Source organism: Sapajus apella, unplaced genomic scaffold (assembly GCF_009761245.1).
Source record: "Sapajus apella isolate SASKATOON/1434 unplaced genomic scaffold, GSC_monkey_1.0 scaffold20, whole genome shotgun sequence".
Lineage (NCBI taxonomy): Eukaryota > Metazoa > Chordata > Mammalia > Primates > Cebidae > Sapajus > Sapajus apella.
Genome location: NW_022436960.1, coordinates 10,012,471 through 10,140,396, shown reverse-complemented (window position 1 = coordinate 10,140,396; position 127,926 = coordinate 10,012,471). Strand labels below are relative to the sequence as shown.

The window sequence follows — 127,926 nt, the reverse complement described above, 5'->3', positions numbered from 1 at the left end:
AGGCTGGGCTAGGTGCAGTAGCTCACGGCTGTAATCCCAACACTTTGGGCGGCCAAGGTGGGAGAATTGCTTGAGTCCAGGAGTTCAAGACCAGCCTGAGCAACATGGCAAAACCCTGTGTCTGCAAAAAATACAAAAATTAGCTGGGTGTGGTGGTGCACACCTGTAGTCCCAGCTATTTGGAAGGCTGAGGTGGGAGGATCACATGCACCTGGGAGGTTAAGGCTGCAATGAGCTGTCATCATGTCACTGCACTGCACTCCAGCCTGGGTGACAGAGTGAGACCCTGTTTAAAAAACAAAAAATAGACTAGGTGATTATATTATAAAGAAGAGGTTTATTTTGGCTCAAGGTTCTACAGGCTGCATGGCACTGGCATCTGCTTTCCCGCAGGTGGAGGCTTTTTCATAGGAAAGACATAGGGAGCAACAAATGGTTTTGTCGAGGCACAGGCTAGGGTAGGGGAGAATGCAGGGGTGCTGAGTGGCTGGGAGCTGCCTGCTGGGCATTTCAAAGGGTTGCTGTGTAAATGGGTGTGATGTCCAGGAGCAAAGGCTGGGGATGAGCTTTGGGAGTGATCAGCAGCCACGGTCACTGGCACCATGGAAATGAATGAGCCCTTCTCCAGGGAGATAAAGGAAAAGTGAGGAGGAAAGGGAGCCTTGGGCAGGTGCCAGGGACACCAGCACTGAAAGGCAGGCCATGAAGGCCAAGGCCAAGGTTGAGAAGAGCAGCCTGAGGGTGGGGGATGCCAGAAGCCCATGTTACAGAAGTCTGGGCGCCTCTGCAGCAAAGTCAACTTAGAGCAAAAGGGTCCGTTGAGATTTTAGGTTCTAAGCCAACTTAGAAATAAGACAGACACCCACCCTCGTCTTATTCCTGGTAAAGCTGATTTGGGGTAACGTGGCCTTGTCTGTGGTTGCTTGGGCCCCTTGGCCTATACTCCAGGAGGTAGGCTGGCCCAAGGGCAGGCACTGTCCACACAGCAAGCAGGGTCCTTCATGCTAAGCCCCCAACGTGGGTTGATGACACTCCAAAGCTAACGTCCTGGTTGAGCAGTTGGTTCCCAAGGAGAGAGGAAGGGGAAGGACCAAGACAGGACAGAGCCTCGGCATCGGGCAGGCCAGAGGAGAGTGAAGGGATGGGGGGCAGCAGTGCTCCCGGGTAGAAGGAAAATGAGGGGTTCTCCAGGGGCCCTGACAGCATCCACTGAGTTTAGTGATGAAGGTCGCCAGCAGGTGACCTTGGCTAGAGCAGTTTCCATTAGTGGCCGGTGGAGGCCAGATTGCAGAGGGCAGGGTGTGGGCTACAAGAACAGGCCACAGTTGGCACCACTGTGGGGGGACGAGGAGAGGGCACGGCTGCAGGCCAGTCCAGGGAGTTGCTTGTTGAAGTTCAGAGCACGGGGGTGGGGGGTGAGTGGGCTGCAGGTGAGGGTGTTGGAATGAGGCCTCCAAATTGAGGGAGTTCTATCGGCAGCCTCCATTTTCCTGAGAGGTGGGAGGATGACTCAGGTGAGAGGAGGAGGGGGCTGGAAAGCGGCTTGAGGAGAACAGGTGGAGGGGGACCCGCAGGACCCAGATACACAGGCACACCGGAACCATGAGAGGCTGGGGACCTCGGACGCCATGGGGGCATGGCGCTCTTCAGGCTCCCAAAGCTGGAGATGGACACATTGTGTATGGGTTTGAGTTGGGCAGAGAGGAAGGGTCACAACTGGCCACGGTGAGATGGCTGCCACCTATGGAAGCTGGGCCATCCTGGAGGGGGAGCAAGGAGGCCACAGTTGAGAGGAGGACCAGGGAGAGGCTCTGGATAGGAGGTGATCTGGCCTGAGAGCAGGGAGTGAGGTTAGCATTTCAAAGGTGAAGCCCTTCTGGGGATGGGAGAGCTGTGTCTTGGACAGGTGGCTGGAGACGGTCTAGGCTACTACCAGGATGACACCAGGGCTTGGAGGGAGAGGATGATAGTAAGGATGGACCCAAAGTCTCAGGATAGGAAAGGAGTGACTGGGAGTGGCAGCTGCAAGGGTGGGAGCCAGACACTGGACAGTGGGGGGTGGAGAGGTGCTGGGGTGTTAGAGAGACGTCACCCGCAGTCCTTCCTGACCCAGAGTCTGTGGAAAGATCGAGGAGGAGCCCACATCCTAGGAGAGGGCTCAGTGGGTGAGGAGGATCTAGAAGCGCAGCCAGGGCAGGAGGCAGGAGGGGAGAGGTAAGAGCATAAGGACATTGTCACTAGGGGGCAGGGAGGACACCTGAGCAGGGTAAGGAGCAAACCTGGGTGCAATTAGGGGACTTCTGTAGGAAGAGGGCTGGCGAATGACTGGAGAGCAGAAGCGGCAGGCACAAGGGCCACCTGACTGCAAAGAACCCAGTCCCTGCAGCCCTGCGAATGGTGGGATGTTGGGGGCACTGAGGTCTGTTGGGGTCACTTACAGTTGGACTTCCCAGGGATTTCAGTGGGTCCGTTGGAACATGGAGAGGTGGGAAGAGCAATTGCTTTTAGTTCAGTCCCAGAGGGCAGGGAGGTATTTATGATGCATCTGCTGGAACAGGGGTCCCACGGTACTGTCCGTGGCCAGTTAGGATCTGCACCACACAGCAGGAGCTGCACAGCCAGTGAGTGTTACACCTGAGCTCCGCCTCCTGTTAGATTTGCGGCAGCATTAGATTCTCACAGGAGGACTACTGTGAAGTCTGCACGCCAGGGATCCAGGTTGCTGCTCCTTGTGAGAACTAACGCTAAAAGTAATGCACTTGGCCGGGCACAGTGGCTCACGTCTGTAATTCCAGCACTTTGGTAGGCCGAGGCGGGCGGATCACGAGGTCAGGAGTTCCAGACCAGTCTGGCCAACATGGTGAAACCCCATCTCTACTAAAAACACAAAAATTAGCCAGGCGTGGTGGCAGGCGCCTGTAATCCCAGCTACTCAGGAGGGTGAGGCAGGAGAATCACTTGAACCCGGGAGGTTGCTGTGAGCCAAGATATCGCCACTGCACTCCAGCCTGGGAACAGAGTGAGACTTTATATCAAAAAAAAAAAAAAAAAAAGTAATGCCCTTGAATCATCCCCAAACCATCCCCCATCCCATCCATGGAAAAATTGTCTTCCATGAAACCGGTGCCTGGTACCAAAAGGGTTGGTCACAGCTGTACTAGAAGATTCCAGAGATGGAGAATATTTGTGGAGCTAGCTAGATTAAGGGCGAGGAATTCCAGGAGAATGCAAGCTCACCAGGTGCCCACAGGACCCCGCAGCAGCTCTGCAAGGCGGGTATTAAGGAGGAGTTTCTTCACCTGAGCCTGAGGATAGGCACTATTGGCCAGGCCCGGGAACTCGTTATCCTTTGGGAGGCTGAGGCGGGCTGATCACGAGGTCAGGAGTTTGAGACCAGCCTGGCCAACATGATGAAACCCCATCTCTACTAAAAATACAAAAATTAGCTGGGTGTGGTGGCACGTGCCGGTAATCTCAGCTACTCAGGAGGCCGAGGCAGGGGAATCGCTTGAACCCAGGAGGCGGAGGCTGCAGTGAGCCGAGATCGTACCACTACACTTCAGCCTGGGTGACAGAGCGAGACTCCGTCTCAAAAGAAAAAAAAAAAACAAAAAACTATTGCACAGGGTGACTGACTGGAGGATGGCGAGTCAGACATGGGAAGTCTGCGGCCAGCGCTCAAGAAGTGCCCTCGCCTCATCTCCAGTTTAAGGATAAGGAGACAGGGGTAGGCGCTTTGCCCCAGGTTCCACAGCCAGGAAGTGGCAGAGGTAGGCCCAGCCCCCATCCAGCGCTCCCGCGGATCCCCCAGCTCAGGAAGGCCTTCCTCTGCCTTCCTCCCCCTCCTCGGAGGCAGGCTTTCCTGGCTGTGCCTCCTCACCCTCTCCGGAGGCCCGCCACAGGCCAGCGGCGGGCACAAGAACAGTCCCCAAAGCTTGGAGACAAGGCCTGACGACCCGAATCCGAGGCTCTGCGAGATGACGCTCAAGGCAGCGGCGAGCTGTCTCCCGGGAGCACACCTTAGTCCCGGCCGCGGGAAAGGCACCGGCTGGCGCCGGCGGAAATGAAACTGGTGAGCTCTGGGTTTCAGAGACAGAATAAAAAAGCGTCCGCGGGCAAGAGGCTTGGAGACAGATGGACCTGTTGGGTGGGCCATGGAGCTAAACTCCAGACTGGGGTGACGCCCGTGAGAAACCTCAGCACCGTTAGTGCCCTGTGTAAAGCCAGGTGTGGAGCAAGGACAGTTAGTGCCGGGTCAGCTGATGACAGGGAGCTGGAAACACGTGACTCGCTTCCACCCTTTTCCTGAGAAGACAGCCTGGAACCAGACAAGCCGGAGAGCATGGCCAGCCAGACGCAGCCGGGAGGCCCTGCGGGCGTGACCCGGGAGCAATTCATAGCAGGCTGCGGGAAATCTAGGCCGGACCGCGGAGAAAGGGGTAGGGGCCCAAACGTCCAAATGTCTCAATTCATTGGCTTTTGTACTTTTAGGTGGGGGATGGTAGATTCTGGAAACTATGGACTGGTGACCTGACGGGTGTCCTCCAAAGGCTTCTAAAACAAACTAGCAGCTACATGGAATGATTTCTGAACACCCGGAGAGAGGAGCTACAAGTAGGAAGTGAGGCGTCCTTAAGAACAAATGATGTGACCCAAATGCCCATCAATGATAGACCGGATAAAGAAAATGTGGTACATATACAGCATGAAATACTATGCAGCCATAAAAAAGTTCATGTCCTTTGCAGGGACATGGATGAAGGTGGAAATCATCATTCTCAGCAAACTAACACAGGAACAGAAAACCAAACACTGCATGTTCTCACTCATAAGTGGGAGTTGAACAATGAGAACATATGGACACAGGGGGAGAACATCACAGGGGCCTCTTGCGGGGTGGAGGGCTGGGGGAGGGATAACAGTAGGAGAAATATCTAATGTAGATGATGGGTTGATGCGTGCAGCAAACCACCATGGTATGTGTATACCTATGTAACAAATCTGCACGTTCTGCACATGTACCCCAGAACTTAAAAAATATATATATATATATATAAAAGAACAAACGATGTAGGGCCGACCTCCTTCTGTTGTTGACAAGTCAACCAGCTTCCCGGGGGATGAGGGAAGTCTACGTATGTGACAGGGTCTCTCATGACTGGCCCACAAGATGACAGTAATGATGACCCCACCCTGCTTCCAGCCACAGCTTGGTCATCTTGGTGTGAACTTTACAACCCCTTCAATTTCCCTCCTCTTTACAAAAGGCTGTCTACACAGATCACCTCCACCTTCTCACCTCCCACTCAGACTCGCACCTGCCCCACCTGGCTTCTCTCTCCAGCTGCCACCAATCCGCTCTTCCAATCCCATGCCTCCTTGTGGCTGACCAAACACACCTTAGGGGCCTGATCATCCAAAACCTATGAACAGCAGCCTCAGGGTTAACTTTTGCGGAGGGGTGGAATTGAGCCTTAATCTCTTATCTTTAATTAACTTGAAAAAGTAATACCTGCATATCATCATTTAAACACTCAGCCAGTACAAAAAGGAGACCATTAACCGGTAGTTGCAAGTATTGCCAACGTCTCTTTCCAGAGGCAGACCTATGCACATTCTTGTAGATTCTTGCAGAAATATTTTTGTTTGTTTGTTTGTTTTGAGACAGAGTCTCACTCTATTACCCAGGCTGGAGTGCAGTGGCGCTATCTCAGCATCTCAGCTCACTGCAGTCTCCACCTCCTGAGTTCAAGTGATTCTCCTCCTTCAGCCTCTGGAGTAGCTGGGATTACAGGCCTGCCACTACGCCTGGCTAATTTTTGTATTTTTAGTAGAGATGGGTTTTCACCATGTTGGCCAGGCTGGTCTCGAACTCCTGACCTCAAATGATCCGCCTGCTTTGGCCTCCCAAAGTACTGGGGTTGCAGGCATGAGCCATGGCGCCCGGCCGCAGAAATGTTTATGCATCTGCATTCATTTCCTTCTCCTTGTCTTCTCTCCGAATGGGAGCATATGGATGCAGTCTTTTGTATATTCCTTCTTTCACTTCACTTATTCTAAAGATCACATTCCCTCTCTTCTCAAGTTGTCCCAGCTTGGTCTTCTAAGCAGCACACCCTGCTGGTTTTCTTTCTGTCTGCTAGGCTGCCCTTGGCCAGCAACTCCCTCCAGCTGGCTTGGAAAGGTTGGAGTTCCCCCTAGTTCATCATCCAAGCCCTCTTTCATCTTCCTTCAAACATTTCCCCTAATCACTCATCCACTCCCAAGGCTGTGCCACCCATATACGTGGACGACCTCCACACAGCCTCCAGCTGGAATCCTTTCCTCTGACTCCCAGCTGGCACCTCGTCGTCACCTTGTAATTGGCTGCCTGGCAATCATTCCCAAGTCAACATGACCAACGCTAACTCCGTCTTCCCCCCAGATCTGGCTCCCCCTCCTTTCCACACTGAGCAGGCACCAAGTCATGCAGATTCTGAATCCATTCTCTTCATTGGCTGCTGGCAGCTCTTCCCTGGCCGGCTACGCCAGCCTCCTGCCTGGATCTCTCAATCTACTCCTGCTTCTCTGCAACCACTTCTCACACGATAGCCGGAGTGATTTGGAACATGCAAACCTAGTGAACCATGCCCCAGCGTACGATACCCTAGTAGCTTTCCTGTTGCCATTAGAACCAACTTCAGAAGCCTCACCCTGCCGGAGGGTCCCACACCCCCCTCACTCGGCTGTGCTGAGCCCAGGCTCTGTCTCTCCATGGAGCCCTCCCTCCCCACTCCTTGCCCTTTTGCCCTGACTCGTCTTTCACCTGCACCTTCAAGGTCACTCCCACGTGAAGTCTCCCCACCCCTGGGACCAGTTAGACATCAAGCTTTACCTCTGTAGTTCTTCAACGTCTTTTCTTCTTGGAAACTCACAAATATTTCGAGGGGGACTGTGACTGTTTTGTGCATGACTGCTGCATCAGCATCTAGCAATGTCCGGAAAAACAGACTGGATGAACAAATGAATGGTGTCCTGGAACCTGCGCCCAGCTTCTGCACATTAGATTCCCCCGCCTGCACCACTGGACTTCCCGGTGCACAGAACAGCATGATGGATGAGGACTTGGGTTCTGGAGCCAGACTGCCCAGGTTTGAGCCCAAGCTTGGCCAACTTTCTAGCTGTGTGACCTTGGACAAGGTGCTCAGTATCTCTGGGCTTTTCTCTTTTGTAAAATGGCACAAATAATAGTACTTAATTCACAGAGGATCAAAGGAAAGAGTTTCTAACTCAGTGAGGGACTAGAAAAAATTACACTGTTCGATGTAGCATCCAGCATTTCTCCTCCTGTTCATTCATTCCTGGGCCATTTCAACCTGGACTTCCCTTTAGCTGTGAAAACTGCCCTGTATTTTTTTTTTTTTTTTTTTTTTTGGGATGGAGTCTCACTCTGTCACTAGGCTAGAGAGCAGTGGTGTGATCTCGGCTCACTGCAACCTCCACCTCCTGGGTTCAAGCAATTCTCCTGTCTCAGCCTCCCGAGTAGCTGAGACTACAGGTGCGTGCCACTATGCCCAGATAATTTTTATATTTTTAGTAGAGACGGGGTTTCACTATTTGGCCAGGATGGTCTTCATCTTCTGACCTTGTGATCCACCTGCCTTGGCCTCCCAAATTGCTGGGATTACAGGTGTGAGCCACTGCACCTGGCCTTGTTTTGTTTTTAGGACAAGTAATTTCCAGCCATAAGTGAAAGGGTCTGAGACTGGGGATCCTGTCTGTTTGGTCTGCTGCTCCATATTGCCAGACTCTGGGAGGAGTGGATTCAAGAAATATTCCCTAATGGCCTAAGGAAAGGTAAAGCCTAAAGTGGCTAGGGAAGCTAGCCTGAGTTCATTTTTTCAGGAATAATCCACAAGTACAGAAATGAACACTGATTTATTCAATTTTCTTGTTCGATTTCAGAAGCTCACCCACAGAAACCTTAGATTTTATCTTGATACCCTTCTGTTAAACCTAAGATGGTTACAAACTATAAAGCAGTAACTCTTAGTGAGGCATGAAGAGTGTGAGGCTGGGACAGAATTTAGTGCTGAAATGATAAAAAACATTTTAAAGTAAGAGCTCTCTGGATGCAGTGGTTCATGCCTGTAATCCTAACACTTTGGGAGGCTGATGTGGGAGCATCACTTGAGCCCAGGGGTTTGAGAACATCCTAGGCAACACAGTGAGATCCCTAGCTCTACCATTTCTTTTTTTTTTAAATTAGCTGGGCATAGTGGTGTGCACCTGTAGCCCCAGCTACTCGGAGGCTGAGGTGGGAGGATCATTTTAGTCTGGGAAATCAAGGCCGCAGTGAGCCGTGATTGCACCACTGCACTCCAGCCTGGGTAACAGAGCAAGACATTGTCTCAAAAATAAAAAATAAGAGTTCTTTTGTAGCAATTTAAAAAAATGGAAATGAGAAAGCTTTCCATTTTGCATGGCCTTTTAAAATTTCAGAATCCTAGAATCGAGACCATGATTTCATTTCCTTTTTAAATAGAAAAATATTACTGAGCCTGAGTGTGAAAGCAAAAGACAGCTCAGAATCTAGGCCAGGTCTCGGACCCTTGAAGGCCCCTGAAGAGCAGGACACATCCAGGTGCCTGGTTCACAAGGGCACCAGGCTGAGCTTCCTGCCATCCTGTACAGACCCCTGTGCGGAACTTTTTGCTCAAATTTGCAAAATAAAATTTATCAGAAATGTCTCAATAATAGAAAATAATGAGCTTGATGATTCAGAATAAAATGTGTGATTTCCAAGAAAACTATGATGATGATGATGATGATAAATGCCTCTGAGTGATTGAAATTCTAGAAACAGAGAAAATCAGCCTAGAAAACCTCCCACTTCTACCCTCCAGGGGTGCAATCACTTCTGTAATTGAAGACTATATGCTACACTGCTAAAACAGACTGTATCCAACTCAGCAGATTCTATACAAGCCATTTATTTGAAATGCCAACTATATGTAGGATAAAGTCAGTGTTACATGCTCATCAGTAACAGTAGAAAAATAGAAGCAGTGAAAACCTCTGTACAACTGTAATGGTACTCAAAAGAGAAATGTATCGTTTTACAATGCTTCACACAGACGAATTCAAGTTTGGAGGTACCTAAATAAAAATACTATATATTTCTTTAAAAATCACTATGTACAATTGAAGCGTAAACAAGTTTTACAAAGTACTGGTTATGCAGGTTGTAGAAAACACTTGCATAGGACATGAAATCAGTTTAAGAAAAATTTCTGAGCCTTTAGCATTGAAGGCACTTGACTTTATACCAGTAACAGCACAACCACAAGAAATGCAGTGTTGTAGATGGTTTTCCGCCTTTCTGTGTACAGATGTGGTGCATACACAGCAAGCAGAGTTCAGGAACCTTTCTCTCTCAGCCACCCCATCTAAGAGCAGGACTTGGTGCTGCCTGCCCATGTAACCCAGATACAGAGTCACGTGCAGGTAGACAATGGAGCTTCCAGAGCTTATCTGACCTCTTAGAACTCACACAAACACACAAACACAAGAAGTTATTTTCAAGACACACACTTCCAAGTTGTCTTTCTATAGAAACGGCCACAGCATTATAATACTCAGTATATGAGACTGACAGTCTGAGGATTTTCTAGAGGAAAAAAAAGCAAAGGACTTGCCAATACAATAGCTACGTAACAGATACGACAATCTACAGGACAAAGAGACAACATGTCACCAAACATTGCTCATACAACACTGTTAATGGAAAACAGTAAAACACCTTTTAGCAGTGTGCATGTTAAGTCTTTTGTAAGATTATCGGTAATGAGGTTTAAAAGTAAATCACTTAGTAGACAAAGTAAACCACTGCAGAACCGGGAATAGCACCCATCACTGCTGCTTTAATCCTCAGTACAGAAAGCTGAAAGTCAACTGAACAATGAAAAAATGTCAAAGAAGCATTTCCCTTTGAATTCAGTCCTAAAAACATGAATGCCTTGTAGCTAATTTCAAGATAAGTATCTTACAAGTGTTTCATGAAACATTTTTTTTTCTAAAAGGCAAATTAAACATTATGAAAATATGTATTTTGCTGGGTAGTTACTGAGACATGTCAATCCTTTCAACTCTAAAGTAAACGATGCGCACCGGCTGTGAGCCCCACTGCCGCGGCGCGAGCTTCCGCTTCGCCTTCGGCATCTTCATGCAGATGTACAAGGACTAAGCTCATTGCTAGGACATCAACAACAAACCAAAAGAAAAATCCAATGAAGGATGGCAGGTGTAATAAAAAGTTTCTGAGGAAGCAAAAACAAGACTTAGGTAAGGTTTCATAAAGAATTCCATAAGAACACTGAAATGTCAAGAATTCACTGAAAAGCCTTAAAGCCTAACGGGTTATTGCAGTGTCAGGCTAGCTGGGGTCTAAGGACATGTTCCCAGAAATAAAGCTAAAGGCGGCATGTGAGCTAAACAATGGGCGTGGAAAATTTACACAACTATGTTTGAAATACTTTTTGCCTTTCATGCTGCTGTTTTTTTCTTAGAAGCCACCAGTGACTCTGAACTTAAATTATTCATCAAAATCACAAAACTAAAACAATAACATAAGAAAAAGACCAACAGCATGTTTAAGAAACTTCAATGTCCTCTCTTGGCCCTGGCATGTAAATGGTAGTTCTCTATCCTCAACGCACAGCAGACACTGGAAGTGGTGATTGTCCAAACAGCCTGATTGTCCATGACCTCAAAATGAGATCTGGTATTTTTGTGATTTGGTTCTCATTAAAATCCTATACCAAGTAAAATGACAGTTCCCATGGCCTAAATTTTATATTATACATATATATGCTTTTTTCTTCTGAGAGCAACCTTACTCAGACTTCACATTTATCTTAGTACAGCATTAAAAAAGATTTACTAGATGGGCTGGAAAGCCAGAGGCACACAGCTCTTCAACCTACCCTAGTAACCATACTTCACCAGATACATTAAAAGCTTACTAACACCTAACCTAACACACACAAAACCCACACCTGTTTACCTTCCGCAAGTCACATTGGTCCGAGATCCCATGGATTAAAGCAAGTTTTCCCTTTATACACATAGTTTAGCCAGGTAAGCTACTGTATGATTAAAAGCAAACTTCATAAACTAAATAATCAAGAATAGTGGCCACCTATTTTTATAGTTATATTTCAGGGATATGAGAATAGTTCATAAATTTTCAGAAAAATGAATGTGTGGGATCAACAGCTCTGGTTTAACATTTGGAAAAAAAACCAAAACAGGTCAGGGATAAGACTTTTTCTCCCCATCCAAATTAGGTCTACTGATTCTTCCTTGCGGCACTGGCGCAGTACGGTCTGATTCAGAATAGAAATATAAAACTGTATCAAAACATGAACGTGTCAACATACATATGTGATAAGAGAAACACACATTAAGGAATAAGATGGCCTTCGCTTTTGTTTCTGAAGACAGACTGGACTTCAAAAGACACTATCGTCTATTATGAGTCAAACCTCTTATAAGTGAGAACAGAGGCCTATGTTTTTCTCTTTAAAAAACGAGGCTCAAATGCGACGCACAGCCGACCTGCAGATTAGTGTTAACTCTGGGAGCTTGGGGGCGTGTACAACCACCAGCATCCCCGAGTGCACCAGCACAGCAGCTGACTAGTCAGGCAGCAGAACGACTGGCGGCAGTTTGCCACCGGTGCGTGCAGACACGCAGTATGTTTCCCCTCTTGGAGACTATCTACTGTCAGGGTTTTCTAAAATGTCAGATTATTCCTGAGTGTATATCCACAGGGTAAAGGAGGAAAAGAGCATAAGAGAAACTATAGTTTTGGGAGAAAGCAGAGTTGTTGACATCCAATAGAAAACCTATTTACTTCAAAGTGCATGTAATTCATTTATGTGGTAGCTCGTAAAGGCTCCCTAGCCCTGCATAGTTTTAGAGTGAGTGTGAGTGATTCATAGTTTTTTTATATATATACATATATAGAAAAGAGGCTCCCAAATATCCTCCGTATCAAGGAATGTTTAGAAAACCTCTTTTCTTCTAAGTGCTACGGCTGTGTGTTTATGTGTTTGTAAAAATACAAAGTAAATGCTCAAATAATGTTGAAGTGATTTAAAAACTCAAATACTAATATATTTACATTGGAGAGTAAGAAAAAAACAGTCCTTAGCTCACACATTGCCCTTCCAAGGGAGAGGATATTGAAAGACCCCATGTGCTCAGTGGTTTAGTAAATGCCAAACCAGCATCCCAGTGGAGTTCAAGTAGGACATGTAGTGTTTAACTGAAAACAATTTTTTTCCTTTCTTCTGTTGGTGAGAAAGCACTATGCATTATACAACAACTGTTTATAGGATACCAAAATTTAGACATACTTTGAAAATCATTTAAAAGAAAATATATGTTTACAAACACCAAATAACATCTATAAGACTGAAGCCCTTTTTTTTCCCCATAGAGAGCAGGACAATTAAAGGCAGCGAGCAGTCAGTTCCCCCACTGCAAGCAACTGGAGAGTTGACGCTCAACTAGAAACTGTCAGTGTGACCTTTAAGTTATTTCATTATTTCCACTGCCCCTTTTTTCTTTTTTGAGACAGGGTCTCAATGTTGCCCAGGCGGGAGTGCTGTGGTGTGGTACAATCTTGGCTCACTGCAGCCTCAACCTCCTGCGCCTGGGCTGTGGTGTGGTACAATCTTGGCTCACTGCAGCCTCAACCTCCTGGACTCAAGTGATCCTCCCACCTCAGCTCCCCAAGTAGCTGGGACTACAGGTGCACACCACCACACCCGGCTAGGGTTTTTTTTTTTTTTTTGCATTTTTTATAGAAAAGGAGTTTCACCATGTTGCCCAGGCCAGTCCTGAACTCCTGAGTTCAAGTGATCCGCCCACCTCGGCCTCCCGAAGTGCCGATCACAAGTGTGAGCAACTGCGCCCCATCGCCACTGCTTTCTAATTCCAAGGGAGCCGATCTCCTTAGAGCCTCTTCTGGTGACACTCTAATCCCTCTGACCAGAATGTGCAGGGATTCTGACTGCATCCACACTGTGGAAATGGAACAGCTTCAGCCTGGGCACAGAAGGCTTTTCTCCTTCCTGTTCTTTCCTGAACCAGCAAACTTCAGGACCCTGACTGGACTCTCGCTGGAGGAATGAAGCCCAGCTCCCAGGACTTGTTAAAAAAAAAAAAAAAAAAAAAAAAAAGACATTAGATTTATGGAGACTGGGCGGGAAGATTTCTGAACTGAAACAATTACTGAAAAGAGAGGAGCATTCTGATGTGCTGTTCTTTGGAATTTCTATAATTAAAAAATAAACACAGAACTATTTCATAAGAAAATACATCTCAGTGTGCAATCCAATGCACATGGATTGGTAGATGAAAGGTAAAATGCAAAAAAGTATGAAAATACAGTCCTTTAAATGTGGCAATAAAGTTTAACATACTAATATAAAATCAATACAGAGAAAATAAATGTACAAGTGCAAAAAAATTCCATCATTTGTAAAGAGAAATAAAAAGTGCCAGCTTGCTCACTCTTAAAAATGCTTCCCGACGTAATTGTTCAAACACAAATTAGACAGATGCAACATTTCAAAAAAAAAACCTCCTTAGCATGCTATGTCTAACACATATATACACAAAAACTAGACCAAAATAATGTGAAACTGAGTTGTCAGCTGGCGTTGATAAACTGGTCTGTAAGTTGTTGGGTTACATCATAAAATGGGATGTTTCACATCTCAGGCACAGACGACTTGGAGGTTGCTCTCAGAGGGCAGATTTTTTGTAGAGGAAGTCCGGCTTGCTTGGTGACCTCCTTCCTCTGCTTATTGAATCTTCCCTTTCCAAATCCGTATTTCTCTGAGCTCCATGGCCCAGGGACTCACTGTCTGCCAGTCTTCTACTGGATCTCTCTTCAGGAGCTTCAGAGCTACATGCAGAAAGTGAAGGTCTGTTAGGAGTCAGCCCAAAAGTCAAGTCAGTTTCTACTGTAGTTCGTCCCCTGACAAGGGCTGGACCAGTACTAGCATTTTCTGGGGCTGCCAAAGGAAAGTCTGACCTCTGGGGAGGCTGCTCGACGACGTCCAGGTGTATCGGCTCATTCTTTTGTCTGTGCAGATGCCCGTCAGGGGAAAGTGGATATTCTCTCCTAGCTTCTTCCTGTTTTTTAGGAGACGTCTGGCCAGGTAGGTAGGCTGACTTCAAGCCACTTGGTGATGCCTTACTGTGGCTGTACAAATCGGGACCAAAATATCCACCTTGCGAAGGGGACGGGGTGCGTCTGCCGGGAGCAGGAGTAGAAGGTCTACAAGCAGCATTTGAGAAGTCATAGAAATCCGGATATTCCTGTGGATTTTCTCTGGCATCTGTTTTTTGCTCTAGTGTGTGTTTTTTCCGAGAAGTGTGTGTATGCCTCTGTGGAATACATGACAGATGCTGGGGAGGCCCTGGTCCTGCTTCAGAAACTGACTGGCTTAATTCTGTGTCTACAGCAAGCTCTGGAAGCCTCCTCTCCTTGAGTGACAGTGTGGACACACCCACAGCAATGTCTGGCATCAGATCATTCAGCACAGGTTGTGTTCGCTGCAGACAGAGACAAAAATGGTGGGAGGGTTAAAGAAAAGGACTCATCCTCTGTAAAAATGATGTCTACCGATTTTGTTTCCCAATTATAAAAGTAACACGTGCTGAACATTTAAGAAATATAAAAATACAGAAAGCTATAAAGGCAAAAAAGAAAAATCACTGCAATCATTTGAACAGAAATATCACTGTTAGCATTTTGAAGTCTTTCTTTTTATGTTTTTCTCCTTTGCTATCTATTAATTTTTACGAAATTTACCACATATATAATACTGTCAATGTATTGATGAACCATGACTTAACCATTCAGCTACTATTGGACATTTACGTTGTTTCCAATTTTTCATTACTATAGTCAAGACTGCAATGAATACACAAATAAGTTACCTTTAAAAGGAGTTTTACTTAAAATATAAAGTAGTAGAACTTCTGTGATTATAGAACTGAGGGCCCAGGGCAACAGAATGGAAATCTGGTTTATCAAACACTACTGACCTTCGCTCTTCTGGGGTGGGGGAAGCAGGTAGAAGAGGTAGAGAGGTGAGAGGCTTTCTGTGCTAACAGTGCTCCTGCAAACATGGTGAGCCTTCCTAAAACCCATTGGACTTTCTGTCACAAGTGTGGCAAACACCAATCCCACAAAGTGACACAGTAGAAGAAGGGCAAGGATTCTCTGTATGCCCAGGGATAGCAGCATGATAGGAAGCAGAGTGACTATGGTGGGCAGACTAGCCCAATTTTCCAGAAAAAGACGAAAACTACAAAGAAGATTGTGCTGAAGCTTGAGTGCTGAGCTCAACTGTAGATCTAAGAGAATGCTAGCTATTAAGAGATGCAAGCATGCTGAACCTGGAGAAGATAAGAAGAGAAAGGGACAATTGATCCAGTTCTAAGCATCATCTTTTGTTTCACTGTGAAGATAATACATTCTTGAGGTTATGTTAAAAAGAAAAGTTGAGAAAGGATCATAACTTGGCTCAGGATATATACTAGTCCACAGGTTCCAATAAGCCACATTTTAATGAAGCTTCCCTGAACTAATAGGTGAATCTTTTCTTCTAACTTGCTACTGATAGCACAAGACTCAATAGGAAGACTTAAAAATCAATTTTTTGGCCGGGCGCGGTGGCTCAAGCCTGTAATCCCAGCACTTTGGGAGGCCGAGGCGGGTGGATCACGAGGTCAAGAGATCGAGACCATCCTGGTCAACATGGTGAAACCCCGTCTCTACTAAAAATACAAAAACATTAGCTGGGCATGGTGGTGCGTGCCTGTAATCCCAGCTACTCAGGAGGCTGAGGCAGGAGAATTGCCTGAACCTGGGAGGCGGAGGTTGTGGTGAGCCAAGATCGTGCCATTGCACTCCAGACTGGGTAATAAGAGCGAAATTCCGTCTCAAAAAAAAAAAAAAAAAAAAAAAAAATCAAAATCAATTTTTTTTTTTTTTTTTTTTTTTTTATTTAGACAGTCTCACTCTGTCATCCCGGCTGCAGGGCAGTGGTGTAATCATAGCTCACTGCAGCCTCAACAATCTCCTAGGCTCAAGTGATCCTCCCACCTCAGCCCCATGAGTAGCTAGGACTACAGGCATGTGCTACCACACCTGGCTAATTTGTTTTTATTTGGTAGAATCGGGGTCTCACTATGTTTCCTAGGCTGGTTCTGAACTCCTGGGCTCAAGTGATCCTCCCCCTTCAGCCTCCTATAGTGTTGGAATTAGAGATGTGAGCCATGGCACCTGACCAAAAAAAAAAAATTACTATTTTTTTCAAGTGTATTATATAAAATCTCTAATGCCATGCAAAATCAAGCAAAGAATCCTCTACCAATTTACTACCTACCAGCCCTAGCTACTGTGATTCTAAGTGAAGTGGGGGCTCTGATGATGAGCTTCAGAGGCAGAGGCATGCTTGAGGCCTCATTTTCTGCCCATCTTCTGAATGTGGTAGCACATGCCTGTGGTCCTAGCTACTCATGGAGCTGAGGTGGGAGGATCACTTGAGCCTAGGAGGTTGTTAAGGCGGCAGTGAGCTATGATTACACCACTGCCCTGCAGCTGCGATGACAGAGTGAGACTGTCTCAAAAAGAAAAGTTTTTTCCACATTATTCCTGGTGGTATATTGTACTTAGCTATAAGTCGCTCTTGATTCTTGTCCCATTAAAGTATGTGGTACAATAGTGGATTTTACAGAATAGTAGAAGTTAGGGACAAATTCTAGACCCATGCTTGAATAGAACATGAAAATGGTATATTCCTTTATGCTGCTTAGTAACCCCACTCCTTCCTAATCCTGGCAAATGAACACAAAGATAAGAAGATACTCAACTCCTCCATATACACCTCTGGTCTCTCTCCTGTCTTTTCTCATTCATGTACGTTAGCGTTTCTCCCTCTTTTCCACACCCCTCAAGTCTATGCCTTCCGCTTGTCAGCAATCCTCTGGGCACTGCTGAGTCTCAGTGGAGCTCTTGGGGCCAAGGAAATTGCTTCTAATAGTCCATAAACTGAATTTGAAGCGAGTTACTGAAGTGTTGACTTACCACTTGCTTCTCAGATGCTGCTGCTGCTGCTGTTGAGGTGGTGGTGGTGGCGGCAGCAGCCACCGTCTGTCTGCTCAGTCCTGCAGTGCTAGTACAATCAGGAGGCGCTGCTTTAACACTTGGCAGGTAGACTGGGGGAGGGCCAGCTTTAGGAGCTGTTCTGGAGTGGAACAGCGAATGATTACAGGGATAAGAAAATGAACGTGAAGGGTGCTGACTGGGAGGTCTTTGTTTCCAGCCTGCTTTGATCTGGTTATGGATTGGGGTAGCTGGGGGGTGGTAGGGAGGTGGTGGAGGAGGCAAGGGTGGATGGAAGGCCACAAAAGAGTCCAGATCTGTAAACATGGTTTCTGCAGGAGGGGTACTGTTTACACGACATCTCCCAGGCTGTCTCATTGTCAAGAGAGGACTTTCATCCCCAAAACGTTCATCAGGAAAGAATTTGTGAGGATTCTAAGATTTAAAAAAGAAAAAAAAAAAAAAAAAAAGGACATTTATTAGCATATTTCATAAATGGAAATTTATAGGCTGAGAGAATTAAGTGAGGTACTTAAGAAAACCACAGTCAGCAAGAATAAAAAGCATAATATATTCTTCTAGGCCAGAAGCCCAAATAAAAATATCACCTTAGTTATAGTATAAAGGCACAGAGTACCACCTAGGACACAGTCATCAAAGAAAGCTGCTTGACTGAATACTCCAGCAAGCAGGTCTGTCATCTCTTGCAAAATTATGTGATAACGCAAAAACAGGTAATAAACCCAAACTCAAATATGTCTTTGCTAAGAGATTAACATTAAATGCCAAAGGAAGAAAGGAATACAACTGAGGATACTCTAGAAACTTTCTGACAAAACATCTGTGCCTGCTCTGTCTGAAATAAAAACTACAAAATACAGGGCCGGGCGCGGTGGCTCACGCCTGTAATCCCAGCACTTTGGGAGGCCGAGGCGGGTGGATCACGAGGTCAAGAGATCGAGACCACCCTGGTCAACATGGTGAAACCCCATCTCTACTGAAAATGTAAACATTAGCCAGGTGTGGTAGCACAGGCCTGTAGTCCCAGCCTCGAGAGGCTGAGGCAAGAGAATTGCTTGCACCCAGGAGGTAGAGTTTGCTGTGAGTCTCCGAGATTGCTCCACTAACTCCAGCCTGAGCGACAGAACAAGATTCTGTCTCCAAAAAAAAGGATAGGCTGGACGCAATGGCTCACACCTGTAATCCCAGCACTTTGGGAGGCCAAGGCGGGCAAATTGCTTGAGCTCAAGTTCAAGACTAGCCTGGACAATATGGCAAAAACCCTATCTCTACAAAAAATACAATAAATTAGCCAGGCATCGTGAGTTGTATGCACCTGTAGTCCTGGTTCCTCGGGAGGCTTAGGTGGGAAGATCACTTGAACCCAGGAGGTCAGGGCTGCAGTGAGCCATAACTGTATCACTGCACTCCAGCCTGGGCCACAGAATGAAACCTTGTCTTAAAACAATAACTAAATGAATGAATGGATGGATAAGCATGGTACAGGGTTCTTCAGCAAGTCAGCAAACTATTTTTAGGTTCTTTTTTTCCCCCTGCTTGCCTAATTTTCTACTGAACATTTTTAGGCTCTTGATCCATCCACCTTGTCCTCCTTAAGAGCTGGGATTCTAGCCATGAGCCACTGCACCCGGCCACATCCTATCCTTTTGAAGGGTAAGGATTAAAGGGGTTTGGAGTTAGTAGCAAGAAAATCAATCACTTGACCAGATGAAATTAAATTTTATTTAGGGCTCTGGTTTAGTGGCTGTGATCAGACTACTTCACAAATTCTAACTTAATTGCAAAACCAATGCTATTGCTTTTAATCTAATAATTACTAGAAATGAGTTTTTTCCTTTTTTCCTGGTAGGTTAAAAAAGAAAGCACTTATTCTTTGATTCTCATGTTTGGGTTTGAACCCTCATGGAAAAAATTTCTTATAAGACGGAAGAGAGAAACAAAAGGGGGTACATGGAAGATGTGTAAGCGTGGTAGTAGACCAAGCCTGAAACTTAGTGACCAAACGAGGAAGAGACAGCAGTGGAAGTTCAGAATCTTCTATTTCCAGGCCATCTCTGCTGGGCATGCACACTATGAATTTTTTAGCAGTCACCACGTGTATGCTTGCCTCATACCAGATATATAGCTGCTGTACAGTAGCAATCTGGATCTTCAAAACTATCTGTTTTACAGGTAAAAGAGCTGATGCCCAGGGTGGTTAAGTAACTCATTCCAAGTTAACCAACTAATAAGCAGCAGAGCTGGGATCTAAACCCAGTTCTCATTCTAGACCTCTGCTCAGTTCACTCCATGACACGGCCTCTCACGAGGAGGGACTTGCAGGTTATCAAAGACAACCAAAGGCAGTGAAAAAGCACATACAAAGAAAAGGAAGCAAGCTGAAGGCTCATCAGGATGTCTACAATACTGCCTGTCTGGTGACTGAGGCTCCCTCTTTTAAACAGTTTAATGTCATTTCCTACCTGCAACAGCTCTGCAGCAGCATCTGCAAGACCAAACTCTCTCAGTACTCGAATCTGAATTTCATAGCTGACAGTGGCGCCCTCCCCGCAGTTGAGCGCATAGGCCCTCTGCACCTGCTCCGTGTGCCGCAGCTCCTGCAGTCGTCTGACCATGTCTTTCATAATGAGGAGACGAGGAACTGGAAGGAGAAAAACAGTGGGCAAGCGAAATTCCTGAGCTACACAGAAGATGACCCCGTGAGCCCAAGGGAAAAAAGCATGTTTCATACTAGAATCTTATACATTTTTTAGATAGTATTTTAATTTTCTAGGAACATACTAATTTTATACCTCGAATTATTTTTCAAGGTTTTAAAATTTCACTATGCCCAAAAGGCTCTTGATCATATCAAACAGCCCAAGTTTTATTATTTTACAGTTCAAATATAATTTTACTTACATGTATTCTCATCTGAATCTCAAGATATTTCAGAAGTCTTTAAATATATTAATTCTTTTGTTCAAATAATTTTTTGAGTCCTAACTATGCATCAGGAATTGGACTTGGATATTAGGGTGCACAGGATGAAACACATGATTACTCTCCTCAAAAGGTTCTGGCTTGGTGATATAAACTAAACTAGAAGTAAACAATACAACACAGGGTCATAAATGCTCATGGAGAGAACTGCAGGACTGGGAAGAAGGGCATCCAGCCAGACTGGGGGCAGACAAGAAAAGCTTCAAGGTGTACACAGAGCAGATTCTTGAAGAATGAAGGGAAACCAGACAGGCCAAAAAAAAAAAAGCTTTCTGAGCAGAAGGACTGGGTATGTGTAAAACATGCAGTAAGAGAGAGCCTGGCAGAAGTGGTTGGCACGGCTAGCAGAACTTAGGGTTCAGAGCTATAAGCAGGAAGAATGTGAAGAGAGAAGGCAGAAAGATGGCTACTAGCAGATCATGGATAAAGAATTTAAATTGTATCCTGTGCACGACAGGCAGTGACTTGTGCAGGAGGATGACAGGATCAGAGCTGTGAACAAGTGCACTCTGATGCTGGTATAAAATGGGCAGGCACGCTGTGGCTGGTAGGCTAAATCAAGCTTGCTGTCTGCCTTTGTAAATAAAGTTTTACTGGAATGTAACTGTATCCATTCATTTAGGTACTGTCTATGGCTGTTGTATGGGAGTTGAGTAGATGGATATAACAGAGAGTGTATGGCATACAGAAACTAAAGTATTTATTATCTGGCCCTTTCTGGAAGAAGTACGCTGGCCGACCACTGGTGTAAAGAACAGAATTTTGAGTAAGATGAGAGGCAGGAACATTGGTTAGAAACCTGAACTACGGCTATAGCTGTAGGGTTGGAGAGGGGATGGAGTCTATAAATATTTATGAGAGAAACTGACTAGGGCAGTGATTACTATTTTTTAGGGATAAAAGGGACTAGCGTTTACTGAGTGCTTACTCTAAGCCAGGCAAACTCCTCTGCATATTATCTGCGGTGCTTCATTAAATCCTCACAACTCTAGAGAGAACGTATTAGCCCCAATTCATGGATGAGGAAATTAATGTTTGGGAAAGAAAATATTAATACCTTGTCCAAAGTCATACAAAGTAACAGAGCCAGGATATGAGCCCCCGAATCCTCTGGAACAAGACAGCTATCCTTTCATGAATGTGGTGGGCAAGGAAGTGAGAAGAACCCAGGATGATACCGGAATAGGGCCAGACCTCATTAGCCAAACAACAGAGACAAGTCTTATTTTTCTGAGCATACTTACTTGAGACTGTCTAGACTTTTGAGACTGAGTTCTAAATTATGCTGATATTCAACTGCATTAACTCAAGCCTAAAAAGCCATGATAATTAGCAAAGCTTCAAAATCTGCATAAATCAGCTAAAGAAATAGTTCATGTTGTCAACTAATGTGTATTTCAACTAGTGGCCAATTTGATAAGGTAACAACTGAAGAAAGTCATTAGCTCCAGAACAAAATATATGTATTCACTTAAAAGTTCTGTCACTGTCTTTTATTCATCTTTAATTACAATAGACATTTATAAGCAGAAATAAATAAGTGCTATTTCCACTGCTATAGTTTGCTGGTTTTTATTTTGAATCTTGCAATGGCGATTAGCAAGTGCTACAAGTTTCTGACCACCAGATCACTGTTGGTTTTTTTGGTTTGTTGCTTTTTTTTTCTTTGGTTAAAGTCAACATTAACTAATGCTCAAACGTTTTTGGACATGACAGTTATACCCTGATTGATGGCCAATTCCCCTAAAGTCATACAACATATAAACCTGTGCTATAGTAAACTTCACAGAGCAGAACTTGGGAAACTGGATTTCTAGGAAACCCACAGTGATCACATTTTGGAAGGCCATGGACTAAGAGGTAAAGTAAGTGCATATGACCCTCCCAAAAGGTCTTATAACCTAAGAAATACCCTATAGTGGTCAAAAAGTCTGAATTCCTCTAAACCAGTGGTTCTCAAAATGGGTGTCTTTGTCCCACAGGTCACAACTGGCAATGTCTAGAAACGTAAAAATGTTTCCAAAAGGTTTTCACAAAGGTGTGTGTGCATGCACATATGTGCTCCTAGCATTTAGGGAGTAAAGGCCAGGGATGCAGCTGAACACCCTACAAAGCACAGGACAGCTCTCTATTAACAGAATAATCCAGCCCCAAATGTCAATAAGACCAAGGCTGAGAAACTCAAGGGTAAACTGATAACCTGCATACACTTAGTAGTATAAAATAAAATATAAAGCAAAAGTTTTAGCTTATAAGTATTTCTTTTTGTTAATTATACTCTTAGGTTCTGAGATACATGTGCAGAACATGCAGGTTTGTTACACAGGTATACCTGTGCCATGGTGGTTTGCTGCACCCATCAACTCGTCATCTACATTAGGTATTTCTCCTAATGCTATCCCTCCCCTAGCCTGCCATCTCCCATAAGTATTTATTCTTTAAGAAGAACAAAGCATAACGGGTATTGAAATGTGGAGATAATTAGCATATACAGGGGGGTTCAAACATCAGCAATTTCAAAAAATAATAAGATTATTCATTTAAATATAAACACCCAACATACTGCCTTACCTGGAATTTCATTGGCTACAACTGAAGGAGGGCTTGACTGGTTGCTGCTGATCTGCTGGTGGCTGATCATGTGACAACACTGTGGCACGGCATTATTGACCATGTAGAGTGTGTCTGGCACATTGGACATTCTAACCATTCGCAAGCGCACAAGATCTGTTTGTTCCACCATCATCTCATCTAGCACTGACTGAAATAATCATTCAGTATTAATAAACCAGTCAACCTTCCTCCGTGTTAAATCACATTTGAAGGAAGATTATTACTTTCATCAAACAAAAAGGGAATTAATGTATTTCTACTTTATAAATGTTAGTATTAGTGGTGAAAGAAAGTACCCCTGCCATTTTAACTTAAAAACTCTTTGGAGCATCTTTGAAAAGACATAACCATCTTTTGAAAAGTCTGCTTTTAATCAGAAGTACTTGAAATGTGAAAGAAGGATATAAAATTAATCAGAAATAAGTTACACACAATATTATAATAAAGGAAACAATGTATACATGTGCTAAATAACAAATCCAAGGAAGTGCTCAAAATAAAAAATATTAAAGATTGATAATCAGGGCCGGTTGTGGTGACTCACGCCTATAATCCCAGCACTCTGAGAGGCTGAGGTGGGCAGATCACCTGAGATCAGGAGTTCAAGACCAGCCTGGCCAACACGGTGAAACCCCATCTCTAATAAACATACAAAAGCTAGCTGGATATGGTGGCAGGAGCCTGTAATCCCAGCTACTCGGGAGGCTGAGGCAGGAGAATCGCTTGAACTTGGGAGGAGAAGGTTGCAGTGTGCCAAGAGCTCACAACTGTACTCTAGTCTGGGTGACAAGAGCGAAACTCCATCTTAAAAAAAAATAAAAAAAACCCCAAAGATTGATAATCAATTAAAGAGACTGATAAATAAACCAATTTTTCTTTTTTGAAGAAAAAAGAAAAATGTTGCCCAGGCTGGAGTGGAGTGGTGTCATCACGGCTCACTCACTGCAGTCTTGATCTCCCAGGCTCAAGCAACCTTCCCACTTCAAGACTTCTGAGTAGCTGGGACTATAAGAGCACACCACCATGCCTGGCTATTTATTATTATTATTTTTATTAGAGACAGGGTATCATTAGGTTGCCCCAGGCTGGTCTTGAACTCCTGGACTCAATTGATCCTCCTGCTTCAGCCTCCCTAAGTGCTGAGATTACAGGCATGAACCACCACACCTGGTCGAAAAATGAGAAACATTTTGAGGCAACTTGATTGTATACTCATTGAGTATACACGCTATTTGATCTGTTGAATTTATTTCAGAAAGCTTAATAGTGATTTCTTACTTGCAAAGACTGTCAGTTCCTCAAAAGGCTACTTAAAATTTTTTTTTTTTTTAAGACAGGTTTTTACTCTGTCACCCAGGCTGGCGTGCAGTGGCACAATCATGGCTCACTACAACCTCTGCCTCCCAGGCTCAGGTGATCCTCCTACATCAGCCTCCTGAGTAGCAGAAATCAGGGTGCACGCCATCATAACCGGCTAAATTTATTAGTTTTTGGTAGAGACGGGGTTTTACCATGTTGCCCAGGATGGATCCCCGAAAGTACTTATGGCTGAATACATCTAATAAAAATTAGATGTTTCTGGCCAGGCGTGGTGGCTCACGCCTGTAATCCAAGCACTTTGGAGGCCAAGGTGGGCGGATCACCTGAGGTCGGGAGTTCAAGAGCAGCCCGGCCAACACCATGAAACGCCGTCTTAAAAAAAAAAAAGAAAAAGAAAAAGAAAAAAAAAAGAAAAATTAGATGTTTCATTTTCACATTACCATATTTTCTTGGATAGTTCTTTATATGTTACATACAATACACATAATGGCAACTATTTACTTAATTGGCCTGACATTTTTTCTTAGTTTGTGCATTTATTCTAAAACAAAACATAATTCCCAACAGTCAGCTATTACAGAACTATGTTATAAGAGGTCGAAGCATTCCTTTAATTTATGAAGAAAGACAAAATGTGGGCAATTTTCTTTCAGAACATCTCCCCCATCCTCAAGATCACAAAATAGAGACAACCATTTTCAGTAAGTGGTAACAATTTGCAAGGCAACTAAAATGAGGCAAACATAAAACACATTTTAATATAACCAAAGTTTTTAAAACATGCTTAATTAAAATTAAACATTTTAGAAAACTATTCTGTTGAGTAGTCAAACTAGAATTTACTTTCATTTTCCCTATTGTTGAAAATATAGGTTATTTCCAAATATTTAAATACTACTACAACAAACCACTTTGTGCACACAGTTTGTAATAAAGTAGTCTACTATCTTCAAACGGTTTTCGTTACCTTTGCTTCTTCCACATAGGGAGAGAAGAGTCGAGGACGAACATAGATGCCAGCATTTTTTTGCCGTAACCAGGCATTTGACTTCCCACCTTCTGTTGTAGGAAGCATATCTGATGGAGGAGTACTAATCAAGCCTCTTTTCAGCTAAAAAACAAATTTTTTTTTTAGATAGAAATCTGTGTAGTGCCACAAATAGTACTAAGATAAATGGACAAAAATATTTATAACTGTAAACAAAAATATGCAAATTTTATCATTTAAATAAAAATTTAGGAATGTATGTGAAATTCAGAAATTCGCATTTTTAATAATATTTAAAAGATTCTGCAATAGAAATACCATAATTTCCCATTTTTCTCTAAATAGAGGAATGATATTTTTAAAAACAGACACATTAATTGAAATGTGATAAGTTGGATAAACATCAGAACTCTTAATGAAAACCAATTTTCTTTCTTCCTTACTCATCTAGGAACAAATTTAGTATCCACCCAACTCCCAAGACAAAACAAGAACACTGACATAGGCCTGAATGCACAGCGCAGGGATACAGAAGGCGAGTACAGTGCTTAGCAACACAGGCTCTGGGGCAAGGCAGATTTAGCTCAAACTTCAACTCCCACATTTAACAGCCATGTGACCAGGGACATCTACCTTACCTGGGCCTCACTTTAAGGGCTACTGTATGGCCCTGGAGGTAAGGCAGTGCACAACTAACTGAATGAGGTATCCCCGTTGTTTCCTGATTGATGCTAGGAAATTCTATATCAAGTACCTTTACTTCCTAAGGTGGTGTGAGGATTAAATGAAGGCAATGCAGATGAAAGCACCTGCCACAGTGCTTAGCACATACTGAGAACATGAAAGTTAAGAGCCATTATTGGCAAACTTTTATTGGGGACTTAGACTGTATTAAGTACAGAATTAAGAGCAGAGTCATAGGCCAGGCATGGTGGCTCACGCCTGTAATCCCAGCACTTTGGGAAGCTGAGGCGGGTGGATCACCTGAGGTCAGGAATTCAAGACCAGCCTGGCCAATATAGTCAAACCCCGTCTCTACTAAAAAATACAAAAAAATTAGCCAGGCATGGTGGCACATGCCTGTAGTCCCAGCTACTCAGGAGGCTGAGACAGGAGAATTGCTTGAACCCAGAAGGTGGAGGTTGCAGTGAGCCAAGATTGGGTCACTCACTCTACTGTACCACTCCAGCTTGGACAAAAGAGTGAGGCTTCATCTAAAAAAAAAAAAAAAAAAAAAAGAGCAGAGGTATGTGTTTCCTAACCAAAGTTCTAAAATACTTTTCTAAGCTATATATAGGGTTCAATTTGATTTGAGTCCCAGGTTTTAAACAAAACCAAAAATTGCTTCTCCAATATTACTCTCATTAAATATAATAAACAGCTTCATTAGTTAAAGTTACTTTTAACTAGTAAAATACAGCATTATCTAGTATTTAGAAAAGAGAGAAAAGAAAAAAAAGTCAATACTCTTATTACAAGTGTAATGTTGATATATTTCCTTCCAGTCTTTTCTTTTTTTTTTTTTTTTGAGACAGGGTCTCACTGTGTTGCCCAGGCTGGAGGACAGTGGCTAGATCTTGGCTCACTGCAACCTCCACCTCCTGGGTTCAAGCAATTTGCTCACCTCAGTTTCTCAAGTAGCTGGGACTACAGGTGCACGCCACCATGCCCAGCTCATTTTCATATTTTTTGGTGGAGACAGGGTTTCACCATGCAGACCAGGCCGGTCTCCAACTCCTGAACTCAATCCACCTGACTTGGTCTCCAAAAGTGTTGGGATTACAGGAGCCTGGATGAGTCTTTTCCAAATGAATTTTTACACAGATGAATTTGAGAATTCATAAAAATATACACTTTATATCATCCTTCTCTTCTCTCTTTTTTTTTTTTTTGAGATGGAGTTTCACTTTTGTTTCCCAGGCTGGAGTGCAATAACACAATCTCTGCTCACCACAACCTCCACCTCCTAGGTTCAAGCGATTCTCCTGCCTCAGCCCCACGGAGCAGCTGGGATTATAGGTGCGTGCCACCATGCCCAGCTAATTTTTTGTATTTTTTAGTAGAGATGGGGTTTCACCATGTTGACCAGGCTGGTCTTGAACTCCTGATCTCAGGTGATCTGCCCGCCTCCACCTCCCAAAGTGCTGGGATTACAGGCATGAGCCACCGTGGCTCGCTTGTCTTTTTTTTTTGATAGAGTCTTGCTCTGTCACCCAGGCTGGAGTGCAGTGGCACAATCTTGGCTTGCCTCTGGGTTCAAGAGATTCTCACGCCCCAGCCTCCCGAGTAGCTGGGATTAACAGTGTGCACCACCATGCCTGGCTAATATTTGTATTTTTTAGTAGAGATGGGGTTTCACCATGTTGGCTAGGCTGGTCTTGAACTCTTGACCTCAGGTGATCCATCTGCCTCGGACTCCCAAAGTCCTGGGATTACAGGTGTGAGCCACCACGCCTGGCCACTATATAGTCTTTATAACAACTGCTCAAGGTAGCAAAATATTCCGTTGTGTCGTGGTACCATAACTACTACCTTAATAGGTGAAAAAATAACTTACTATTTTATTTTGCTTTCGTGGGTGTGTGTGCAATTAGTGAGGCTGAACCTTCTTTTCTAATGAGAGTTCACAAGTATTTCTTTTATAAAATATTATTATTATTATTATTATTGAGACAGAGTCTTGCTCTATTGCCCAGGCTGGAGTACAGTGGTGCAATCTTAGCTCACTGCAACCTCCGTCTCCCACGTTCAAGTGATTCTCCTGCCTCAGCCTCCCGAGTAGCCGGAACTACAGGCGCATGCCACCACACTCGGCTAATTTTTTGTATTTTTAGTACAGACTGGGTTTCACTCTGTTAGCCAGGATGGTCTCAATCTCCTAAACTTGTGAGTCAACCGCCTTGGCCTCCCAAAGTGCTAGGACTACTGGCATAAGACACCATGCCTGGCCTAAGTTTTAATTTTATTTATTTTTATTGCTGCTCCCTATGGAGCAGGGCTACCCCATAGGCAGTATGCCCAGAGTGGCCCATAAATATTTCTTGAAAACAATATTGTTTTCTTCTAGTTCTTCCATGTTTCAATTTAGTATTTAATTTTTCATTCCAACAAGGATTAAGTTTGTGTGCCAGTGAAATAATGGTTTAACTTTCAATGAATTTCTTCTTCTGGTAATCAGTTAATATCAGTTAATCTAGCACCACATTGATCTGTGATAGTTTATTATTATATTTTCTGTTTTTTTTCTTTTTGTTCCTTGAGACAGAGTCTCACTCTGTTGCCTGGTTATGGCTCACTGCAGCCTTGATCTCCCATGCTCAAGTGATCCTCCTACCCAGACTCCCAAGTAGATGGGACTACAGGCACATACCACCACACCCAGCTAAATTCTTTAACATTTTTTTGTAGTGATGTGGTCTTGCCATGTTGCTCAGGCCGATGCTGAACTCCTGGGCTAAGGTGATCTGTCCGCTTTGGCCTCCTAGAATGCTGGGATTACAAACATGAACCACTGCGCCCATCCTATTTAATTCCTATATTAACTAAGACTTTTTCTTGACAATTTTGTCTCCTATGTTAGCATCACAGATAAAATATTAGCATATTGATAAAATATTAGCATTTAAAACGTTTTACGTTTTAGAAGTTATCCCTTCTTATGTCTTTATTTATTTATTTATTTATTTAGAGACAGAGTCTTGCTCTGTCGTCAGGTTAGAGTGCAGAGGAGCAACCTCGGCTCGCTGCAACCTCCTCTTGAGTGGTGATTCTCCTGCCTCAGCCTCCTGAGTAGCTGGGACTACAGGCACACACCACCACACCCAGCTAACTTTTGTATTTTTAGTAGAGACGGGGTTTCACCATGTTGGCCTGGATGGTCTTGGTCTCTTGACCTCGTAATCTGCTCGCCTCAGCCTCCCAAAGTTTTGGGATTAAGGCGTGAGCCACCATGCCTGGCCCTTATGTCCTTTTAAAAGAAGTTTAAAAAATTTCTTATCAGTTCTTTTTCCAGATGACTTTTATAATGTTCCTGTACAGTTAAAAATAAAAACTATTATGATGTTTATAAGCACTACATTAAGTTTATAAGTCAATGGGTGAAGACCTAGTATTATTTATTTTTCCCATCCATGAATTTAAGCAATTCTATCAATTTTTTTTTTTTTTTTTTAAAGATGGAGTCAGGCTGGAGTGCAGTAGTGCAATCTCAGCTGACTGCAATCTCCATCTCCCAGGTTCATGCGATTCTCCCACCTCAGCCTCCTGAGTAGCTGGAATTACAGGCGCCCGCCACCATGCCCAGCTACTTTTTGTATGTTTAGCAGAGATGGGGCTTCACTGTGTTGGCCAGGTCTCAAACTCCTGACCTCAGGTGATCCGCCAGCCTTGGCCTCCCAAAGTGCTGGGATTACAGTCATGAGCTACTGTGCCCAGCCAATTCTATTAATTAAAAAAAAAAATTCACTGTTTAAAAAGTTATGAAAGTAACAAGATCAGCTCTATAATTTTCAGGTCCATTCATTCTTTTTATATTGAACCAATCCCTCCACTCCACTGCTCTCCAATTCACTGCTGTTCTTGAAGAGTCTCCAAAGGCAGTTTCTACCGTTTCCTTTCTGAATAATGGTCTACTTGATCTACACTTAAATTACTGTATTAACTCCGCTAGAAAGAATGCTCTTGCACGAGTAAGACTGATGTACCCACTCAACTCTCATTCAGCAAACATTTGAACTTACTGTGTAACAGACATTTATACTATGTACAAACTGCACTGGGGACACATTCCACACAATAGACATCTGTCTCTGTCCTCACAGGATTTACAGCTTCACAATACTCTATTAGTAGGAGAAATTATTTACAATGAATAAAAACATACGCCTGGCATTTTTCTTTTCATGAAAGGAATATATGGAGAAAAACACTTACTGCATCACTTAAGACTTCACTGTTTATAGGTAAGATGTGTTCAATTCGCACGAAAGGTAAGAGAGAAGAAAGGATCTCTCTGAGCTCTTCCATGTCCAGGTCTCGTCTTTTTACACCTCTTTTGTTCACACTATGGGCAGTGCCACTCAGTAAGTTTGGCTCTACGAGACAGAAAATGAAAAGTTTCCAACCAAATCCAATGTTCTGAAGAGAGGTTTGCTTTGTTCTCTAGCACATACACTCACAGGACCACTCAATAGACTTATGTGCCTCTGCTTTAAAAAGGGTTATAAATCAATTATTTTTCTGTCATAAGATGTTTGTTTAATAGGAATGTTCTTGGATAAAGGAAAAGCATGGTATCAACGATACAATAACATTCTTTTATCACTGCTCTACAGTAAAGAATAAAGGATTCCTTTCTGTAGACATACTCAAAGAGAAAAGATGACAATCTATTAAAATCTAGTTTTATCAGGGGCTTTTAAAAAGCTTTCTCACTTTTGTGACCAGTTTTTAGTATTAGAAGGTCACTGCAGGGCATATGCTATTTCTGGTTACTGTAGGTTATCAGTATGTTCATTAGCCTACATATGTGTAACAGCAATTTAACAACATGTTAATCACTTGGTGTTTGAGGCAGCAAAGCCTAACATTCTTTATTTAGTTTTAAGATTCTTATGAAAATCTCCCAAATTTCTACAATATGGGAATGTTACTGCATACAAGTAGACGCTCTGATCTTTGACATGTAATATATGTCCATTGTCCAGAGCAGAGAATGTTTTCTTCACGGGGCATTAGTGAAAGACAATCTGAAATGCATGTATGCTTATAATATTGAGGTGAGAAGAAAAATTACATTAATTTTGGAAATCTTTAATCATGTCTTTAATCTAGGGGCCTGTAATTTTTTTTTTCTTAAGAAAATTAACACAGAATAAAATCTTTATTATTAATGAATATAAATGCTGGATTTTTTTTTCAAATATTCTATAGGAAAACTGTTACCTTCCTTAAATCGTGTGTGTGTGTGTGTGTGTGTGTGTGTGTGACAAAAAGAGAAAGAGAGAGAGAGAGAGAGAACTGATTGTTTCTGAGAAGCTAAGATTTTTCTGTATTAACTCGGAATAAAACTGTTGTTAACTGTGTAGAAAAGAGTTCTTTTTTTTCCTTTGCCTAGCTATGATTTAGCTTCATACTTATTTAAGGAATTTTGCTTTTCAAAATATTTTTCTTAAAGTAGTGGCACCCTGTTTTCATATAAAAATCCTACGTGAAACCCCCAAATATGTGACAGGTAAGTGTAGAATCCTTATATATAAAATCCTTATATATAAAACTGACTGAAACAAAGCTATGGCCTAGTTTACTTAATTTCCTTCTTATCCCTGCAGGAGAACCTTCCACTCTAACCTGGTTTGGAAACTACCTTTATTTTATTTTATTTTATTTTTTTAAGACGAAGTCTTGTTACGTTGCCCAAGGTAGAGTGCAGTGTTGTGATCTCGGCTCATTGCAACCTTCGCCTCCTGGGTTCAAGCAATTCTCCTGCCTCAGCCTCCTGAGTAGCTGGGATTACAGGTACCTGTCACCATGCCCGGCTAATTTTTGTGTTTTTTATAGGGACGGGGTTTCACCATGTTGGCAAAGCCGGTCTCGAACTCCTGACCTCAGGTGATCCACCTGCCTTGGCCTCCCAAAGTGCTAGGATTACAGGCATGAGCCACCACGCATGGCTGACAGGTCTTTGTTTTATGTGTTTCTGTTTAAAGACACTTTATTTAATGTACGCGGCTGCTTCAGCAACACTAACCTCATAATCAACAGTACTATAACTCAGGCTTGAATAAAGTTTATCTAACACATGTATTTTCTCTGTAAGGTACACCACAGCCCTCCTGTTCTCAGGAACACTACACAGCACTTCAGTACTATACCTGGGAGCCATCTTAAACAGTGAGATCACAAAAACATAAAAATGTAAAAAATATGGCACTTGGTAGACTGTGGAAAGGACACTTGATTATAGCAGGAGATCTGAAACAAGAAGGCAGAGTGTCTCTGTCTTGCTAGAATTCAGCCAAATGTGCTTTTTGAGAGACCAAGCTTTTGGCTACTCTGTGCATGTCCAGGAATGACTGTGAAAGATTCTGGGGATATAAATAAATTTTGGTGACTTAGGTAAGTTGACAAATATAAAAGCTATGAATGAGAACTGATTGTATACTGGCATTTAAAAAACTTTCTAAATCAACTGTAATGATTTGCATATTTCAAAAAACTCATAACTCACCAGGCATGGTGGCTTACACCTGTAATCCCAGCATTTTGGGAGGCTGAGGCAGGCTGATCACCTGAGGTCAGGAGTTCAAGACCAGCCTGGCCAACATAGCAAAACCCTGTTTCTACTAAAGAAACCAAAATTAGCTGGGTGTGGTGGCACATGCCTGTAGTCCCAGCTACTCAGGAGTCTGAGGCAGGAGAATCGCTTGAACCCAGGGGGCAGAGGCTGCAGTGAGCCAGGATCACACCGCTGCACTCAAGCCTGCGAGACAGAGTAAGACTCCATCTCAAAAAAAAAAAATAAATAAATAAATAAAAAATCATAACTTTGCTGCTCTTTGAAATAAAATAAAATAAAATAAAAAACAAAAAAATTCAAATCTGAGAATTGATAAAGGCTTTTGTCAGCCACAGAAAAATAAATTTGGAGAAATAAAATAGAAGGACTGCTTTTGTTTCCTAGAGCTCAGATAGTAGCATATTAAAGAAACACCATAAAAAGCTTGAAGGCAGGTTTAGCACAACATTTTTTATATTTAAAAATGTAACAGAACAATTCTATAAATGTACTAAAATCCACTGACTTGAACGCTTTAAACTGGTGAACTTTAAGATATGTAAATTATATCTAAATAAAGCTATCGAAAGGTGTCAGGAAAGGGAAATCTGTATTTAATTTTTCTAATTAAAAATTCTAAATTTGGGTTCAGTATATAAAGGAACTCAGCTACGTGTGAGGGAAGGAGGACAGGTGGGTGGGCTAACCCTAGACACAAACAAAAGGCTGCTGTAGAATCATAAATTTCTAAAGTTGAAAGCCCAGTCTTTGACATATAATGCTTCCTTCTTCTCTTTTGCAGTGACTCCACTAGGAAGTCATTCAGAAGTATTATTTATTTCTCTTTTACCTTCCACAACTTTTTTTCTTTTTTTGAGACAGAGTCTCACTCTTGTTGCCCAGGCTGGAGTGCAATGGAGCAATCTTGGCTCACTGCAACCTCCACTTCCCAGGTTCAAGTGATTCTCCTGCCTCAGCCTCCAGAGTAGCTGGGATTACAGGTATGTGCCACCATGCCTGGCTAATTTTATTTTTAGTAGAGATGGGGTTTCTCCATGTTTGTCAGGCTGGTCTCGATTTCCCTACCTAAGGTGATCCACCTGCCTTGGCCTCCTGAAGTGCTCGGATTACAGGCGTGAGCCACCGTGTCCAGCCTTTTTTTTTTTTTTTTTTTTTTTTTGAGACGAAGTCTTGCTCTGTCACCCAGGCTGGAGTGCAGTGGCGCAATATTGGCTCGCTGCAACTTCTGCCTCCCAGGCTCAAGTGATTCTCATGCCTCAGCTTCCTGAGTAGTTGGGAGTACAGGCATGTGCCACCACTTCCCACTAATTTTTATATTTTTAGTAGAGGTGGGGTTCCGCCATGTTGGCCAGGCTGGTCTCAAACTCCTGACCTCAGGTCAGCCTGTATTCATATTTTTAAATTGAGGTTAAAATTCACATAACACAAAATTTATTTAAAACATTTTAAAGCATACAATTCAATCCTCTTACTATAGTCATATTGTTGTGCAACCATCAACACTAATTCCACATTTTTACCAACATTATGCTTTTGTAATACTTTAGTCATTATATGAAATTAGATGAATTTTTTCATTCTAATACTTCCATGAATCAGTCAACATGTATTAAGCACCTAAGAACATAAAAATTCTTTTAAAGCTGCAAAATAAGACTTTCTGATATATTTAATAAACTACACCCTGTCCACTAAAGGATTTTACTGATCATAAAAACTTCCATTTTTACCAAGCAACCGTGTCAATTTTCAAGACTGATGTGCGACATGCATTTCTGTAAGTTTCTGGGAATATAAGAACCACCAAAAATTTATACAAGGTAACTAGTGCAAGCTATTTTTCTGAGCTTACCTCTATCTGCTATTCTTTTCATCAACTGATGCTCTCCCCATTTAATCAGATATTTAAGGATATCTTGTTCACTTGCCTATAATAAAAAGTGGGTTATATTTATTTTAGTGAAATTAGATAAGAGGTTAATTTCATTATGAACTTTTCATAGGTCATAATGTAAATACAGCATGCAACTTACCATGTTTCACTCTTTCCATTGGCTGTTTGAAGTTTTAGTGTTAAATCTGTGGTTCACCAATAGGAAATACACAAGACTGCATTACATATATTTTATCCAGTAACCCCACTCTTGGCTCCAACTAATTTTAAAATTTCATTTCTATCTTCTTTTTTTGTAATCTGCTCCCTTCTTATTTTATTTTTTCATTTTAGGTTTTCCTTTTCAGACAGAGTTGCACTCTATTGCCCAGGCTGGAGTGCAGTAGTGCCATCATGGCTCCCTACAGCCTCAACCTCCTGGGCTCAAGGGATTCTCCCCACCTAAGCCTTCTGAGCAGCTGGGACTACAAGTGTGTGCCACCACATCCAGCTAATTTTTTAAATTTTTTTTGTAGAGATGGGGTCTCACCTGTTGCCGAGGCTGGTCTCGCACTTCTGGCCTCAAGCAACCCCACTTCCTATTTCAAATTTATCTTACTATGTGGTTTCTACATAGCTGCCTTAAATTCTCTTTTGGAACAAGATAGAGATAAGTAAATGAAAATATAAGTATAGAGTATACACAGAGTGACTACTATCTGCTGGAGGGACAGGAAAAACAAGTCAGTCAACTTGTTTTGGCAGAAGAAACCACAATCTCTACAAGGTATTCTACTGGTTGGTGAAGTGCAATCTGTGAAATGATAATGTATCCCTCATTTCTTTGTGTTTTATTTAAAATCTTAGAGCAAATCTAGGCTGCTCTCCAAGTTTTTTGTTTTGTTTCGCTTTACTTTCTAAGAAGCAATAGAAAGCTCCTAAAGACAATAATCTAAGAGAACTAACAACTTCTTTTTTTTTTTTTTTTTTTGAGACGGGGTTTCGCTCTTGTTACCCAGGCTGGAGTGCAATGGCGCGATCTCGGCTCACTGCAACCTCCGCCTCCCGGGTTCAGGCAATTCTCCTGCCTCAGCCTCCTGAGTCGCTGGGATTACAGGCACAGGCCACCATGCCCAGCTAATTTTTTGTATTTTTAATAGAGACGGGGTTTCACCATGTTGACCAGGATGGTCTCGATCTCTTGACCTCGTGATCCACCCGCCTCAGCCTCCCACAGTGCTGGGATTACAGGCTTGAGCCACCGCGCCCGGCGAGAACTAACAACTTCTAACACAAACATAAAGCATCTAGTCTTGATCAGGACAACGACACAAGGTTAATGAACAAAGATTCTCCATAAATCAAGCCCAAGTGTGACATCTGTACTGCAATCAAAGCAACACACAAAGGAAAAGCACAGATGCTGAGTGGATTGTTTAACTCTCCACTGCATTTCTGACTGAAATGGTAGCATTTTTATCATTTTCTAGTACAAATACAAAGAAATAGGAAGTGGCTCAATGGGTTTATGTCTTCAATAGCATTAAAACAGTTGTACAGTTTTTAGTATAACATTCAGACAGCCAATGCAAAAAAAAAATTAAGCTTGAATATACTTTGCCTGCAAGTATTTACTTCTGTAATATATAAAATCTATTATTAATTTAAATTTCCAAATTAAATTGACATTTAAGTCAAGAACACAAGAATTTGCTAAAAACTACTTCTGGTTAAACCTAAGTAGTTGAAAACATTATCATACTTTGGAAGAATACATGCACTGAGGTTTGATAACCAGTTGAGCAGATCAGAAATTACATATTAATTTTATTTGGTGCTGCTGAAGCTACTGTCTACAATCTAAGTATGTGATACTGTACCAAAAGTAAGAAACCACTATAGAGAAGCTACATTAACAGAAGTCAAGAAAATCACTGTTGGGACGTGCTTCTGACCTTGCCTACTGCCTCAATCTCTTTTTGGTGCATTTGGCTGGGACCTGGGCTTGTTCAGTGTTGAGTCATGGTAGTAGTGTACATAAAGAACCAGTGAGACAGAAGGCTTCTGCTGTACAACTATGAAGAGGGCAGTCCTGGGTGGTCTGATCACAGCCTATTTCTCTTCCCCTGTCCTACCCTAGGTGGAAGAATAATAGAGCACAGATGGATTTCTTGGTGCACATATGAATGACAATGAATTTGAGAGGTGTTTAAATGATTACCTGTAGGTAGTCAGACTGGATAGCAGTAAGCAGATGGTCTTTGCTGAGTTCATAAAAAACATCCGAAGTCATGACCTGGGAAAATTCCTCACAGAGGAAATGTAAAGCTTGTCGGTGCACCCATTTAGAGCCATATGGATGAGAGCTCCACTTGAGGATGGCAATTAAGGTATCTAATGAGATGCTCTCAGCAATGATATCCTCACAGCCTAAAAGAGAAGGCAAATACTTCTTGAGATTAATCATAAATATTACTTACTGAACATTAGTGTGCTTGGCACTATTATTTAAAAGTCACAATAGTAAAAAAGAACTAAAGGAGATAAATAAAATCTCATGAAAATTGCCAAGACTTGGTGGGATGGGTAAACAATAGACTATGGCATCTATAGAAAATATGCTGCCTTACAGAGATGCATCTACACAAAAAGGCAGAGAATCCTCCCAAGTTCAAGATAGCAAACATCCATCCGCAAATCCAATAATGTGAGTAAGACTGTATAGAGGAAGGCAATGGACCAAAGGGGAAAGAAGAGCAGGCAAAAAGGCCGCAGTGGTGGAGACTGGCTAGAGGAAGAATGTGAATGACACCTGACTGATGAGAGAACGCACACCTCAGAATAAGGTAGGCGAGCTGCCGACTATGCAGATATCCACTCTTTGTATGAACATGCTGCACTGTTGACAGTTTAATCCCTCAGAAAATAGATAAAACATGGGCCAGGTGCGGTGGCTCATACTGGTAATCCTAGCACTTTGGGAGCTGAGGTAGGCGGATCACCTGAGGTTGGGAGTTTCATCCCGGTCAACATGGTGAAACCCTGTCTTTACTAAAAAAACAAGTTAGCTGGGCGTGATGGTGTATGCTGTAGTCCCAGCCACTTGGGAGGCTGAGAATTGCTTGAGCCCGGGAGGCAGAGGTTGCAGTGAATGGAGATCATGCCACTGCACTCCAGCCTGGCAATAGAGTGAGAGTCTGTCTCAAAAAAGAAGAAAACAAACAAAAAAAAGAAAATAGACAAAATATCAAAGTTTTATGTTCATCTGAGCTTAATTCTGGCAAACTTAAAAAGAAGAAGTGAAAAGGAGCAGGATCCTGGAGAAATCAACTATGGCATTTTAAGAACTCAAAAAAGAAAAGAAAACCTAAGGAGACTCAACTCTCCTCTTTAGGAAAGAAAGGAAGTGAAAAGTACCAGGATCCTGGAGAAATCAACTGTGGCATTTTAAGAACTCAAGAAAGAAAAGAAAACCTAAACAGACTCAACTCTCCTCTTTAGGAAAGATCATTTGAAAATATAAGTAAAAATCTGAATGACAAAGATGAGGGGAGTGAAAATGGCTACGTGTGAACAGAAATTTTTCATTAAGTTTACTATAAAACAAAAAACAATCCTGATAATGTGAAAATGAAAAACACGTGTTTAAATATAACCACCAAGCTGGGTGCTGTGGTTCACAGCTGTAATCTCAGCACTCTGGGAGGCTGAGGCAGGCGGATCACCTGAAATTGAGGGTTCGAGACCAGTGTGGCCAGCATGGTAAAACCCAGTCTCTACTAAAAATATAAAAATTAGCTGGGCGTGGCGGTGGGCACCTGTAATCCCAGCTAGTCAAGAGGCTGAGGCAGGAGGATCGCTTGAACTTGAGAGGCATAGGTAGTACTGAGCCAAGATCATGCCACTACAGTCCAGCCTGGGCGACAAAGTGAGACTCCATCTCAAAAAATAAAAATAAAAACATAAACACCACCAAAAATATGGCTACACAAAAAGGGCACAAATGAACTCCGGAGACTTCTAAAATTCAAAGCTAACTGTGAAACCATGAAAGGTATAAAGACAAAAGGAGTGAATCCCAATTTTAAGTGACAGAAGATAATGAGTGGCAATATGAAATCTACAAAAAGCAATCCCTCATTCCCTTTTCTGATATGGTACCAGATGAGGAGAAATATCATAGATAACTGTGTAACTTGATTTCCACAAAGCATTTAGAAAATACTTCATGATGCTGCTAAACTATTAGCACCACAAGATAGGCACTGCTATCTTCAATGTATTCCTAGCGCCTTCTTGCACATGTGCTAAACCTGTGCTAAATAAAAATGTGTTGCATGTACAAATGAGATCTCTGCAGATAAGATGAAGAGACAGGAGATGGCATGACAGAACAGTGGTTAACAGAACCATTCATAAATAGCACTGATTAACTTGATGGGTGGAGTGGGAAGTCAGTTTTTGACATTTTCACCAGGAACTTGGGACTGGGCACGGTGGTGATTACGTGCCTGTAATCCCAGCACTTTGGAAGGCCAAGGCGGGTGGATCACCTGAGGTCAGGAGTTTGAGACCAGCTTGGCCAACATGGAAAAACCCTGTCTCTACTAAAAATATGAAAATCAGCTGGATGTGGTGTCACATGCTTGTAATCCCAGCTACTTGGGAGGTTGAGGCAGGAGAATCACTTCAACCTAGGAGGTAGAGGTGGCAGTGAGCTGAGATAGTGCCGCTGCACTCCAGCGTGGGCAACAGAGTGAAACTCCATCTCAAAAAAAAAAAAATCAAAATGAAGTTGAAATATAACTAGGAGAATTGGTTCTACATTTAAAGAAAATCAACTGCACAGCAGATGATGGTTGGCTTAAATGGAACTATATAAAATAATATCTGGGTTTTTTTTTAACGGAATGAATGCAAAGTGTGACACATCTGCTGTAGATCTGAAGCACTCTCAGGCTTTTCAGGTACAATCATCAAGCCATAATCAAAGAACTAATGTTGCACTGCTTTCTGTGAAGTGCTGTGCTGTTTTATGCCCTGTGCTTTAGATGAGCACTGATCAAACTGCAAGATTCTCAGGAGGGCAAGGGAATAGTGGAGGGTAAAGTTTGCCAGTTATCACAGGAGAAAAGCTCCAAGCAAGAGATTATTTGGGTCATGTAAGAGAAACCTGAGGCGAGACATAAAAACTGTGTTTAAATGCCTGTTCATAAGGCAGAGGAGAAATAACTCATTTATCTGTTGTTCCTAGGAAACAAACAGATGTTAAAAGAAGGGAGGCTTTGACTCAATGATAAGAAGTTTCTAACAATTAGAATTTCTATCCTCTTCTCCCCTCAAGAAAAGGATCCCTCTAGAAAGTGTCAGAGCAGAGGCTGGCTCATCACATTAGGAACGGAGTATAACGAACCCTTACACTGGAAAGGGAACTAAGGTCAGAAGACATCCAAGTTGATTCCATCACAAAGACAAAACTATTTTTATAAAGACGATACAGAGCAAATAAAAAAGATTTACTCTAAGCACTAAAATAATAAGCACTACAATAAAATAGTATAAGGAACACAATGAGACCACTGCATTTATATCCACATATAGATGACACCCAAAGGCATGAATATGTGCTGATGAGAAGTTGGAAATATGGAAAAGTTTTCAACAGTCTTCATTTTATGATGTGCCTTTGAGCCTTGAATGCCAAGCTGAGGAGGACAGACCTCATTTAGTGGTGAGTGGAGGACTTCCGTTGGCCTGTTGTTTCAAAGTGGATGTTGGAATAGAATTGACTGGGATGAGTCGATCTGATAGGAAAGGCAATCTCATAGATGTGTTTGGGAGTGAAGCAGGGGAAATGAGTGAGAAACTGGTTATTTAAAATGATGTGTCACAGTCCTACTAAACCAGGGTGCAGGCAGAGGTAAAGAAAAATAAGATCACATGATCACAGATATTTAAACTGCTGAGGTTTACAAAGAAGTAGGATATAATAGGGAAAAAAAGGGCTTTAAAATCAGACAGATTGGATTCGAAATCCTAGCTCTGCCACTCAGTAGCAAAATCACTTTGGGCAAATCACTTAACTCTTAAGAGTCTGAAATGTTCTCATCTGCAACGCTGAGATTGTTTCTTACCTCATAGAGTTGTTATGGGATTTAAATGAGACCATACTCTTGACACTTTACATTTGTTCAAGCAGTCTGGAGTACCTAAGCCGAGTACCATGAATACCCAGCTCTTTTCACTGCCTGGTGATGTCACCTGCCCCAAGGCCTTCACCTCATTTTATCCCTGACTTCCCAGTTGATGACTCCAAGCCTGAGCTGACTCCTAGTCACACCTTATTTTCACATGGATTTTGCACAGACATCCTAAATGCCAAAGTCAATTCATTTTCTCTGGGAAATCTGGTTCTTCTCAGTCACCAAAGCCACAGATCTGAGTACTATTATTGGGTCCTTCTCCGGGAGCCCATATCCAATCTATCATCAGATGCTGTTCATTCTTCTTTTAAAGCCAACCCTTCCACAGACTCTCCATTAAATTTGTACCACCTCCTTTTCAGAACCTGATACTTTCCCCCTGCATTATTGAAACAGCCTTTAAAAAAATTCCCACCTCCAGTCTTTCCCCTTTAAATCTGCTCTCTGTACTGTTGCCAGAATGATCTTTTAAAATGTAAATTATATATGCCTCTAACAAATTATTCAACAGCTTATGCCACAAATTTCAAGATAAAGTCCAAGCTACATCTCCCTTGAGGATCTGGCACCTAGCTACTCCCGAGCCCCATCCCTGCACGTACTCTATACCCCGGTCATACTGCGTCCCTTCCAATTACCCAGAATTCCACCAAATGCTCGTACCTCCAGGCTTTTGTATATGTTGTTCCACTTTTCTGAAATGTCCCTAACTCTTTTCTTAACTCCTCTGCATCTTTAAGTCTCAGCTTAGATACTGCCTCTTCTAAGAGCCTACTTTGATCCTGCTCCTCAACTCCTTAGGTCAGGTGTTCCTCCTACCTAAAAGTTTCTCTACCCTGTTTTTGTCTGTAACAGCACAAAACTCTCTTACTACTACATCTTTCTTTTATATATACATGTCTGACTCTTCCACCAGACTAAGTTCCTTTTTGGTAAGGGTTCCATCTTATCTGATTCTATAGTGTCTGGCACCTAGTAATTAACTAAAAGCAAACAATAGCTAACATCCTTGAAAATGTATTAGGTATGGGTACCAGGCTCTGTGCTAATGCTTACTGCAGAATATTTAATTTTAGCACTTCTTCTCAAAGAAGGTTGTATTATTATCACCATTTTTATTATCTCCATTTTATAGATGAGAAAACTAAGACTCACAAAGATTAAATATGTTACCCAAGGTTACACAGCTAGGAAGAAGACAAGTCCTATCTAAACATATCCTTCCTTCCCCTCCCAAAAGTTCCTCCTTCCTCCTTTTTAGGACTTTTTTTTTTTGAGATGGAGTTTCACTCAGCCGCCCAGGCTGGAGTGCAGTGGTGCTATCTTGGCTCACCACAACCACCATCTCCCAGGTTCAAGTGATTCTCCCGTCTCAGCCGCCCGAATAGCTGGGATTACAGGCACCCACCATCACGTCCAGCTAATTTTTTGTATTTTATAGAGATGGGGTTTCACCATGTTGGCCAGGCTGGTCTAGAACTCCTGACGTCAGGTAAACCACCCACCTCGGCTTCCCAAACTGCTAGGATTATAGGTGTGAGCCACCACACCTGACCCTAACTTAGGACTTTTACTAATCAATGCTCATTAGAACCTGCTTACTTAGAGCTACTTCCTCATGAATAGAAAGCACCTTACAAATATATCAAACATGGTGATATTAACTAAAAAATGTAAAAGGAAGACAAGTAAAAAACTGGAATGTTGGTATAAAGAGACTTATGATGTCAAAATTAATGTTTTCATATGATGGCAAAGGATTTCAATTAGTGATAATACGACTTTATCAGGGTTAGCAACATTGGAATGAAAATGTAAATACAGCAGCAAGGCAGAAGTGATGTTGGCAAGGAAAGGCCAACAAGTGGGTGCTGAGAGGTTTCACACGGTGCCATATCCTTGGTAAATTCTGGACAAGTCCTGTAGATCCAAAACCATCAGCACACTCAGAGACGGTCAGACTCTTGGTGACAAAGCGATCCTAACACAAACCTAAGACACACACACAGATCAGAATGCTTACTTCTGAGCAGCACAGGGATTCAGTTCTAGTGAGCAGAATGTCACGTAGTTTCTCTCAGCACTTCACAAACTATCGTGAGTCATGCTACGGTTTTTTCTTCCTTTTAAAATTTCCAATGTATCGTGGACCAATACTTTAGTAAAATTTGGCAAAAATACTGCTTGAATATTGTGGCCATTGTTTAAAGTTTCTAAATGGTTACTGTGAATTTCTGTACCTATCTCACTCACTGCAGACATACTTTGAACAGTACTGCTGTCTAGAGTCCATTCACACTTTTGGGAACTGGGCTTGCCTTCTTGCCTCCTACCATGTGAAAAACATGCTCTGACTAGCTTGTTGGAATGAGGAGGAGAATGAGCAGCACTGGGAATAGAGCCACCCCTGCTGACCCACAGTGGCAACCAGAGAGGCTCCAGCTGCTGCAAACCAAAGCATAAATGCCCCACCTAACCCTTGTGAGAAATAAATGTTATACCACTGAAGTTCTCAGGCTGGTTGTTACACAGCAGTGGTTGACTAAAAACCATTTAGCTTTTTAAATGAACTCAAAAGCTTTTATTTTAATTTTTTTTTTAGGTGGAGTTTCACTTTTGTTGCCCAGGCTGGAGGTGCAGTGGTGTGATCTCAGCTCACTGCAACCTCATCCATCTGGGTTCAAGTGATTCTCTAGCCTTAGCCTCCTGAGTAGCTGGGATTACATGTGCCTGCCATCATGACTGGCTAATTTTTGTATTTTTAATAGAGATGGGGTTTTGCCACGTTGGCCAGGCTGGTCTCAAACTCCTGGCCTCAGGTGATCTGTCAACCTCAGGTGATCTGTCCGCCTTAGACTCTCAAAGTGCTGGGATTACAGGCACCCACCACCATGCCCAGCTGTTAATAAAACTTTTTGGCCAGGCACAGTGGCTCATGCTGAGGTGGGTGGATCGCCTGAAGTCAGGAGTTCGAGATCAGCCTAGCCAACATGGTGAAACCCCATCTCTACTAAAAATACAAACATTAGCTAAGCATGATGGTGGGCACCTGTAGTTCCAACTACTCAAGAGGCTGAGGTAGGAGAATCGCTTGAATCAGGGAGGCAGAGGTTACAGTGAGCCAAGATCACACCACTGCACTCCAGCCTGGGCAACAGAGCAAGACTCTGTCTCAAAAAAAAAAAAAAAGCTTTTATTAACAATTTCCTTGTAACAGAAAAATTCCATCTATAGCCAAGGCGTTTAATAGATAAAAGATACCAGTACCTTCTGCTCAGGCAGAGTTTCAATGATGCTGCTGGGAGGCTGGCTGTAGTACAAAGTCAACTTCTTAAAATTTCTGTTGCTTGTGTGATAACCACACTTTTACAGGTCCATCTCCAATTTATTTAATTCTTTCCTCTATTGTCTTTTACCAGGATATTTTCTTTCTAATCCTTACTGTGGGCAAAAATACTTTCCCTCAAAAAGTTGAGCCACATAACCAATATGAATGAATGACCAAGGTTGAGACAAAAAGAGCTAACAAATTAATCTGAAATTCAGTAACACAAATGACTATACTGCTGTATGTTAAATAGGATCACTTTCTGTTTTCATTATACATTTTTGTTTCTTCTCTTCATGCTTGTTCCTCTGGTAACTAAAAAAAGCCTCAATGTTGACAGTTCTAATACAGTGTCAGGATCTGTCTTTGTTTCCCCCTGATTTATTATTCCTAGAATGCCACCCTACTTGTTTCACCAGTACCACTAGGAAACATTTTCAATGGCTCATGTCCATTAGGACACGTATAAACAGCTTCCAGATTCACATTGAGGTTGGAGTGGAAAGAGGAAGGAGGAAACAGACAAGGGGGAAAGGAGAAAGGAACAGGGAGATTACAGCTTGCCATACAACATAAAACAAGATCATAAGTTTAGAGCAGGGCTGGCCTTAGAATTGGCATGCTGACTCTTCAGAGGCACCAGAATTAGAAATAAGACTTGAAGTACAAACGGGGTTGAAAGAAAAGTTGCTTCAGTTCTTTCTTACCAGTAAGTAACTGATTCTTAATCCTGAGAATAGGAATTAAGGAATAAAGGATTGTGGCAGGAAGTAAAACAAAGACCATGAGTTTTAAACTCAGGCAGCTATATCATAAATTCTTGACTCTCTCACTTAGCCTCTGCCAGATTAAAACATGTCCTGTCCGGGTGCAGTGGCTCACACCTATAATCCCAGCATTTTTGGAGGCCAAGATGGATAGATGGTTTGGGCTCAGGAGTTTGAGACCAGCTTGGGCAATATGGCAAAACCCCATCTCTACAAAAATACAAAAATTAGCTGGGTGCAGTGGTGCATGCCTGTAGTTCCAGCTACTCAGGAGGCTAAGGTGGAAGGATTGCTTGAACCTGGGAGGTAGAGGTTGCAGTGAGCCAAGATCACGCCACGGCACTCCAGCTTGAATGACAGAATGAGACCCCATCTCAAAACAAAACAAACAAAACTACATCTTGTCTTATTTTCTCATGTCAGCCGAAAGAATCCATCAAAGTTCTAAGGATTATGCTGGAAATTGGTGAGGAATGTGTCTATACAATATCCTAGAAATCTTTTCTAGCCAGAAATCTTAAATTTCTATTCTGCCTTTCTGCCCTCCTTTGACCTCATTATCTAACCAGTCAATGTTTACAATCTGTAAACTACAGATTTGTCCTTCAGAACACCCTTCAATTAGCCTCTCTTCCATTCCCACTATAACACCACCTTTGTTCAAATCCTTAGCATCTCAAATACCAATTACTGAAAAACTTCCTACTGTCTCCCTTCATCCAGGATTCCAACGCATACAGGGCACACTGCTAAAAGGTTTAAGTTTTCTAAAACAGCACAATCATCACATCATACCTGATCCAAAGCAAAAAATGAGAGTCAGCTACAAGGGCGAGAAGACAAGTCAACCTGCGTCTCAGTGTTCTGCGCTGTTGGTCCTTAGATGCTGTGACTCTGAGCTGGTTGGATGAATGCTCCTCTCTACTATTTCTCAAGAGGACAATTCTGAAGAAGAGTCTAAATCCAGGTGCCTGCAGTGCTAACCAGCTCAATGACCCACTCTTGTACTGCTCCCCCTCACTCCTGTTCATGGGATACTTACCAAATAAATGATCTGCATGTAAGCCTATGATTTGGGCTGTGCTTTCAGCAGGGATTGCGGAGAATGGGAGAAGACACCTAGCAAAGATAGCTAGTAACAGAAATGGCCCTAGAAAACAATGTCCTTGAAGGAGATTCTAGATCTAGCTTACTCATTGACCAAATGGCAAAAGGTCTTCCCATCCCATTCGTACTGGTAGGTGGCATGGTGATAACCCCTGCATATATTAGCATGATAATACAAGGAGCTGATTAAAATGAGGTACATGTGGAAGGTAAAGTATCAGATCACCAATCATGGTGGCACTTGAATGAAATGGAAAGATTAGTCACTATAAGGCTTAGAAGCTGCCTGCATTAACAGCTTTAGAACCATGAACAAAGAGAACGACAGACTCAGGTTAGCCAACCCTTAAATCTAGGCATTCTTCAAAATCTGAAGATTCCAGGTCAGTGTCTTAAAAGACCCTGTTTCTTGCAGCTGCAGGGCAGACTGCCAAAATTCAGGCTCAAGATTTCATTTTAAGGATATCAGAACTACTAAGGAGATACAAATGAAAGCCTTGACAAGTGTTCTATGATAAAAATCTGGGTCCTGGTAGGAACACTTGGACACAGAAACCCGGAATGCGGAGATTTGAGGGGCTCAGCTGAGAATATTAAACTCCAAGATTTACCTCAATTTTCTGGGCTAGGAGAAGCAGCTCCCCCAACTCCTTGCTAGACAGCAGCAGCCTCTTTCATCTGGAGACCCTGCAGGTGCCTGAAAAGATAATTCTTTTCCTCTTTTAAGATATGTTCCTGCCCTCTCTCCCTATCTCCAAACCAATAATGAGGATCATGTTCCCAGCATAGTCTGACTGGGAAAATATAGTCTCTGTTCCGGGAGTAAAGAGTGTACACACCCAAAGCTTTATAAGACCTGGCTATGTACACTGGCAGGTCTTGAAAGTACACTTGTAGAAGTGGATCTTGACTGTGTTGGATCAGGGCACAAGGTCTGTGGCAATACAACAGCAGTTCATTCAGAACCCAGGGGGTTCACTGCAGCATCTTCGGGTGCTTCTTTACTGAGGGAATAACAGAGACCTAGTGATTGTAGCAACTATTGATAAAGAAACTAAGAGCTCAAATACCTCTGGGATGAAGGTCTGGATCACACCTCATAGGCTGCCTAGGCCAACTGAAGTAGGCAAAGAACAATGAAAATCTAGTTTGGGTAGGAAAGAAGGACATTATGCTGAGAATTGTTTCCCCACCATCTCCATCCCTCTGTGGTTCCAAGTTAAGAGTTGGCTAAAAATGTGTGAAATTTGGAAATCAGACATGAGGCAGTGTCCATTATTCTCTAAAAGTCACTGTAGCTAGATGTGGTGACTGCTAGTTGCAGAGGTGCCAAAGGCTCTAGTTTTTCCTCTGCTCTGTATCCAGCTCTTCCCACTGCAGCCTTGCTGACCAACACTGGCCCTGTGCTCACCCCCAGATGCATGGCTGCAAACCCAGACACAACAGCCATTCGCCGTGAGCTTGCCCTTTGCAGTCCCACTCTGGTGGCTGGAGGCGCTTGGCTTCTCAGGTTGACTAGCTGGTAACTCCTCCATATCCTATTCTCCCTTTTGTACTCACTTCCCTAGTTTCTTCTACAACTGTTTAAGGTCCAATTCCTAGAATAATTCCCTTAACCTGTAAGTCAGAGTTGCTCAGCTTCCCTGATTGAACCTGGATGAGTTATGATGAGAATATAAGATAAAACTTCCAGCCAGCTGTAGCAGCCAGCCTGTGACTAATCCCATCCTCTTCCTTGATTTGAGTCTTTTGCAGAGGTGTGACTGGCCACCATCTCGAAGATTCGGTGATAATGGAGCATACAAACTGATCTGAGTGATGAAAGAAGTAGACTACATTAAACAACTCGTGCCCACCTCACAATCTCTCTGCTTTTCACCACAGCAGCCCAGTTACAGCACCCTGCCTCAGCCATACCTTTATATCCTTTGTTTTCTGCTGTGGAAATTCTGACCCTTGGAGTCAGCACCTCTGGGAATGTTAGGCACCTGTCCATATACAAACCATGAGATGCAAGGCAGTAAACACCCTACAGGAAACATTTTTCCAACGGAGGGATAGAAGCTGGTAGGTAAATGTCCCCTCTTTCTTCCCTCTGGTAGACAATCCTGAAGTACATTCCATGTGGCTCATTAGTGAGTTCCAGTACAATTATACCCTACTGACCATGGCAGTGATCAGTTCAGAATACATACTTGTATTGGCTTGCTCTCATTCCATTTTCCTCTTCAGTCACTCACTCCTATTCTCTGGTAGAATTTCCCAAAACAAACTATTTGCATACAAGTCCTCATACTAAGCTTTACTTTTTTTGCAGGGAACCCAGGCTAAGAAAGAATACAAAAATCTTCAGTCTTAACACTGATCTACAAGAAGTACTGTCATTTTTAATTGCCACTCTAGATTTTGGTCAAGCCCATGGGCCATGCAGCCCTGGATTCCAGGTCACCTTTCTAGACTTTCATTTAAAATGAAATTATTGAGCTTTGTGCAGGCTCTCTACTATATGTGAGGGATCCAATGATGAGTAATACAGCTCTCGATCTCAAGAAGCTAACAATGTACTGGAGATGTAGAAGAGGAAGTAGGCAATCTCACCTCTATGTAGTAAGTACTACAAAAGGGGTGTACAAAAGGCTATGAGTACACAATGGGGGGGCTACCTAAATTCTCAGGTGGAGTGAGAATGGCAAGGGGTAGAACCTATATATAACCCTCTACTGTGTGAATACCCAAAAATGGAGATCATTAGGGTTCACCTTAGGGTCTACTTGTTGCAATGTATTTATGGCCACCTTAGCAATATCCTTTCTGACAGACTGGACAATCCTAATCACTTTAGGTTGCTCTTTGTACCCCTATTCCTTTTATCTACTTCAGCTTTCTTTTCTCAGAACACACCTAACTTTGCCACTTCTCTGAAGAGTGGGAAGAATATAATTTACATTTTAGGCAAGGATGCATTATAGTTTGGCAAAAAATTTTTAAAAGTTGAACTTTTCTGTGTTTTGTGTCTTATATCCTTGTAGCTAATATTTTAAATTTGATTGTCCTTGTTAGGTGAAGAGGCATAATACAGAGTGTAGTCTTAAAGTTGCTTAAAATGGTCACTTAACAGGAATATGATCTGAGAAAAGCATTGTTAAGCAATTTCATCATCAACACAGTGTATGTTTGTATACATACATCATGCAAACAGAGTGTATGCATACAAACCTAGATAGTGTAAGGCCTATTACACACCTAGGCTACATGGTATATACTCCACTACTCATAGGCTACAAACCTGTACAGTATGTCACTGTACTGAATGCTGTAGGCAGCTGTAATGCAATGGTAAGCATTTGTTCACCGAAACACATCTAAACATTAAAAAGGTACTGTGAAAGTACATATTACATGACCTTATAGGACACTGTTGTACATGTGGTCTGCTGCTAACCATCACCATTATGTGGTACATGACCATTTATCCACACAGAAGTGTATCTTTCAAGTCTCTGTCCATTTTAATAGTCTTGGCCATGCATGGTGGCTCATGCATGTAATCCCAGCACTTTGGGAGGCTTAGACGGGGGCATATCTCTTGAGCCCAGGAGTCTAAAACCAGCCTGGGCAACACAGTGAGACCTTGTCTCTAAAAACAAACTTAAAAATTAGCCAAGCACGGTGGCATATGCCTGTAGTCCCAGCTACTTGGAGGCTGAGGTGGGAGAATTGATTGTGCTTGGGAGGTCAAGGTTGCAGTGAGCTGTGGTCATGCCACTGCAACACTCCAGCCTGGGCAACAGAGCAAGGCCTTGCCTCAAAAAAAGTCTTACAAGACTTTCCTGCAAGAGCTAAATGTCAGTCAGGCATTACTAATACTATACTTCCAATCTAAATATCTTTTTATGTTCTCTTTCAATACATTTTAGGATATGTTCTGAGACAATCTGGATTATCTGGAAGGGTACACAGGAATCTGTCGAGGCAATCTGTCAAGGGCAACTGAGTGGCTGGGGAACGAAGCTGAAAGGGTGTGGGACTCTTCACTGAATACCCTGTTGAATTCTATTCCATGTGTATGCGTAACCTATTATAAGTTAAATTTAAAAAAAGTACCACCAGGCTATGGAAGCTGCCAGGAGTTCCTTCCCCTAGTGCTCTGTAAAAAAAATCAATCACTGACTACAAAACCAAGTGAATGTTGGAAAGGAAATGAGAAGACTGTCTACCTGGAGAACATTAATCCTTTCTAATGGGAAAGTAGCAATCACTGAGATTCATGCTATTTGTGTGTGGAAAGATACACAATGTTTATATTCTTTCTTCTTAAAGATTCTGATAAGTTGTGTGAGAGACAAAAGCAGACAAAGATGGAAAAGCAGCTGAAAACTTTTAGGGAATAACTTTACTTAGTAGAGGCGGCAAAAGCACAATGGTTTCAAGCCATGAACACACACACACACACACACACACACGCGCACACACACGCTCTTTTTTTTTTTTTTTGAGACGGAGTCTCACTCTTGCTCAGGCTGGAGTGCAGTGGCATCATCTCAGCTCACTGTAACCTCCACTGTCCAGGTTCAAGCAATTCTCTCACCTCAGCTTCCCGAGTAGCTGGGATTACAGGCACGCACCACCACACCCAGAGAATTTTTGTATTTTTAGTAGACGGGGTTTCACCATGTTAGCCAAGCTAGTCTGGAATTCATGACCTCAGGTGATCTGACTGCCTTGGCCTCCAAAGGTGCTGGAATTACAGGTGTGAGCCACTGTGCCAGGCCCAAATTAATAATTCTTATGCTATTTGACTAGATTGATATTTCTTTAATGTTTACTTCATAAATTAGTGTTATCTAATATGGCATTTAAAATGTTTACATTTAAGTGTTGAGGGGGTAATGAGAACAGCATAACAAAGGGAAAGCATTCATGGGGATGTCAGTTCTCTGCAAAAAGATACCACATATAGCCCTCTGTTGTAATGCAGGGGGAGCTAACTCTGGGACCTACAGGATGCCTGAATTCTCTGAAATTCAACAAATTCTTATATGCAGGCATCTTGCTGGAAAAGAGATAAAGGATATACCACTAGAGTTGGACTGACTAGAAACCCAATTCCAATTCTCTTTAGCTGTGTGACGTGTGAAAATTTTGCCTGTTTCCTTATCTGAAAAATGTGGCTAGGGCCAGGACTGTAAGTAATCCCAACACTTTGGGAGGCTGAGGCAGGCAGATCATCTGAGGATGGGAGTTCGAGACCAGCCTGACACAGAGAAACCCCATCTCTACTAAAAATACAAAATTAGCTGGGCGTGGTGGTGCATGCCTGTAATTCCAGCTACTCGGGAGGCTAAGGCAGGAGAATTGTGTGAACCCGGGAGGTGGAGGTTGTGGTGAGCTGAGACCTCTCCATTGCACTCCAGCCTGGGCAACAAGAGTGAAACTCTATCTCAAAAAAAAAAAAAAAAAAAAAAAATGTGCCTAATACCATCTACCCTATGGGGTTGCTTTGAGGATTAAATTATACACCCCCCTTAGTCCATTGCTTACCTTAGGGTAAATGTTAAATGAATGACAGCTATTACTATAATCAAGGTTCCCTGATAAAGGTACCCACTGTATTGATGTATTCTACTACCAAGGCAAGCACAGGATTTGTGGGGTGTGCAAGGGGGAAGGGAGGGAGCACAGTCTGAAGACAGCAGAAGCAAGTCAAAGACCTGTAATGAGAACAGAAACAGTGGCAACCCAAATGTATAATTTCCTGTCATAGATTTATTAAAATGTTAAATAAAAACCATTTATATCTGTACTTTACTATCCTTAGACCATATCCCACTAGTAATGAAGAGTAAATTATTATAATGGAATTGAGAATATCAATGAAGGGAAAAACCAAAGCTTTTGGGGTACAGCCATGTAATTATGTTTTTCAGCTGGGTATCGTGGCTCGCACCTGTAAATCCCAACACTCTGGGAGGCTGAGGCGGGTGGAGTTCGAGACCAGCCTGGCCAACATGGTGAAACCTCATCTCTACTAAAAATACAAAAATTAGCCAGGTGTGGTGGCAGGTGCCTGTAATCCCAGCTACTTGGGAGGCTGAGGCAGGAGAATCACTTGAACCCAGGAGGCGGAGGTTGCAGTGAGCTGAGATCACACTATTGCACTCCAGTCTGGGCAACAAGAACGAAACTCCGAATCCAAAAAAAAAAAAAAGTTTTTCAGAAAATTATGATCATGTGTACCCTTCAAAACAGTATACCTTACAGATGATTTCTTCTCAGAGATTATATCCCTCTTCCCCCTCCTGGGGAAGAACAGCTCTGGAATGACAAGGACCAGGATTTAAATCTTGGCCTTAACACTTTCTAGCTGTAACATGGTAATGCAATGGTAACTATTTGTTCATCTAGACACATCTAAACATTAAAAAGGTACGGTGAAAGTACATTCTTTTTTTTTTTTTCTATTTTTTTTGAGACGAAAGCTCACTCTTGGTCCTCAGGCTGGAGTGCAATGGCATGATCTCAGCTCACTGCAACCTCTGCCTCCTAGGTTCAAGCAATTCTCCTGCCTCAGCCTCCTGAGTAGCTGGGATTATAGGAGCCTACCACCACACCTGGCTAATCTTTGAATTTTTAGTAGAGACGGGGTTTCACCATGTTGGCCAGGCTGGTCTCAAACTCCTGACCTTAGGCGATCCACCTGCCTCAGCCTCCCAAAGTGCTTGGATTACAGGCATTGGGCCACTGCGCCTGGCCAAAAGTACGTATTTTATAACCTTATAGGAACACCGCTGTACATGTGGTCTGCTGTTGACTGAAACATCATTATGTGGTACATGACTATTTATCCACAGAGAAGCATAACATTCAAGTTTCTGTCTCTTTTAATAGTCTTGGCCACACATGGTGGCCAAGACAGTATTTTTAATTTCCATTTGGCTGTAAAAGGAGGAAAAACCTACCATAGAGGATAATGTGAGTAAAGTGCTTGACACAGTGCCTGATAAAGAACAGGTGCTCCACAAATTCTGTCGAATAAATGAATATATAGAGTATAAAGCTTTTAAAAAGAATTAGTAATTTTGATACACAATTTATGGATTTCACCTACTTACAGCAGAATGTTACATACTTTAAAAACCCCCACTATTTCTACATTTCTTACAGTCTTTGTATGTTGCAGCCTGACAGCCTTCAGAAAACACAAATGTCATCAGGCCACAAGATAGTCAGGATAAAGCTGATTGTCTCAGTTTAGTATAATGAATTCTTTATCATACAGCCCTGTCTGCCTCACTTTTTGCCACACCTCTCTTATCTTTGCAACCCCAGCCTCTCCAGCCAAAAATGCCTAGCCCTCATTTATTTCTAGGCCAGTTCCTGCTGCCTGATAATGCTCCCTCTCACCTCCAATCTTTACTTAACTCCTACTCATTCTCTGGGAAATTTTGATAATGTCCTTCTGTCCTCCCCTTCCATACTGGGGTCTGGGGCTTCTTTTCCTCCTAGGTACTCCCCCAGTATCCATTTCTTTGTTCTATTAGGGCACTCATGCTGTAACTGCCTATTGGTACTTAACACTGGACTACCATTTTCTTTTTTCTTTTTGAGACAGAGTCTTGCTCTGTTGCCTAGGGTGGAGTGCAGTGGCATAACTACAGCTCACTGCAACCTCTGCTTCCTGGGTTCAAGCGATTCTCCTGCCTTGGCCTCCCAAGCAGCTGGGATTACAGGGGCCCACCACCACACCCAGCTAATTTTTGTATTTTTAGTAGAGACAGGGTTTCACCATGTTGGCTAGGCTGGTGGACTATCATTTTCATTACTTTAATCTCAGAGTCTGGCACACAGTAAGAGCTCAATAAATGTTTGTTAAATGAGAACAGGAATCATGGTGCTAATTCTATAACAAGGGGCTTATTTGAGTTGATAGGCTATATAATTTTTAGCCCCAGTAATGTCCCATTTTTAACTTTATTTGCTTGAAAACTAGGACAGCAGCTATTCTCTTAACTTGATAGACCCAATGTGATGATCAGATTTATAACACTGTATCCATCTACTTTTATTTAATATACTGCCTCTAAAAAATTTCACATCAAATGTAGTTTAGAAGTGGTGCTCACACCACTGAAGACTTTAGCTTCTTAATATTTTTACTGTTCATACTTACAAACAAAAACTATTAAACTAGGGTTTAAGATGAGGCATAAGAATAACAAATAATCACGCAGTTTAGCTTAGACAAATTTCTGACTGCTCATTAGATACAAGCTCAGATATCAAAAGATTTAGAAAAACAAGGTAATGCTCATGTATTTTCCAGAGATATTTTAGTGAATCAGTTTCAAAATTCAGCATTGTTCTTTAATGTAAGCAATGTAACCTTCAATTAGAAAGGAACATTGACAAAGAAAACCTTATATAAAAACCAAACAAACCACTTCAGAAAAGCCTATTACGGTTGAAAATGAATATCACTAGAAACAAAGACATTTAAGTGTACAAATGTATTTTGATTTTTTTGGCACTACTTTTAGATGTATGTATATTTCACCCTTAAATTTCATGACATGTATAACATTTATCAGAATTTTATAGACATAAACATGTCAGTAACTAAGTATGAGGTATAATAAAAATGTTTTAGTTCAAAGAATCGTAACAGAGCTCAAATTCTTTTACTGTATCAAATAATCCCCTTGTGGAGACATATTTAATAAGGCCAGCCCATGTTAATTTACAATGGAGACCAAATATATGAAAAAACGGTTGAAGCCAAGCAGTTTCTGGACAGTGTATATTCAGAGTGTTTTGGCAGTCCCATCATATGTATTCTCTGAACTAAGACTCGGTCCTTTGAAGATATTTATAATAAGGTACCTTTTGGCTGGGTGTGGTGGCTCACGCCCATAATCCCAACACTTTTGTTTTTAAAATATCTTGTTCTGTCATCCAGGCTGAAACACAGCAGTACAATCACAGTTCACTGTAGCCTCGACCTCGGTGGACTCAAGCAATTCTCCCATCTTGGCCTTCTGAGTATCGGGGATTATAGGCATCCACCACCATGCCCAGCTAATTTTTGTTTTTGTTTTTGAGATAGGGTCTTACTCTGTCACTCAGGCTGGAGTGCAGTGGCACAATCTCGGCTTACCGCAACCTCCGCCTCTTGGGCTCAGGTGATCCTCCCACCTCAGCTTCCCGAATAGCTGGGACCACAGGTATGCGCCAGTATGCCCAGCTAATTTCTTTCTTTCTTTCTTTTTTTTGTAGAGATGGGGTTTCACTAATGTTATCCACGCTGATCTCAAACTCCTGGAGTCAGGCGATCTGCCTGCCTCGGCCTCCCAAAATGCCAGGATTACAGGCAAGGGCCACTGTGCCCTAATTTTTGTATTTTTTGGTAGAGACAGAGTTTTACCATGTTGCCCAGGCTGGTCTCAAACTCCTGGACTCAAGTGATCCACTCACTTCAGCCTCCCAAAGTGCTGGGATTATAGGCATGAGCTACCTCACCTAGCCCAAAAGGTACTTTTGTTTTGTTTTGTTTTGTTTTGTTTTTTGAGATGGAGTTTTGTTCTCGTTGCCCAGGCTGGGGTGCAATGACTCGATCTCAGTTCACCACAACCTCTAACTCCCGGGTTCAACAGATTCTCCTGCTTCAGTCTCCAGAGTAGCTGGGGTTACAGGCATGGACCACCACGCCTGGCTAGTTTTGTATATTTAATAGAGACGGGGTTTCTCCATGTTGGTCAGGCTGGTCTCAAACTCGCGACCTCAGGTGACCTTCCTGCCTCGGCCTCCCAAAGTGCTGGGATTACAGGTGTGAGCCACTGCACCCAGCCCCAAAAGGTAGTTTTTGTTGACGGCAGTTATCACAAGAGTGAGACTTTATGGTTTTTAAACACTTTAAGTATTACCTGTGTTATCTGACTAGCTGGACATTAGTACAACTATTATATTTTTAGACAGTAACTCAAAAAACATCAGTTATTAAAAGTAAGCTATATACTGACATAATCATTTTCCCAAGGTTTATTAAATATGAAAAAAACAGTAATACAGTGTGATGCTATTACAACAGAATAAGATATGTACGTGAAATACAGACACAGGTATGCATACACATATAAAGATTTGAAAGGAAAAACCATCAAACTGTTCACAGTAAGTCACTAATAAGGGTTTGGGAAAAGCATTGGTAGCAGGTGAAAATTCACTTTCTGCTATGTTTCTGTATCATTTATTTTTTCCCCCAGCAATGAGCATGAACTGTTTTTGAAATGAATTAATTCAGATGTCAAGTTTTACCACAGAGTTGCTACAGGACATGGTTTATTTATGAATGTTACCAAGTGTATTATCTAAAGTCTGCTGAAGCGCAAAGTATACATGAAGCTTGGTCACTGAGTGTAGAGTAGGTGCTCAACACATTCTTGAAGTTCATCTTTTGATCTGCTGAAGTAGCCTTGGAGAGGTAGCAACTTAGGATTTGTTACCTCATTTCTATTACAGAAAGCATGATAGCAGTTACCAAACAGGTTACTGGGAAGGTTAAGTACAGGATTCCATAAAAAAGGCTTAGTATAGTGTTTTTTACACAGTAACAGCAAAGTAATATTATCAATCTATCTTCATTCTTGAAATAGTTTTTCACTTCTACAACTAGAGGTAAACAAAATTCTTACATCTGGTGACAGTCTTCCTCTGGATATTTAAAGAGATAAGACCAATGCTTGTTTTATTTTTTTGAGACGGAGTCTTGCTCTGTTGCCCAGGCTGGAGTACAGTGGTGCGGTCTCGGCTCACTGCAACCTCTGCCTCCCAGGTTCAAGCGATTCTCCTGCCTCAGCCTCCTGAGTTGCTGGGACTACAGGCGCCCACTACCACACCTAGCTAATTTTTATACTTTAAGAGACGGGGTTTCACCATGTTGGCCAGGCTCTTTTTAAACTTCTGATCTCGTGATCTGCCCGCCTTGGCCTCCCAAAGTGTTGGGATTACAGGCGTAAGCCACTGTGCCCGGCCTATGCTATCTCAACTGTGAGTTTGAAAAGCCAGGATATTTGTACAATGCAGAGGTTCTTCCTTCCTTCTGTCATTTTCCCTCTTTAGTGAGTAAACCCCTCCTCCTCAGTCTTATTTTCCTTGTAACAAATCACTTATATCTTAGCGTCCATTTATTCTGCATTCCTTGGTGGCAGATGGCACCATACCTGGCCTCAATTGATGTTAATTATTCTACTTTGAAAGTCATATATAAATGGTGATATGTGCAAGGTGTGAAGAACATATATCTCAATAATTCAAGACAAATGTGCTGCCATCAGTTTACAAAGTCTGCTATTTTGCCTTTTCCCTTCATCCTTTGAATTTTATTATTAGAGAAAAGGTTTTGTTTGTTGAGAAAGCTTCTAACTAAACTTTGTATAATTTTTATTGTTGCTGTTTGTTTATTTTGACACATGGTCTGGCTCTGTCACCCAGGTTGGAAGTGGTACAATCTCAGCTCACTGAAACCTCTGCCTCTTGGGCTCAAGCTGTCCTCCCACCTTAGCCTCCTGAGGAGCTGAGACTACAAGCACATGCCATCACACCTGGCTAATTTTTTTTTTAAGAGATGTGGCTTTGCCATGTTGCCAGGCTTGTCTTGAACTCCTGAGCTCAAGTTATCCCCTCACCATGGCCTCCCAAAGTGTTGGGATTACAGGCGTGAGCCACCGTGCACAGCCAAATTCTGCACGTATTATTTTAAATAAAAATAAATTTAGACATTTAATGGATTCTACTACAGATGAACAGTGCATATTTGAGAGGTAACATTTCTTGTTTTAGCTACAAAGGACTTGATATATATTTACATTTTAAAAGTCATATAACAAGCTATAATATTTATTTATATGCACTGTTTTGGTTTGGTTTTGAGACAGAGTCTCTCGCTCTGTCACCCAGGCTGAAGTATATAGCACCATCTCAGCTCAACGTAATCTCTGCCCCGCCCGGTTCAAGCAGTTCTCATGCCTCAGCCACCAGAGTAACTGGGATTACAGGTGTGCGCCACCATGCCAGGCTAATTTTTGCATTTTTAGTAGAGATGGGGTTTCACTATGTTGGTCAGGTTGGTCTCAAACTCCTGGCCTTAAGTGATCTGCCTGCTTCAGCCTCTGAAAGTACTGGGATTACAGGCAAGAGCCACTGCACCAGGCCAATACAATGTCTTTTAAGTATACAAATAAGAGTAAATAAACATTCTGCTTTCAATAGACAAATACTAGCAACTCCTTAAAATTTATTTTCCCTTAATAAATCCACAAGTAAGAAGTAAAAAGATGCTTAAATTAGATTAAGAATTTTCAAGTTACCTTAACATTCTGAGTTATATAATTTACCATAATCTCATTATTACTATAAATTTTTATTAAATTTTACATATGTAATTAGTTCTTTGATCTAAATTATAAATTAGTGCAGAAGGAAAGACTGCCCCTGGATTAAACTTCTTTTTTGGCTTCAAAAGATTAACAGCATTAACCTGGCTTTGGAGAATTTTCTAAATTCAACTGATACTCTATTTTAAATCAATGAATTGACAAGTAAACAGTTGATGAGACAGATTTTCTGATATTAAACTTAAATCATGAATTAAATGGTAGAGAGTTATAGCATTTGGACCATATCTGAACTTTTATAAATAATACTTTGTATTTTGTTCCTATACTGGGGTTAAGTGCTTTCATTTTGTTTGCAACTCCTAGGGGTACAATTTATTATAGCCCCTACTATTTCCCACCCACTGTTTTTTTTTAAAGAAAACGTTACTCAGCTTTCAAAGGTATTAAAAATAATTCGAAACATGTAGCTGACAGTATACTAAGAGCAAAGCTGTGTGCTAGTTTCTCAGGTTATTCAAAAATGACCAAGATTCAAAAATGGTCATTATTCAAAAATGATTGTCAAGATTTTGATATACAACTTAGGGAGAATATAACATGCTAGGTGATAGAAAAAATGAGACAGGTACCTAGGTAATTCCAAAACTAGTTAGAAGACATAAAACCCTAAGAACAATAAAAAGTGTTTTAGAAATTCTCAGGATGTAGAAAGCACTTTAAACTTGGAATGGCTAAGCAAAACAAGGAAAGTAGCATGTGAGTTCACTCTTAAAGGTAGAGTAGAATTTGGACATTTAATGATAAAAGGCAAAGACACCCCAAATGAAAAGTGAGAGCAGAGGGTGAGAGGCAAAGAGTTTGTAGTCTATACAAAAAATGATTTAAGCTTTAAAACAAAACATGCAATTAAATATTATACTTTATATTTTTTAATTTTTAACTTTTTGTTTTTGAGACAGGGTCTCACTCTTGTCACCCAGGCTGCAGTGCAGTGGCATGGTCTTGGTTTATTGCAGACTCACCTCGTGGGCTGAAGAGGTCCTCCTACCTCAGCCTCCTGAGTAGCTAGGACTACAGGTGTGAGCCACCACACTCAGCTAATTTTTGTATTTTTTGTGGAGACAGGGTTTCACCATGTTGTCCAGGCTGGTCTCAAACTCCTAGACTCATGTGATCTACCCATCTCAGCCTTCCAAAGTACTGGGACTACAGGTGTCAGCCACTGTGCCTGGTCTATTTTTTATTTTTTAATTTTTGTGTGTGTGTAGAGACGGGGGTCTCACAATGTTGTCCAGGCTGATCTTGAACTCCTGGAATCAAGCAAACCACTGGCCTCAGCCTCCAAAACTGCTGGAATTACAGGCATGAGACACTGTGCCTAGCCTACACAATATACTTCAGAGTTCTACTCATAATTTTGAGTAGTAATGTTTTTCAAATGTTATATTTTATTATGATTAGAGATCTACAGCAACTTCAGAGTCACTTGAACTGCCATTCGTGAAACTGAGATTAACTCTTCATTTGTGTTGCATGCTTAAATGAAACCTGCATTTATTACTCTGATCTGTTGATAACGGTCTTTAGCTTAGCCCCATTCTTCTCTAGGAAGTATATTCAGAAATTTGCTTTAGAGGAAACAATTGCAGACAGAAGTAAAATCAACTGCCAGCTCAACAGAACTGAGACACAGGGAAGATTGTCAATATGTAGACAACAGAGGTTGGGAAGAGGGAGAAATGGATGAGTGAATGGGGACAGTACGTCTTTGCTATTTTGCATTTGTTTCAAGCCACACACTCTTGGAAAGCGACCAAGTTGCTAAGGGAAAAAATGAGGTCATTGCTTTCAGTTGCTTCTCTGTTAGGTTTTTAATTCAATAAAATATAATCACATCCATTATGACTAAAAATATGGGCAAATGTATTAGAGTCCATTTTGGAACCAGTTATAAATAAATTTCATATTGTAAAACTGAAAAATGCATTTGTGATCAAGATGAAAAAACAAAATCTAGTTTGAAATCTACAGTAAAATGTCTTGCACTTTACTGTAAGGTAAAAGTGTTGGTATTAATTCTCGGCTATTTTGCTCAGAGGTCACCAGTATTTATGCATTTGTGATCAAGATGAAAAAACAAAATCTACAGTTTGAAGTCTACAGTAAAATGTCTTGCACTGGAAATATGCATGTAGATGTTGGTGCTAATTCTAGGCTATTCTGCTCTGAGGTCAACAGTATTTATGACAAGGCTGATTAAAGTACATGAGTAAATCTAAAGTTCTCCTAAACAATGAACTTTTCCTCAAAAAATTACCAATGAGGCCAGGCGCGGTGGCTCACGCCTGTAATCCCAGCACTTTGGGAGGCCGAGGCAGGTGGATCACGAGGTCAAGAGATCGAGACCATCCTGGTCAACATGGTGAAACCCCGTCTCTACTAAAACTACAAAAAATTAGCTGGGCATAGTGACGTGTGCCTGTAATCCCAGCTACTCAGGAGGCTGAGGCAGGAGAATTGCCTGAACCCAGGAGGCGGAGGTTGCAGTTGCAGGGAGCCGAGATCGCACCATTGCACTCCAGCCCGGGTAACAAGAGCGAAACTCCGTCTCAAAAAAAAAAAAAACTACCAGTGATTGGTACACTCTTGCTGTTCCTCACATTTTCAGAGTTGTTTACCCAGTATATGCTAAGGTCATTATGAAAAAATCAAAGTGATCAAACATGTGGTCCTTCTTTTGAAACTCTTCCAATCTAGTCATCTCTTTTGGAATTTTAAATGCTAGTCTTTTAAATATAGGTACTGTGACCAATCAGGCTTCTTACACTGCAGTAGCAGAAAACAACTCTAGTTGGCTTAAAGAGAAAAGGAATTTATCTGAAAGGACACTGTTAATCCACAGTGTTGTTGGAAAAGCTGGAGACCCAGCTCAGTAAACATGGACTTAGGAAGGCTGCAGAATGAGGACTCCACTACATGGAAGTCGTGAAGACCTTGAGTTGCCCTGGAACCCTGGCCACCCACTAAAGCTCTCACATTGTGTCTCTGGAAGGTGACTGTCATCAATGGCACCACTGCCATGGCCTTCTCTCCTTTTCCGCTAGATGTTGCTGCCCCACTCTGCTTCCAGAAATAATTCTCTATAGTCCCTGCTTTTCTGTACCACTAACACTAACCCTGACCAGAGAAGCCTGAAGAAGAAAGTACATGACCTTTAAGGCTTTTCTCCTGGGAGGTGGGCTCTGCCTCCTATGAAGTCCTACACAGTGATACTAGGAAGAAGGTCCTAATGCTAGGCAGCCAGAAAAGTCAAATAACGAATGTAAGAATGCTATCTAATCAGGAAATAATGGCTGCAACAATACAAAGCCCCTGTTCTCTAGCTAAGTGCTCTGAAGCAAAGTTTGAGTGAGTGACCCAGATCCCTGACCCCATGGTTTTAAACCTCCTAGCTGAGCCCACATTACCCCAACCCAAGTCGGCAGTAATGATTTGTTGTTCAGCAACAAATCCGGCTCACAGCTGTGGCTCCGACAAGTTGATGTTTCACACCTTCATCCCTGGAAATTAGGTCTCACATTTCTCCCTTCTCCTACCATGCCCAAATTCCTGGGCCTAGAGTCAGAAGAGCTAGTATGAGTTACAGCTTTGTGACTTCCAAACCTGGGAAAAGGCTAGTTAATAATCTCTGAGCCCCACCACATTCACAGGCTGACAGGATGACCAATGGAGATAAGTAACAGTCCCCCGTATACTCAAATTATAAGCATGAGCTCATTAGTTAACAGCCCTCAAAGATATGATAGTCTCCAGTTCTTTAGGGCTGCGGCCTTCTCTTGGTTTCTCTGGTTCTTATGGGCACTGATATCACATCTTTATATTTTAAAAGTTAATTTTATAATCAAAGTAGTATATGCTCATCATTTAAAAAGTCTAGTAGTAACACAATGCTAACCCTAAAAAAATAAACCCCCTGTCCTACATCCTTTCCAATTTCAGTTCTGCTCCCCAGAGGTAACTACTCTCAATTCTTAAGCTCTTTCTTCTAGTATTTACCTCTCTATATTACAATTTTTATTAAATCAATATTCTATGTTTACATTATAATTAGTGCTTACCACTGAGGCATGCTGTGTACTAAAATTATATATTCTTTCATATGTAATGTTAAATTTATCTTGGAAATATTCATTTCTTTTTCTGTTTGCTTCATTTTCTATTAACCTATTGCTAATTCTTCATAAATACACAAAAATGCCATAAAATTGCTTTGTCATTTGCTATTTAATGTTCAAACACTGAAAGTAATTGATTTCTTCCTGGACACCTCCTTCCTTGGAGCCTTTCACCATCCTGGTCTGGGCTAGACTGAATGCCTACTAGACCTACTATGTGGCTGATGCCTGGGATCTCCCTTTGCTTCCTTCCCATGTTGGACTCCATTTTCTAGATTCTTCACTTCTTTGTTCTTGGTTTGCTTCGTCATTTGGTAGAATACGTTCTTAGCAGCTGCCTGAATGGGGAAGCAGGGGAAATAGCCCTACTCAGGCAGTTTTTCGAGGTAGGACTGAAAAATGTCTTTATTTAGCCTTACACTTGATTGACTATTTGGCTAAATATAAGATTTTGTGTTTAAAATAATTTTCTATCAGCTTTTGGAAGGCACTACTTCACTGTATTATGGTATTCAGTTGTTGCTACAAAAAATTTCAATACGATCTGATTCCTATTTCTTTGCATGGAAACTAATTTTTCTCCTCTCTGCAACATTTTTAAATTGTCTCTTTTCCCCTAGTGTTCTGAAAAAGAAACTTTTTATATAGAAATTCCTTTAGTTTTGGAAATATTTCTTATATTACTCCTTAGATACTGTAGTCTCTTCACTTTTCACTGGTATATATTTCTAAAGCCATTATTTGTTAGATATTAGATCTTGGATGAATACTCTAGTTTTCTTGTCTCCTCATCTCTTTATTATTTACTTTCTAGATTTCCTCAGCTTTACCTTTCAATGCTTCCATTACATCTTTCATTTCTGCTATCTTATTTCCAAGAGCTCCTGTTTTTACTTTAATAGGATCCTACTATGTCTCACTGATTCCATAAAAGTTCTTTTATATAAGGATATTTTGATTCTATGAAGTTTTCTTCTGCTCCCTTCATTGTCTGTTTTCTCCAGGACTGTGTTCTTTTTGCTCTGATCTCTGTCTCAATTTGGAAGCTTTCCTCAAATGTCCAGTTATCCTTGGATGGGTTTTCATATATAAGACTGAGGCAGTAAACAGCTGTTTGAAAGCTCTGCTGCACAGGCAGGCTTGCTGACTGTAGTCTCTTCTGTAAAATAAATGGAAGGCAAGCTGGCTTTTTCATTGTGTAACCCCTGAGTGTAATTTCATTGTGGAAACCCAAAACATCAGTATCTGTAAGTGTATATACTTTTGAGCTGCTCACCATTTCCAGGACTCCAATTTCTTCTTATATCTGCCTGGATGCATTACAGCAGAAGTAACAAAGTAGGTGATTTCACCATAGGGTTTCACATAATTATAGTAAAACTCTGTGCTTCATTCCTACCCTCCTCTGTAGCTATTTCCAGATTTGGAATCTCTAATTTCTTTAGAAAATTCAGAAAATTTTAGAAAATCTCAGGTCTCCTGTGTTTTGTTGTGGGGGCAGTAACAGAGAGGGGAATTGAGGGGGAAGGTACAAGGGCTTGCCACCTCGTTGCAAGTGACAGTAATGCAAGAAGAGACAAATGGACCATTGGGACAAAATGGAAACTGAGTACTGATGCATGAATACAATCCATGCATGCATGGTAGCCTTTTTTTGGGGGGTAGGGGGGTAGGGAGGATGGAGTTTTGCTCTTGTTGCCCAGGTTGGAGTACAGTGGCGCAATCTGGGCTTACCACAACCTCTACCTCCTGAGTAGCTGGGATAACAGGCATGCGCCACTATGCCCAGCTAATTTTTTGTATTTTTAGTAAAGATGAGGTTTCCCCACATTGGTCACGCTGGTCTTGAACTCCTGACCTCATGTGATCCGCTCACCTTGGCCTCCGTAAGTGCTGAGATTACAGGTGTGAGTCACCGCACCTGGCCACATGAGAGCTTTAAGAGTGGCACAAATCAGGAGGGGAAATGGATTTTTTAGTAGAGAGTACTTGGCTCACTATATGGAGAACAAAACCATCCTTTTCTAATACCATACATAAAGATGAATTCTGGGGTGGGGGAAAGGGTCTGACCACTCAGTATTCAGACTTAAAATCAACTCTCTTTTAAGTTTTACACTATGCGTATCCCTTCTTTCCAGAGTACTTAGTTCCTCCTGGTCTGAGCCATGCCAGAGCTCTCTCCCTTCTCCTCAGTAGCCCTTTTTACAGAATCTAGAATTACAGGCTGCTCCTCTGTTCAGCCAGTAATCAGGTCTCTATCTGCTTTCCATCTTCCAAAAATTTCAACATCCTCTTCCTCATTGCTGTTTTCTTCTTAGGTATCTTTGTCTTTTTGTCCTTGTGAGTTTACATTTGTTTTATTCCTTTACTATAATATTAGGGCTCTGAAGGAAATAAAATTAAACATATTCAATTTGTTATGTTTAAATGAAAATCAAGGGAAGTTAAATCTGGTCCTAAATGCCAGGTCTGTAAGTTGAGGCCCCATTACATACTTGAGATTACCGACTACCTGCTTTTCCCTATTTATATAAAACACATTCTCTGTAGGCCAAGAACTCCAACCCTCCAGGCTTATTTTTTTGAGACAGAGTCTCACTCAATTGCCCAGGCTTGGGGTTCATTGGCGCGATCTTGGCTTACTGCAACTTCCACCTCCTGGGTTCAAGCAATTCTTGTGCCTCAGCCTCCCAAGTAGCTGTGATTACAGGTATGCATCACCACGTCCAGCTAATTTTTGTTTCTTTTAGTAGAGACGGGGTTTCACCATGTTGGTCAGGCTGGTCTCGAATCCCTGACCTCAAGTGATCTGACTGCCTTGGCCTCCCTGGAATTACAGGCATTTGAACCACTGCACTAGGCCCCAAGAATCCTTTCTTTTACCCACTTGCCAAACTACTCTAGCTGTCTGCTTACACTGCCTTCTTTTTTTTTTTCTTAAGACAAAATCTCACTCTATCACCCAGGCTGGAGTGCAGTGGTGCAATCTTGGCTCACTCCAACTTCCACCTCCTAGGTTCAAGTGATTCTGTGCCTCAGCCTCCCAAGTAGCTGGGATTACAGATGTGTGCCAACACATTCAGATAATTTTTTTGTATTTTTATTATTATTTTTTGAGATGGAGACTTGCTCTGTCTTCCAGGCTGGAGTGTAGTGGTGCACTCTCGGCTCACTGCAACCTCTGCCTCCTAGGTTCAAACAATTCTGCCTCAGCTTCTCGAGTAGCTGGGACTAGAAGTGTATACCACCATGCTGGCTAATTTTTGTATTTTTTGGTAGAGATGGGGTTTTACCATGTTGGTCAAGATGGTCTCAAATTCCTGGCCTCAAGTTATCCATCCATCTCAGCCTCCCAAAGTGCTAGGATTACAGGTGTGAGCCACTGTGCCTGGCCTAAATTTTTTTTTTTTTTTTTTTTGTAGAGACGAGGTCTCACTATCCTGCCCAAGCTGGTCTCAAACTCTTGGGCTCAAATGATCCTCCTCCCTCAGCCTCCCAAAATGTTGGGATTACAGGTGTGAGCCACCGCACAGGGCCTAGTAAAATTATTTTTTAAACTTAAGTTATTAAAAAAAAAAACAACTATGTGGTAGTGAAAGACATATGTTGTGGTAATTATTATAATTTAGCAGCTAACATTTACTGAATGTTTACTATGTAACAGGTGCTATTCAAATCATTTAACATATTATTTCCTTTAATCCTCATATAGTGTTTACTATCCTTATTTTACAAATGAGAAAAGAGGAGCTTAGGCAATGTGACCTGGTTAAGGTCAAACTAAGACATGGTAGACAGGAATTCAAACCTAGTCTGTCTGGTTCTAGAACTTGAACTCTTGAGATTTATGGTATAAAATCCTACCTCAAGTGACCTAATATTCTTCTTCCTTTGGAAATGAGGTAAAAATTATGTTACCATTATGGTCTCTTATAAACGCTAATATGAATATTTCATGGGTATGGGAGAAAGATAAGCCCCATGTGGGTTACAAAAAACAAAACAAAAATAACTCAAACTCTATTTTGAGTAACAAAGGGAAAAAGAAGAGCACGTATACCCACATTTAAGGGAACATTTGTACACAAGATTTTTTTTGCTTACCAGATTAGGTAATGCAAATTTTAAGTTACCAGATTAGGTAATGCAAAAAGTATTATTTTATATCTTTAAATACACTGAATAAAATATAACTTTAAGCTAAACACTAAAAAAAAAATTAACTCAAGATAAGCTCTAGATAAATAATTAAGTATTACCAAAGATCTAAGAGTTGGCTGACAATTTTACTTTGCATATAAAACTTTAAAAACCGGCTGGGTGTGGTGGTTCACGCCAGCAGTCTTGGCATATTGGGCAGCCAAAGGGGGTGGATCACCTGAGGTCAGGAGATTGAGATCAGCTGACCAACATGGTGAAACTCCGCCTCTTCTAAAAATACAAAAATTAGTTGGGCGTGGTAGCAGGTGTCTGTAATACCAGCTACTCTGGAGGCTGAGACAGAAGAATCACTTCAACCCAGGAGGCAGAGGTTGCACTGAGCCGAAATCCTGCCACTGCCCTCCAGCCTGGGCGACAAGAGCAAGACTTTATCTTTAATACAACAAAAAAACCACACACACACAAAAAAAACCCTGAAAAAACATATATTAAGGAATGCTTTCTCATACGTATATATTATTTGGTTTCTTATTAAAAGGCATCAAAGATAAAAAATTTTCAGAAAATAGAGACGATTATATGTTTTCGGTAATGTTGCAAACTTCAAATTTTTCGTAGAAGCAATGTCTGATAAATTTAGTTTTACAGAAAAAATGAATAGTAGCTTAAACTGCTACAATATTTTTGATAACATTTTTCTTATAGTTTGACATCTAAATAGTCTATTATTAGTACATGATTCTTATTTTAAACTAATAAAATGTTTTAATGACATTTTGATTGTTGTAATAAAATAAAACATATATTATAAAAGGATTATGGTAAAATAAGATTTTTAAAAGATTGTAAAAGAAGTCTCAACATTTTCTCACTGTTTATCAATGCCTTCTTCTGTATAACTTCCCATTTTGTTATGAGATTTTTAAAAAATAGAGCTGAGTTCTCACTGTATTGCCCAGAGTAGAGTACAGTAGCTAGTCACAGGTATGATCACAATTTGATGTAGCCCTGAACTCCTGATCTCAAGCAATCTTCCTGCCTCGGCCTCCCACGTAGATGGAACTACAACCACACACCACTGAGACTAGCTTGATGTTATTTTACTGGAGTTATCTGTCAATTTCTCAAAGCCCGATTGATAGGCTGACTTAACCATATAATACATATTATTTTCAAGTCTGGTACTTAGCTTTCCTTATTTAAATTCATGTCTCTTACCCAAACCATTAATATTCGCTTCTAACTTGCAACTTCTAATGTTCCTTTAGCTAATATGCATTAGCTAAATTAAATTTCTCAAGTAGTCTCGTGTCATACATTTTCTTTTAATATATGGTCACAGAAAGCTAAGAATGCACTCTGTCAAAACAGCAAATTGTCTTTGCTCTCCTACAAAAGGTCTCTCTCCAGCTCAGAAATATTTAAGATTCTAACATTTACTAAGAAATATATACTTGGAATGCAACTTTCATGAATTTGTTTGCCTATAACACAAAAAAATGTGCTGTCCTAATTTAAAAATTTTAGTTTAAATTAAATGAAGAAGGCACATGAGTCTAGCACTGTGCTTTACATGCTGTAGGCTGTTGCTTGATGTACAAGTTGAATCTAAAAATAAGATATGAAATGTTTTAAAATTTAAATCTGAAGCCCTGCCCAATTCTGATTAACTAAATTTGTATCTAAACGTGACTATCTTCATTTTTGTAATGAATTTTTATTCTTATCCAAACTTTTAAACATCAACAAGGTACAGAACATAAATATGAGACTCTAACCTTAAAATATGGGAAACTGAGCTCTTTCAAAGCTCAGGTGGAGACGGTGTAGGTTGGTAATTATATATTCCCACACCTATTGTCTTACATTAGGGAAGAAAGTACCTCAAGTCTCATTTAATGCTCTTAGTCACTAGTACTGAATGCTTGATTTTAATAGTAAATAAAGAACCACATAATTACTGACCCTCAATCTTTCTCAGATGTCTTAACTGAAGGTTCACAAAAACTGACTCTGTAACATCCCAAACACTGAAACCATCATTCTCTACTAGTTGTGTTTTCAATTTGGAAGAGAAATAGATAATTCTAGAAATCAAAATTAAAAATCAGAACTTCATACCTTGTGCAAGCATGTTAAATTCCAAGAACAGTGCTATGTGGTAAAGTTCCATGGCTTCTTCTGCCCTGGTCACGTTTGGCTTTCCAGCGACGAGAGCCTGAACTTCACTGAGACTCCCGACAGAGGGGCTACAGTGCAAAACAGAGAGGTCCACCACGTCGGTATACATACAGTGTAATATCACTTTTGCATATTTTTTTGGTATAATCGACTCATCTAATATAATTCTTGTGGGAGTCCTCAAAGTTCGGTCTGTGATTTCTTCACCAGTTCGTATCCTCCTTTGTAATAAATTTCGAAAAAATGGGGACCGTGCAGAAATAACAGCCTTGTGGGCTTTGAGCTCTTCATCTAAACAGTTCTGATTTCCACCAAAAGCTTCAACCAGTTCAGAGTCTGACGAAAAACTAAGGACGACATCATAATAGCACATGTAATCAAAGAGTCCACGCATATCTACATCAAGGGAATTTGGTGTTCCAAATTCTTCACTAAGCTGAACAAGGATATCGACATTTTGAAACCTTGAGTCCTCCATTCCAAACTCTCCTGTATAAAGGTAGTGTAACAAAGCAGAAAACATGGGCATATCAATACCAGCTGTATTGATGTCCATTATTATCTCTGCCCCATACTCAGGTGAGGAAGAAAGCAGTGTTTTAAAAAATGGACATCTTGCTGCCAAAATGGCACGATGAACAGGAAAACAAGTTTCTTGAAATATTAAGTCTACATCAGTACAATACTTGTACTCATAAAGATCAGCCATATCTTTCTGCAATGTCCGGGCTTCTGGTCTAGCCAAACTGGCTTGTAGAGAAAGCTCCTTTAATGCTGACGTTCCCTCATATTCCTCCACTAATGCATTGACATCTCTAACATCCCACCCAGAGAGGAGTTCTCGCATCTGCTTGGCATGATCAGCGGACCTATTAGATTTTCGACGCTTAATAAACTTCTTTTTGAGGGTGGCAAGGCCAGAGGTTCTCTTTTTTTTGTCTTGCGGTTTCTCATGGCCATGGTCAAGGCTATACAATTTTGATTCGCAACCATAGCCTTGCTGAGAATAGGATGATGTCCCTAAGAAGAAAATTAAACAAATAAAAATTTGTTTCTTTTTTCTTAACATTCATTTTCAACATTTACTTTAACATTTTTCATGCTGAAAAATTTTGCAAGCAGACATTACTGAACCACTCAAAATTGCATTTGTTTTGTATAAAGAAAAAGTTCAAAAGTTCAAATAACTCATTTTAGTTTTCAATTTAATTTTTAGAAATAGAGTCTCACTCTGTTGCCCAGGCTGGAGTACAATGGTGAGATCATAGCTCACTGCAGCCTCAAACTTCCGGGCCCAAGGGATTCTCCCTAACTTCAGCTTCCCAAGTAGCTACGATTAAGGTGCGTGTCACCATGCCTGGCTAATTAAAAAAAAAAACAACAAAAAAACACCTTTTTTTTTTTTTTTCTGTAGAGATAGGGTCTCACTTGTTGCCAGGCTGTCTTGAACTCCTGTCCTAGCCCCATGCAATCTTCCTGCCTTGGCCTTCTAAAGTGTTGGGGTTACAGGTGTAAGCCATAGTGACCAGTCTTCATTTTTTTTTATATTAAATAAGAAATAGGGATGAACAGAGCAAATCAGTCCAAATTTTTTTAGAAAAAGTCTTTCATCCCCTGGCTATCAAAGAACATATAGATCTTAATCATGAGTTTTTTAGAAAATGAAAAGTAGGCAGAGTTGTAAATTAAGAATATTACTTGTATATAATTGTGAAATGTTTCTTTTTCTTCTTAATTATACAAGTCTGCATTTGTATGGGCAAAATAAATGAAACGGGACATCTGTACTTCGCTGTTTTCACACCAATGGAGATTGCCAATTTGCCTAGGTTAACTGGCAGTTATGGTTAAAACACAGAAAAGCTCAACTGTGCTACAAGCGGTTTGTTTAGGATAAAAATCATACAAGCCAGATTTAAGATTTACATTTGTTGGGGGAAAAAAATCTAGATGCTACAGAATTATAATAACTACAGCTCACTTCTCTTGTCATCCACAGAGACTACCGAAAACACAATTCTACTTACAGTCACAAAAGAAAATGAAGTTAGAAAAACTGAAAGTTACCTATAAAAGTCTGTTGGGCCTGTGAATTTCCCCCTACCCTCGGGGAACATGAATGAGGATAATTAGATGCATTAGCACCCATTTTCTTCAGTCACTCAGGCATTCCGTCTGCGGGTTCTTCAGAGCATAATCCCAGAGGCCTTTAGGAACCTTCAACCCTGGATCCAGCAGCCTCTTTTCATCCATTTCTTGATATGAAACAAAAATAATTTAATTCATTTTTTCAAGTGTATCTCAAATCATGGTTTTTTTTTTTTTTTTTAAAGCTACTGAAAACTGGTTTCATTCACAAATAACACGTTGTCAAATTCACATGTTAAATTTTCATAAAATGTAAATAAATCTTTAAGCTTTAATTATCAATCTGTGTTAGCTGCAATTTTGAGCCACAAAATGTACCAATTATATATTTTCTAAGCCAGTAAAAAGTAACATATCAGACCAATTTAAATATATAGTTACAGGAAGAATATTTCAAAACACAGGGAAAAGAATTTGGACTGAAAAGAAATGTTTTAAATCCTTAGAGGTAACCGGCATTCATTATTATCTAACATTGTAAGCAGTTTACAAATGCTTAAGAGGTCAACACCAGTACTGCGAGTATAAAGAACACATCGCTGATTAGTTTGTTGTTTTTCTGCCTTAAAATAAAGTTGCTGAACATCAATCTTTAATCTGTATAATTAGGCATTTTTCTAAAAGAGGGAGGAGGAAAGGTGAACAATGAAAGCTAAATATATGTAGGCTGCTTGTTCTATGGTAATTTTGAAAGAAGTTATTATACACATGGCAAAAGACATGAAACAAAAAATTTTATCTATCCACTCCATAAAGCCCTGAAACAAAAATACTGCTTTCTTTTATCTGATATGATGATTTAAATGAATAGGGCAGTAGCAGTAAGTGCTAATTCTAATAATTATAGATTAAATTCTGAACATGGAACCTTAACTTTCAGAGCTGCTAGCAAGAGATGTATGCAAAAAAAAAATTCTAAGAGAGAAGAGGACTAATAGAAATGCTGCTAAATCTTTACAACATCTGTAAAGATTTACCTGACTAAATGGGGTAACAGTTTAAAAAGAGAAAACACAATTTAAAATCTATTACTGGAATTAAGAAACCAACCAGCAGGCAGTTAACCTAGCCTCATAATGAAGAATGAAGTGTTTCAACAAATACAGTGAAAAACACATACACAAATTACCACAAAAACCCTGCTAGAAACAGAACTGTGTCAAGATGCTTGGAATTTATTTTCATTTGTTAGTGATAAAGCATAACCTTATGAATTCATGTTTAAGAATATTGCTGTTAACATCTGTGTTTTCCTATAATCTTTTATAGACTATATTTATATAAAAACTAATTAATTAATTACTTATTTAGACAGAGGCTCGCTCTGGCACTCAGGCTGGAGTGCAGTCGTACAATCTTGGCTCACTTTAACCTCCGCCTCCTGGGTTCAAGCGATTCTCCTGCCTCAGCCTCCTGAGTAGCTGGGACTACTGGTGAGTGCCACCATGTCTGGCTATTCGTATTTTTAATAGAGATGGGGTTTCACCATGTTGGCCAGGCTGGTCTTGAACTCCTGGTCCCAAGTGATCCACCCTCCTTGGCCTCCCAAAGTGATGGGATTATAGGTGTGAGCCACTGTGTCAGCCATGAAAATTTATTTATCTAAACATATAATTACCACTTGCAGTGTTCAGGATAAGATTGGGAAACTTACTAACTATAGATACTACGAAAAGTAGCAGTAACTCTAATCAAATCATATACTTATATAAGCAAATTTCCTATTTGAAACTTATCTACCTACCTATAAGAACAATGCCATTAGACTTTACTTCAGTTCACACTACTGGAAGTAAGAAAGGCTGTGGGTAGCCAGATACACAGACAGTGCATTCTGTAAGAACTAGAACTACACAGCAAGGATTCCAAAGGGTTTAATATATAGTCTGCCCTTCGTATTCCACGGGTTCTGCACCTATAGTTCAACCAACTGCAGATTGAAAATATTTGGGGGGAGGGGAAAGAAAATTTTGGGGGAATTAAAAAAAAGAACTGTTGCAGCTATACTGAAGGGTTTTTGAATGTTGTCAATTTTTGCAAAGAAAGGAACTAAAATTACCTGTATTAATTCCACTTCAAACTTAAAAACCGGTTAAGTAAAACAAATCTTAGTTTTAAAGCTGAGCTCCACTGAAGCTTCAAGATCCTATCAGGCTTTGTATAGGAGTTCTTTCAAAGAAAATAAGGGCCTGGAGGCCAAGATTGTGGCCTCACTTATAGGTCAAATCCTAATCTCACTCACTAAGGGCTTACATTTAAAACACAAAAAACAGCACAAACAATCCTTTCTCAAAAAAGTTGAAAATATATTAACAAAAATACAGAATAAAACTTCGCTTTTTTTGAGATGGAGTTTTGCTCTTGTTGCCCAGGCTGGAGTGCAATGGTGTAATCTCAGCCCACTGCAACCTCTGCCTCCTGGGTTCAAGTAATTCTCCTGCCTCAGCCTCCCTCAGCTGAGACTGTAGGCATGTGCCACCATGCCTGGCTAATTTTATATTTTTAGTAGAGACTCGGTTTCCCCATGTTGGTCAGGCTGGTCTTGAACTCTTGACCTCAGATGACCCACTTGCCTTGGCCTCCCAAAGTGCTGGGATTACAGGTGTGAGCCATTTCGTCCAGCCCAGCATGAAACTATTATGCAAAATAAAAAGGCTTTACTAAAATGAAGGTGGGGGAAAGAGTTTAAAGATGAACTTGGAATCCAGGTGTAATGGGAGATGGTGAAAATCATATTGAAGCGTTTCTAAAGGTAAGACAACATGGTGTCACTCCCATGGCTAAGCCTCTTCTCACTTTCAAGTTCCATAGTCTTTTTTTTCTCTCTCTCTCTTTTATTTCTATTGACTGAGAGTAAACTCAGTAACACAGCACCAGAGTATGCTTATGGCACAAAATTGTTCAAATAAAACAAGGAAGAATACAGCTTTCTCTCTGGATGAAGAAAAATCAGAAGCGTCTTTAGAAGTGGACAAGAGCTTACTACTCTTACTTTATGACACGTACATGGACGCACACACGTTACTATTTTTATCTGAGAATCTTGTATGGTTTGTAGAGACTCAGGATGCTACATGTTGAGCATCTGTAATCAGAGAATCCCAAATCTGAAACGCTCCAAAATCCAATACTTTTTGAGTGCTGACAGGATGCCACAAGTGGAAAATTCTGGAGCTGTCTTGTTTGCTTTTTGATGGTTCAATGTACATAAACTGTTTCATCCACAATATTATTTAAAATATTGTATAAAATTACCTTCAGGCTATGTCTATAAAGTGTGTATGAACCATAAATGAATTTTGGGTTTAGGCTTGGGTCCCCTACCAAGCTATCTTATTATTATCTATCTTATTATCTTGTGTAGACACAAATATTCCAAAATTGGAAAAATCCCCAAATCTGAAACACTTCTGGTTCCAAGCATTTCGGATAAGGAATACTCAATGTGTATTACAGTGGTTTAATACTTAAACCATGTCAAAAATGCCTTTAAACAAACAAACAAACAAACAACAACAAAAAAAACCTCTGGTAAGGGAAGAATGCCAAGAAAGAAGAAAACAAAATTTAAAAAGCTCTATTTTGTCATGAGTACAATTAGATATTCTAAAGCAATTATACAAGAGTTATATGACATCAATGGCCCCTATGGAGAAACAAGAACAAGTTGCAAACACTAAAGGAAGTCAGAGGCTGACAGCTAAGGATGTTTGGCCATTTGGCACTACAATAAGCAGTAGTAGCTGCTGGGAGAGCTGGGGTTTTGCCTTAGAGAGGTGGCCTGAAATACAAGTGTTTTTGGGATTTAAGGAAGGTCTCTTCCTGGTAGCTCCTGCTTAATGGGAACTCCCTTCAGGATGAACTGATTTGGGGACATCCATATATCCTACTGGAGCTCTACATACTAAAACAAACACAGACCTTAGAAGGCAAGGGAGGTTGGGGAGGTCTGCCTGGATCAGACGTATCCCTTGAGTTGAGTCTACCTGTATGCCCCAGTTTCAAAGCTTCAAGGGTACCCAGACTATAGTTCTAGTAGTACAGCAATATTTCTTCTCCAAATTAATTCAGGGATTAGTTTCATTACTTCTCAGGTAACCAAATCCTATGCCAAATGGTGCTCAGTATTATGTTATTTATTTCTTAATCTAAACCATCACTTTTAGATGCTGGTAATGAGAACTAGTCTCAGTCCAATCTCTCCAGCAATGTGTTCTCTCCAGGTAAAGCTGGTCTCTCCTACAGACATCCAATCTTTAGATGATGTAAAGGAGAGGGGAGTAAGGAGAGGGAAGAGGAGAGAAGGTCTACAGGACTTGGAGAGGTCCAGAAGACACAAATGGCTGATGAATCCCTTTTCTAGAATCACCATTCTGGGGGACTCCCTCTTAATAGCACATGATCAGTCCCAATTGGATGCTGCTGACTGTCTTATGACAAAACAAGCTCCAGTGATCATGGCAGACCCAACTGTGGGGTGGGGATGGGGAATCACGTTGAATGCAAGAGAGACTAAACAACCCTATGAGACATTTTTTTAAAAAACAGAAGTCAACTTTCTCCTCCCTAAGCTACCCCCTGAACCCCAGCCCCAAAAATAAAGCCCCAGGCCAGCATTTTCCAAAGTGTTTGTCCAAAATTTAGAAAATGTAGGATTAAACAAATACAAATAGGTTTCTTTACTTGAGGACATCTGAGCACCTTTAAAGTGCTAAGGTTGATTGTAAAGAGGGAGTATTCAGCATGATCTAAAAAAGCCCTGTTGCTCCCACAGGGCATAAATAAATGAACTTGCATAGCACACTCTGGAAAATGCTGATCTTTGCCATAACACTTTTTATTGCTTCATGCAACAGAAAGAACTGTGGAAGTTAAGGTTTCTAGGATTCTGTTATCTCTGTCACTAATTTACCATGTATGTAGGACATGTCACATGTAATCTCTATGGGCCTCAGTTCCTGTACCTGTAAAATAAGGGCGCTGAAAAAGAGACCCAAAAATTTAACAAAGTTGTATGGTTTATTAATCTAGGAAATAAGAATGGGGAACCCCTCCTTCCCTCCCTTCCTTTCTTTTCTCTTTCATTTTTAATATATATTTTATTGCATTTTAGGTTTTGGGGTACATGTAAAGAACATGCAAGACTGTTGCATAGGTACACACATGGCAATGTGGTTTGCTGCCTTCCTCCCCATCACCTATATCTGGCATTTCTCCCCAGGTTATCCCTCCCCAACTCCCCATACCCCCTGTCCCTCCCCTAGTTCCCCCCAACAGACCCCAGTGTGTGATGCTCCCCTCTCTGTGTCCATGTGTTCTCACTGTTCAACACCGCCTATGAGTGAGAACATACGGTGTTTGATTTTCTGTTCTTGTGTCAGTTTGCTAAGAATGATGGTTTCCAGGTTCACCCATGTCCCTACGAAGGACACGGAACTCATCGTTTTTTATGGCTGCATATATGTGCCACATTTTCCCTGTCCAGTCTATCATCGATGGGCATTTGGGTTGGTTCCAAGTCTTTGCTATTGCTAATAGTGCTGCAATGAACATTTGTGTGCATGTGTCCTTACAACAGAATGATTTATAATCCTTTGGATATATACCCAGTAATGGGATTGCTGGGTCAAATGGAATTTCTATTCCTAGGTCCTTGAGGAATTGCCGCACTGTCTTCCACAATGGTTGAACTAATTTACACCCCCCACTGACAGTGTTAAAAGTGTTCCTATTTCTCCACATCCTCTCCAGCATCTGTTGCCTCCAGATTTTTTAATGATCACCATTCTAACTGGCGTGAGATGGTACCACAATAGTTTTGATTTGCATTTCTCTAATGACCAGTGATGATGAGCATTTTTTCATGTTTGTTGGCCTCATATATGTCTTCTTTTGCAAAGTGTCTGTTCATATCCTTCTCCCACTTTTGAACAGCTTGTTTTTTTCTTGTAAATGTTTTAGTTCTTTGTAGATTCTGGATATTAGCCCTTTGTCAGATGGGTAGATTGCAAAAATATTGTCCCATTCTGTTGGTTGCTGATTCACTCTAATGACTGTTTCTTTTGCTGTGCAGGAGCTCTGAATTTTGATTAGGTCCCATTTGTCTATTTTGGCTTTTGTTGCCAATGCTTTTGGTGTTTCAGTCATGAAGTCCTTGCCTATGCCTATGTCCCGAATGGTTTTGCCTAGATTTTCTTCTAGGGTTTTTATGGTGTTAGGTCTTATGTTTAAGTCTTTAATCCATCTGGAGTTAGCTTTAGTGTAAGGTATCGCGAAGGGGTCTGGTTTCTGCTTTCTGCACATGGCTAGCCAGTTTTCCCAACACCATTTATTAAACAGTGAATCCTTTCCCCATTGCTTGTTTTTGTCAGGTTTGTCAAAGATCAGATGGTTGTAGATGTGTGGCATTGCCTCTGAGGCCTCTGTTCTGTTCCATGGGTCTATAGCTCTGTTTTGGTACCAGTACCAGGCTGTTTTGATTACTGTAGCCTTGTAGTGTGGTTTGAAGTCAGGTAATGTGATGCTTCCAGCTTTGTTCTTTTTGCTTAGAATTGACTTGGCTATGCAGGCTCTCTTTTGGTTCCATATGATGTTTAAGGTGTTTTTTTCCAGTTCTGTGAAGAAGGTCAGTATGGCCATTTTCACGATATTGATTCTTCCTAACCAGGAGCATGGAATGTTTCTCCATCTGTTTCTGTCCTTATTTCGTTGAACAGTGGTTTGTAGTTCTCCTTGAAGAGATCCTTTACATTCTTTGTTAGTTGCATTCCTAGGTATTTTATTCTCTTTGTAGGAATTGTGAATGGCAGTTCGTTCTTGATTTGGCTCTCTTTAAGTCTGTTATTGGTGTACAGGAATGCTTGTGATTTTTGCATGTTGATTTTGTATCCTTAGACTTTGCTGAAGTTGCTTATCAGTTTCAGGAGATTTTGGGCTGAGATGACGGGGTCTTATAAATATACAATCATGTTGTCTGCAAACAGAAACAATTTGACTTCCTCTTTTCCTAATTGAACACCCTTTCTTTTTCTTGCCTGATTGGTCTGGCTAGAACTTCCAATACTATATTGAACAGAAGTGGTGAGCGAGGGCATCCTTGTCTTGTGCCAGATTTCAAAGGGAATGCTTCCAGTTTTTGCCCATTCAGCATGATATTGGCTGTGGGTTTGTCGTAAATAGCTTTTATTATTTTGAGATATGCTCCGTCAATATCTAGTTTATTGAGAGTTTTTAGCATAAAGCGCTGTTGAATTTTGTCAAAGGCCTTCTTTGTATCTATTGAGATAATCATGTGGTTTTTGTCTTCAACTCTGTTTATGTGGTGAAATATGTTTATAGACTTGCGTATGTTGAAACAGCCTTGCATCCCTGGGATGAAGCCTACCTGACCGTGGTGGATAAGCTTTTTGATGTGATGTTGCAATTGGTTTGCCAGTATTTTATTGAAGATTTTTGCATCAATGTTCATCATGGATATTGGCCTGAAGTTTTCTTTTTTTGTTGAGTCTCTGCTGGGTTTTGGTATCAGGATGATGTTGGTCTCATAAAATGATTTGGGAAGGATTCCCTCTTTTTGGATTGTTTGGAATAGTTTCAGAAGGAGTGGTACCAGCTCCTCTTTGTATGTCTGGTAGAATTTGACTGTGAACCCATCTGGCCCTGGGCTTTTTTTGGTTGGTAGGCTATTAATTGCTGCCTCAATTTCAGCCCTTGTTATTGGACTATTCAGGGTTTCAACTTCTTCCTGGTTCAGGCTTGGGAGGATGCAATTGTCCAGGAATTTATCCATTTCTTCCAGGTTTACTAGTTTATGTGCAGAGTTGTTTGTAATAATCTCTGATGGTGGTTTGTATTTCTGTGGAATCTCTGGTGATATCCCCTTTATTGTTTTTTATTGCATCTATTTGATTATTCTCTCTTTTCTTTTTTATTAATCTGGCTAGTGGCCTATTTTGTTGATCTTTTCAAAAAACCAGCTCCTAGATTTATTGGTTTTTTGAAGGGGTTTTTGTGTCTCTATCTCCTTCAGTTCTGCTCTGCTCTTAGTTATTTCTTGTCTTCTGCTACAGTCTCTCAGACCACAGTGTAATCAAGTAAGAACTCAGAATTCAGAAACTAACTCAGAACCACACAGCTTCATGGAAACTGAACAACTGGCTCCTGAATGTTGACTGGATAAACAATGAAATGAAAGCAGATATAAAGATGTTCTTCGAAACCAACGAGAACAAAGACACAACATACCTGAATCTCTGGGACACATTTAAAGCAGTGTCTAGAGGGAAATATATAGCAATAAAAATGCCCACATGAGAAGCAAGGAAAGATCTAAAATCGACAATCTATCATGAAAATTGGAAGAGCTAGAGGAGCAACATCCTTTCTTTTCTTTTCTGAAAGAGAGTCTCACTCTGTTGCCCAGGCAGGAGTGCAGTGGTGTGATCTCAGCTCACTGCAACCTCCACCTTGCGGGTTCAAGCTATTCTCCTGCCTCAGCCTCCCGGGTAGCTGGGACTACAGGCATGTGCCACCACGCCCTGCTAATTTTTGTATTCTTAATAGAGATGGGGTTTCACCAGGTTAGTGAGGCTGGTCTCGAACTCCTGACTCATGATCTGCCTACCTTGGCCTCCCAAAGTGCTGGGATTACAGGCCTGAGCCACTGTGCCCAGTCCCCCCACTTTTTTTTGAGATAGGGTCTTGCTATGCTGCCCAGGCAGGCGTTCATGCTCACTAGAAAATAAGAACAGGGAACTCCTCCCTCCCTCCCTTCCTTTACTTTTTTTGAGACAGAATCTAGCTCTGTTGCCCAGGCTGGAGTACAGGGGCATGATCTCAGCTCACTGCAACCACCACCTCCCAGGCTCAAGTAATCCTCCTACCTCAGCCTCCTGAGTAGCTGGGACTACAGGCGTGTGCCACCATGCCCAGCTGGGGGGTGTGTGTGTGTGTGTGTGTGTGTGTGTGTGTGTTTTTTTCTTTTTGGGTAGAGATAGGGTTTCGCCATGTTGTCCAGGCTAGTCTCGAACTCCTGAACTCAAGCGATCTGCCTATCATGGTCTCCCAAAGTCCTGGGATACAGATGTGAGCTACTGTGCCGAGCTGGAAGGTATTTCCATACTAAATGTTAATCTACAGAGGGGAAAAAAAAGGCACCAGAATTTCACATTTAAAAAATATTTCCCTTTCAGTGTGACTTTAGGGATAGGATAGGAATGTGGGGGCAAATGTGAATATAAATAAAAGTTAATGGCCTGGCTTGGTGGCTCATGCCTATATCATGCCTATAATCCCAGTGCTTTGGGAGACAGAGGTAAGAGGACTGCTTGAGGCCAGAAGTTAGAGACCAGCCAGGGCAACATGGTAGAACACTATCTTTACAAAAAAAAATTTTTTTTACACACATATATATATACATGCATACATAAAATTAGCCAGGTGTAGTGGTACGTGCCTACGGTTCTAGCTACTTGGGAGGCTGAGGCAGGAGGACTGCTTGTGTCAGGCGTTCAAGCTGCAGTGAGCTATGATCATATCACTGCACTCCAGCCTGGGCAAAATGGTGAGACTTTCTTAAAAACAAAACAAAAAACCCAAAGAAAAACAATAATGAAAGAGAAATGTAAAACTATACTAATACTTCACTTCTGTCAAATCTAAGGTAACAATATTGTTACAGACCATAGGCATTTGGACTCCCCATGTAATGAAAATTAACAAAGGGACAGATTTCCCAGACAAAGCTTTTAGTTTGGGGCTTGTCCTACTGTGCTAGAGTGTAAGGGAGACAGACAACGGAGGCTGGTTTCCTGAAAAGAGCCAGTAAGGATTTTTTTTATTAGCCAAAGTGTAGGAATTGACATCATGGGTAAGGTATGCAGGCCGGGCTGGGCAAGGCATGTGAGGTAAGGGGTAGGGTATGCAGGTTAGTAAAGCTGGTTGTGATGGTTATCTTGAATATTGGTTAACTGGTTGTCTGGTTGGCAAAAACAAGGCTGTAAATCAATTGTACAGCATTCCTTCCAGAGGTGAGACACTCAGCAACCTTGGTTCAATTTTGGATCTCCTAAGGCCAGTTTCTGGAGTTCTTTAAGTAAAAGGCATGGTTAAACATTATGAAAGCACAGAAGAATGGCTATTTTCTTTGTATGACTAAAGCCTTGGGATTAGTGGGTATCGCGCCAGTGAGGCAGTGGTGTGGGATTTGTGATTAGTGGGAACGCATGAAAGAATGCTAGTGGGGGTGAGCAGAAGCCAAGCCCCATCCCCATTCTGTTCTTAATATGATGTATTATTCAAACCAAGAAACTTGAGAGCGAAAGGGGTACATACCACAGAGGATGCCAGAACACATGTGGCCCAGGTGTGGGCAGGCAAAGTGGGATGAATGGTCATACCTATAGCTAAATCTCACATTTCCAGGGCAGCTTAGAAATGAAACAAAGTTTTAAAAGAAATAAAGAAGGCTAGGTGTGGTGGCTCACACCTGTAATCCCAGAACTTTGGGAGGCTGAGGTGGGAGGATTACTTGAGCCCAGGAGTTCCAAGACCAGCCTTGGAAACATAGTGAGACCCTGTTTCTGTTAAAAAATAAATAAAATTTCTTAAAAACAAAAAAGCCCAAACCTAAGTTAACAGAAAATGGCTTCCCTTGTCATACTCCAATCATGTTTTACTTAACGTAACAACATTGAGAGTTTACTATATGTCAACCTGTTCTTAGAGCTTTCACATGTATTAACTAATTTAATTATCCCATTATCTTTTTGACTGATGGGGCTGAGGTTAGTAACTTGCCCAAAGTCACAAACAGCTAGGATTACTTTGTTTCTTTGTAAAACTTCAGTTCTATTCTTGGCTACATTTCAAGAGCAACAAGACAAAAAGAGACTGTGAACACCAGGCAGAAGCAGAATCAGCAATAAACCCATCTTTTGAAGGTATCTTGAAAAAGAGACTAGAGGGGGAGTTTAGAAAGCCACAACCAAGCTAATATGTCTGTTTGGAGCCACTGAATATAGAGGCAGATGACCTCCGCCTAGCACTGAAAACCCTAAAAATACCGACGACATAAAACAATATTTACGACAGCAGCAACTCACTAAGGAAAAGATGAATTATGGTCCATTAAAAATATTAAGACAGAGCTAGTGAGTTGCAGAGGTGGGCCTAGCATTCAATTTCTTATATCTATGTATAATTTTATCTTTGCATTTTTTTCTCTAAAATGTGAAGGAAAAATGTCCAGAGTAGACAAATATAATTCCACTCCAGAAATGGGAAGTGAATACACACCTGACAGTGTACTTTTTGTGTTTAAAACGATCACTCACATAGAGCAAAAAATGACTTAACTGAAAGGAGAGCATATGAAATCAAAGCAAAAGCAAAGTGGCTTTCAGAATATTTACAGTTAGACTACATGTTCCTTGATGGCAGGATGACACTTTGTTATGCTTAATCAATCACCCATCCATCCATCCATCTACCATCTGGCTTCAAGAATCAACAGGAATACGTCAAGTAAAAAAAGGATAGGTTGGCCTGGCATGGTGGCTCACATCTATAATCCCAGCACTTTAGGAGGCTGAGGCAGGCGGATCATGACGTCAGAAGTTTGAGACCAGCCTGACCAACCTGATAAAGCCTTGTCTCTACTAAAAATACAAAAAAACAAAAAACTAGCCAGGCATGTGCCTGTAATCCCAGCTAGTCAGGAAGCTGAGGCAGAAGAATCACTTGAACCTGGCAGGCGGAAGTTGCATGCCACTGCACTCTACACTGGGCAACAGAGCGAGCTCAAAAACAAACAAAACGGATAGGTTATTCCAGGTGGAACAAAACAGGATACATAAATAGAAATAACTCCTGTCCCAGTTAGTGTACCACTCTCAGTTCTCATAACCCTACAACTCTATTATCTACTAATTCTGAAGCATAATTACTTACATTTCGACTAAACTTTAAGTTTCCCAAGGGTAGGTATTTCATTTGTTCATCTTAGAATCCTTACCATTCACCACAGACTACAAACCATACAGTATTTGAATGAATCAATGTTAGCACTACCATGAATGCTGATAAATATCATGTCCAAGGCCTAAAGGTATATATGTTTTGAGTAATGGTATGAATTGGATCAAAAAGCCTCAAATGGCTAGGCACGGTGGCTCACACCTGTAATCTCAACACTTTGGGAGGCTGAGGCAGGAGGATAGCTTGAGGCCAGGAGTTCAAGGCCAGCCTGGGCAAAACAGTGAGCCCTTGTCTCTACTAAAAACAATTAGGCTGGGTGCAGTGGCTCACACCTGTAATCCCAGCACTGAGGCAGGTGGATCACTTGGGGTCAGGAGTTTGTAGCTAGCCTGGCCAACATGGCAAAACCCTGTCTCTACTAAAAATGCAAAAATTAGCTGGGTGTGGTGGTGCATATACCTGTAATTCCAGCTACTTGGGAGGCTGAGGCATGAGAAACCCTTGAACCCAAGAGGTGGAGGTTGTGGTAAGCCAAGATCACATCACTGCACTCCAGCCTGGGTGACAGAGTGAGACTCTGTTTCAAAAACAAAACAAAACAAAACAAAAAAACAATAAGCCAGGCAAGGTGGTGTGTGCCTGTAGTCCCAGCTATTCAGGAGGCTGAGGCGAGACGATCGTTTGAGACCTAGGAGCTGCAGTGAGCTATACATCATGCCAGTGCACTGCAGTCTGGGAGGCAGAACAAGATCCGGTCTCAAAAAAAAAAAAAAAAAGAAAGTCTCAAATGCCATACTAAGGTATTGGGTCTATTCAGAACACAATAGAGGAAGGACTGGAGCAAAGCACAGAATAGTAGGAGAAAAGCAGAACCATTTTACTTCTGTTATAGAAAGACTACTGGAAGATGCTTGATCTACAAAAAGATGCTTGGTGCAGAAAGAACTGTCAGAGGATTCTTGCTATAGTCCGGGAAAGTAAGTGTTAATAGGTCCTGGCTTTATCTCTAAAATGGGGACAATATAATAACACCTAACAAGGTTGTTTTAAGAGTTAAGATAATATGGACTGCTGGCCAGGAGTGGTGATTCATGCCTGTAATGCTGGCACTTCAGGAGGCTGAGGCAGGCAGCTTGCTTGAGTTTAGGAGTTCGAGACCAGCCTAGGCAACATAGCAAGACCTTGTGTCTCAGAAAAAAAAAGAAAAGTTAAAAGAAAAAAAGATAATATGGACTGCCACTTGGAAAGCAGAAACAGGAGCCCATGAAAAGAAAAATGTCTTTTGAGGAACTTGGGCCTGTGCCAGGTCTGACCTGGACTGGATGAACTACATCTTAAAGATGCTGAAATAGTCTAAAAAAAATTCAGTTTCTAGCCATTTAAAGCAGAGAATCAATTCCTGGAAAGTGGTGAGTTAAGAATGCGTGTGGCTACACTGTGAAGGCATGAATGGGCCTCTCCTACTCCGCCACCTTTAACCTCAGAGCTCACACTCCAAATGCTTTAGCCTGACCTACAACCTCAAATAAGGTCCTCCTGAAGCAACAGATGGACAATGGGAATTAGAGGGCTAAAAACGGCCCCACAGAGGGAAGCCTGACTCTAGGCCAATGGGTGTTGCTTATTCATCTTATCTGGGTCTTTGGCAGAGGACCTGAGCAGTGATGCCTACAGCAGTCAGTGCAGAAGCTGCCTTGGCCTGGCCATCCCCAAAAGTTTTGTTGTCTTCTAGCAGCTAGAATCTCCCAAAATTGAAGTAGCTCTGGAAGGAGCCTGAAAAGTTTTCCCCAAAAGCCAGGAAAAATAGCCTATAAGCAGAGGGTGAAAAATTATGATGAGGTCCTGCAAGATAAACTGTAGAATATGTCCAATCAACTTTCATAGGTAATGGTACCTGCCATTTACAGCCTCTGTATTTATGATATAGAAAACAAGCATTGAGCCAAGCGTACAATATTTGATTGAACAAAGGAAATCACTGTTCTAATCAGGGACAACTGTTTTTATTGTTGGCTTGACGGTGTACAGATAGATGGTTCACTCTGGATTTAGAGACAGTGATAAAACTGAGTCTAGATTTGAGCTTATTTATTTTTATTTTTGAGCTGTCGCCCAGGCTGGAGGGCAGTGGTGCGATCTCAGCTCACTGCGACTTCCACCATCCAAGTTCAAGCAATTCTCCTGCCTCAGCCCCCCAAGTAGCTGGGATTACAGGCATGCACCCCTACACCTGGTTAACTTTTGTATTTTTAGTAGAGACAGGGTTTCACCACGTTGGCCAGGCTGGTCTCAAACTCCTGACCTCAGGTGATCCACCGGCCTTGGCCTCTCAAAAGTGCTGGGATTACATGCGTGAGCCACTGCGCCTGGCCTAGATTTCAGTTTAAAGAGGATTTGCAGAGAGAAATAGAACTGACATCAGAGAATACATTCAAAGAAACTGAATTTAAAGGAAAAAAATCCAATTTCTCCTAAATTCCATTCAAAGCCAAAACATTCAGATTTTCTGTTACCAACTTAGCAAATGTTAAAAATAGAAGGGTATATTTCTTGTTGATAAGTTACTGTGGGTTCCACTAGTAGAGCTGGAGAGATAAGCAAACATGCTGGGTAAACCCTACAGTAGGCCTGAGGCTATGGCTGCACAGACAGAAGAGGAGGACAAAGAACAAAACAGAAACTCAAAGGTTTCCTTACCTAGGGCAGTCTTCACGAAGACAGTTCAAATTCCAAACTGTTAGATAATCAAAGGAATAGGCATGTGAATGGCCCTATGAATTATTCAAATTCTTATAAATAGGAAGACATAATGGCTTAGGAGTTGAAGGTAATTATATTGTAAAATTCTATTTTTCTTCACATTATGGAGACTAAGAGCCTAAATAAATATGGAAGTGAGGGACCCATTACTTTAAATTTTCAGTGAAAAAGAATTACAAGCTATATAAAATGGCTTAATATTGGCTACTCAGTCTATTCTGATGAGCTCCGGCCCAACAGAATACCGGCTATTTAAAGAAACTTTGTTGGCATGTCAAATGAAAAATGTGTTCCTCCTGAGTTTCTTCTGAAGTCTACAGTTAGAATCTTGTATATAATGGTCCTTGTAAAAGAAGTACTAGTGGTTGTGATGATGAACAAATTTTGAGAATGTTCAGCTGTAAGAGACCCTCTCTGTAAGAGACATCAACAAGGCCTCTTATGAAAAACAAGAAATAGAAAACCAGACAAAACTCTTACCCTCACAAGGATTATTAGAGGCCTTTCTTGTAACTATGATAATTTTTCTTCAACCCCATTGCTTGTCCTGTGCTACCCACTTGTAGCAGAACACTAGAAGAGGATATTACAGTCTAAATATATCAGAATGAAACAGATACTCTTGGCCTTGTTAAGGCAATGTAAGTCTGCATCTTAAAACACTATTTTACATTTATTTAGGATCTTGTCTTAGTCTGTTTTCTATTGCCATAACAGAATAGCATAAACTGGGTGATTTAAAAAGAAAAGAAATTTATTTCTTAAAGTTCTGGAGGGTGGGAGGTCCAAGACCACCCTAGTATCTGCTGAGGGCCCTCTTGCTGTGCCATAACATGGCTAAGGGCATCATACAGCAAGAGGGCAAGAGCATGCATGTCAGCTCAGGTCTCTCTTCCTCTTATAAAGACACCAGCCACATTATGGCACCCCCACCCTGATGATTTTATCTAATCCTAATTACTTTCCAAAGGCTGTATGTTCAATTGACATACAAAGGGGATTAAGTTTCCAACACATGAAATGTGGGGAACAGCAAACCATAGTAGGTATCTACAATAAAAATTAAGATAATACATATGAGGTCCTTATCGTAGAACACATAGTGAAGAATGCTCACCAAACTGGTAAGGGGGATGGTGGAGAGGAAGAAGGAAACGATGACTGAGGTCTCTATCTTGCATAACTGAGTGGTTACAATGCTGTGAACCAAGATACATACAGGAGAAGCAATATATGGGTCCACTGGGGGTGATAAAGGTAATGGGTTTCAAGTCTGAGAAAGACATATGAAGGAGGCCAGGGTGGCCAAGTCCTGTAATCCCAGCACCATGGAAGGCTAAGGAGGACTGCCTGAGGCCAGGAGTTCAAGACCAGCCTGGGCAACATAACAACCCCATCTCTCTTTAAAAAAAAAAAAAAAAAAAAAAGACAAACAAGGAAGAAACAATTCAAACAGAACATAAAGAAGTCTAAAAACGAAAGATTTCTAGTATCTCATTTCTAAAGATAATATTTCTTGTATTACAATACAGCATTCTCCCAAGATAATTCATTTATCTTTAAATGAGGATATTATTGATAAATGTCTTATAAATGTTTGTAAAAAGATAAATGGAGAGTCTCACAAGTAATGGTGCTTATTTCTTGAGGCTCAAAGTTATTTCTGGCATAACTTCACAGTACTGCACAGCACCCAGCAACATATGAGTGATCTCAAACTTCTCTTAAGATCTGAGTCTGTGTTCTCCTAATAGTATATGTATCTATATTATTATCTTATATATCATAGTAAGATACTTGGTTATTAACATATTTTATTATCTAAGATTTTTAGATATTTCCTAAAACTCAAATTTTCTTTACCAGTTGTCTTATTCTGTCTTCCCTGAACAGATGATAACAAATCCTTTTGGGTTCACTACACATGCCCCTCTGCCAAGAAAATAACACCTCAGAGGAAAAGGTTATTTCTTCTATGTGATAATCATTACTGGAATTTCATGTCAATGCTAGTATCTTCCCAGCATCTCCCATACCACAAATACAGTATTTTCTAGATTCATTAATAGAATATGTAAATAAATTACCCATATCATTTTCCGTTTTTATATACTTTTCTTTTTAATTTATTTTTAAGAGGCAGAGTCTCACTGTGTTGCCCAGGCTGAAGTGCAGTGGCACAATTATAGCTCATAATTCCTGGGCTCAAGCAATTCTCTAGCCTCAGCCTCCCAAATAGCTAAGGCAGGTGCATGTCACCGTGTCCAGCTAACTTAAAAAAAATTTTTTTTGTAGAGATGGGGTCTCGCTAATGTGGTCCAGGCTGGTCTTGAACTCTTGGCCTCAAATGATCCTACCCCGACCTCCCAAAGTGCTGGGATTACAGGCATAAGCCAGCACACCCAGCCCTATACTTTACCTTCTAGACATATTTTACAACAATTGATTGTGTCATACAGGTACAAGATAACTGGTCAAGATAGGCTGTCACGTGATCCCTGAGTTGTCTCCTTGAAAAACATTCCTTGCTCTTACCTCAGGGCTCTTCCCTTTGCCTGCACCACTCTTCCGAAACATCTTCACATGGTTCATATTCTCATTTCACTGAAGTCTTTGCTCAAATGCCACCTCTCAGAGAAGACTTCCCTGGTTAGCCTATGTAAAATAACATGCTATCCCATCATTCACTATTCCCTTTCTTCAGTTTGTTTTCTTTGCAGCAGTACTTTTCACCACTTGAATTTCATTTATTCAACTCTAAATCCTCACCACATAATATAGTACCTGGCATTAAGTTGAAAACTGCTGAATGAAATTAGTTAAAAAAAATAAACATTTAGTAAGAAAAGCCTTATCTGTAATTATTCTTTAAGATTTAGAGTCCGAAAACAAATATATTTCTTGGGATCTATATTCCTTTACAGTCTAAGCCTCTTAGAAGATTGTGGTTAAAAAATTGGATTAGTACTCGGAAACAAAAAAATTCCTAGAAAAAAGCCTCATAGATCACAGCATACATATATCCTCAAACATGACTCTGTAGATGTTTCCATAAGCAACAATTCATTTTTTAAAACACTGCTTCCTCAATACAAACAGATATGTATACACCCATGTTCATAGGAACATTATTCACAATAGCCAAAAGGTATAAGCAACTCAAGTGTCCACAGACAGATGAATGGAGAAACAAAATGTGGTATATACATATATTATTCAGCCTTAAAAAGGAAGGAAATTCTGACACATGCTAAAACACAGATCAATCTTGACAACATTATGTTAAGTGAAATACGCCAGTCACAAAAGGACAAATATGGATTCCACTTATATTAAGTACTTAGAGTAATCAAATTCATAGAGACAGAATGTAGAATGATGGTTGTCAGGGGCTGGGGAGTTAGTATTTAATAAGCACAAAATTTCAGTTGGGGAAAATGAGAAAGTTCTGGAGATCAATGGTGGTGATGGCTGCACACCAATGTGAATGTACTTAATGTCGCAGAACCATATACAGTATACACTTAGAACTGGCTAAAATGGTAAATATATTTTTAAGCGACAATTTTAAAAATGGGAAAAAAAAACACAAAAACATTAAAACAGAAAAGCAATGGCATACCTCCCCTCCTCACTCCCTTTTTTGAACATTCCCCCTAACTTCATGTTCCTTTTAATGACTGTAGAAGGAGTATCTCACATCAGAATGAGAATATACAGTTTACCAAGGGCTTTTTCATGTGTTAAGTCATTTTATTCTCACACCAAGACTTTCATGAAGACAGGACAGGCATCATTCTCAATACTCTGAATGAGGAAATTAAAGTAGAGACTTTAAAGTGACTTACCCAAAGTCAAATAAAGAGTAAAATGGGCCAGGTGTGGTTGCTAACACCTGTAAATCCAGCACTTTGGGAGGCCGAGGTGGGTGGATCCGAGGTCAGGAGTTTGAGACTAGCCTGGCCAACATGGTGAAACCCCATCTCTACTAAAAATACAAAAAATTAGCTGGCTGTGGTGGTGGGCGCCTGTAATCTCAGTATTTGAGAGGCCTGAAATCACGCCACTGCGCTCCAGCCTGGACAAAAAGAGTGAAACTCCTCCATCTCCAACGGAAAAAAAAAAAAAAAAAGTAAAACGGCAAAGCCAAGACCAGAGGCCAAGCCTTCAATCCCTCATCTAGCCTGTGCCTTATCCTCCAAACTCCACATCCCTGCTAAACAAGAAAGCATCTCAAAAGTCTTCAGTCCTATTTCAACCTTTCTGAAGGAAACTGCTACGTCTTCCTTATGCTTCTCTGTGTCCACTGGACTGCTGTTTTTATTCCCCGACGCTTAAGTCTCTAGTTTCCACTTTATCACCCAAATGAAGTAAAGGGACAGATCTTAATCTCTCTGGTGCTGTGTATTGTTGAGCAGTAAAACATTTCTTGATTGTGATTAATACTCCATAAACATCAAATCTCCTAGCATTCAAATACAAAGGACAATTAAATGACTAAGTTTCTCTATTCTCATTTCTTCCTACTACTTGTTTTTCCTTCCTGTGCAGGAGATACTTTTGTAATTTTTTTTGTAATAAAAATGAAAAAATATACTATAAAAAAGTAAAGAAAATAGTTAATGGACCTCCACCCAGTGCCAAGTTTCAACCAACATTTACCAATTTGTAGCTGTTGTTTTTTTTCTTTAGAAATAGGGTCTTGCCCTGTTGCCAAGGCTGGAGTGCAGTGGCACCAATATAGCTCACTGCAACCTCAAACTCCCGGACTCAAGTGATCCATCCGCCTCAGCTTCCCAAAGTGCTGAAATTACAGGTATAAGTATCAACTATATCCCAGTCCACTATCTACCCAATTCCTCTAGATTATTTTCAAGCAAATCAGACAGCATATTATTTCACCTGTAAATATTTCCCTATTTACCTCTAGAAGGAAGAATATAAAGCAACTACAGTACCACTATCACATCTAAAACAAACAATAATTCCTTAATATGAACCTCCTAGGCAGTGTTAACATTTCCCAAATTGTTTTTTCTTTGTTTGAATCAGGATCTGAATAAGGTCTACACATTGTGACAGAATGGCTATGTCTGTTCAATCTCCTTATATGGGTTCTCTCTCCTTTACAATTTTTTTTTTTTTTGTTGAAGAAATCAGGTTACCTGGTAGTTTCCTATAGTTTGGATTCTGCTAAATGTATTACCATGATGTAGTTTAATATGCTCTTCGGACTCTTGTATTTACAGTAAATTGATAAATACATCTACAGCTTTCATCAGATTCAGGATCATTTTTGTATTAAAACCTTTTTTGGTGGGGAGCAGGCGTGGTGGTTCATGCCTGTAATCCTAGCACTTTGGGAAGCTGAGGTGGGTGGATTGGATTGCCTGAGCTCAGGAGTTCCAGACCAGCCTGGGCAACATGGTGAAACCACATGTCTACTAAAATACAAAAAATTAGCCGGTGTGGTGGCACGCACCAGTATTCCCAGGTACTTGGAGGCTGAGGCACAAGAATCGCTTGAACCTGGGAGGTAGAGGTTGCAGTGAGCCGGGATAGTATCACTGCACTCCACTCTGGGCAACAGACCGACTCTGTTTCCGAAAACAAATAAAACAAAACAAAGCAAAACACTTTTTTTTTTTTTTTTTTTTTTTTTTTTTTGCCAAGACTGCTTCACAGGTGGCAGGTAGTATGTACTTCCAATGGTAAGTTCAAATGTCTACTGAATTCCCTTTCTTTGATATAAACAGTTACTAATGATCACCAACTAGAGCGATCCATCAAGAGGGCTATAAAATGATCACATGATAGTCTATCATTCTTTCTTTATTTGCTAGCTGGAATATTTCCATAAAAAAACTCATCAAGTATTCAGTTGTCCTGATGTAGTCTGTGTAGAAAGGACAGAAGAAATGAATAATTTTTTACTTCTATTTACTAATTTTCAAAACAATTAGTAACAGCTTCCCAGCATCCTTAAAGACAATCGGTGAGTTTTAAACGTTATGAACTCATACACTTATATCTATGTGATAGGTTTCAATTCTTTGTGGTTATCCTTACTGAAGTTCAAACTGTCCCATCTTTGGACAGCAGAGCCTTATTCAAATTGGTTCCTGACCTTATGACATAATCTTAACGTTCGCTTCCGAGAGCTTCCTTACCTTTCTGGTATTACAACTTATTCCAGGCATATCTTATATTTGTCTTGCCTTCGACTTGGAACCAGTCATTTACTTAAAGCCCTAATTCCTTTTAGTGCAAAATGGTATTCAGAATCCACAATCTCAGTAATAGGGATGCTCAATGCCATTTCAGTACACAGATCTAAGACAGTATATACACACATATCTATATAAACATGTACACAGATATATAAACATACATTATCATTAGTTTATACTGTTGCTTCTAATTCAAATTCAGGTTTATAGGGTTTTTACTTAATCTCACTGATCTTATATCATTTCTCTTTTCTCACATGCGAAAACCCTCTATTCTCAACACAGCCTACATAATAGCTTATCACAAAATATTCACACGACCTGAGAATAAAAATATTAACACTATCAGCAATATGATAAAAATCTTTTTATTTTTAATTTTGTTTTTTATAATTCTTTTTACCTTTAGGATATACCCAACTTGGAATATTCTACAAATTACTGTGTATGTAAGTCACTTGGAATAGGTTTTTTCTGTGTGATTATATAACTAACTGGAAATGCACTTTATAAGATTTATTTTGATTTTTAGTCATTGCATTTTTAATTTAATTTTGTTATATAATTACTTAAAATATTTAAGTGGGTATAAAGTTCAAATAAAAAACCTAAGATATATCCGAAGAATAGGAATAGCTGTCCCTGTCTACTCTATTATAGTCCCTGCCTGCCCCATAGGTAACTTTACTTATACTTTATAGAACATTTTACATTCCCTGTTTTTTGGCTATTACCCATTGGTTTCCTACTATGAGCAATACTGAAATTAAGTTAGTGACTTCCTTCTCCTGTCTCTCCCCCAGTATTTTAAGTCACATATATATATGTATTTCTTTTCTCTTTTGAGACAGAGTCTTCCTCATCTCCCAGGCTAGAGTGCAATGGGACGATCCTGGCTCACTGCAACCTCCGCCTTCTGGGTTCAAGTGATTCTCCTGTCTCAGCCTCTTGAGTAGTTGGGATTATAGGCGCTAGTCACAACGCCTGGCTAATTTTTGTATTTTTAGTAGAGACAGGGTTTTGCCATGTTGACCAGGCTGGTCTTGAACTCCTGACCTCATGATCCACCCACCTCAGCCTCCCAAAGTGCTGGGATTACAGGCATGAGCCACTGCACCTGGCCTTAAGTAACATATTTTTATTTACAGTGAATATCTATAGATAACCAGTGAGCTTATTCTACTTTTCATATATTCTCCCCACATTCTTGATAATTAAACTTTATAAACTACAGAGTGGTTACATACACTCTCAGTCTTAGTTCTACCAATAAAATATATATTTAATCATCATCAGCTTAAAGTATCAATTAGAGTGTTAAGAATACAGGTCTACAATTCCTTTCCAAAAAGCAATTTTTGGAGCCACATACATTCAAAAATTCACTTTTTTCCTTTGCTTTCAAAAATAAATAATATGGTTAAACACACCTGACAGCAATAATTTAAGCATACCCTTAGAATGACCTTGTATGGTAGACACACCTGAATGTGTGTTCTGAGCTAAGAAATCCAGAAGCGGCCAACTCAGAGATTCCTTCCTTGTCTATAAGGACATTGAGCCCCCAAACTGACCCATGGAATGCAAACTCTACAGGGGAGTGAGGGTTCAAGTTTTGGGTTGAATAAAGATTGCCAGGTGGAGGTTGTTAGGCAGAAGTGCTAAGTGGAAATGCTATGGCAAGCGGTTGTGGTTCTTCTGCCCAGCCCACTGCCACTGGACTGTATATAAGGTGGTTCTCCTGTCCAGCCCACTGCCATGGACCCTCTTCTTTGAATGTAAGCCCCCAAAAAAACCCCACATCTCCTTTGCTGGCTCTGGGTCTCTTCTTGGCCTCTTGAACCTAATGCCATGCCCACTATAGTGACAGAGGTTTGGCATGACATATGGTATACCAAACATTTACTGTATACTACATAACTATCCCCCGTGAGATTTGGCACAGCACCCTGATTTGTTTGTAACACCAAACAAATTAGCATTTTGCAGTAAAATATATTATTTAGACTAACCTATGATAGTTTAGGTTCGGTTTTGCTGGCAGATCAATTTGGGTCATGTCAGTGTTTGCCATCAAATTAAGTCCTCTCAAATCCCCCAAGATAGTTTCCAGAGTTTTTGGGATTTCAAATTATAAATAAGAGAATGTGGACCTGTAGTTAAAAATAGTCTTTTCCCTTTTGATAAGGGAAGACTATTTTTTGGTGGAAAAACCACCAAAAATAGTCAAGTCAGAAAACATTTCTATTCATATTAAAAGAAAATATCTTTTAAATTGACATTTTCTATAAAATTCCATTGCATTCCTGCAAATGAAGATTAGTTAGTTGCTAGAGTTTTCTTAGGAAAATCTTATTAAGCCATGTGGGGTTTTTTCTAATATAACCTATTATAATTCAAAACAGCTGTCAGTCCCCTGCTGATACTTTTTTCCCCATTAAAAATGCATTTTTAAAAGAATATAAAAGTACATCACATTCCACTAATCTATGCAACAATCTTCTAAATGTAACCAGAAGAATTTTTCAAACTAGAAAATGAGAAAAAGAATACAGAGAAATGAGGTGAGTATGGTTCTTAGAATTTTGACTCTAGTGAAGAGGAAGGTACAAAATTTTTTACTTATCCTAAAATGAAACTACACACACACCCCTCACACATATATATGCACATTTATTTTATTTTGAGACAGAGTCTTACTCTGTTGTCTAGGCTAAAGTGGTTCACTCATAGTGCATTGCAGCCTCCAACTCCTGGGCTCAAGCAATCCTCCTGCCCCAGCCTCCTGAGCAGCTAGGACTACAGATGTGTGCCAGCATGCCCAGCTAATAATTTTTTTTTTTTTTTTTGGGTAGAGATGAGGTCTCACTATGTTGCCAAGGCTGGTCTTGAATTCCGGGCCTCAAGTGATCTTTCTGCCTCAGCTTTGCAAAGCACTGGGATTACAAAGCATGAGCCACCTTACCCTGCTGAAACTACATATTCTTAGTGTTCTTACAGTTTTTCTAGTTATGAAATACTTCTTAAATAAAATATCTGCTATAAATGCATAGTAAGCATGGTCTGAAATTTGTTATCTCTTAGCTGTTTAAATGATTTTAAAAACATAATCTCCACAGAGTAACAAACAACCTAGAAATAGTCACTAGAAAAGTCTTGTAGGTTATCATTCTTTTTTTATTTTTTATTTTTTTGAGACAGAGTTTCACTCTTGTTGCCCAGGCTGGAATGCAATGGCACCATCTCGGTTCACTGCAACCTCCCTTCTCAGGTTCAAGTGATTCTTCAGCCTCAGCCTCCCAAGTAGCTGGATTACAGGCAGGCGCCACCAACCCCCACCCGGCTCATTTTGTATTTTTAGTAGAGACAAGGTTTCTTCCTGTTGGTCAGGCTGGTCTTGAACTACCTCAAATGACCTGCCTCAGCCTCCCAAAGTGCTGGGACTACAGGTCTGGGCCACCATGCCCGACCAGATTATCATTCTTGAATGGGGTAGAAAAACCCAAACCAGTGAAGAAATCATTAAAAGAGATACTCAATTATTAGAAAAAATTTTTAAATGTAGATATGACTATCTTTTCTCATTCATGAAAACTAAATTTATATTAAATCCTAAAATTGAAAAATACTATGCATTCATATGTATATCAAAATTCAAAATCTGGCCAGGTGACAGTTCTATAAAAAACTATTTTCATTTCATAATATATGCAAAAATATGGCCTGTGGTCTAGGCTAGAGTACTTAGCTCATTGCAGCCCCAACTCTTGGGCTCAAGCAATCCTCTGCCCCAGTTTCCCAAGAAGCTAGGATTTTGTTTGCATACACAATCTTATGATCCATCCCTAACAAACTAGGAGGTATCCCAGCCCTTGTATTCTCCATTCTCATTCTAGCAATTATTCCCGAACTTCACATATCTATAACAACAAAGTATAATATTCTGGCCATTAAGTAAATGCTTATTCTGAATCTTAGTAGCCGATCTATTTACACTTACATCAGATACAAAATTTTACTTTACCTTTAAAAAATTCCTACATAGAACTGTGTTGTATGGGTCACATCCAATTTTTCAATATTATAAATTAATACTGTGATTCTTTTACATGTATCTTTGCCCACTCTAAATTATATCATTAGAATAAATTTCAATAAGATTCTTGGGGTAAAGGATATACATGTTTCTAATTTGAAGTCATGTTGTCAGAAGTGTTGCAATTTATACTCCTATCAGCTCTGCATGAGAATATCCAAAATGCTGGACATTACTCATCTTTGCAATCTGATGGAGGAAAAATTATACCATTGCTAATTTCTTAAAAATTATTAATGAAACCAATATTCCTCAGTCCCCATGTTGCTTTATATTCTTTGCCTATTTTACTATTTGGCTGTTCTTTTCAGTAATTTGCAACACTTTCTATATTAATGTTAAAATAATCAATGGAAATTATTCATATGGTCCTTTTAAAACTATGACAACTTTTGTCTTAAATGTTTAAATTTTTCATATAGACAACTCTGTCTTTTCCTTTGTAACTTCTGCGTTTCCTGTTTCTTACCACAAATATTTTTCCATCAGAAAGCAAATTCATATATAAATATATAAGCAGTTAGGACAATATTCGAGAAAGTTCTTTCAATTTGTGTTGTAATCTCCAAATTAGAGTATGTGGGTAAATACTCTTCTATCAGGGAGGAAGTTAACATTAGATTAAGAGTTTACAACACAGTTACTATTTTTTCAAGTCATTAGGTATACCAGTATGTAAAATTTATAAAATCCTAAGTATTAAGCTAATTCAATTACCTGTTGTTGCTGGGAAGAGAGATGGAGAAATTTTCCATATAACTGGAGGATGCTTTTATTAGTCACTGAGGTGTACAACGATAGGCTTTACTTTTCACTGAATTTCCTGAGAATGTTGTGCTTAACTGACACTGTTCCTTTCTCCATTATTTGTAGATACATCTGTTCATCTATCAGTGGTTCTGACATCTAGAACATTTTCATCACTCCTTCAAAGAAGTTCCATTAGCAACCACTCTCCATGTCACCTCAATTCCCCAATCCTAGACAACTACTAATCTAATTTCTATCTCTATTGATTTGCTTATCTTGGACATTTTGGGATCATATAATAATGTGGGCTTTTGTGACTGGCTTCTTTCACTTTATAGCATAATATTTTCAAGGTTCATTCACACTGTAGCATGTATCAGTACTTCTTTATTCCTCTCTATTTGCTGTATAATACTCCATTGTATGGATATACCACATTTTATTTGATTTATTCATTCATTCATCCATCCATCCAATGATGAACATCTGGGTTGTTTCCATTTTTTGGTTATTATGAATAATGCTGTTACACACATTTGTGTACAAGTTGTGTGGACATGGACTTCCATTTCTCTTAAGTACATGCTTAGGAGTAAAATGTGTATTTTTTTTTTTTTTTTTTTGACAGAGTGTCACTCTTGTTGCCCAGGTTGGAATGCAATGGTGTGATCCTGGCTCACTGCAACCTCTGCCCCCTGGGTTCAAGTGATTCTCCTGCCTCAGCCTCCCGAGTAGCTGGGATTACAGATGCATGGTTGATTTTTTTGGATTGTTAGTAGAGAGGGTTTCTCCATGTTGGCCAGGCTGGTCTTGAACTCCTGACCTCAGGTGATCCAGTGGTCTTGGACTCCCAGAGTGTGTTGGGATTAAGTGCAGTGACACGATCACAGCTCACTATAGCTTCTGACTCCTGGGCTCAAGTGATGCTCCCATGTAATTGGGACCACAGTGTGTACCACTGTGCCCAGCTAATTAATTATTTATTTATTGAGGCAGAGTTTTGCTTTGTCACCCAGACTGAAGTGCAGTGGCATGATCTTGGCTCACTACAACCTCCACCTCCTGGATTCAACTGATTCTCCTTGACTCAGCCTCCCGAGTAGCTGGGAATATAGGCGTCCACCACAATGCCCAGCTAATTTTTGTATTCTTAGTAAAGATGTGGTTTCACCATGTTGGCCAGGCTGGTCTCCAATTCCTGACCTTGTGGTCGACCCACCTTGCCCTCCCAAAGTGCTGGCATTATAGGTATGAGCCACCATACCTGGTCCCATTTTAATTTTTTTCTGTTGAGACAGGAGTCTTGGTGTATTATCCAGGTTGGTCTTGAACTCCTGGCCTCAAGTGATTCTCCCACCTTGGCCTCTTAACGTTTAAGGATTACAGACATGAGGCACCATACTGAGCCTAACATGTATTTTTAATTATTGTTTCCCCTTTTCATTCCCCACTATAAGGTAAATTACATAAGGTGAGGTTTTTCACTGTTGCATTCACTGTTGTATCTCCAGTGCCCAGAACTGTGTCTAGCAAGTATAGTAGGTGCTCAACAAATTTTGCTGAATGTATGAATGAAATAGTAAAAATGTTTGCTTGTTCTGACACAGTAATTGAGCAGAGATGGAAGGACAGTTCATATTCAAGATGGTAAAGAGATTATAATATTTCTGTCTCAAACTGAGAAAATGTCCACGTAATATAGACAATTGTAATTTGATCCTTAGTATTAGATTAAATCTAGTGCAGAGAAAGCAAAGTGGGTCAGAGAAAAGAATGAGAGATAAAGCAGAAATGTAGGCAGAAGCCAAGTCATGCACATCCCTGTGAAAAGGCTAAGAGTCCTGTAGTTAAGAAATCTGCTTAATTTCGCCTTTCTAAACTTAATCACAGAAACCTTCATAAGAAAAACCAATAATAAGCCATGTACAGTGTTCCATGAAACATATATACATATATTTTTTTTAAAGACAGAGTCTCGCTCTGTCACCCTGATAACTGAAGATGGGAGTGGAGTGGTGCGATCTCGGCTCACTGCAACCTTCACCTCCTGGGTTCAGGCAATTATCCTGCTTCAGCCTCCCAAGTAGCTGAGATTACAGGCGGATGCCACTATACCTGACTAATTTTTTATTTTTAGTAGAGATGTGGTTTCACCATGTTGGCCAGGGTGATCTCAAACATGTGACGTCAGGTGATCCTCCTGCCTTGGCCTCCCAAAGTGCTGGAATTAAACACATGAGCCACTGAGCCTGGCTGGAACATACTTTCAATCATATTATAATAGTCAACCTTTGCACTGGGCGTCGATACTTTTTTTTTTTTTTTTTAAAAGGAATGTGGTTTGGTATGTTGCCCACGTTGAGTGCAGTGGCTAATCATAGGTGGAATTATTGTGCACTACAACTTTGAACTCCTGGGCTAAACAGATCCTCCTGCCTTAGCCTCCCAAGTAGCTGGGATTACAGGCACACACTACCAGGCCTAGCTAAACTTGATACATTATGAAAGAAAACAACAGATGGAGAAAAAAAGAACATAACATAATGTGAGAACTGATTTTTTATTTATTTAAATTTTGAATTGAGAAACATTAAAAGGTACTATGCCAAAAAGACAACATAGCAGGCCTAGGACTTAGAAAGGCCTGCATGCAAAGATGGTCCTGGCAGAGGTCTCTGGGAACTTGGATTTTGGGAACGTTCCCTTAATTCCCTGACTATTTAAGGGTGATTTACTGTGCCTAAACTGTTTGTTCAAACAATTTGGTTGATGCTGAATATCTGCTTTCCTTCCGGGAGCTTGGAATTTGGTACAAGCTAGATAGAGGGTGCCTATGTGATTATACTCCAATAAACATCATGGGCACTGAGTCTCTAATAAGCTTCCCTGGAAGACAATATTTCACAAGTATTGTCACAAGTAGATGCATCCTGTGCAATTTCACTGGGATAGGACTCTTGAAGCTTGTGCCTGGTTTCCTCTGGACACTGCCCCATGGCCATTTTCGCTTTGTGATTTTGCTATGTATTTTTTTTTTTTTTGCTGTAGTAACACTCTTAACTCCTGTGCTTTCTCCTCACCAAACCTGGATTGTGGATTCAACGCAGGCACAAAATGGGGTATGATAAAATGTCTTTCTCTACTGTCCTCTGGCCTCCCAAAATGAAACTCTATTGTTTTGGGATAGATATTCAGCTGGTAATCAAGAGTAAAGCTATTTTTAACAATCTGCAAGGAAATTACCACAAAAATTAGAATAGTGGTAATGTTTGAGAGGAGGAAGAAGGTGGTTATGATTGGGAAGAGGCAGGAGGGGAGCTTTTGGAATGCATACAGGGCTCTATTTCATGACCGGAGTGATGTCAGCTTTAAAATAATGGTTTTTTTTTTTTTAAGTTAAATTTATTTAATGTACTCTGTATGTGTATTACTTCACAATAAAATGTTTTGTTGGACCTATTACAAATTTTAAAGTTTCAGCTGAACCCTTGAAACGAAATCCAGTTCCTAAAGAAAAGGATCTAGAAGAATGAAAAACTAAGTGTTGAGTCATAGGAAATGTTGATGATCTGGAGGCTGGAAAAGAAAGAGAACTGAGTAAACCAAAGTATGAAAACACAAATCAGTCGGGGTAGTGACCAGGATAGCCTGCATGTAAGAAGTGGCACCTGAATGAAGTTTACATCAAACTAAGAAACCACGCCTTTCCTATATGCTACCAGAAAGTTTGGGATACACTTCAATTTCCATAATCACTCTGTAAGAGCAATGAATTAAGATTTCCATGTCCTCAAACAGACTAAATTCTTGGAGTACTGGGACTGTGTCTTATTTCAGTAACTATGTAGTCCAAGGACCTTAAAAGAGTACCTGGCTCATAATGAACCCTTAATAAGTGAGGTGGCTCATGCCTGTAAACCCAGCAATTTAGAAGGCCAAGGCGGGTGGACTGCTTGAGTCCAGGAGTCTGAGATCAGCCTGGGCAATAGGCTATTACAAAAAACAGAAAAATTAGCCAAGTGTGGTAGTGTGTGCCTGTAGTCTCAGCTACTCAGAAAGCTGAGATGAGAGGGATCACTCACGTCCAGGCATCTGAGGTCACAGTTAGCAGTGAGCCACAATCACACCATTGCACCACAGCCTGGAAAACAGGATCAGACACTGTCTCTAACAACCACCACCACTATCACCACAACCATAAACAAAAAACAACAAACAAAATCTGCTCTGGTCCTTGAAGGATGTTAACCATGGAGAAATGTAGGTAAGGACATTTCAATACAGAGAACATCTTAAGAATGAATAGATATCATAATAGCCAAGATGTGGAAATAACCTAAATATCCATTAACAGACGAATGGATAAAGAAAATGTGGTGGCAAACCCCAGTCGGTGCCGCATCCCAATCATGCAGCCATGCCCACCTACAAATTGGTGCTGATCCGGCACGGTGACAGCACGTGGAACTTGGAGAACAGCTTCAGTGGCTGGTACAATGCCGATCTGCGCCTGGTGGGCCACGAGGAGGCGAAGCGTGGCGGGCAGGCACTGCAAGATGCTGACTATGAGTTTGACATCTGCTTCACCTCACTGCAGAAGAGAGCGATCCAGACACTCTGGACAGTGCTAGATGCCATTGGTCAGATGTGGCTGCCAGTAGTGAGGACTTGGTGCCTCAATGAGCGGCACTATGGGAGTCTAACTGGTCTCAATGAAGCAGAAACTGCTGCAAAGCATGGTGAGGCCCAGGTGAAGATATGGAGGCGCTCCTATGATGTCCCACCACCTCCGATGGCGCCCGACCAACCTTTCTACAGCAACATCAGTAAGAATAGCAGGTATGCAGACCTCACAGAAGATCAGTTACCCTCCTGTGAGAGTCTGAAGGACACAATTGCTAGAGCTCTGCCCTTCTGGAATGAAGAAATAGTTCCCCAGATCAAGGAGGGGAAACGGGTACTGACTGCAGCCCATGGCAACAGCCTCCAGGGCATTGTCAAGCATCTGGAGGGTCTCCTCTGAAGAGACTATCATGTAGCTGAACTTGCCGACCGGTATTTTCATTGTCTATGAATTGGACAAGAATTTGAAACCCATCAAGTCCATGCAGTTCCTGGGGATGATGAGGCCATGCGTAAAGCCATGGAAGCTGTGGCTGCCCATGGGAAAGCCAAGAAGTAAAGGCCAGTGGGCAGGCTGCTGGCCCCAGGAGCATACTCCCTGCCTGTTGCATCCCTCTACCCCTCCCTCCTGCACATGTCACACTGACCACATCTGTAGACATCTTGAGTTGTAGCTGCAGATGGGGACTGGTGGCTCCCATTTTCATTTTAGCCATTTTGTCTCCTGTACCCACTCCCTTCATACATTCTAGTCAGAATTGCACTTCTAGGACACAGGTTCTGAGTCCAAGCTGTAGAAAGGCTCTCCTTATCCAAGAGAGTTGAAAGGTAGAGACAGGCTTTTGCAAGTGCTTTGTTTACTAAGGACTTGAAGGGAGGAACACACTAAGTCATGACCAATGAAGAGAAGCAAGAGAGCCTGTCTACCCCCAGGAGCCAGTCCTCTGCTTGTCTGCAGTCAGGCCACTGCCTGGGGGTTCTAGTCATTCCAGTGGCAGATGAATGTAACCTGCATGGTGATGTGACAACTGTTTCCTCCCTGACCCCAGAGAAGCTGGCTCTAGAAGGTTGGGATAAATCCTGAATTTAGTTTAGGTGTTACATTTACTTTCATACAAAAAAAGAAAGTATAGTATATATAAACAGTACAAAACAATAACCCTTTTAGGGTTTCTTGTGGTGGCTGAAATAGTACCACATATGGTCATCAGAATATAAACCATTCCTCATACCAATATGGGATCAGCTCCTTGACCTCTGAGGGGTAGGAGTGCTTCCTGCTGTGTGTTTCCGAATCCCTCCCCACCTTGTTTTGTGGCAGTGAAATACCTCTTGGTCCTGTCCAAGTGTCTCACTGATTTCTGAATCATGTTCTAGTTGCTTGGCTCTGCCACATGGGTCCAGTGTTCCTTTGAGCGTAACTGTACTAAATCCTTTCTCCAGATCAGTGTAATAAAAGAGTGATATGCCAAAAAAAAAAAAAAAAAAAATGTGGTATATACATAAATAGAATACTATTTGGCCTCAAAGAAGAAGGAAATATGGTGACAAACAACATGGAAGAACCTTGAAGACATTATGCTAAGTAAAATAAGTCAGTCACAGAAAGACAAATACTACATAATTACACTTACATGAGGTCTTTATCTAGGCCTGATCATTACCTAGAATGATCAGGGAGTATCTAAAAGAGTCAAATTCAAAGAATCGAAGTGTGAAATGGTGGTTGTCAGGGGCTAGGGGGAAATGAAGGCTTATTAATCAACAGGCATACAGTTTCAATTAAACAAAATGAATAAGCTCTAGAGATCTACTGTAAAACACTGTACCTATAGTCAACAATAATGTATACTTAAAAATTTGTTAAGAGGGTAGATCTTATGTTGTGTTCTTACCAAAAAAATTAAGTAAGAATGAATAAGACAACATATATGAGAGACAACATTAAGCACTAGGAAACCAGGAAAGAAAGGAAGACTCGGGAGTTGATTAGATAACAGAGAACAAGAAAGAAAGGGGCAAAGATGACGCCATTGTTCAACTAGGTAGAGCTGATAAAGAATAGAAAAATGGAACAGCCAGAGAGATAGAGGAAAACTAGAAAAACATGGTCTCAATAGAATTCAAAAGAGGAAACAACTGGAAGTGGAAACTTGCAGAGAGCAGATGTTTTATAATTCTTTTTTAGAAGTATGGCTGCAAAAAGGTTCAGAGAGGTGAGGAAGTAGCAGAGAGGCATGTGGAAGTCTAAAAAGGTTAAGTGTGAGATAGAAGGAAAGATATTAAAACAATGAGTAAGTGGACAGAATGATGTAGGAAAGCTGCAGTTCTGAACTGGGGTGATTGTTCTTCCCTTCCACCCTCCCTAACCTCGACACTTGACAATGTCTGGAGACATTTAAAATTGCCACAACTGGAGAGGGGAAGGGGGAAGAGTACTATTTGCCTCTAATAGGTAGAGGCCAAGGATGCTGCTAAATGTTTCACAAGGTACAGGACAGTCCTTCACAACGAAGAATTACATGGCCCCAAATGTCAAAAGTGCCAAGGTTGAGAAGCCCTATAGTAGACTGTAAGGAATACAGAAAAGAAAGATTAATCAAAGAAGCCAGCCTTAGGCAAGGACATTCAGAGGAGAGGAAGACTTTTTTGGTTTCCTATCACTGACCTGATTGAGAATTACAGCAGAATTACAGCTAGAAGTAGCTTTCAGATTTTTAATCTGAAAAGTCTATTGAAGTATACTGACATTCCAACTTCTCCAATGAACACACGAACACAATGTGCATGCCTTACATCATTATCTACCATGTGAATATTGGATACAGATAAACCACCTTTTTTTTTTTTTTTTTGAGATACAGTCAAGGTTTAAAATATGGGATACTTTAAAAAAATATACACACAGAGAAATTACACCTTTGTAATTTGTTAGAAGGTTAACTGGTATAAATGATCAGAGTCCATCTACTAGTATAATTTTATTTCATAAAATTTCCTACATACCCTTTAGAAACTAATTACAAATGATCTCTATTTTAACAGTTCACAGAGGGATAACATGAGAAAGAGGTCTACAAAACACCAGTTTTTACACCTGCAAAGTGATATTGCTATAAAGTACTGGGCAAAAAGGAATTAAGAGAGGTTATAAAACATGAGCTTGTAACCACAATTAGCTTGATCATAAAAATTTCACTTTGTATAATAAGTAGGCATGAAAACATTACCGTATTTACTGACACCCACCCTATGTGAAAGGTACTGAGAAGAATTTAATCAAAACACTCTCTCTCTCAAGAATTTTCATTCATTTGAATATTTTCTGAGCACCTAGTATGTGCTTAATACATAGGGATATAACACTGAATAAGACAGGCATAATTTTTCCTCCAAAAGTGCTTAAAAGGCTGGGTGCGGTGGCTCATGCCTGTAATCTCACCACTTTTGGAGGCCTAGGTGGGAATATTGCTTGAGGTCAGGAGCTCAAGACCAGTCTGGCCAAAATAGTGAAACCCTGTCTTACTAAATATACAGAAATTAGCCAGGCATGGTGGTGTGTGCCTGTAATCCAGATACTCGGGAGCGTGAGACAGGAGAATCGCTTGAACCCAGGAGGTGGTTGCAGTGAGTCAAGATCACACCACAGCACTCCAGCCTGGACTACAGAGCAAGATTCCATCACAAACAAGCAAGCAAACACCCCAAAGGTAATTAAAGTATAGTGGGGCAAACTGTTAAACAGGCAATTACAACGTAGGGGAAGCATAAATCAGTGGAGATGAAGACTTCTGGAGCAAAACTGCCTGAGTTTGGATTTGACTCTGCCATTTCTAAACTGTATGATCTTGGGCAATTTTTTTTTTATCTTCTTTGTGTCTGATGATAATAAAACTGTCTATCTTATAGGATTGTTGAGAAAGTGACATTTGGGATAAAATCTAAGACTGACAATAAATAGTGTGAACTTTCCCCTTTCCTTGGTGAAAATAATGGAAGGAGAGGGAAGAATGCCAAAATAATGCTCCAAACAGCAGAGGGAACTAACTATTCAAAGGCCCACAGAGAGAACAAAACTGGGTTCATGAAGGAAATAAAAGTATTTCTATATAAAGTGCAGTGGGCAGTAGCAAGGTATGAGCCACATGATCTGAAAAGGAGTTTAGACTTAAGAGAGTTTGTCGTTTTTTAAAAACATATGCTACGGCTTATTTACTTTCATTTTTTAGGCACAGGGTCTCATTCTGTCAACCAGGCTGGAGTGTAGTGGGGTGATCGCTACCCACTGTAACCTCAAATTTCTGGGCTAAAGTGATCCTTCCACCTCAGCCTCCCAAGTAGCTAAGAACTACAGGTACATGCCACAATACCTGGCTAATTTTTAAACATTTTTTTTGTAGAGGTGTGATCTTGCTATGTTGCCCAGGCTGGTCTTTAACTCCACCAGGACTCATGCAGTCCTTTTGCCTTGGCCTCCTAAAGTGTTGGGATTATAGGCATGAGCCACTAAAACCCAGCCTGCTTGTTTCTTTAAAAACATATACTATATGCGTAAACATATACTATTACTATTGCTTGATTTAAATGATTTTTTTAAATTCAAGAATTAGTAAGCCCACAGACATAAAGAACATACACAAAATAAAGAAGAGAGATCTTGGCTTAAATAATCGAAAGTTGAAATCCAAAGAGCATTTACTTAATTTTCAAAGTGGATGTAGAAATAATAAAGTGAGTAATTTTACAGATGTGGAAACTAAAGCACAGGGAAGTTAACTAGGCCCTTAGTAAAGTAAAAAGCTAACAACCAGACATCAAAACAATAAGGTTTTTCTTCATAGCCAAATATATCTTTCATAATCATCCAATATATGATATCACATATTTTTTAAAGGTATACTCGATTTCTCATCTTCATTTTAAAAATAACTACAAGGCTGGGTGATGTGACTCATGCCTATAATTCCAGTGCTTTGGCAAGCCAAGATGGGAGGAATTGCTTGAGGCCAGGAGTTCAAGACCAGCCTGGGCAATATAGTGGGACCCCATCACTACAAACAATGTTTAAAAATTAGCTGAGCATGACGGTGTGTGCCTGTAGCCCTAGCGACTCAGGAGGCTGAGGCGGGACAATCTCTTGAGCCTAGGAGTTTGAGGCTGCGGTAAGCTATGACAGGGCACTGCATTTCAGCCTGGGCAACAGACTGAGTACTCTGCCTCTTAAAAAAACACAAATACTGAAAAGCTGGGTATGTTCATCTCAGGTACTCGGAAGGCTTGAGGCAGGAAGATCGCTTGAGTTGAGGAGTTCGGAACCAGTCTGGGCAACATAGCAAGAATGTGACTTGAAAAAAAATGTTTTTAACTCTACACATTACTATGTCGAAATTTATTTGACCAAAACCAACACATAATAAAATATACAGAGTGTGTAAATTGTAAGTCTTCTTCCCCATCCTTCCTCCCTTATCAGACATTATTGTTGAAGCATGTGACAGAACTATGACTCTGTAATTGAGGCTATAATGAGACTTCTCTGTCATAAGCTATTACTAACATTTGCTACAAACTCATCTAGTTCTGTCACAAAGCTTTCTGCTTACAAGAAAATTCTCATGTCTGGTCGTAAGCAAGCAAAAAATATTTTGGGCAAGTCTGAAGACAAGAATTGGGTCTCATGAAGCATATTATAGAATCTTTCTCTAAAGAATAATTCACAAATGAAACCCAGATGAAACTGACCTAAATGTAATACTGCTCCTTCCATAAGGGACTATAGCCAGGACACTGACATAGTTTTTATCTAAATGAAAATTTCTAGGTAATAATGAAGAACAAGCAAAAAACAATGTCTGATCTTACTGGTTTTTCCTTTTTTTTTTTTGAGATGGAGTTTCCCTCTTGTTGCCCAGGCTGGAGTGCAATGGCGCAATTTCGGTTCACCACAACCCCCACCTCCCAGGTTCAAGTGATTCTCCTGCCTCAGTCTCCCAAGTAACTAGTATTACAGGCATGCACCACCACGCCCAGCTAATTTTGTATTTTTACTAGAGATGGGATTTCTCCATGTTGGTCAGGCTGGTCTTGAAATCCTGCCTTGACCTCCCAAAGTGCTGGGATTACAGGAGTGAGCCATCGCACCAGGCCTCCATTTTTACTTTAAAGACAACAAGACACCTCATGTTTATTTAAAAAATGGCTTACATTTAGCAGAGCAGAAACTCTTCTAAAAATTGCTTACAAAGCACTCTTTCATGTTATTATTTCATCTTAATAACTCACTTACTGAATACCTATTATTGTGTGACACTATTAGACATTGTTCGACATCCTGTATGCTTTGGTTCACACCATACAGTCATGTAGGGGAGTCAGGCATACAAGCAATTATAATACAGGGCAATAAAGGATAAACGACAGGCATAAAGTTCCAAAAGACTATTGCGCAAAGTTCCAAAAGAATGTATGACTATTGGTAAAGGTCCCATAATTAGATCTTGAAAAATAAAGACGACTGTATCAATCAAGAGATTTTGGGCCAGGTACAGTTGTTCACACCTGTAATTCCAACACTTTGGGAGGCTGAGGTGAAACGATCACTTGAGACCAGGAGTTCGAGATGCCTGGGCAACATAGAGACCCCACCTCTACAAATAATTTTTTAGAAGTAGCCAGGTGTGGTGGCTATTTCTTATGAGCCTGAGGCAGGAGGATTGCTGAACCAAAGAGGTCAAGGCTACAGTGAGCTGTTATTGCATCACTGCACTCCCGCCTGGGTGACAAAGCGAGAACCTGTCTCAAAAAAAAGAGAGAGAGAATCAAGAGATTTTTGAGAGCAAATTACTCCAAAAACATTAAGAAAATTATCTGTCGTGAGAAATCCCGTGGTAGAGATGGCTCCAGACCCAATAAAATATGTGGCTAAATGATATTACCAAGGATTCAGATTCCTTCTACCTCTCTGCTCTGCCATCTTCACAAAATGCTTCATCCCTTGTGATCCCAAGACAGCTAGCTGTCAGTAGCAATAGGAGCCTTGGGTTCCCTTGTTCACATGCAAGAGGGGAAAGAATCCTTCCCCCGCCAGAAACAGAATGTCTACTTCCTTTCAAATCTGATTGGTACAAGTAATGGTTTACAAGGAAATGCCATGAGTTGACTGGCTTGAACTAATGGAAGTCTACCATTGGAGGTGGTGACAAACCAGCTTCTCCAAGTCCCCTGCATGCATGAAAAGCAGATTTCTGTTAGGAAAGAAGAGGAAAGTAGACATTAGACAGGCAGCTAACAGAGTGGGCAAAGAATAAGAACTCCAAACAATGGGATAAATACACAAAGAACAAAGAGGCACAGGGAACAAAAAAACAGCATGGCTGGAGTAGAGTCTTGCTCTGTTGCCCAGGCTGGAGTGCAGTGACATGATCTTGGTTCACTGCAACCTTTGCCTTCTAGGTAGAAGTCATTCTCCTGCCTCAGCCTCCCAAGTAGCTGGGATTACAGGCATGTGCCAACACCCTGTCTCATAAAAAATAAAAAGAGAGAGAGAATCAAGAGATTTTTGATGGCAAATAATTCCAAAGAATTGTCTGAAACATTAAGAAAATTATCTATCATGAGAGGTCCTGTGGTAGGAATGGCTCCAGACCTAATTTTCGTATTTTTAGTAGAGACAGGGTTTCACCATGTTGGGCAGACTGGTCTCCAACTCCTAAACTCAGGCGATCTGCCCACCTTGGCCTCCGAAAGTGCTGGGATTACAGGTGTGAGCCACCGTGCCTGGTCTGTTTTTTAAAGAACTTAATTATCATAGCAATACAGAGAACAGCCAGAGATGGAGCGGTACGGTGGGAGAAAAAGTGGCAGAGACTTAGCTGGTAGGCTGTTTAATAAGCAGTCTAGACTAATAAGGGAGTGGCAATAGAGAGAGAAAGAAAGAAGTAAAAAAATACATAGAAGACAGAAAGCATAGATGAGAAAATTAGTCTTCAGATGGGTTAGGTGACTTTCTTTAAGATCATAAAATTAAGAATCTAAATGGAGGTTTGATTTCCAGTCCAGTGTTCTATTACATCACAACTATATCTAAAAACCGCAACGATGCTATATAATAGAACTATTTTGAATCCTGTGACTAGAAGAATGTTGTTTATTCGATTAAAGTGTTTCCTATCTATTCCAAGTGTCCCCATCTATTTCAGTCTTATAATGTTCACATGTCACGCAGTGATATGGATTTAATGTCAATTTATAAAACTAAGTATATTATGTTTCTAAATTTACTATATTATTTGAAACAGTAAGGGTATCTGAAAGACTCAATTTGTGATGTCAAATTTACAAAACATCAAAAATTTTAAAATTAAAAAAAAACCACAGCATGGTAGTTCTTAAATTTTGAACTTGTTCTGCAAATAAATTAGGGGCTGAATGTTCGAGTTTCATTATAAATCTGGAATCAGCAGGCACTTTAAATGTTTCATTGAAATTATGCCTCAGCTGGGCATGGTGGCTCACACCTATAATCCCAGCACTTTGGGAGGCTAAGGCTGAAGGACTGCTTGATTCTAGGAGTTTGAGACCAGCCTGAGCAACACAGTGAAACCCTATCTCTACAAAAAGTACACAAGTTAGGCAGGCATAGTGGCACATGCCCGTAGTCTCAGCTGTTCAGGAGGCTGAGGTGGGAAGACTGCTTGAGCCCAATACTTGAGGTTGCAGTGAGCCATGATTGTACCACTGCAGCCTAGGCGACAGGGCAAGACCCTGTCTAAAACAAATAAATTAAAACAAAATATGAAATAAATAAAGCCTCCCTTTGAAATTCTGGATTCTGATAACTTAACTTCCACTAGCATTCACCTAAAAAGAAAACTGGGCCAGGCATGGTGGCTCACGTCTATAATCCCAGCCCTTTGGGAGGCCAAGGTGGGTGGCTCATCTTAGGTAAGGAATTTGAGACCAGCCTGGCCAACAGGACAAAACTATCTCTACTAAAAATACAAAAAATGCCAGGCGTGGTGGTGCACCCCTATAGTCCCAACTACTTGGGAGGCCGAGGCAGGAAAGAATCGGTTGAACCTGGGAGGTGGCAGCTGCAGTGAGCTGGGATCATGCCATTGCACTCCACCCTAGGAGACAGAGCAAGACTCCATCTCAAGAAGAAAAAAAAAGATAAAGAAAAACTGTTACCTCACTTTAATAATGATACTGTACCTGTTTTAGAAAAAGTCATTTGCCTAATTCTAGAGTGGAGATGTTCGATTTTGCTTTATTACCATTGTACCAAGACTGGGTTCACAGGGAAAATGGTTTTAAATAAAATAAAAATAAAGCCTGGGAAACTGTGCAAGACCCTGTCTCTCACAACAACAAAAATTAGCCAGGCATGGTGGTGCATGCCTATATTTCCAGCTACTCGGGAGGCTGAGACTGGAGGCTTGCTGGAGCCAACGAAGCCAAGGCAGCAGTAAGTTGTGATTGCACCACTGTGCTCAGCCTGGTGACAGAGTAAGACTCTGTCTCAAGAAAATAAAAAAACGCTACAAATAAACATATTTCATTAAAAATTATATAACAAAGAGTATGTTTTTTATCCGTCTTCTGCTTTTTGATTCAATTAGCAACTTCAGTGAATACCCATGTGCCAGGCACTGTGCCAGATGCTGGGAATACAACTGAAGGTCTAGTCAGGCTATAGTTATTCAGACACATCTGCATAATTGAGTAATGTCAGTCTTCCCCACTAAATAACGACAGTATTATTTTTCTTCAGCCATAACAGGTCTGTAAATGTACAAAGATGATGCCTAAAACATCAACTTCATGATAATATATTACTCCGTCAATGACATCGGAATTCTCTCACTCACCAGGTTAGAAATTCTTTTCAGCACCCACAAATGACTTTTCTTAAAACATACCTGTTAAAACACTCAACGAGCAAAGAATATAAGGAAACTATCTGAATATAATACAGGTCTTATGTAAAAAAAAACTGATGTTAATATCATATTCAACAGGGAAAGACTGAAAATCTTTCCCCTAAGATCAGGAACAAGTCAAGGATGCCTGCTTTTACCACTTCTAGTCAACACAGTACCAGAAGTCCTAGCTGAGATTAGGCAAGGAAAAATTAAAGGCATCCAAACTGAAAGGCAAGAAGTAAATTAACTGTTTGCAGATGACATGTTCCTATACATAGAAAACCACACAAAAAAAGATTCCACACACAAAAAAACTATTAGAACTAATAAATTCAGTAAAGTTGTAGGATACAAAATTAACACAAAAAAAATTCTTAAACATTAACAATGAACAATCCAAAAGAGAAATTAAGGAAAGAATCCTATCTATAATCACATCAAAAAGAATATTTAGAAATAAACCTAGCCAAGGAGACAAAAAGACTTTTACACCAAAAACTAAAAAGCACTGCTGAAATAAAGACACAAATAAATGGAAAGATATTCCATGTTCATGAACTGGAAGACTCAGTATTTAGAAGTCAACACTACCCAAAGCAACCTACAGATTCAATACAATCCCTAACAAAATACCAACAGCCAATTTTTTGCAGAAATAGAAAGACCAATCCTAAGATTCATATGGCATCTCAAGGAATCGCAAATAGCCAAAACAATCTTGAAAAGAACAAAGTGGCGTCTCACACTTCTTGATTTCAAAAGTTACTATAAAGCTACAGTAATTAAAATAGTGTGATACTGGCATAAAAACAAACGTATGGACCAATGGAATAGAATACAGAGCCCAGAAATAAACCCTCGAACTTACGGTCAAATAATTTTCAACAAAGGTGCCGAGATCATTTAATGGGAAAAGGACAGTTTTCTCAACTAATGGTAATGGAAAAACTACACATATGGTAATGGATATCCACACATAAAGACCTAAATGTAAGAGCCAGAACTATAAAATTCTTTTAAAATAAATAAAATAAAAATGTTGGGCATGGTGGCTCATGCCTGTAATCCCAGCACCCTGGGCTGAGGTGGGAGGACCACTTGAGTCCAAAAGTTGAGACCAGCCTAGGCAACATAGTGAGATCCCTTCTCCTCAGGGAATTTTAAAAACTTAGCCAGGCGTGTAGGCATGCACCTGTAGTCCCAGCTATTTGGGAAGCTGAGATGGAAGGACTGCTTGAGCCCCTAGTTCAAGACTACTGTGAGCCATAATCACACTGGTGCACTCCAGCCTGGGTGACCAGGCAAGAACCTACCTGTCTTATTTATTTATTTTTTTTAAGATGGGGTTTCACCATGTTGGTCAGGCTGGTCTTGAACTCCTGACCTCAGGTGATCTGCCCGCCTTGGCCTCCAAAGTGCTTGGATTACAGGCGTGAGCCACCATGCCAGGCCAAATGAATTCCTTTTTTCTTTCTCTTTTTTTTTTTTTTTTAAGAGACAGGGTTTCACCATGTAGGTCAGGCTGGTCTTGAACTCCTGGCTTCAGGTGACCCGCCCGCCCTGGCCTCCCAAAGTGCTGGGATTACAGGCGTGAGCCACCGCACCCGGCATTAAAAAAGAAAGAAAACATAGGGGAAAATCTTCCTGACATTGGATTTGATAATGATTTATTGGCTATGACATCAAAAGCACAAGCAACAAAAGAAAATCTAGATAAGCTAGATTTCATCAAAATTAAAAACTATGTGTGCAGCAAAGGACACTATCAAAAGGGTGAAAAGGCAGCCTACAGAACGAGAGAAAACATCTGCAAATCATATGTCTGAAAAGGGACTGATATTCAGCATATATAAATAACTTCCACAACTCAAAAACAAAAACAAAAAACCTAATTAGAAAACAGGGAAATAACGTGAATAGGTATTTTTCCAAAGAAAATATACAAATGACCAATAACCACATGAAAAGATGTTCAATATCACCAATCAGTTTTTAAAAATGCAAATCAAAATCAGAATGAAATACCACTTCATACTCATTAGGATGAATATTCGAAAAGAAAAAAAAACACACCAAACAGCAAATAACAAGTATTATTGAGGATGTGGAGAAACTGGAACCCTTGTGCACTGCTGGTACGAATGTAAAATTTTCTGGGTGTAAAATACATAAAAGAAATGAAAGCAGAGACTCAGATATTTTTACATCCATGTTCACAGCAGCATTATTCCCAACAGTCAAAATGTGGATGCAACGCAAGTGCCCAGTGATGGATGAATGGATAAACAAAATGAAAAGATACATGCAATGGATATTACTCAGCCTTAAAAAGAAAGCAAATTGTGACACATCCTACAACATGGATGGACCCTGATGACATTATACTAAGTGAAATAAGACAGACATAGAAGGACAGATACTGTATAATTTCACTTATATGTGGTACTTAGAGTAGTCAAAATTAAAGAGACAGACCCTGGTAGTTGCCAGGGGCTGGGGGTAAGGAAAAATGGAGAGTTTCAGCTTACGAAAATGTAGTCATGAGCCTAAGAAAACTCCAAATGAAAGAATTCTACATGGAGGGTGGTGATAACTGTAAAACAATGTGAATGTACTTAATGCCGCAGAACTATACGTTTAAAAATGCTTAAGATGGTAAATTTTACGTGTAATTTACCACAATAAGCACACAGATATATGCTATGCAATTTTTCCTACTGACTTTATCCTGGTCTAAGATCTCTTCATACTCAGATTACTGCAGCAGCTACTGTCCTCTCTGGTTCATTCCATTCTCTCCCCATTCTAACTCAACCTGTAGATCACTGACAGGTTTACCTTGCTGGTTTACGACATTAATCCCTGGCCTCCAAACTTTCAAAGGCTCTCTATACCTTGCACAACAGGATAAAAATAGAAATCTCCTCAATTCAGTACTCAAACTCTTCTACAGACAAACAGCTTTCCAACTGACTAATGTTTCCTAAGGAAAACATTCTCCTCAGGAAATTCAGTTGTCAGCTCATCCCGGTCTCCCTCTATTTCCCTCTCCTTAAGCTAATCTTCGCTTTATACTCTTGCTTTTCCCTCACAAAGTAATTGCTACAATCTCTCCATACATCTAAACTTTCATGGGCCAGCTCACATCCAAAGTGTCCCATGTTCTTTGGACTCCTGAGGCCTCACTCCATCTCTCTCCATCCTGTACACCAGCAGTATTCTTTGTATTAGAAGAACTAACTAGATTGTCTTCTAGGCTCATGTTGGTACACTTGATCTTTCCAATAAGAATTTGAGGGCAAAGTCTATATATTAATGGAAAAAACCGCAGTAATACTTTTACACCAACCTAATATTATGTTTCTTTCCTTTCTTCCACATCATTTGTAAAATGAAAAACAAAAACCAGACCTTCAACAGTCGCCTATATAATTTTGGATGTGTGAACTTCAGTAACTAGAATCTGAAATCAGAATCATTTTGGCATTATTGCACTTCTGAAGGTTTACCTGCGACACACTATAAATAAAAATGCTGTGACTCAACAAGATGATACACGGAAACCAGGTAGTATATCCTAGAAATCAACACAGGCGTTTTAAATCCTAAAATCAGAGTCTGATACAAAAATCTTGTTTAAATGCTGGTACTGGGACACAATACAGTAGTCAGATTTTGTGGGACAGAATATTGACCCATAAGTTTTACTGAATTCATGCAAGAATGAGCCATGTTAAAACCAGGTGAAAATGTGTCATGAGCCTAAGAAAACTCCAAATGAAATATCACTCTGTTTTTATTAAGTTCAGGTTAGGGCAAAAAAAAAAAAAAAAAAAAATCTTCATCAGTTACTTGAAGTAGCTGACAGAAGGAGAGAGAGCCTCTCATTTTCACTTTCAACTTTATTACACCAAAACCTATGGATAGGGATGCTTAGTGAATGATAAAAAATGCAATCAATGAAGAATAAGCAGCTCAGGAGTGTAGTAAAAACGAGCTCTCTAAATGGGGTGTAGAGGCTTACAACTTAGTTTTGGTCTAATCCATCGCCAGCTGTAGGACCCATGGCAAGTCACTCGCCTCTCTGGGTCTGGTTTCCCGGCTCTAAAAAAAATAGTCAACACCTTTAGATCTCTAAAAGTTTTTCTGACTCCAAAATTCCATGACAACTCTAATAACGGCTGCTTACAAAGCAACCGCCAAGTCCTTCTTCCACATTTCAGGAAGAAAGCAATTCATTTCGGCAATCTAAAGGAAACAAATGCCATTAGGGACAAAAGGTTGTTAGATGACCAGGCCAGGTGCGGTGGTTTACGCCTGTAATCCCAGCACTTTAGGAGGCTGAGGAGGGTGGATCACCAGAGGTAAGGAGTTCGAAACCAGCCTGGCCCACATGGTGAAACCACGACTCTCCCAAAAATACGAAAATTAGCTGGGCGTGGTGGCGGGGGCCTATAATCCCAGCTACTGCCACTGTACTCCAGCCTGGGTGAAAGGGCGAGACTCCATCTACACACACACACACATACACACACACACGCACACGCACACACACACACACATACGATTGTTAGTTGAAAATGCTAAGTATTTTTTTAAAAAAAAAAAAAAAAAAAGTCTATTTTCTCATTACAGTAAGATGTCTCCGCAGAGGAAACAGTGCTCTAGTAAAGATAACTAAGACTGCTTCTGTAAATTAGGCCTACTCCAGAGTACTTATTATCTGTGCTGGTATGTGAAGAAGTGCTCTTGTAGTTCAAAAGAGAAACAACACTTCTCAGAGCTTCTCCAAAAACGGTGAGAAAGTTCTCACCCTTGGGGTAAAGGTAGCAAACACTGTGCAAATGACAAGGTACTGAAAAATGCACACATTTTGCCATTCAAGTACTTCAAGCACAGTCTTCTCTTCTTTATCAACACTTGGTATTGTCTCCCTCCCAACCTGTCAAAACTCAATTCCAGGTTTATCCCGCAACAGTCACTTACCCGAACAATCTAACTTGCCCTGGGAGTAGCAGTCCACAGGCCTGCTCTCTTCCCAGTCCCCGCCGGCCACTTTCACGCCCACCCCTGGCGGTCGCAACCCTGCAGCCGGGTAAACACGCGCCCTAGTCTCGGGAGCGGTTTCTCAGTGTCCTGGGAGCCGCAGGTCCCGCCTCTGGGCGCCCGGAGCCCAAAGCCGGGCGGCCGGCTCCCTCGGGCTGGTCTCCCCGCCCCGAGCCCCACACCGAGCGCCCCTGCCCCCGGGACGGTAGCGCGCTCCAGCCCGTCCCTCGGAGCGCACAGGGACCGGCCAGTCCGACGCCGCCGCGCCTCAGCCCCAGAAGGAAGACTCGCCCCTCCTCGTCCGGCGCCCCAGCGCCTCCCGCGGCGGCTCGGCCCCAGCCCCGGCGCCCCCAAGCCCAGGAACTGCCCTTTCCTCGCCGGGACGCCTCGCGCCACACTGGGCACAGCGTCGGCTCCACAGCCTCAGAGACACCGAGGGACACTCACCCCGGAGGCTCCTCCCGCCGCTGCTGCTGCCGCTGGGACCGCTGCCGTCGCCTCCGCCGCCGCCGCCACCAGCACCGCCGTCCGCACCCGCGCCAGCACCCCCAGCCATCCTCCTCCCACCGCCGCCGCCCTCTCCTCTCCTGTCAGTGGCTTAGGCTCCAGGACTGTTCCAGGTTCCCCTCGCCGCCATTTTGACTCCTAGAGAGAGCAGGAGGGGCTCGGCTCGGCGCGGCCCTGGGGCGCCTGCGCGGCGCTGCGGAGTCGGCCGAGCCCCCGCCCTCCCGTGCCGTCGTCGTGCTCAGGGTCACGTGGCTCGACGTCGCCGCGCGCGTCGGGCTGCGTGGAGAGCTGCCCATTCGCTGGAGCCGTGGGAGCCCAGCGCGCGCGCATTATTCTTGCTCGTCGGCAGGGAGCTGGGCTTTGGGTTGCTGGGAGTTTGCAGCTCGCGGCAGCATTCTGCTTAGTCCAGCGAATTGTGACACATTATTTAATATATCAGAATAGAATTCTAAGAACGGTGTCACTATTACGTCACCGGATGGCCATTTCCACCAATTCATGTTGTCGTTCAGCCGCCGGCATCCCTCGGGTGGTCGCACACAATGAATGCATCTTTCTCAAACAGAACTGCTTTTCCGCAGAAAGTCCTTGCTGTCGGTCCTGGCGTTCGGGTGGCTGCTTCTTGGCAGTGAGCACTTGTCTATCGGAAGCACTTGTCTGCATGGTACTTTTACAAACATCACCTTGCTGCTTGTAAGTTAAAAAAAATCTTTAAGACACTGGAAAATTTTTCCTTAACAAGATACCCCAGTAAACAAAGGACAAAATTGATGAAAACACAGTCGCCAAGTGGGAGAGCCAAGTCGCTCTTGCTTAAATGCCCCTTGTTTGGGAGTTTGCAATTTCAGCGATGCAGTAACAAGAACACTATAATTATGGGGCACTGTAGTTTTCAAAACCTGTGAGATACATGGTTTCATTTGAACGCCAAGCCCACTCTTTGTGGTAGTCAGGATAGGTGTTTTTATCGCTGTTTTACAGCCAAGGAGACAGGCTCAGAAATATTGACAAGTAGACAAGCCAAAATCAGAACCCAGGCATTCTGAATCCGGTGATCAGGCACTCTTACATCTCCTTGTCCTCAGACCTTTGCAACTATGGAATTTATTTGAAAGTATTATATTTGCAGCCAGGCATGGTGGCTCACGCCTGTAATCCCAGCACTGTGGGAGGCTGAGGGGCACGGATTACCTAGGTCTTTATCAAACACTCGATATTGTCTCCCTCCCAACCTGTCAAAGGAGTTCAAGACCAGCCTGGCCAACACCGTGAAACCCCGTCTGTACTAAAAATACAAAAATTTGCCAGGCATGGTGGCACATACCTAGTCCCAGCTACTTGGGAGGCTGAGGAAGGAGGATCTCTTGAACCTGTGAGGTGGAGATTGCAGTAAACTGAGATCATCCCACTGCGCTCTAGCCTGGGCAACAAGAACCCACAAAAGAAAGTATTATATTTGCATTTTTCTTTCTTTTTTTTTTTTTTTTGAGACGGAGTTTCCCTCTTGCTACCCAGGCTGGAGTGCAATGGCGCGATCTCAGCTCACCGCAACCTCCGCCTCCCGGGTTCAGGCAATTCTCCTGCCTCAGCCTCCTGAGTCGCTGGGATTACAGGCACGCGCCACCATGCCCAGCTAATTTTTTGTATTTTTAGTAGAGACGGGGTTTCACCATGTTGACCAGGATGGTCTCGATCTCTTGACCTCGTGATCCACCCGCTTCGGCCTCCCAAAGTGCTGGGATTACAGGCTTGAGCCACCGCGCCCGGCAGAGCTATCCTTTTCAAGGAAGTAAGGTGATGAGGAATGAGGGTGAGAAAAAGACAAATCTGAAGAAAGCCCAGAGGAAAAAACGATATTCAGTCTCTAACTGAATTAAAGGCATAACATAATGAAGGATCAACAGAAGGTTAAAAACACATCACAAAATTCCAAATTGCTCTTATCCATTGAAGCTTAGAGGTGGTTTCAAAACAAACAAAAAAACTATGTTAAACAAAACTTGTTTCTCAAACAACCAGCAGAGATTGAAAAATGCAAATATGGCCGGGCTCGGTGGCTCAAGCCTGTAATCCCCGCACTGTGGGAGGCCGAGGCGGGTGGATCACGAGGTCAAGAGATCGAGACCATCCTGGTCAACATGGTGAAACCCCGTCTCTACTAAAAATACAAAAAATTAGCTGGGCATGGTGGCGCGTGCCTGTAATCCCAGCTACTTAGGAGGCTGAGGCAGGAGAATTGCCTGAACCCAGGAGGCGGAGGTTGCGGTGAGCTGAGATCGCGCCATTGCACTCCAGCCTGGGTAACAAGAGCAAAAACTCCATCTCAAAAAAAAAAAAAAAAAAAAAAAAAAAGAAAAGGATAGCTCTTTCCAGTTTGTGTTCATTTTGTTTCCCCATCTCACCCCTTTCACCCTCTTACCAATCCTTGAAGGTTTGGAGATTGTTGAAGAGGCTGTGGCAGTCCCTTGCCTGAAATTTCCCCTCTAGATGGTGAGGGTCACTTCAGTTGAACACACAGCCTCATGGCGAGAGACAAGAGTTGCATGGAAAAGTGAGAAAATATAAAGGAAATAGGTCCATCTTATTGGAACCAATGATTAGCTCTGAGTGCCCACCTCTTGTTTCACATGTTTATATTTCCCTAAAGGGGTAAGTGAACCTTATCTAAATTCAAGTCACTTACCATTATTTTCCATCATTTTACCTTTGTCTTCATTTGCTAAATACAGCTGACACTTGAACAACATGGGTTTGAACAGTGCCGGTCAATCAACGTAACGTGGCACACGGGATTCTAAACACCCTATTGAGAAGGGCAACTTTTCTTATACTCAGTTTCCACGGGGTGGACAGGGGGACTTGAGTATGCTTGGATTAGGGTATATGTGGTGGGTCCTGGAACCAGTCCCATGTGTATAGTATATGGAGAATGACTGTATTGCATTATTTGAAAGACCTGTGATTAGCAAACTAAAAAGCAGTGAGTAAACACTGCTTCTTGAAAATTTATGAAAATGTTAAATAAGATCAGTCCCCACTATTTACATGTATTACTAACATTTATTACTTGACTTTGGTTTTATTTTCCAGATGCAATTTAAAAAACAAAATTAAAACGATATCCACAACAATAGAATTCTAAGTAATTTGAGGATAATACTTTCTAACAGCCTTTGATGTGGAAATCTAAAGCTTTTTGAAAAGCCAAGTAAGGTGTGCTGGTTGCACCTTGTTCTTTTGTCCATCTGCACAGCTGGAGACTTCTAGTAGCCTGTTTGGATCTAGAAAGTATATATAAGTGATCCATGATTTTTTTTCTACCCTTTAATTCATTCACTGTGTTTTCTTATTATACCATTTAGCTTTGAGATCCTGAATTTACTCAGTTTACACACTCAGAATTTAGATGTTTATTTCAGTTCAGTCCAACACACATTTAAAGTATCCAGTACCATGTGCCAAGCACAGTACTACGTGCTAGGGGTAAAAAAAATAAGTGGATCTTTGTACTTGAGGAGCTCAGAATCTAAACAGGAAGACAGAGTGAAAAACATTTTTTTAAAAGGCTAGTGTTAAGATGGTACTAAGTAGTGGTTAACAGGATGGGTTCCAGAATCAGATAGATCTGGATGGCCATATGACACAAATAGGTCAATCAGAACCTTTTCTGGAAATTTTTGCCACACTCTTAGAGGAGCTGTTTCTTCTTACTCTATTTCTCTGGGATTATGACTTGAAAGTACATGTAAATTGGCTTCATTTGCCAATGAGGAGAAAGCCATGTGCAGTAGGAAAGAAGGAAGACCATAAACAGAGAAACAGAAAGTGAGAGAAAGGGGAGCCATGACATCATTTGAATACCTGGGCCGACGTGGGCCTGAAACAAACCCTTCTCTCTGGTCTTTTCACTTTTAGAAGCCATTAAATTGCCCTAATACCTCTTTTTATCTTAAACTAGTTGGAAATGGGTAAAAACAGTGAATTTCTTTGGTTCGCAACCAAGGGTCTTGAATTTATGTTCTGTTCCTTTCTCTACTCCCTCCATCAATGAGTGGCATCCCATCCACCCAATCATCTATGCAGAAAATCTGAATAATCTCATGGTATAGTCCACGTTCCATCACTCCAGTCTTTTCCTTCCTTTGTACCTCCTTTTCTACCATACATACCCATCCACTGAAGCCCGTTCCCAGACTCATCTTCCTGGGAATACAGGATGGAAGCTGGGTTTTTGACATCAAGGAGAAAAGACAAATTTATCTCCCCCTATTTCTCTGCATGTAACAATTCTGTTTTCACGCATTTTTTGGAATTTCCTGAGGTCTAAAAGATGAAGAGGATTGAAAACCCCAGAACAGTGATAAGTACCTTGTAGGTGCTTAATTAAATAAGAAGTGCTTGGCCAGGCACGGTGGCTTACACCTGTAATCCCAACACTTCTGGAGGTTAAGGTGGGTGAATCATGAGGTCAGGAAATTGAGACCATCCTCGCCAACATGGCGAAACCCCATCTCTACTAAAATACAAAAAAACTAGCTGCGTATGGTGGTGCATGCCTGTAGTCCCAGCTACTTGGGAGGCTGAGGCAAGGGAATCGCTTGAACCTGGGAGGCCACTGTTGCAGTGAGCTGAGATCACACCACTGCACTCTAGCCTGGTGACAGAGTGAGACTCTATCTCAAAAAAAAAAAAAAGTGCTTAATAATTATTAAATTAACAAATAATAACATTAATAAAGCTTTTAGAAAATAATATTGGAAAATATTCATTGTCTTGGGGAAGAAAAGACAAGCAAGTCACAGAAAACATTAATCATAAGGTTATGTAGTTAATAAGTGATAGTGCTGGGATTTGACTTTTGATCTTTTGGACCTCAAATGCCAATCTCTTCATGTCAGTATAACAGAGATCCATTGAGGACTACCTGGATGTAATTCAGGAAAAGAAGAGGAATGTGAAATTTAAAAATGAAAAGGTACCAGGTATGGCAGCTAATGCCTGCAATCCCAGCATTTTGGGAGGCTGGGGCAAGAGGATTGCTTGAGCTCAGAAGTTTGAGACCACCAGTCCGGGCAAAATTGTGAGATCCTGTCTCTATTAAAAAAAAAAAAAAATTAGCTAGGCATAGTGAACATGACTGTGGTCCCACCTACTTGGGAGGCTGAGGTGGGAGGATTGCTTGGATCCAGTAGTTCAAGGCTGCAGTGAATGTAAACGAAAAATAAGATTCTAAGGCCTTCCCCACCATCTAAATAAACCCCTCCTCTCTGCCAAGGACATTCCACAGTTAACCCAACAGGGCAGTCATTAAATCTTAAAGCTCCAAAATAATCTCCTTAGACTCCATGTCTCATACCCAGGACATGCTGATGCAAGAGGTGGGTTCCCAAGGCCTTGGGCAATTCTGCCCCTGTGGCTCTGCAGGGTACAGGCCCCGTGACTGCTTTCACAGGCTAGCGTTGAGTGCTTGTGGCTTTTCCAGGTGCACGTTGCAAACTGATGGTTGAGCTATCATTCTGGGTGCCAAAGGCAGGTGGCTGTCTTCTTACAGCTCCACTAGGCAATGCCCCAGTAGAGACTCTGTGTAGGGGCTCCAACCCTGTATCTCCCCCTCTGCATTGCCATAGTAGAGATTTTCCATGAGGGCTCTGCCCCTGCAGCAAACTTCTGCCAAGACATCCAGGAGTTTTCATACATCCTCTAAAATCTAGGCGGAGACTCCCAAAGCTTAACTCTCGTCTTCTGTGCACCCACAGGACCTACACCACATGGAAGCTTCCAAGTCTTGGGGCTTGTGCTCTCTGAAGCAATGACCCAAGCTGTACCTTGATCCCTTTTAGCCATGGCTGGAGCTGGAGTGGCTGGGACACAGGGCACCATGTCTTGAGGCTGCCCAGAGAAACAGGGCCCTGGGCCCAGCCCATGAAACTATTTTTCTCTCCTAGGCCTCTAGGCCTGTGATATGAGGGGATGCTGTGAAGCTCTCTCAAATGCCATTGGAGACATTTTCCCAATTGTCTTGGCGATTAACATTTGGCTTTTCTTTACTTATGCAAATTTTTGTAGCCAGTGGTTTGAATTTCTTCCCACAAAATGGGTTTTTCTTTTCTACCACATGGTCAGGCTGCAAATTTTCCAAATGTTTATACCCTGCTTCTGTTTTAAGCATAAGTTCCAATTTCAGGCCATCTATTTGTGAATGCATATAACTTTATGCTTTCAGAAAAAGCCAGGTCACATCTTGAATGCTTTGCTGCTGGGAAATTTCTTCTGCCAGATACCCTAAATCATCTCTTTCAAGTTCAAATTTCCACTAATCTCTAGGGTGGGGCAAAATGCAGCCAGTGTCTTTGCTAAGGCATAGCAAGAGGGTTCTAGATCTCAATAAGTTCCTCATCTCCATCTAAGACTACCTCAGCCTGGACTTCATTGTCTATATTACTATCAGCATTTTGGTCAAAACCATTCAACAAGTCTCTAGGAAGTTCCAAACTTTCTCACATCTTTCTGCTGCTTCTGAGCCCTCCAAACTGTTACAACTTCTGCTTATTACCGAGTTCCAGGGTGACTTCCACATTTTTAGGTATCCATATAGTGGTACCCCACTCCTGTTACCAACTTTCTGTATTAGTCTGTTTTTACACTGCTATAAAGAACCTGAGACTGGACAATTTATAAGGAAAAGAGCTTTAATTGATTCATAGTTCTGCATGGCTAGGGAGGCCTCTGCAAACTTACAGTCATGGTGGAAGGCAAAGGAGAAGCAAGAGCACATCTTCTTTTTTTCTTTTTTGAGATGGAGTTTTGGTCTTGTTACCCAGGCTGGGGTGCAGTGGTGCGATCTCGGCTCACCACAACCTCTGCCTCCTGGGTTCAAGTGATTCTTCTGCCTTAGCCTCCTGAGTCGCTGGGATTACAGGCATGTGCCACCATGCCCAGCTAATTTGGTATTTTTATTAGAGACGGGGTTTCTCCATGTTGGTCAGGCTGCTCTTGAACTCCCGACCTCATAGGCCCACCTCAGCCTCCCAAAGTGCTGGGATTACAGGCGTGAGCCACTACATCCTATCATGTTCTATTACTGTTGTGCTTGCAATTTAAGTGTGTTACTGATGTTGCCAGTTGCAGGACTTGAATGTGTTTCCCACCTTTGCAACTCTTCTGCTTTTGTTGCTTACTTATCGGAGTATCTCTATCATTGAGGTCCTGCAATTGTTAAGACAGACACAAATACAAAGAGAGGCACTTTGTTTCTCAAAGGCCTTTGGCTCTTTTTTTTTCTCCTCTATTTTTCAGAGATGTTTGTTCTGAAGCCTTTGGTTCTTGAATAAAAATTAAATATGTTTTTCTAGAGAGGAGTGAATTCAAGATATTTGGGGCTGAGGTAGTGCAATCTTAATTCATTATATAATTTTCTAGAACCTTAACACCAGTTTATTTAGAGCATGAACATTTATAAAAATCACATTAAAAAAACATAAGTGGGCAAGGGTGTCTTTCTCTTTCATTGTGTACATACAGCTCAGAAAACCTGATCTCTAGGCTATAGCTCTAATTAAGTCCTTTTATATAACTGCAGAAGGAAGTTCTTGCATTGTGGGTCACTGAGAATACATTGAATCCCAGCCCACTAAACCCTTTATTGAATATTGTAGAAGTTTGAGTTAACAGTGCTAGTCTTTTGTGACTTGCAGAAATTAAACGGAGGAATGTTGTTTGTATTGGTAATTTGAGCAGCAAAAAAGCTATCTCCTGGGGTAGGGGTGGGCGGCAGGGAGCTTAATTGTGTAGTGGCTGAATTTCAAGTCACCACTGTCAAAAGTGTTTTCAGGCTTTTGTCACAGAGAAAGACCTAAAATGCTTAAATCTTACTTGAACTGCTCTCTGTTCTAAACTTTTCAATATTAGGGTTAAACCAGCCAAGCTTGTCTATTATTGAGCTCTTTCTCAGTTTACTTCAGAATTTTGTTGCTTTTTAAAAATTAAAAATGGGATATTACTCAAAGAAAAAAGGCTTGACTGATACCATGTTTGTCCAGCCTCTTTTGTTAGCAATAGAAATCCAGCACCACCTATTTTAAGCCCAAAGCAGGATTTATCATAAAGTATATAAAGAGAGGGCCAGAACTCAAGGAGAGGAAAGTGTCATAACTTCAGAATAGGGAGAACCAGGGCTTTGAACACAGGCAGGATCTTGCCTCTGGCTCTTATCTCTGGTTCTTTGAGCAGCTTGGCTACACTATTAACTCACTGGGGATGGGCTTTCTTCCTGGTAGGAAAAAAACATGGCTCCCAAGTTACAACACTCATCCCAACCAACAGACTGGGTCCCAGCCCTCTCTTTGGTCCAATACTTGAGTCAAGTAGTGTAATAAATGTGGCCAGGAAGCAGAACAATACTGCACTAAATCAATTCTTTTTTTTTTTTTTTTTTTAAAATAGAGTCTTGTTCTGTCGCCAGGCTGGAGTACAGTGGTGCAATCTTGGCTCACTGCAACCTCCGTCTCCTGGGTTCAAACAATTCTGCCTCAGCCTCCCGAGTAGCTGGGACCACAGGTGTGTGCCACCACGCCTGGCTAATTTTTGTATTTTTAGTAGATACGGGGTTTTACCATGTTGGCCAGGATGGTCTCGATCTCTTGACTTCATGATCTGCCTGCCTCAGGCTCCCAAAGTGCTGGGATTACAGGCATGAGCCACCATGCCCGGCCGCACTAAATCAATTATTATAGGACTCAAGTAATCCAGTGGTGCTCAAATTATTATCTGGGGATGCCTAAGGCAAAATTAGAGTTTATCTGGCGTGACTGGGCAGGATGAGCCAAGGGAAGACCAAAAACAAGGAGATGAGGTTAGGGAGGTGGCCAGTCACAGTTCATGCAGGTCGTTCATTGGTTAGGGTAAGAGTCCAGAGCAGAACTGCCCAGTGGAAATATAACATGGGCTGGGCATGGTGGTTCACTCCTGTAGTCCTAACGTTTTGGGAGGCTGAGGCGGATGGTTTGCTTGAGGCCAGGAGTTCAAGACCAGCCTGGGCAAAATGGTGAGACATGCCCCAGAGTTAGGAGGTAGGGCCTTTGGGAAGTAATTAGATCATAACACAACCCTCATGAATAGGATTAGTATAATTATAAGAGAGCCCCCAGAGAGCTACCTTGTCCCTTCCATCATGTGAGAACACAACCAAAACAAGGAAGTGGGCCCTCACTGGACATCAAATCTACCAGCACCTTGATTTTGAATATCTAGCAGTCAGAACTGTAAGAAATACATTTCTGTCATTTATAAGCCACCTATAAGCTAGCAGGTTCAAAATAAATAAATACAACATACCCTAGAAGAAATACAGTTCATGGAATAGAGGTAACTTTTTAAAAGTTCAGATTAATATTCTGAGAGAAATCTGAAGTGATAGCACCTATAAAATACTAGCAGGTGACTGTAAAAGCAAAAGATAGTATATTTTAAACTATAATTCTAAAATAAAAAATCAAGGGCTAGAAGAAAAAGTCAAGGAAATCTTGCAAAATGTAGAACAAGGGACAAAAAGTTGATCAGAAAAAGGTTGAAAGACCCACTAAAGTTTGTAGACTGACTAAAAAGGTCCAACATCCATCAACAAGAATTTTACATTGAGAACAAAGAAAACAGAAGTAAATAAATAGGAATAGTGCTCCCATAGCTGAAGAAGCATGAATTCAGACAGAAAGTCTTACCCACTGCTAATCCATATGAATGGAGAAATACCCATATCTAACAGTATCCTGGAGGAACTTCACAATTCCAAAGACAAAAAGGAATGCCTAAAAGATTCCCAAAAGGAAAAAGAGGGTACTCAAAGGAATGACAACTATATTGGCATTATATATATATATATATATTTTTTTTTTTGAGACCGAGTTTCACTCATGTTACCCAGGCTGGAGTGCAATGGCGCGATCTCGGCTCACCGCAACCTCCGCCTCCTGGGTTCAGGCAATTCTCCTGCCTCAGCCTCCTGAGTAGCTGGGATTACAGGCACGCACCACCATGCCCAGCTAATTTTTTGTATTTTTAGTAGAGACGAGGTTTCACCATGTTGACCAGGATGGTCTCGATCTCTTGACCTCGTGATCCACCCGCCTCGGCCTCCCAAAGTGCTGGGATTACAGGCTTGAGCCACCACGCCCGGCCGGCATTATATTTTTTATCAGTTCACTAGATGCTGGAAAAGAAGGGAACAATGCCTATAGAAAATCTTTGAATGACAATGATTTTGAGCCTAGAGTTCTATAACCATTCAAATTAGCATTTAAATGGAGAGCAAAAAATTCATATATTTATTTCTAAGGGCTGAGGAAATTTATCTCCCATAAACCCTTTCTGAAAGAACTGCTTAAGGATGTACTACAGCAAAATGAAAATAAATCTAAGAAAGAGGAAGATACCAGGCTGCAGAAACAGAGCAATCCAGAGAAATCCTAGAGTGTTACTTGTATAATAGGCCCCCAAAATAAATAATATGAAGACATGGGGTCATTGTAGTGGATAAAGGTTTACTACAGTACTAAATTTAAAAATCACAATATATTTACTTTTCCCTCAAGAGAGGCTGGCACAATGCCTCATGCCTGTAATCCCATGCCTGTAATCTTGATGCCAGGAGTTCAAGACCAGCGTGGGCAACAGGTGAGATATGCCCCAGAGTTAAGAGGAAGGGCCTTTGGGAAGTAATTAGATAATAACAGAGCCCTCATTCTTAGATTCCTTTTCATTTTGTTGTAGTACATCCTTAAGCAGTTCTTTCAGCACGGGTTTGTAGGTGATAAATTTCCTTAGTCCTTGGAAATCAATATGTATATTTTGCTCTCTGTTTAAATGCTAATTTGAATGGTTATAGAACTCTAGGCTCAAAATCACTGTCCTTCAGAGATTTTTGAAAGGCATCTTTTGGGAGGCTGAGGCAAGAGGATGGCTTGAGCCCAGGAGTTTGAGATCAGCCTGGGTGACACAGTGAGACGTGTCTCTACAAAAAAATAAGAATTTAGCGTCGTGACAGATAATTACATCACCTTCTCTACTGGATCCAAACACTCTATTTGACCCTGCCATGAATATTTTTTACATCATCAGCAGACTACAAAAACTTGTTCTTGGTTTTCATTGTCAAGAATTAACCTATAGAAATTTTATGTAAGATTTAATTTGCATTAGACAACAGTGTGCTATAAACTCTGCCAATGCCAGGGCATGTTAATAGGTATATAGAGTATAGGTGGAGAGGAAGACAAAGGGAAGGAATAG

At 41.1% G+C, this 127,926-nt stretch overlaps 1 protein-coding gene and 1 pseudogene across 2 annotated transcripts; one reads left to right on the top strand and one right to left on the bottom strand.

The window, feature by feature from the left end:
* Positions 1 to 12,844: 12,844 nt before the first annotated feature.
* BTBD7 (BTB domain containing 7) lies at positions 12,845 to 116,850 on the bottom strand. 2 transcript variants are annotated; one of them, XM_032287572.1, is made up of 11 exons: positions 116,584 to 116,850; positions 70,652 to 70,839; positions 68,525 to 69,604; positions 36,489 to 36,697; positions 34,247 to 34,322; positions 30,030 to 30,190; positions 25,077 to 25,220; positions 22,748 to 22,937; positions 19,657 to 19,835; positions 17,156 to 17,608; positions 12,845 to 14,613 (listed from the first exon to the last, which is right to left on the bottom strand). In XM_032287572.1, exons 2-11 carry the CDS (start codon positions 70,731 to 70,733, stop codon positions 13,798 to 13,800), a joined length of 3,390 nt encoding a protein of 1,129 aa, XP_032143463.1. In that variant the 5' UTR covers positions 70,734 to 70,839; positions 116,584 to 116,850; the 3' UTR covers positions 12,845 to 13,797. The 2 variants fall into 2 exon arrangements, with proteins under 2 accessions (XP_032143463.1, XP_032143464.1); XM_032287573.1 differs by lacking the exon at positions 116,584 to 116,850 and having other exon boundaries at positions 13,634 to 14,613; positions 70,652 to 72,082.
* On the top strand, positions 100,702 to 102,282 carry LOC116557843 (annotated as a pseudogene).
* Positions 116,851 to 127,926: the final 11,076 nt, after the last annotated feature.

Coding starts and splice junctions, on each gene's coding strand:
- BTBD7 (XM_032287572.1), bottom strand. CDS start 70,733: ATGGGTGCTAATGCATCTAATTATCCTCATTCATGTTCCCCGAGGGTA. Junction 19,836..22,747: donor TGTAGCCAATGAAATTCCAG/GTAAGGCAGTAT, acceptor TTCTCCTTCCAG/TTCCTCGTCTCCTCATTATG. Junction 17,609..19,656: donor CTGCTGCAGAGCTGTTGCAG/GTAGGAAATGAC, acceptor TTTAAATCTTAG/AATCCTCACAAATTCTTTCC.